This window comes from Pinus tabuliformis, chromosome 9 (genome assembly GCF_031772625.1).
Source record: "Pinus tabuliformis cultivar Carrire ecotype Pingquan chromosome 9, CPIR1, whole genome shotgun sequence".
NCBI classification, from domain to species: Eukaryota; Viridiplantae; Streptophyta; class Pinopsida; order Pinales; family Pinaceae; genus Pinus; species Pinus tabuliformis.
In genome coordinates this window covers 1,071,831,354-1,071,975,532 of record NC_142307.1, presented here as the reverse complement: position 1 = coordinate 1,071,975,532, position 144,179 = coordinate 1,071,831,354, and positions in this window count along the sequence as shown.

The following is a 144,179-nucleotide window of genomic DNA, read 5'->3' as shown; positions in this document are numbered from 1 at the left end:
TACTGTTTCTCTCTAAGAAATTTGGTTTTTTCCTCCTTGTTTTCAGCTCTATTCAGTAGTTTTGCTGCTCATGATTAGTATCTCATTGTTGAAGCCTCCTTCCTTTACATTATTCAACCTCCATTGATTAGGATTTGTAAATTTTTTTATGTATTTTTCCATCATTTACTCTCCTTTGTCGAAAGTGTCTTAATCAAACTATCATTTTTTATGCAAAAAGTGTCATAACTGTCATTTTGAGTCAAAAAAGAAGAGTGTCGTAAAGTCTTCCTCCTCTAGATAGTCGATTGTACTTTTTTCATTGCATTTGATTTGAATTGTCAATATTTGAAGTATCGAAAGTAGTTTTCCATTCAAAATAAAAAGTGTCATTTTAGTCTTCCTTTAATTTTGAAAAGAAATTGTTGAAATGTCGCTTTGAAGAAAATAGTTCAGATCTGTACTTAGTTTTCCTTTTCGGCATTCTCACATTAAGGAAATGAAAAACAAATACATGCATTTGAATTTTGCATTTAGACTGTGTGCGAAAGATGATTTAGGAAAAGTGCATTTAGTGTGTGCTCTTTGCTCTTTGTTGAAAGAATCGTACTCTTCTTTCCTTAGTAGCTAGGATTTTCATTGCTAAAAGAAAATAAATAATTGTTTATCATTTTAGATTGCATATTTAGGAATTTTACATCTACATCACGTGGTGAACCTTGAAAGACAAACTTCTAAGAAAGATCAACTCTAAAATAAATCTCAATGAACATAAAAATTCTTTGGAACCTAACGCAACACATCCAGAAGTCTAGACTAGAGATGTGTTCCGGTGTCGTAAAACCTAGTAACTATCGTTTTCATCGAAGGTTGGGTGATTCCTCCTCTTTGATATGACAAGTGCCAATACAGACTTGTGCTCCCCATACCGTCGAGTATATATTGGGAGACCACAATAGGCTAATATCCTTTATCCTTAGGAAGTCGTGTCTGCCGCCCTATCGATCACAATGCACTGAACACAACATTCGGGAAGATTGACTGCTATACATAAAGTCCTTGGTAATTTCTCTTTAATTTACCAATAAGGTGTATATTGCAGTTTTGCAATTGGTTTGGTAATCCCTCTGTCTAGATTTCCACAGTAGTCACTTTCATTCCTTTTCGACTCCTTAAAATAAAAGGTCCATCTAAGTACTTGTCACTTCAGGCTCATTAAAAATCGAAGGCGACTAGAGTCATCTTTAGCTTTTTCTCGACTCTTAAATATTGATAAAGAAAAGTTGTGTCAAAGCATCATAAAATTTATTTAATATGAAATATCATTTTCCCTTTAATTTTGAGTTGATCAAGTAATCTGCAATCGTGGAAGAAAGTCAATCAAAACCCCTTCGTTCATGGAGGCTAGCGAGTCAACTGTCTTTGACTCCCGAAACAAAACCATTCTGGGAAAAACGGTCTCATTTAACTGAGTCGAATTCTCTTGGTTTATTTGAAATTTCCGTTTCGACATCATCAAAGACTCGAGTTACTCCAATCATTTCTGGTACATCCGCCTTTACAAAAGAAGTTACGCAGATACAAGAGGACATTAGAACTGATCCTAGTGTAACAGTGGACACTTTTGTTCCTGAAACAGCTCCATCTAGGGCTGATCCAGAAACTGAAGTTCACTTACCTGAACATCTAGAAGTTGAGTTCCAGAATTCAAAGGGCGTCACCACTCCAGTATCTGTCACTGCAGAAGCTATACCTTCTTCGGCTCCAAAAATATTTTACGAACCTAACAGTCTACCTCTTCCACCTAGATTGCTTGCCATAGAAGAGATAGTAGAGGATCTTCCATTCAGTACGCCATTGCATTTTGGAACTGGGATCCACTTATATCCTTCTATTCCTGAAGTTAGTTCTTTTAATCATCCTTCATCGCAAGTTCCTGTCGAATCGCTAGGAGATCTTTTGGATAGACTTAATATGTCTGAGAAACCATCAACATCTAGGATTGTGTCATCTGATATAGCCACAACAGAACTTCCTGCTGCCACTCCTATGATGTTTTCTGGTATACCATTTGTCCTGGCTAGTTATCAATCACTAGCTAGAGTCCAATCAGCGACTGTTTCGATGACATGGTCTGTTCCTATTTCTTCATCCAAGGTCTCATCTGGTATTTATTATGTTGAAACCCAACAAATTGATCTTGTATGCCACTACCAATTTGGGAAAACAGTCTTCAAGAACCCATATATCCTTTGAGCACTAGAATTCCGCCATATGGAGGGCAATATGCCTTTTCATTGTTCCCTCCTGGAGAGCAACCATATGAAAGTTTACAACAAAATTCAAGTCAAATTGGAATTACATCCAGTGTTTGGATACCAATACTGCCTCAACAAACAAGGGTTGTATATTCAATGCAACTAGTCCAACCTGTGTCGAATATCCCCACTACACCTGCTATTGTGACTGTGTCGCAAGTACAAGCACTGCCTGTTGTATGTCAACCTCAAGTTTCTCAGGTTGCAATGCAACAACCTCTTGTCTCTATGGATCAATCAAAACCTCATGTTAGTGTTTCCTTACCTGGAATGACTCAGGCTCAAACAGGTACTATCACTCTGCATATTGGTCAATCATCTAGTATTGGGCAACAGCAAATGGTCCAATAAACATGGCTGGTGCAATATCAACAACTGCAATTCCAGCAAGCTTACCGAGGACCTGAGCAATAAGGCTTTGTAGGTAATGGGAAACTGCATTTTCAAAACGGTTATCAACAACCATACTATAATGGTTATGGCCATCAACCTTATCAAAGTTATCAACATCAAATACATTATGCTGGTATGCAAAGACCTGCTATTCAGGAAATACCATCTTATCCTGGGTATGCTTCACGAAACCTGAATCAATAGTTGCCTTTTGTGGCAACTTTAGAATTACCAGATATAAACCAGCTGATGAATGATCCAATTGTATACACCCCTTGGTGGCCGTCTATTCCTCATAAACTTCCCTCTGATATTCCTAAATTCAATGGAAATCCAGGTGAAGATTCTCCGGATCACGTAATGACTTTTCATTTGTGGTGTTCATCCAACACCCTAAATGATGATTCGATTAGGCTTTGCCTTTTTCAGCGAACGTTAACTGGTCGGACAACGAAATGGTATATTGAATTGCCTAGAGCTTTGTTTCAATGCCCTTGCCACCACCTTTCTAACCCACTTTAAGTTACCCATTAGGTACGAAATGGGAATAGAACTCCTTACCAACTTTAAACAGACAACAACCACTCACATATCTGATCATATTCATGAGTGACGACATCGTCGTAGAATGGTAAGGACATATGTTCCTGATCAGCTTTAGCTGAGTGGTTCATTAAGTCATTATTGCTTTCTATTACTGGAGATGTGGCAAAGGGAGGATTTGTCACTGAAGAGAAAGTCATTGCTCGTGCACAATATTTGGACTTGATTTATACTCAGTCTGGCACTCTTTACGACAAAATTCTTGACACTCTGAGACCAGAATTTTCTGTTCCTCCCCCTCCTAAATCGAACAGGGACTCTCATGCTGGTGATGGTGTGATTGGTACCTCAAGCACGCAAACCGCAAAGGCTCCATCTGGTAAAGCCCTTGCAGTTTCTAGTCAAAAAGCAAATGACAAACTTCTTGCCTCGGAGGTTAATGCCATGTCATCCGACAAGGGCAAAGAACCAAAGCAACCAGGGGGCAAGAAGAAAGGGAAAAATAAAAAGAAGAAACATGAAGATTCAACTCCTGAGAAACCTTCTGGAAACCCTGCTAGGTGAAAGAAACCTAATCAGCCACATTTCAAATGTAATGAGGACCATTATATGAAAAATTTTCCACATCGAGCTGAGGTCACAAAGTTTTTAAAGACTTCAAGTACCTCGGCAGTATAGATTGATCCGTTTCCAAACCCGGAAACCAATCTAGTTACTATTAATCATGCTCCTCCATCCCAGGTGCTTATGCTATCCATCTCGCAACAGAAAAATGATGCTTTGATATCAACAAGGAATAAAGATTATGGGAATCCATAGATGTCGAACAACAAGGCTACAGATCAACCCAGTAGTTCGATAACAACTTCGTCAGAGGTTGTACCACCCATCATTCTTGAATTAAATATAAAGCCACCAAGGGAGTAGTACATAAATCGACATTTAATCCTCGTGCCCGAGCAACACAAAATTATAATATAGTGGAGGATCTGGTGCAATCACCATCCGCTATGTCGACACTTGAAGTACTGCAGAATCGCCCCTCCCAAAAGCAGGCTCTATTATTAGCAATAGGTGGGATTGACCCAGTGGACTCCAATCTTGTGGCCTTTAATCATAAAGGATACGAACCTCAGTTACCAGCCCATCTCGCTTTCCTTATATAGGTAAAAGCCCTCAACAAAACTGTTCATTGAACAAACATTGATGAGGGGGCATCTACCTGTATTATGTTAATAAGTTTCTAGAAAAATTTAGGCTCACCACCCTTGTCGAGATCATCAACGACATTAAAAGCGTTCGATGGAAGAACATACACGCTGTATGGGATATTAAGTAACTTGCAATTCGAACTGGGGGGCAAGACAGTAGAAATTGAAGTCTAGGTCATTGATGGAAACCTTGACTATAATATCTTACTGGGCAGGCCTTGGATTTATGCCATGGCCACCGTTGTGTCAACATATTTTAGAAAGATTGCATTTCCCTTCCAAGGAGGTATTACAATCGTTGACCAACTAACCTTTTTCCCAAACAGTTCATAAGCTACTGGAAGCATTCCTCTGATCCATGGAAGCTCTCAATTGCTTCAAAATGTTGGAGTAGATCTCCTAAAAGACCCTTCCTTAATGGGTAATTTTGCCCTCCCGCCTCCGAGTAATCTGGCGGAACTGGCCACAGTGGAAACCTATCACATGATATCTTCTACATCATCAAAGATTAAGAAGAACTTCGAACATTTTGTTAGTGTGGATCATCGCCAGGTGTTTCCCCCAAGCCCCATAGAAATTTTGTAGCAATCAATTTTCTGGGCCTGGGTGGTGAACCCAAATCAACACTCGGCAAGTGTTTGGGTAGATAGGTCTCTAGAGTATGGTACCTGTTCTGATCCTTGGTCCCGTTTACATTCAACAAATGAAGGAATCATTCAATCGATGATGTTAGGAGAGGCACCATGGGAAGATTTCCACCATCGTTCCCATCTTCAAGATAACAACGAAGATTATTCCAACGACCTTAATCATCCTTCAGTTTTTGATTTTCTATCAAACACTGTAAATACGGTGGGTTCCGAGCGAAATCTATCCAATATTGAGGAAACTATTGCCATTAATATCTCAAACAAACCTAAAGTTGTAGAGAATATTCATGTTGGAAAATCTTGTTCTCCTTCAGAACTAGAAATATATTGCGCTCTCTTTCGCGAATTAAGAGATGTCTTTGCATGGTCATATGGAGAAATGCCAGGCATTGACTCGAGTATCGTTGAACATGAAATCAAGATGTATCTAGATGTCAAACTAGTATGACAACAGCTTCGACCAGTTCACAAGAAATCCGCTGCAATTAAGGCAGAAGTTGAAAAGCTTTTGCATGCTGGTTTCATTTACCCTGTTCCTCTCACTGATTGGGTATCGAATATTGTTCCTGTGATGAAAAAGTAAGGAACGATTAGAGTGTGCATCGATTACAGGGATGTAAATCAAGCTTGTCCAAAGGACAACTACCCTACACCCTTCATCGACTAGATAATTGATGAATGTGCTGGATGTGAAATATTTTCATTTATGGATGGATTTTCTAGATACAATCAAATCAATATCTGCCCACAGGACCAGTCGAAGACTGCATTTATATGTCTGTGGGGCACATTCGCATACCGCAAACTACCTTTCTATTTGAAGAACACAGGGACAACCTTTCAAAGGGCAATGAACTACGCCTTCCATGACATCAAACACATTTTTGAACAGTATCTCGACGGTCTACCGGCTCATTCGTGAAAGCATATTGATCATCCGCAACATTTGAGAGCTATATTTCTACGTTGCCGAAACTACAAGATACGACTCAATCCACACAAGTGTGTGTTTTTTTTTGGTTCTGGTCAGTTACTTGGTTTAGTAGTTTCTAAGGACGGAATTTGACTCAACCCATGTAAGGTTCAGGCAATCATCGACATCCCTCCACCTTCAAATTTGCTTTAGATTCAGAAACTCCAAGGGAAAGCCAACTTTCTAAGGAGGTTCATTCCAAATTACGCCGAACTTGCTAAAGTTTATATGCGTATTTTGAAAAAATAAGTACCCTTCAACCGAGATCAGGTTGCCCAAGCTTCCTTTGATGCTTTAAAAGGTTCCCTAGTAAAAGCATCATTAATGTATGGTCCTGACTATCAAAAAGACTTTAACATGTATCTCGGTGCTACAAATACAACCATCGCGATGGTTTTAGTATAAGAAGACATTGGAATAGAACATCCTGTGTATTATTTAAGCCGCAACTTAAATGATACAGAAAGCAAGTACTCCTATGTTGAAAAGCTGGCTTTGGCAGTTGTTCAAGCAGTACAGATATTTCGACACTATATGCTTTTTCACAAAACTACCATTTTGTCAGATTGCAACCCTATGACCTACATTATGTCGTGTCAATTGCTAGGGGGGAATATTCAAAATGGATAGCCATTTTGCAAGAGTTTGATCTGGAATTCACCAAATCCAAATCAAAGAAATCTCTAGTTTTCGCGGAGTTACTTTGTGACCTCCCATCGTCGTCCAACGATTTAACATCTAAAGCAACAATCGTGGATGAAACTCTGTTTCTGATATCGTCAAGCGACCTGTGGTACGAAGATATGCTAATCTATCTCCAAACCCAAACATTTAGGCCTAACACCTCTTGCTCAGAACAACGACATACTTGATACCAAGCTAAAGACTACATGATTGTTGGTGATACACTTTACCGTCGTGGTGTCGATACAGTTCTGCGAAGGTGCCTCATGCATGAGGAGGCTGAAAAAGTCCTGAATGACTATCATTCAGGCGCATGTGGGGGCATAAATCTGGTTACGCCACTGCACAAAAGATCTTACGAGCTAGTTACTTCTGGCCCACAATATTCAAGGATTGCATAATCGCGGTCAGAAGTTGCCATGCTTGTCAAATTTTTGATCGCAAAACCAGATTACCACCTGTACTGCTGCATCCAATAGTTGTTTTTGGGCCATTCGCCAAATGGGGCATAGATTTCATGACATGTAATCCCACCTCGGTCGGGGGGCATGGGTATATCATAGTCACTGTCGACTATTTTACAAAATGGGCTGAGGCGATGCCTACATTAAACAACAGTGGCGAAACGACTGCTATTTTCTTTTTCAATCATGTAGTCTCTAGATTTGGTGTTCCACAAGCTATAGTCACAAATCATGGATCGCATTTTCGCAATCACATGATGGTCAAATTAGCTGCCAAATTAGGACTATCCCACGATAGTTCTACTCCATATTATCCGCAAGCTAACAGACAAGTTGAGGCCATCAACAAAGTCCTAAAGCGCATGTTGCAGAGGATAATTGGAGTCCACAAACAGAATTGGCATGTAATCTTGTACTCAGCTCTATGGGCATATAGGACATCGGTAAGAAATGCGACCGGATTCACACACTTTCAGATGGTGTATGGCCTGGAAGCTATCTTACCGATTCAGTGTGAAATTTCATCTCTAAACCTCACAATCGATCTACTTCCTAAAACTTTAGAAGAAGAGGCTCGTTTCTTGGAACTAATCCACTTGGATGAAATCCACCGTGACACCGTACTGGCTAACGAAGCACATAAGAAACATGTCAAAGCGCAATTTGACAAGAATTTCAAGCCTTAAGTCTTCTCAGAAGGTGACCTGGTCTTGCTTTACGATCAGGACTCCGACAAATTGGGAGCAGGTAAGTTCGAACCCTTATGGATGGGCCCCTACATTGTTAAATGAGTATTAGCGAAAGGAGCCTACGAGTTGTTATATTACGATGGAATCCCACTGTCGCAACCCCGAAACAGGTTGTATCTTAAGCGGTACTATGCTTGATAAAGTGTAGTAATCTCTTTATAGATATGCTTTTGTTACATTTTTGTTTTTGTCAAGAGTTGTCATTTTGGTTAGGTAATCCACTTTGCATTTGTTGAAGATGTCAGACTTTTTGGAAACGTTCGTTGGGTACACCAACGGAGCTATTCGTAGAATGCATAACCTATCTTCTACAGCTTGGGCAATTTTTTCTCCAAGAAGCGAGTTAGTGAGTTTCAGGGAGATATGTATTGGCCAGTCAACGAACAACATCGCTGAGTACAGAGCATTGATGGAACTTCTCTCTGATGCCATTTCACATGGCATATGCTGACTTGTTGTCAGGCTAGATTCACAACTCATCATTCTACATCTTACTGGCGTCTATTCAGTTCGGAACCCAACTATCTATCCTATGTTCCTAAGAGTCAGGATTTTGGAAAGGCAGTTTGATTCCATTCAATATCAACGCATTTCTAGAAACTTAAACACATTAACTGATTCATTAGAAAATTATGTATTAGACAGACATTTGCAGCATTCATAAAGAAAAGCATTTCATATCAACACTTGCACCTGGATCACATAACTTAACCAAAATAAACTCCGAAAATAAAAAATATATAATTGTTTATAGTTTCACATAATGTTTTGTATACAAGGCAAAATCGGTCATGTGACCAAGAAACTCAAAAAATGAATGTAGAAAAGCATCCTAGACTAATGGTGCTGGTGATAACATGTCACCGCCTGTGCAATCATACACAAGAGCCTAGTCCATCAACTCGACACACCAGTAGTATGGCGTTGTAATCTCAGAGGTAACTCATTGGTCCTCACATCTTGAATACCAAGAGTGAGACCATCGATCTGATCCTGCAGTACTGCAAGGGTCTCCGCTATGTACAAATCACGAAGGAGAACCCTCCCTACAGCCTCTCCTGCTGGAATGTCAGCTGCCACCCTTGGGCCCGCCGCTGGTCGCACTGGCCCAACATTTGCACACACATATGAGTTTGATTAGTCTTGATAACATTTAAAAACACAAAAACATTATAAAACTGATAAACAAAGATATGGCCAAATCATTTTACCCATAACACTCCACTGCTCGCAAGCCGGTAACACCAAATCTGGGTCACCTTGGAAATCCATCCCAACGTATGGATACTCCGTGAAGACCATATCCTGACGGTCGAACCACTCAAAGAAGGCATCGGAGAAAGAAATCTGTGACTGACCAGCATGTCTGGCCATGAGATCGACCCATCTCTGCATCCGTGGTTCCCTCGGTGCCGACATCCCTAGTGAAATGTACTGCGACTGCATCAGTGGAATTCCCTCCATGGTGAAAGCAGTCAAAATGGAACCGTAGCCAAAGTTCTTAGATCTTCCATTCTTTACCTTGGAGAGATGTTCTTTTATAACTGGAAGTACCGCCTCACACCAGCTGAATACCTTTGGTTCTAGGCATTCCAGGGCGTACTGCATATAAGATTTGTTGGCAAAATGAAGAGTTGCGCTACCGGCCAATCTAGCAAAGGTGAACAAAATGGTCCTCAAGGGCTGATCAGTGACATCTCAGATATTGATCTTGCCATCTCTGCTAGGCTGAGATCCATCACTACAAAATTGGTGAATATGATCCCTCACAAATTCATCCCCACGGGCGGATCCTGATAGTGAGAGAAGGGCACCACGCCTCGATAACCCTGTCAAAAAGTAGATATCCTGGACTGTCATTGGAATGGATTTTCCTCTAATCTGGAATACCTAGTTGATCGGATCCCATGCATCGAGAAAATATTGCAACAAACTGATTTGTTGCCTCATGCTAGATATGCGGAAGAATTTGAGCAAACCACAGTTTCGTAATGCAGTAACTGTGCCCTGGTCGTGTAAGGCAATCATGTCCTCTTCTTCATGTTCACGTTCACGCCATGTGACGACCATCTTGATCTGATAAATCTCTGAAACACAGACAAAAGATAAATTAGGATCTTGATTTGAGCAAAAACAGGCAAAAATTTCATGAAAAATTACTGTATAAAGTTTCCCCTCTGTGCCCATCGCACCCTGCTTGTGCACAGGGTGAGATGCATACTAGCTGGCTAGTGTCTAGCTCAATATGCATTGCACTTTTCGATGCAGGACAGGTGTGATGGAGGAAGAATGAATTATTCAAACCCTAAGGGCCCAGAAGCAGGGAGAAAGATGCTCAAAATCAGAAAAGGATTGAATGCAAATGAAGAGGTCAGGGTTAGCTCCTACCTAGTCCTGACGGTGCGGAGAATAGTCCTTTGAATCTCTCGAAATTATCTAATGAAATTTGAGGGGGAAAACCACTCCAGAGCTCCAAAATCCCAAATTCGAAATGAAATGGTAAAAATGAGAGGTAAAACTACTTTTTATGTTACTATTCACGTACTTCAAGTAAAATTTTAGTTTTTAATTCATTTTTGGGGCATATATATGTATTTCTAATCAATTTGATGGAGCAATTGAGCAGTTTGAACAACCGATGAAAGAATCTAACGTGTTAAATAGTGAACTAAATATCCTTGACCAATATCATGAGCAATGTTTCCGCAAGGTTCAAGCTCATTAAAAGATAAACCTGCCACTGAGCATAGTTTCTCCAGATTTAAGAACATTAAAAAATGAATCCACCTTCAGTAAATGACCTCTATGATTGCCATGCTATCAGCCTTTTGAACCTTGGTTGTGTTCTACCGTCACCTCCATTCTTTTGGCCAATCATATGCTTCCACTTAATTGTTTACCCTTTTGAGGAACAGCTGCGACGAGTGGTTCTTCTAGCCATCCTCTTCACACTTCCATGTTTTGAGAAGTTCCAAACTTACCTGGAACCAGTTGCTACCCGAAAACACCACTCATTCCTAAAAAACAAGTCTCTTTTAAACTCTTTTTAGACTTGTTAAAAATAAAAAGATTGTCGAGCTATTGGCCTTTCCAGCTCGTTAAAGTAAGGGGAAGCACCATCCCTCCTGTATATTTTAATCTTTTGGGACCTGAGGGATTATCAAACAAAAGATCAAGCACTTGTCTTTTTTGGCTCGCTAAAATGATCAAAAAGTCTTTCATATTATTTTATACTTTTTCGGACTTAAGGGATTATGCTACGAAAAAGGACCACTGGAGTTTCACTTTCATCCCTTTTCAAGCTCTCTAAACATGAAAAGAACCGAGTTATCCTTGTCGTTAAACTCATTAAAACAATAGCGACAAACTTGTCCAGCCAGACAAGAACAAGTTTCATTGTCGCTCGGCTCGCTAAAACATAGCGACAGGTTTGCCCGAAGGGAAAATTATAGAACAAGAATATGTTATCCTCCTTTGAAAAAATAAAGAGGTACTGGTAAGCAATGACTGGGGAAAAAAGGAAGAAAACTTGAAGAAACTTTATTGGTAGCAGATTGCTCTTTAACATGACACTTTCACTTCGCCACCATGATTGTGTCAGGTTGGGTTATTCCGTTCACCGGTCATATCACCATTGGTCCTCCGTACCATCCATCTTTTGGGGTTAACGCTACCAATCCATATCAGTGTCACCGACATGTTCAAGAGAAGTCATTCAGAGAATTCACCATCCAGCTAATGCCTCATCCACTGCAATACCTTCACCCTCCATTTTTCATGACAGCCATTCCTGAACCTTGTATCATCAGATCGTTTTCACCTCCAGAAAATCATTTGCTTCGTTTCATGTTGTAGATGTTGGCTACATCAAGGCCCTCCTACGATGGGTCACTTATTGTCGACCTCAGCTCATTATCCAAGAAGTAGACTTAGAAACAACCCTTTCAATACTTTGAAGCTTGCATGCTTCAATGGCAAGTTTCTCACTTCCGGCTACAGGTATACATCAATGGCCTTCGACCGAAAGATTTTGCGTGGTTTTCGACATCGACTCATATATTCACACCATGTGAATTGTACTGTAGTACCTTGAGGGTCATTATCATTATCAGTGACTCCTCTCACAGCTGTTAACAACTTATATTATTGGCTGGTAATCAGGCGATGTCTTTCCATGTTCGATTTTAGAACATCTTTTCACATGGATTGACTTGTACATCGGGTGAAGATTGAACGAGTTTTGAAGACCCCAGATCTAGTTTCATCCATCCGAGCTGTGATATATTCAGGAAAATAAAGACATCAAATGTACACAGAAGCTGCACAGATGATCATCCAAGCTAAGTGATGATGACTTTACACATAAAAGAATCACAAGTCTGCAATAGCGGACAATTATCTATCCTATGTACATGAAAATGAATTTATAAATCTGAGCATGGGAATTCTTGCCTCAGCTAGATCATGAAATAAAATATGATAATGATGTATTGTACTATGTATTATACAGGTCACCTTCCAGTTCGAATACCTCGGATCCTCATGATAAAGCATATCACCTGACATCAAAAGATTTACGACCTCATCCTTTAGGGGGCAACTGTTATAGACATATTTGGGCACTTCAACCCCAATCACATATGTCGATGAACCAAGGGATCTTTAACCCCTAAAAGTGTTTTTTCATACCCTAAAGGATCATGGTCAACTGATTACATAATTTCCCAGAAGTTCCACTTGAAAAACCACTCAGAACTAGCCAAAACTGGACCATACTAACTGCTCCATGGTCAAGGTGCGATACATACTGGCCGCTACACTATCCATGTGTGATGCATACTGAAAGAGCCTTCTGTGGGGTGAGCAAGAATAGACAAATGGCAGAGACAGTTTGATAAGTGGAAACCCAGGGAATCTTCTAGAAACTTCTCATATGACACTTGCCTCTCTGAATTCACCCAGGGATGAGTAAGAGATCAAAGAAATCTCCAAGTGGAACCAAGAACTATCAGTGGAATGACACTAATCAGAAACCTAGAGCTGACTCACACCCTTGCAAGACATCTATATATGGATCCCTCATCTGAGATATCTCAAGGCTGGAATTTTGTAATTTGTAAGGAAGTGCTATTGGTTTCTCTTTGAGAAGAGACATTGTATTGTTGAGTGATCTTGCTTTTCATGAGGTGAAAAGGGCTTTGATGCTGGGAGGATGATGCTGGATTAGATAGCTGGTTGTAATCCTCTCTTCTACTATTAATAAGGTTATTTGGGTTTTCCTCCATATAATCGTGTATTTGTGAATCTTATGATTTGTGAATGAAATTTTATAGTCAATGTATTTCTAATTCTTCATTGTTTATGGTATTATAGATCGAGATGCTTTGATGGTGTTTTGTTGCTTTGCCTCTATAGGTATTCTCTAAAGCAGGACAAGTAGGAGAGGAGTGGCAAGCTCTATCAAAGGAGAGAGGAAACAAGCAAGGAGCAAAGCGGAAGATCCAGGTTGGTCCTCTTTGCTTCTCTCTTATCTATCATACATAAAGGAAATCACAATTTTCTTTGATTGTTTCTAAGATAGATACCCATTTTAGTGGGACTAGCAGAGCGAAAAGACACTAGTTTTCCCGGAAACACCTATTAATATGGAATGCCGCTCTACATTCGAACACTTTGCTTCCTGAGAGTTTTCCTTAGGATTTTTCACCTTGATTTGTGCCAAGAACTAAATTGTATGTCTGATCCACATTGGGAGGAACTCTTTTCATTACCGGGGTTGGTAGATATGTCTAAATGTTTCCGTAAGATTTTTATGAATAGAATGACTGCAACCTGCCTAGAGACGGAGCCATCCCCATTAGAAGAAACACCATGTTCACCTATGTCTAACGAATTTCCTACTACCATGCCTAGGTCACCTAGGCCTAAACCGTCAACGTCTACAAAGCCGAAGAAGCCTCAACGAGTGCTGGTGCTGGTAATTACCAAGGAAAAATGCCTCATAAATCTGCCAGAAGGGGAAGAAGGATATATCACAAAAGCTAATAGAGCCGATGGATTTGGATGAAGAAGAACTACGTGGAGGCACAAAATAAATTGATGCTGAGGAGGGTGAGTTGATGACTTGGTGGCCGAAATATATTCCGCCACGAAAGGCCATGTCCAAAGTACTGAAAGATCTAGACAATGTGAAGTTCATGGTGTCCACACCACTATTTCTGGAGAAAGTGATGTTTGAGGGTGCATTGTTGGTCTTCATATCGACCCTAAAGATGGAGGCTTGGGACCTAGGAGACCATGAGATGTTCCCTTAGTTGGCGCAAAGCAAATACCTGTCTAAGGTATATTATGAAGAGTCGGAGGTCACACGGTTGGAGCCGATGAAATGGGTAGCTGGTGTTGGGCTCCTAAACATGCTATGGGTGCCACACTTTAGTCACACCAACATAAACACCATCTATGTGCACCAATTTCTCACACTAGACCATGATGGGCATCTCTGGCTAGGAGAACCCATCCCCATAAATGACATGTCGATCCACCAGATTACACTGCTACCGTACCAAGGAGTGGACCCTGTAGAGGCATCTAGAGGAAAAACACAGGAAAAGAAACTCGCAAACCAAATGAAGAGTGAGTTTGGTCTGATTAAGAAGTCGCGAGGATACTCCATCTACTCTATCACGGATCTCGTGGTGTAGTTTTCTGCACAGATATTAGCAGGAAATATTATGTGTAAGTGCCACGTAGATGACGTACTGGAATCGGTGATTGCTTTGGTTGTGGAGTATGCCAAAGGAGTCTAGTATGAGTTTCTGGAGAATTGCAGGGAAGCCTAGGATGAGGGCAAGGTGTTCCATTACACTTGGTTGATGCTATTAATAGTACTGGTGGATTGGAGGATACCCGAGGACAGTCAGTTTGCTCCGCAGGACTCAAACCTCCAGGAGGCAGTGAAGTTTACTTTGCTTTGGGCTACCAACGACCCTGAATGCATCACAAAGGCGAAGATATTCTGGGTTCTCTTTGAGATGGAACTAAGGACAGTGATTAGTTAGAGGTCGAGGTTCTCACCCACACTGCATGCACAGTATGAAACCATAGCTGTTTTTAAAGAAAATTTCCACAATATGCATATTGAAGCGAAGAAGGATTCCATGAGGTTACGGCACAAGTTGCTGTACTTGGTGGCCATGGAGGATATAGGAGGGGTTGTCAACAAGTGGCCAAGTGACTGGCTCACCCCTTAAGATTCCAACACAAGTACCAGTAAGGCCGTTGAAAGATCAACTGTGCAGATGACCGCAGCAAAGAAGAAGAGGGAAGCACAATAGGCTTCTACTCAGGAAAAAGTTGCACATAGGAAGGAAGTTGTTGCATGAGATAAAGAAGAGGAAGCCAAAGTAGCATAGGAGAATACAACGTCACAAGCCATAATTGACATCGAGGAATTGGAAAAGGAGAAAACATCGGAGGTGGAAGAAACAAAGGAAGATGAAGGGGGTGTGGAGTTATAATCCCCCTTCATGGTCAAGATAAGGAAGAGGCAGATCTCAACTAGGCCAGACAAGAAACAAAAGTCCGACAAATCAGCAGGCATGACCCCATTGGTCTTCACTAAAGGGGACTTATATGAGATAGGAGATGTGGTTCATGACACGAAAATAGATCTTTGGGTCCACTTTGAGGAACAATACCAATAGGCACTGGGAAAGGCTCAACAAGGCCTACGCGAGTTGTAGGTCCAAACGGGTAGGATGCAAGCGAGTGAGGTGTTAGAGCCTAAATCTACCTCAGGCTGAGAAAGGCAGGATCTAGGGTAACATCAAACCACACTTAACCTGGTAGCTAGCCCTACCAGGTCGGGAGAGGGCTCTCTCCTTGTCAATCTTAGAAACGATGGCCAATGAAGCTTGAGATGACTATTGTAATGATTGATTTTAGGCTAGGTATGTGTACAGAGGTGTTTGATTGAATTTGATGATGTTTTGTTGGCTCAAATGTGAAAGGAAGATTTGGGTCCGAGGAATGAGACTCAATTTTGCAGAGATCTCTATGGGGAAAGGTAGGCAAGTGATTTGGTACTTAAAATTGAATGAAATGGAGAGATTTAGACAGGTGAGGAGTTGAAGAGGGCAAGAAAACCTCAAGGATCCTCTTCAAACAACTGAAAACATCAATAACTAAGCAAACCCTAAGTAGAGCACTACAATTTCAATGGATTCTACCTTTACCCTTGTTTGTTTAAGTTGAGAAGAAGCAAGAGAGATAATGGCATACATAAAACACATATAAACTTACAATTTATAGAAGGAAACACAATACCAAAGCAAGATTCCACATGAATCTCATAAAGTGTTGCAAACCCTGGTCTATTCGTTAGCCAAAACTACTGAGATGAGTATACAATGAAGCTCCAAACTTTCTCAAAAGTCCAACCATGCTAATGACGAAAAACATAAGATATATGAAAGAAGCAACTCATCCTAGACTCTAGGGGTCGAGCTCATGAGTTTAGGAGTTGTTCCAACAAATTCTAAACTGAGAACTGAAAAGTAGGTAGTGGAACAGCATGCCTCTAAAAACTAGGGAACTGATTCATTCAGTTGCAAAATACCTTTTCATGGATGAATCTACCTCTATGAGTAAAAATTCAACATCATTACATCAAGATCCATCAAATTACATTAAATTACATCATGAGTTTGACATTTAGAAGAAGAAAATTCAAACTGTCAAGAAACAGGCGAAAAACAGAGTATTCTTCGTCAAACTGAGCAAAATTTCCCCAATGTGCTACAATGATTTCCCTATGCATAGCGCCTTTTTGCAGTTGCTTTTGGAGGCCTTCCCGGTTTCCAAATTCACTCCAAGTAGGCTTGTTGGAAAGTTATACCTGTCTAATTTACAGCGCAAGTGGAATTTTTTAATTTGGCCTCCATTTTCCCCTCCAAAAATGAGTTCTCCCATGACTGCTTCTTGTATGTCAAAAAAGGGGCAGAAAGGTCATTTTTAGGGTGTTTTTGACCTTTTTGGGGGCTCAAAACCTGTCAAACTTTCTTGGCCATTTGTGAGCGTGCATATTTTCATGAAAAAACAAAGTATGTTGAATTTTCCTCAAAAGGATGTCTCCAGCAAAAGCGAGCGCCAGGTGACGCGGCGCATTGCGCAGAAAAACCTATTTTTTGGCCCAAAAATTCCAAAATGCAAAATTTGTCCCAAATTTTTTGAAATTTGGGCTGAGTGTGCTCCATTAGGTGCTATGGTGGGCCAAGGAAGCCTCAGCCAAGATCTGAAGTTTATCTTGCGCTTTTTGCCTCCTCGATCTCTTCTTCAACTTAGCCTTCAAGTCCCTAATTCTAGCTTGGCACACCATATTCCTTGACAAATAGTGATATGCCATGTTTCTCAACATATTTTCCTCATTTATGGCCTTCTCCAGCATCCACTCCAAGTGGATATTTGTCCTCTCCAACCAAGACTCACGATCGGCATTGATTTCTTGCTCAAGTGTTGTGACCTTGACTCTCCTCCTTTTGGCAACTTGCCGGTTTTCTCGTATGTTCCTTAGCTCCATTATGGTTTTTTGATCCTATAGCTTCTTGTTTCTTTGCTCCAGATAGTTGATTATCCATTTGGCTCTTTCCAAGTTGAGAGACAAACCTTGGATGTCCTCTTGCTGCTCTTGGATGACCTCCCTGAGCTTTGAACTTTGTGGGCCCAAATCAGTGTCATCATCCTGAATGAGAATGAAATCAGTATCCTACTCACCTGAAGGACCCTCTTCATGTAATGGCCTCTTGCCCTTGTCCTAAACCTATTGTGCTGATGAAGGAAGCGAAACCCCTTCCACCCTGAGTGGAGATAATACTCGCTTTGCTGCTGCAAACAACCCTCTAGTGCCCTTTTGATAGGTGAAGAACATCGAAACACTAGCAGTTTGTGTCTCATGACCCTCCTGCTGATGTGAAGGTCCACCTATCTCATGAAAAGCTTCTGGAGGTACCTGAGGAGCCGTGAAGAACTCATGAGAAATGAAATCCTCCCATGAAATGTCCTACAAACCAAGCTGATGCATGACCACAATTTTGATGAGTGCAAAATGATATATACTGTTATACTGCTGCTGAGGAATTTTCTTTTGCACTAGGGTGGTCATCTTCTCAATATTTCGGCACATGAAGTAGGTGACATTCATCATTCTCACCCTGGTAAAGTGCATCAACAATCTGATATGATAGGCATATAGGCGAGAAAATCGGCCCTCACAACTGAAATACTTAATTACGAGTTTCATCAAAGGAGCATATGAGTCTTTCACGTTCCGAAAGGGAAAAAATCTGCTGAGTTGTCTCAAATAACTGGGCTTGACGTATGGTTCATAATGTTCCCTATCAATTTGCTGCCTTTTATTCCACTGCTCTCCGACATTAGGAATACCGGTTGCTAGAGAAATAGACTCTGGTGTCAAGGTGAATGTCACACCAGCTAGAGTGGCTTGACCATTATGTAGATGAAGCACAAACAACCTGGCCAACTCATGATGGTACTGGACTCTAGCAACCATCTCACAGAACTGATAACAGGATTGGTGTTGGAAGCATGTGATAGCAAGAGGGCAGGCCTGCAGCTCAGCAAGTGAAGTAGGCTCCTCTCATATATGTTTGCCACCCTTGTGAGATCTCCTTAGTGCATGCATTTCTGTAGGAGAGTCACTGTGTGTCTCTTCATCTCAGTCATATGAAGGATCAGATTCCATGTTTGCTAATGTGTGAGTTTTCTTGATGAGTATGAAGAGATTTACGGTGTTTTTAGTTTTCTGCCACCAAGGGTAAGAATGTATGAGGGACTGTGGAGGGAGAAGCTATGAGGGGTTTTTGAGAATGTTATGACAAGTTTTTAGGCAAATGGAAGGGTTTTAGGGACAGGTTTTAGACTATGGGATAGAAATTAGGGTTTGGGGATTTTGTAGTTAGGGTTTGGGAAAATGGGAATTGGGGATAGGGGTGAATGATTTTAGGAATATAGGAATTAGGGAATGAGTGGATGAAATTGAAAAATAAATGGAGGAGTCAAAGAGTAAGGGAGTGATGAAATAGACTTGGTAGAAAAAACATAAATACAAACCCTAGGCAATTTTTTTTTGAGAAAAATTGAAAAGAGGTAGGGTTTGAGATTTTACACACTAAACCACCATAAATTCTAAGAAAAACTCTTTCACTAGGAAGGGAAGAACTCTAGACTTACTTGCACACCATAGGATTGAGCAATTTTGTAAATTTGAGGGAGTTTTATGGTGAAATTGAGCTTGCAGCTCTATGCGCCGTGCCACAAACCCTTATATGCATCGCGCCAGTGTATTTTTTACACTATGGAGGCCGACCTAATGCTCCGCACCGACGGACTTGCACAGTTTTGCTGTAATTTTGGTCCCTTTTTGAACACAACCTTCCCTTGCTCAATCTTTCTTCTTTGAATGCAAATGAGCTTTTTGAATCATGAAAAATGATTTATATACAAGATCTTTTGATTTTTCATTCATAAAACTCACTTTTGTAATGTTTGCATTATGACTTACTTTTAAACTCTGTTTTTTTGGGCAGTTTACTTTATTTGTGCCTTTGATGAACTGAATGACTTGATTTTTTGTTTTCCTTGCAGGGGATGGAGTAGCTGAAGCTTGGCAAGGTGACCAGGGTTGCCACTAAAGTTTTTTACATATGAGAGAACTGAAATTACACCAATTTATACAATAAAAACCTAAAATACTCTGTTTTTCCTCAAAACAGGGTTTTGAGGAAAAATACATTTCTGAGCAAGTGATTATGAAATTTATTGGTACTGGAACTTTATTCAACCTCCTCATGCACCTGCTGATTGTTATTGGACATTTTGAAGAGCTTTTTGATGAAACCCTAGACCTAATGAAACTAAAACCCTAGAAATGACTCTTGCAAATTTAAAGACAAAAAGTGACTACAGATGATCTTGATGAATGGAAATGAACCAGTAGGTAAAGGACATGAGGGAAAATGTACAACAAGCCACTACTATCAGATGATCCATGATCCTAATGGAATGCAGCTGACTGAGCGAGACACCTAATATGCAATGCAACAAGAGAATTTGATCTCTGACAGAGGGATGAAGATACCGACACTAACATTGGCTCCAATGGGGATGGTAGCTCCTTGGAGGTGCCAAGAACTATAGATCTCTAGGAAAGTAGGTAGTGCCTCCGTCCATTGGGCTATGGATTCAATAACTTTGACAAACCAAAACCAGACTCTTGACTCAATTTCAGGACTAAAATCTGACTCAAAACTGACTCAATTTCAAGATTGAAATTGACTTGAAAGACCTGACTCAAACAAACCAAACCAAAACTGAAATCAAACCTCAGTTTTATAGCCTTCACCTCAGGCCCCAAACTGAAAGAATGAAAACAGTACACACTTGCAATGGAATTTAAACAAATCGGTATGTACAATGATACATATGACAGCAGAAAACACTTCACAAATAGTACCGTTTGAGTAGCCGACCATTGACCGGCCCACCAGGATAGTCTTCGCCATTCATTTCTTGCAAAAGGAAAGCATTTTGGCCCCAATATGCAGCAATCCTGAAAGGTCCTTTCCAAATATTTTCAAACTTGCCATGCTTACCTTTATCTTCATTTCTTGCATCCCATTTCAGCACCACATCTTCTATTTGAAACTTGTCCGCCTTTGCCTTTCGATCATATATCTTTTTGATTCTCTCTTGCAGCTTGAAAGTGTTCTGAAAAATCTCCTCTCTAGTCTACTGTAAATGGATCATTTGATTGATTCTTCGCTGCAAATGATCATCTTCACTGCCCATTTCTTGTAGGAGTTTAACCACCGGGACTGCAAGAAAGGTCGGGAAGATTGTGTCCACACCATACACGAGATCAAAAGGAGACATGCCTATAGATTTCTTTTGACTTACTCTGTCTACCCAAAGTGCATTGACCAACTTTTTGTGCCAACTTTTCTTGTTCGTTTCCAACAACTTTTTGATAATGTTGACCAAAGATTTATTTGAGGATTCCGCCAATCCATTACCTTGGGGGTAATATGCAGTTGAGTGCCCCACCCCTGAAATACAATCTTCAAATGATAAAGGTGCTCTTCATTTGAATTAGAGAAAATTGTCAAATCATCAAGATAAACAACTAGAAAGACATCTTTTTCATTAGCAAATGCAATATCCATTGCCCGCTGAAAGGTTGCACTAGCATTTTTCAATCTGAAAGGAATCTTTACATAATGAAAAGTTCCCCATGGAGTGGTGAACACTGTTTTGTCTCTATCATCCTCATGGACCAGAATTTGGTTATAACCCGAATACCCATCGAGTAGCAACATGCGGGATGCTCCAACTACCCTTTGAAGTATGTGATCCATCTTGGCAATGGATATTTGTCCTTCAAAGATACTTTATTCAGATTTCTAAAATCAATACATAACCGAATCTGACTTGTTTTCTTGCGCACGGGCACCAAATTTGAAATCCAATCTGAAAATATTATGGGGACGATGATACCGGCTTTGTACAACTGATTCACTTCCTTCTCAATTGAGGGTAGCAGCTTTGGATTTATTCTTCTTCACTTCTGACGAAAAGGCTTTTGATTTAGCTTGATCGGAATGATATGTTGAATTATGCTTGTGTCATATGCCTTAAAATCTAAATAATCTCACGCAAATACATCAGTAAATGAAGATAATAAATTGACATACTTTGCTTTTACCTGTGGAGGCAATGCCTTTGATAACCTCACCATTTTAGGATTTTCTACTAATCCAATGTTCACATCCTCAACTCCTTTATTGGTTGGCAGCAAGCTCGGTTTTCAGGCCACATCATTCTGATCTAACAACTCCACTAAAGGTATTAGGCCTTTAGGAATGACATTATCCTTCAGCTGCAAAATTTCCATTTGATTGACTGTTGTATCCTTGTCACCATCATCATACTCCACATCGATAGAAGTGTCTTTGAATTTACCTTCATTCTAAAGAAATTCATCAATCTTCATCATCTTGAAACACTTGCCAATACCTTTGATTGTAGGGATAGCTGGGTGATGTTTCACATGAATCTCAAATTTGTTGTTTGAATTCATCGAAATTTTCAAATTACTTGCTGTTGTTTCAAGTGAATCTGCAATGACATTCTGAACATGAGGGACACATGTCAAAGTGTAATATAAAATTACTCTCAAGATATCTAATACCGCATTTTGGTAGGCCAGCATTCGAGGATTCTTAGCTTGGTATTCTCCTTTCACTTGTGTGATAACTAACTCGGAGTCGCCATACACTGAAATCCTTTTAGCATTTAACTTTCTAAGAATTTTCAAACTAGTAATTAAAGCCTCATATTCAACCTCATTATTTGAATAGTCAAAAGCTAGTTTATAAGAACAGACCCTTACATTGCTTGGCACTTTGTTTGGGGCGAAAACAGGGCTGCGTATCTGTTTAGTCAATTTAGTGTTTCTAAATTGATGTCATTAATTGTCAACCCGGGGCTCGTAAGCTGATGAAGTGAAGGTGTACTATATGTACTTAAGCAACCTCTTAGAGCTTTTGTCGTTTGGGGTGTTGTTTGTGGTTAATTTATATTCCTAGGATGGAGTGATGTTTTTATGAACAGATGAGTGATGGTGTGTGTAAGGTGAATTCTAGATGAGTGAGAGTGTGTGTAAGTGGTTTCTAACTACTTGCTGAAAAGGAAAAGCTTGAATGAAATAAATAACTTGAAATGACTTGAAAGCAAAGAACCACTTTCTAATGGCATTAGACACCATTCATGATGCTGCAAATAAAAGGTAAGAAAATCACTTAAAAGACCAATGATAATGTTTATCTCTTCCTAACTCTCTGCCTCTAACACATAGTACTGTGTAAGACACGATTAGGAAGTAGCTAAAGATAAGTCTAAGAAATGATAAAAATGAGAAAAATCTACTTTAAAGACTAGTTATGATGTTCAGCTCTCTCTAACTCTCTGCCTCTAACACATAGTACTATGTAAGACACGATTAGAAAGTAGTTAAAGATTAGTCTAAAAAGCACCCAAAGCCAGCTGCAAGTTATTAATATTCTGATCTCTAAAAGATAGACAATTTATGATAAAGAGATCATTCATATGTTAGCAGACAACTGTGAGAAATAAAACTAAAAATCAGCTATGAAAATAAAGTAAAGGCAGCAACTTGAATCCGTCAACTGAAACTACCACTAGATATTTAAGCAAATACACAAACACAAAATCAATCCCGGGCTTAAAAACATGCAAAAGAACAATGCTGATCAGCGTAAAATAAAGGCTGGAAATGAAATAACAAGAAAGTAAAGCAAGCTGTACATGTTTCAACTAAAAGAAATGCTGAATAGAAATAAGGAAATTCTGCACATAAAATACATAAAATACTTTACAAGGCTAACATGAACAGGGGCCCTCCATTCATATCATCCAAAAGAGACTCAAGGAATTGTAAACTTCAAAACAGCACTGTTTCTATTACTCCATGTGCAGAAAAATACAGTCCAGAGTGCTAGAACAGCACTATAAAAACAGAGTCTTCGAATGCTCTAAAATAACAACAAGTTTATAAAATGCAGCAACTAAAAAGTAACATTAAGCGTATGCAAACGCTAGTTTTATAGGCATCTGAAAGACGGCCTAATGCGTACAGCTAAAACTGGAAAACTAACTAACTGTCATGCGTAATTAAGGATCAAAACACGTCATAAGTCTGCGTGGATGAGCTGGAGGTTCTGGTCGTTATGGGCATTGAATCCAGAGTTGGATTATGTCCCCCACGGCCTGCATAAGACGGAAAAGTCACCGTTTGAACTGACATGACCCAACAGCTTACGTATCACCGTTAAGCTGCCTTTATTGACCATAACTTGACCCTCGTTGACCGGAGGTATAGATGACGTGGATGGCTGAACAGATAGCACAGGAACCTCGAGCACCTTGATTCCTAAGTGCCCATGTGGCTCATTTGGAAAAATGACACGTGGAACCTTGAGATTAACAAAAAGGCTGCGAGATCATCAGATGGCTGCGGAATCAGCAGATGGCTGCGGAATCAGCAGATGGCTGCGGAATAAGCAGATGGCTGCGGAATGCCTGTAAATACGTCAAAATCTAAACAAAACAGTCACACATTAGCAAAATCCCTAAATCATGCTTAATGCCATCATATGTAATGATCTGGGTGAGTTTATGCAGCAAAATAGAGCAAAGGGGAGAGATGAGTGAGGGAAAACTGTAGGAAATGATGGATAACCAAGTGTAAAGTAGAGACTCTACATACCCCCACTGCGAGGGTATTGCATGTCGTCATGCAATCAAAAACATGGTTCAGTCCACCTGCTGGGATGCCTCTGCTAGGACATCCAACCTTCTCTTCTTTCTCTGTGTGGCCACATTAACTCTTGGTCTTTTCATTAAACACCTGAATTTCAGATTGATTAAAGCTCTGTTTAATTTTCTGCATCTCTTCTTGAGATTTTTGTTTTCCTTTTGCCACAAGCCCATATGAAGCATGGTGTTATCTTGGACCATCTTGTCCACATTGCCCTGTATCTTCAGTTTTTCATTTTCTTGTTTGATGTGGCGATTTAGTACCTCTAGCTCAAATATTTTCTGCTTCAGTGATTGGACTTGCTGCTCCAAGGGTTGAGCAGTGCTTGGCCCAGCAACTGCTTGTTCCAGCGTCTCCAGGTAATTATAAACTTTTTGTTGATCAGGGTCAACCTCAGGTGACCGCCTTGGGCTATGCTCATACTGAAATTCGGATCCTTGTTCAAATTCAGGCTCATGCTCAAATGGACTTTCCTCACGTGGAGGACTGGTCTCAACATACTCAGCGTGTGGAGAACTTTTCTCAAAGTCAAGTTTTGTGGCACCTTTTTGAGGTGTGCTCAAATCAATGAAGACTGGCTTTTTGTTCTCTGTGGCCCCCTTTTTGTTTTGTAATCTGCTGCTCCTTCTCACGGAGGGGGTACTCTGTTTTTCTTTTTGTGCTTTTTTCTTTTGTTTTTCCACCTTTTTGGAAAGGGCAGTTTCATGGAGTTGAGCCAATATTTGTGCTAAGGGCTGAGTGTCTTCCTCACTAGAATTCTCAGGAGTGAGGTAAGTTTCTTGAGCTATGGATTTCCCTTTATCTTTCTTTTGTTTCTTTTTACTCTCTTTTCTCTTTTGAGCAATTTCTTGGGCAAGTTCTGAAAGATTTTCTGTGATAATTCCTTGAGCTGTTTGACCAATGTCCACAGCAGGCTCAAGGTCAATCTCATGTTCAGAATGATGTACATCAGTTTCTTCTACAATCTGCTCTTGAACAGTTTCCTCTTGGACAACAGTTTCAAGGGTAGCCTCTTTTCGTTTTCTTCTACTCTTTCTAGGCACAAAGGTTTCTCCTGCTTCTTCAAAATGGTTTCTCACAAGAAATTTATCCCAGGTATCTCTTTTTGCTTTCAACTGTTCCTCAACTAGCATCTTAACAAGACCATGATGGTACAGATGTGGTTCAATGTTATTTGGGTTCCTTTGGGCAATTGAACACATTTTTCTAAGACTTGAGAGTAGAAAATATGGAAGGTTGATATCATCTCCTAAGAAATGCATCATGACTTTGGCATGGTAAACATATAAGACTCCAAACCTTCCTTCACAAGTAAAGAATTTTTGCACTAATAACAGTAAAGTTGTCCATTCTTCCTTGACATAAGTAACAGGAATCCCTTTTGTAAAAATGCTGGTATCCATACCTGGGTTCTTCAAGATTTGCTTCCACTGTTGGTCTTGTACTGATCGGTTTTTAAACCATCTTTCTCCAGTTTGTGGAAGTGAAGTGGCTTGTGCTATGCTGCTCTCAGTGACTGTAAACTTCAGGTCCCCTATCTCCACTTGATTGTCTTTATCTCTGAAGGAACGTGCAAAGGCCTTCGTAACCTCTCTGTGGTAACCTTTGAATTTCTGGATGCATTGGAGCCAGTTTGCTTTCTGCAAGGCGTCTTTAACTTGAGGATATCCCTCCAGAAATTTTGAACCCTCGGGTTCTGCCCTTAAAAGTTTACCCATTGGCTCTACGGCTCTGTTCTTAAAAACTTTTGGAAAATGAAGGTTACACGGCTTCAACAGTGACCTTAACACAGTGAAATTACGGCTCTGTTCTAAATCAAAAGGCTACACGGCTTCAACAGTGGCCTTAACACAGTGAATTTACGGCTCTAATGTAACAGCCGTAACACTGATAACCTGAATTAGCAGAGAGGAAGACGTAAAAAAAACAGAGTATGACTGAGGTAGCAGCGTAGTGAGCACAGCGGAATAAGGGAAATGAGGAAATGAAACAGCGTGAATGGAATGGAATGATACGAGCGTATGAGGGTTATGAAATGATGGGTATAAACGGTTAGGTCCTTAGGCTTCGGTCATAGGTCTACACTTGGCTGCAGGATTATGACTTAGAGAGACGTAGTACAGCAGTCTACGTCACTTAGGTACGAAAACCTTAATGGAAGAGCAGCCGCAATCCAGTTTCAAAATCGTGATGAATCATGACCGATGAGTGGGGAGATACGTGGATTTTTGGTCGCATGATGGATAAAAACTGGTAATCATTACATTAAATGGCAAGAAACATAACCCCGGAAACTTTGCAAAATGAGATAACCGTAAGTTTATGATTTTAGATCATACCTCAGGTCCGCGCTTGGATTGCCTTTGATTATTTCCCACTAACCCTTCATGGTTTTATTGCTGTTGCATGACTCTTTTCCACTTATTATTGATGACTTTTGAACTGTAAATTTCTTTTCAAACAGGCTGTGTTTTTTATGCAGGTGCAGAGAGCTGCGGAATCGTTAGATGGATGCAGAATCTTCAGATGGCTGCGAAATCTGCAGTAGTACCCTCCGGCTGCACAAAATAACTTTAGTTGTCTAAAAAAAAATACTTTATTGATGGAATGAAATGTAATGAATGGATGGATGGATGGAAAGAAATGAGGTGAAGTGAAAGTGATGAGATGGTGAATGAGGTGGATGAAATGGCGAAATGAGATGGAAGAGAGAGAGATTTTTTTTTTGTTGAAAAACATGAGGTGTCAGGTGACCCTGATTTTCACCTCAGGTTTTCTGCATGAGACTGCCAATCAGAGATTGGTTTTCAGGCTCATACATTTTTTTTTTTTCTTTTTTTTTTTCTTTTTTTTTTTTCAAAAACCAAAGATTAGGCTGATGGAGGAGAAGAATCCTTGTCCACCAACCTGATTGCAGAATCTTCCTTAAACAATTTGACAAACTCTTCTTTTGAGAATGGCTTTTGGTAGATTTTCAAGCGATGGCCATTCACAATAAGAGGAGTATGAAATTCATCAATAGTTTTCACTCGAACTGCTCCATTGCTAAAGACTTCATCAATCTCATATGGCCCAAGCCAATGAGTTTGAAACTTTCCTTTGAAGTCTTTGAACTTTGAATCAAACAATAGAGCTCAATCTCCTTTCTGAAACTTTCTTTCTTTGATATGACGATCATGCCATTTAGATCTTTGGTGCTGAACTAGATCGGTCCTTAGAATTTCATCTTGTCTTATTTCATCTAGCTCATTTAGCTGGTCCATTCTGTGTCTTTGAGCTTCTGAGAGGCTCATTCCCAATTGGACTGCCATCATGAAGGTCTTGATTTGGAACTCAATGGGGAGCAGGACTTCCTTCCCATAAACAAGTTCATAGGGAGAATGCCCTGTTGTATTCCTCCATGTGGTTCGATAGGCCCATAAGGCTTCAGGAAGCCTTTCCGCCCAATCTCTTCTATGAAGATGAACAGTCTTGGTGATAATGCCTTCAAGAACTTTATTGGTAGATTCCACTTGGCCATTTGATTGCGGATGGTAGGGAGTAGATGTTCTGTGCTTGATCTTATATTCCTCCATCAGCTTCTCCATCAATCTAGATGTAAACTGGCTGCCCTGATCTGTCACAATTTCCCTTGGGACACCAAAACGAGTGAAAATATCCTCAAAAAGAAATTGAACAACTGAATTTTCAGTGGCAGAAGGCAATGCTTTCGCCTCTACCCACTTAGTAACATAATCAGTACAAACCAGTATATACTTCTTTTGCTTTGATGGAGGATTAATTGGTCCAACGAAATCTAGAGCCCATTTCTCAAAGGGTTCGATGCATACCTGAGGCTGTAGTGGCATTTCATTTGAAGGAGTTGGTCTCCCAACTCTTTGGCAGCTGTCACACCTTTTAACATACCGCTTTGCATCTTTAAAGAGAGAAGGCCAATAATATCCTAAAGAAAGGATTTTATAAGCTGTCTTCTTATCCACAAAGTGCCCGCCGCATGGTTCATCATGACATGCCTTAAGGATGTCAGGCATTTCATCTTTCCGAACACACCTTCTGATTATACAATCTGGCCCTGTTTTGAACAATTCATTAGAAATCCAAGAATAATGTGAACTCTCCTGAATGATTTTCCTTTTCTCATTAGGAAATAAGTGTAAAGGAAGCTTCCCTGTAACAAGATAATTAGCCATATCTGCATACCAAGGAGTCTTGGTAGTCACTGCAAACAAGTATTCATCTGGAAACTTATCTTCTACTGGAGAATCCTCATTAATGTTTTGGATTCTAGACAAGAAATCAGCTACTGTGTTTTGTTTTCCAGGTCTATCTAACACAGTAATGTTGAATTCTTGTAAGAGTAAAAGCCATCTTTTGACTCTACCATTAGTGACAGGTTTGTTCATTAAATATCTTATGGCAGAGTGATCAGTATGGACAAAGGTTTCATAGCCGGTTATGTAGTGTCTAAACTTATTGATCGCATGTACCACAGCTAAGAACTCTTTTTCTGTAACAGTATAATTTAACTCAGTGGGAGTCAAATTCTTACTTGTGTAATAAATGGCATAAGGGATCAAATCCTTTTGTCCCAAAACAGCTCCTAGAGCTGTATCTGAAGCATCAGTAGAGATGTGGAAAGGGAGTTTCCAATTTGGCCCCCTTAAGATGGGTGCTTCAGATATTCTAGTCTTTAAAGCTTCAAAGGCAGATTGACACTCAGGATCCCATTTAAACTCACAGTCTTTGGTAAGCAATTTAAAAAGAGGAGATGCTATCCTAGTGAAGTTTTCAATAAATCTTCTGTAATATCCCGTAAACCCAAGAAAACTTCTAACATCTTTCTGGCAATTTGGAATAGGTAACTTAGAGATGACTTCCATTTTGGATTTATCAACCTTAATTCCATCTCCCGAAATATGATGTCCTAAAGCAATCCCTTCAGTAAACATCATAAAACACTTTTCATGACTTAAAGAAAGATTTGTTTCCTTACATCTTACCAGTACTTTTTCCAAATTTTCCAAAGCTTCTTCAAATGTATTACCATAAACTGTGAAATCGTCCATGTATACCTCTACACAATCATGAATCAGATCTGAAAAGATTCCTAGTACAGCCCTTTGAAATGTAGCAGGTGCATTGCACAATCCAAAAGGGAGTACTCGGTAGGCAAAAGTTCCCCAAGGACAAGTGAATGTGGTTTTGTCTTGATCTTCAGGTGCTACCTGAATTTGATTGTACCCACTAAAACCATCCAAGAATGAGAAATACTTTTTACCTGCTAAAGTGTCTAGGACCTGATCAATAAAAGGTAGAGGAAAATGATCCTTTAAGGTTGCCTTGTTCAATTCTCGATAATCAATGCAAACTCTCCATTTACCATTCTTTTTGGGCACTCTAACCAAGGGAGAAACCCATTGGCTGTCTGAAATGGGGTAAATGAAGTTTACCTTGAGCAATTTCTGAAGTTCTTCTTTCACGATTTCCCTAAGGTTTGGATTCATCCTTCTTTGTGGTTGCCTAATAGGTCTGCTGTTTTCTTCAATATAAATGTGATGAATACAAGTCTTAGGATCGATTCCTTTCATGTCAGTGTATTCCCATGCAAAGGCAGTGGAATGTTTTTGCAACAGTTTAGTTAATTCTTCTTGTTGTGACCTTTCCAAGTTTTTGTTAATGTTCAATGTTTTTCCTGGAAGGATTTCAACTGTAGAACTACCAAACTCTTCCATTGAGAAGAGAGACATCTGTCTAGAGGAGAGATATTCAATATCTGCATCTATCTGAAAATGTGTAGAGTCATATTCTAGAGATACTTCAAAATTTTCTAATGTATTTAGAATTTGACTGTCTTCACTAATCTCAGAGATGGTTAAAACAGGTTGAATAGTATCTTCATCCTCTACCCATTCATCTTCTCCTATTTCTGTTATAGCTTTTGCTGGGGGATACAAGTTGAATTTCTTGGTGGAATTACCATCTGATATATACATGTCTCCAGACCTACAGCTTATGAAAGCATCAGCTGTGGCCAGCCAAGGTCTTCCTAAAATAAGAGGATGTCCTCCTAGATTATTCTTGGGAGTTAAAATCATAAAATCAACTGGATATTCCCAAGAATCTAGAGAGACTGGTATATCTTCCAATACACCATCAGGTTTAATGATTGATCTATCTGCAAGCTGCAGCAAAGTAGGTGTAAAGAGAAGGTTAGGAAGTTTTAACTGATCCATGGTCTATCTACTCATGATGTTGATCGCGGCTCCTAAGTCAATCAGAGTATTTGGGATTTCAACCCCATTAATATGAGTTTTGACAATAGGGCTACCGGGATCCACATATTTTTGCATGGTAATCTTACCCATCATAATGTCTGCAATTTTTCCAACTAGATGTATCCTTTTGGTATCTCTGGTTCTTTTTCCTGTTTTCTTCAAACTCAACTCCTTTATTGTCTTCGCTAGAATGGGAATTTCCTTAATGGCTTGTAACAAGGGGATCTTGATACATACATTCTTCAATTCATCTAGGAAGCTATAGTCAGGCATCCATATCCGCTTTTCCACTCCTTTGTCGATTTGTAGTCTTTCAGGGAAAGGAGGTGTAGCTACAGGTGTAGGTTGCTCAACTATGGGAGTTGTCAAGGTTGATTCTTTTTCTTTTTCTTTTTGGATATTTTGGTTTTGAAGTGATACTTCAGAACCTTTATTAACTTTGAGAGATTCCTCCTCAGAAATGCTTGGTTGTTGAACACTTGTAGAAGGTTGATCTAAGATTCTACCTGATCTGAGTTGTACTTCATTAAGAGGAACAACCATATAGGTAGGGAATGGTTGACCTTCCATCATGTAAGCATTTTGAGGGTTCCTATTATTTGGATTTGGTAATGGCTGAGAGGGAAGTTGATTTGATTTCTGCTGGGATTGAAGCGAGAGTTGAGAACTTTGATTTTGTGGAGGAGGTTGTTGTTGTTGAGGGTATGGCAATGATAGTTGTTGACCTTGGTTTGGAAGTTGTGGAGCTTGCTGATTCTGAAATGATGGAGGATATTGATAGAATTGAGCAAATCTCCCATAAGGATTTTGCATGCTTTGCATCCATGCTTGGAAAGCATTTTGAGGTTGAGGCCAAGGTTGTTGCCAAGGATTCCAATTTGGTTGGGATTGAGAATTCATAGAGTTGTTAAACCCTTGATTCTGTTGCCCTTGCCAAGGTCTCCTTGCAATGAAACAGAGAGATTCAAGTGTACTTGGATCCTCTTGAAAGACTGCTTTGAGGCCAGGTATTGAAGGACAATCCTTAGTCTCATGAGTTTCTGAGAAAATTACACATGTTTCTACAACGTGTGCCTCTAAGGGACATTCCCTTAAAGCATGCTTTTTTCTACATTTCGGGCAAAAGATAGCCAAAGCCTCAGCTTCTGCTTGTTGTTTATTGTGAATCTTAAGGGTATCAAGTTGTTCACTAAGACTCCCTAAGATGTCAGTTTTAAATTCATCAAGCATATTGCCGATTTCAGCCCTACTTACTGATCCTGTTGCAGATTTATTTGCCCTAAGGAGAGAAGGATCTCTAGGCCCTTTTTGAGTTTTTGATTTGCCTCTCGAGAGATGGATACAGAGTTCTGCTATATCATTGAGTGAAAGTTGAGAAATATCCCCTTTCCCCATCATGTTTAGGATATCTATCCATTCATCCCTAATGGCTTTTAATAAGAGGGCTTTTAAGGTCTCTTCATCCAAGGTATTCATTTTTGCTCTTTTTAAGTTATACTGAAATCTTTCAAGTAAATCTTCTAAGCTCTCATCTTCTCTTTGCATCATTTTAAAAACCTCGTCCTTGTGATTAGTAGGCATACAATAGTCCAGATACCTATCCAAAAATGTCTGTTTCATTTCATCCCAAGTCCTAATGGATTGAGTGAGTAACCCCATGAACCATTTCAAGGCTTGATCCTTCAGTGTTGAGGGGAACAATTTTAATTTATGGGAGTCATCCAGGTAGTCATAAGTTCGACACACCACTTCGAACTCAAACAAAAATGTTTTAGGGTCTTCAGTCCTTAACCCATGGAAATTTGGGAGGACAGATGGTGATATGTTCTTCATAGTAGCTCGGGAATCCTCATTAACAATGGGAAACCCAAATGAATTATCCCCATATCTATTTCCTCCTCCAAGGGGACCTCTACCTCCATTATTATTGTTATTGTTGTTTCCTCCTCCTCCTCTACCTCTACCTCTACCACCTCCTTCTTCCTCGGCCATAATGGTTCTCCTAGGGATTTCAAAATCTTCTGGTTCCTCTACAAAAGGTGAATGAGAAGAGATTTCTCCTTCTTCTTCAGATGATTCCAGTTCCTCAATGACAATTGGTCTTCCTGTAGGAGAAAGAGAAGAGTCTCTTCCTAGTTCAAACTCAATAGAAGGTGTAGGAGAGTCAACTCTTGGCTCTTGAATTCCAGGAGTGCTGGTAGGAGATAAGGGAGGTGTCTCTTGTCTTTCCCTTGAAGCAGATGGACTTGTAAAAATTGAACTTCGAGCTCTATGCATGTCATTTTTTATTTTTTCCTTCAAGTCAAGTTAATAGTTCTTTTTCTGATCTTCCAGTTCACTCTAGGTGCAAGAAGAGAGCATACTCAAGAAACTATCAAATCAATAACTTTCTCTTTTCTGATCCTCCAGATCACCTTGCAGTGCAAGAGGAGAGCATACTTTGATAGGTTATCAACTTCTTTCCTTCAAATCTTTTTTTTTTTATGTTTTTTTTCTAAGAATATGGCTACTTAATTTCACTTCCCCGGCAACGGCGCCAAAATGTTTAGTCAATTTAGTGTTTCTAAATTGATGTCATTAATTGTCAACCCGGGGCTCGTAAGCTGATGAAGTGAAGGTGTACTATATGTACTTAAGCAACCTCTTAGAGCTTTTGTCGTTTGGGGTGTTGTTTGTGGTTAATTTATATTCCTAGGATGGAGTGATGTTTTTATGAACAGATGAGTGATGGTGTGTGTAAGGTGAATTCTAGATGAGTGAGAGTGTGTGTAAGTGGTTTCTAACTACTTGCTGAAAAGGAAAAGCTTGAATGAAATAAATAACTTGAAATGACTTGAAAGCAAAGAACCACTTTCTAATGGCATTAGACACCATTCATGCTGCTGCAAATAAAAGGTAAGAAAATCACTTAAAAGACCAATGATAATGTTTATCTCTTAAATAATGATAATTTAATGATAATGTTTATCTCTTATCACTTTACAATATTTAGTAGTAGCCTTGCGCTTCTCTCTGACTTCTTTCTCTTCAAAATTATGTTGATTGTTAGTTTTGACCTCGTCGATAATCAACAATGATTGTTTCTCCCAGACACGGGTCTCATCTGAAACTCCTTGGTGCAACTCATGTAAGATCTAGATCGGTAGTGCTCCAAGGTTGATACTTATATTCTTCCAGAACTGTGTGCACTCCTGGTATTCGAGTGTCTCAAACTAGAGAGAGCCCCCTTGTAGTGGTACTCCGCGAAGCCCGGATGTGATTTCTACTACTCTAAATCTTGGCACGCTCGCTTGTCCCATGCTCGCCTAGATCACCCCTATGTGGACCTACAATTCCTTCACGCCTTGTTGTAATTTTTCCAATACCTAGTGGTACTAGTCCTCAATGTGTCCCAAGATAGTTTCACGGGTGGAGTGGACAACATCACCTATCTCATCAAGGTCCCCCTTCGTGAGGACCAATGGTGTGGCACTTGCAGAATTATCATAATTCTGCTTCTTGTGAGGCCCCATGACACTTCTCTTCTACCTCTTCCTGACCATGAAGGGGGACTCTAAGTATGCTCCCCCTTACCCTTCACCTTTGGTTTTAACCACAACATCGGTGTTCTCAGTCTCAGGTTCTTCAAGGTCAATAATGACCTGCGATATGAATTCTTGCACAACTTTCTCCTTTGGCACTTCCTTTTCCTTTGCAAAAACCTTTTATTTCAGTGCTTCCTTATCTTTTGTAGAAGCATTTTCTTGTTGCGTTGCCTTTTATTTTGTAGAAGACTTTTGTGCTTCTTTCTCTTTGTATTTCTTGGTCATTGTTGCAACTGTTGTTTTCCCCATTTCGCCTTCTATGGCCTTACTTGTTCCAATGGCTTCATCAGATGGGGTGAACCATTTTCTCAGCCATTTGATGATGACCCCTAGAATGCCATCTTTCGCGACTAAATATGGAAACTTATGCCATGTTCCTATGGCATCCTTCTTTGTGCGTATGGAAAAATTGTGAAAATATTCCTTTATGCGATATTTGTATACTTCGCATGTAAACTAGGTGACAACCGCAGCCATTGGTTGATCACCATTCACAACTCTAACTTGAACAATACCCAAAACATATTTGTTTCAATGATGCAGTCAGGATCCTTCAACATCCATAGCAAGGCAAATTTCACAGCCTCGCATAAGTCTGGATCATGTGTTGGGAACTGGTTATCCTCAAGAGTCCTCCATGCTACCAACGAGATTAATAAAAGTAATCATTCATATTAGTGGAATGCCTTGCCATCCTCATGGGTTTCGCAACAATCCTCTAGGAATTGGTGATAGAGGTACTTGCCAAAATTGTATTGGACCCCTTTGCTGCACTGTGTAGCTAAATATACTACTGGGGTACACACTTCATCAGCATGACACTTCTGCGTTATTTTTCCAGCCAAAATTTGGGCAACAAATTTCACTACTCCATCCGATATGGAGCTAATGGCCTAGTTACGTGACTTCTTCACTAACCTGAAGTCGATCTTCATCTGATCTACGAGCTTCATCTCTTGCGAATTCCCCACAAAAGCATCTGCAGGGTCCACTCCCTGATAAGGTAACAAGGTATTTCTATGGACTATCATATCATCAATTGGAATGGGCCCTCCCAGCTAGGGGCACCCATCATGAACCAACACCAATAATTGATGCACACATATAGTATTAATTAAGTTGCGGCTAAAGTGTGGGACCCATAACATGTTAAGGAATCCTACATGCTCAATTTCAAATGCCCAATTCATTGGCTCAAGCCTTTTAACACCTGAATCCTCATAGTAGACTGATTTGAAATATTTGTTGAGTTCCAACTGTGGGAACTTCGCATGATTGCCTAGATCCCATTCCTCCATCTTCAGAATGGTACCCAGGCTAGTAAGTCGCCCTCTAGAGGTACTTCCTCTGGTAGTAATTGTGTGAAGACCTTGTATTTCACCGAGTCTGGGTCCTTAGTTACTTTGGCAGTGGATTTCTAGGGGGTACATAAGGTGGTAGCCGAGTGATTGACACTGCTTCCTCTACATCAATATCTTCCACCCCCATAGTCAATTATTCCTCATACAAGTATAGGCGTTCCATCGGTTTCTTGCATTTATCCATCTGACCCTTCTACCTAACCTCCATTGGGGTTTTTCACGACGATTGTCGAATCAACACTTATTGTGTCTTCATTTTCTTCTTCTCTCCTACCGCAGAGGCAGTAGGTTTTGGCCTCAGCGACCTAGGTTCCGTGGTAGGGACTGGTGGTGTTGCAGTCATTTTTCAATGCTTTCCCATAATAGTTTCTTCTTCCACTTAGACAAATCCGCCTCAAACCCAAGCCCTTACTACGAAAACTCCTTTATTTTTTGCTAATCTCGTCCAAACATGCAACAGTCGTCTCAGCTCAATATCAGGCACAAAATATCAAGGAAATCTCTTAGGAAACAAAGTGTTCGAATGTAGAGCAGGGCATTGTATTTATATCCCTTTTTAAATTCAAATGCAATGGTTCCCTCCAGATTTCCTTCATTAATTCTCTTTTGGCGACATATTTGCAAAGATATGCTCCTTAAATTCTTCCATCCACTCCCTTTCACAAAAAAATATCCATCCAATCATCTACAGTGTTGTCAATGGTTAATTTTTGGCCAGGCCACATGAGACCCACTGTGCTAGCATAGTGCCTTCATCGCAACTCCCATATGTTCCTTTCTCCTAACCGTTGTGTAGCCCATTCACTTCGCCAAACTGTCCTTTTGGCAGCGTAGTTTATAGTCTCACACTTCCTTGCAACTTCCTGAAGTACTAAGACTATCCTGCATCCATATAGTCATTTCATAGGGGTGGGGTCACCCCTATACAACTTCAACTGACTGCCATTGAATCTTCTTGGAAATAGCTCCTCGTTTAGCTTCGTGAGCTGAACTACACCTCTATCTGTAATCTCCTTGATGATGTATGGTCCCAGCTAATGCATCTAAAACTTTCCTGGAAACTTCGTAAACTGGCTATCATACATCAACACCAAATCTCCACTTTTAAAAGTGCACTACTTAATGTGGTGATCATGCCATGACTTTTCTCTAACCTTCTACACCTATTGATGAAAGCATACCAAGAAGCGATCTTATTCTAACACAATTATTTGTGCAAGGCATTCTTCCATTATATCCCGATCTGCCATCTCCATGAGTGCAACAATGCTCAAATCGAGCACATTGTACTCCATTGGCATCACTGCTTCTTGTCCATAAACCAACTTAAATGGTTTTTGTCCAGTTAACTTCTTACAGGGAGTTTTATAGGCCCAAAGAACAACTGGTATGCACACATCCCAATCATTTCTATTCGTGTTACAAATCTTTGTCAAAGAATTCTCTAGGATCTTATTAAAGGCTTCAACTGTGGCATTTTCTTGAGGATGATACGGCATGATTTTCTGATGGTACATATGGAATTCTTCAAGAAAAGCATCAATTGTTTCATTCAAGAAATACGAACCCCTATCGCTCATCAAAATCTTAGGACAACCAAACCTACACAAAATGTACTCGAATATAAAATTCATAGCTGTAGTCGTGTTGCAATCCTTCATGGGTTGCACCTCAGCTAACTTGGTCAAGTATTGTTTCGCCGTGACGATGTATCGTGCTCCTATCCTCTTCCCTGGTGGCTGATTAGGTCCCACAAAATCTATTGCCTATTTATCAAATGCCTGTAATGAAAATTATAGGTTCAAAGGGAATTCTTCCCTCCATGACGACTTCCTGGTCCTCTGACAGACATTTCACGCCCTACAATATTCCTTGGAATATTTGTACATAGTTTGCCACCATATCCTAGCTCATAGGATCATCTGCGCAGTTTATCTTCATGCATAATGTCCTCCAACAACTCCTCCATGCACTTTAGCGAGGTTACTTTGTCTTTCATAATCCGGTACATACCTGCGCAAAACTTCATCTGAGCCCATTTTATACAAGTGCCCTAAAATGACATAGAAATCTGTAGCCCTGACCACCAATTCATTCTTCTGTTGCATCGTATATCCTTCAGGAGCTGTACCTATAGTTAGGAATTGAATTATATCTACAAAATGTTCATCTGCAATGCGCACAACAAAGAGTTGCACATCAGGAAACCCTTCATTAAGACTTGTAGGTTCTTCACCATTCTCAATCCGTGAAAGGTGATCTGGTCAGCATTTAATCTCCCTGGCTTCACAACTAACTCAAATTTGTACTCCTGAAATATAAGTAACCACCTACAAATCCCGCCCCCAACACAGGCTTGTTGACCAAGTACTTCAAAGAAGAATGGTCGGTGTACATTTTGAAGTGCGCACCCAACAAATAATGTCTAAACTTCTGGAGGACATATACCATTTCCAACCCTTCACGCTTCGTGGTTGAGCAATTATTCTCCACCTTAGACAATTTTTTGCTTGCAAACGTAATCAGGTGGTTAATATCTCCAGTGCCAATTGGGTCAAAATTTCTCCTAATGCTATGTAGGACACATCTACATGTACATGGAATTTTGTCTTCCAATCAGGGAACACTAGAATAGGTGTTTTAACCATCTTTTCCTTTAAAACATTTAAGCTTTTATGGAAATCACCATGCCAACAAAATGTTGCATCCTTCTTCATTAAATTTTCCATGGGTGCAGTGATCTGTGCATATGCCTTGATGAAATTTCTATAGTATCCTATATGGCCCAATGTTGCATGCAGTTGTTTTACATTCCTTGGTGGCTCTAAAATGATAATCACTACAATTTTGGTAGGGTCCACCATCAACCCTTGCTTACAAAAAACGTGGCCCAAAAGTATCCCATATGGTACGCAAAATATGCACTTTTTCAGATTAGTGGAGATTTGATACTTCTACAAGTATCCAACATCAAGAGAAACTTGAAACATGCTTTTTAACTAAACCAAACATCGTTTAATCATTAAAGTAAACCTCCAAAAACTTGTGAATAAATTCCTTAAAGGCTACAACTACCACCCTATAAAATATCACGGGGGCATCCTTAAGTCCAAAGGGCATAACTGTATACTGGAAAGAGACCCATTTTGTGGTGAAGGTAGTCTTACTTCAATCTTCTGGCATGATATTGATCTGGTGATATCCTGAGAACCCATCTGCAAAAGAGTAGGCTTCTTAACCACCAACATTTTCTAAGACTTGATCTGTGAACGACGTAGGGAATGGGTCATGTACACAAGCATCGTTAAAATTCCTTAGATCAATGCAGATTCTGATTTCACCCTTTGTCTTCTTCTCCTGAACCATCATAGGGATAACCTAGTCTGACTCTTCTACAAGTTCAATAATTCCTGATATAGCCATCTTATACAGTTCTTCATGTAATTTTTCTTTGTATTTAGGATTCAACCAGTATAAGTGCTACTTTACGGCTTTTCCTTTCACTTCAGATTAATCTTCATAACACCCAGATCGCCTACTATCCCCTTCAGGTCAGAGAAATTTGTTGGAAATAAGTCTTGATATTCCCGCAATAACTCCTTGACCTTATCAACTGTGTCCTCATCCTAGTAATCACCTATATTCGCGAACATCGACTGTCCTTCCAACCTAATATTCACTTTCTTGGTCATCAAGGGTTTTAAAATGTTAGGAACCTCTACCTTAGGCCCAATGACTTCACATTATCCCTCTGACTGGGGGATATTGATATTTCTGGGATATTCCTTGCATTCTTCTGTGGCAACATTGTAGCACTCCAGAGCATGGCGTAGTTACACGCTTTAGTCTGGTTGTAGCCACGTGATAGGCTCTATTGGAATTCTAGATATCGCAATGTTGATTTCTTGTAATGCTTCATCAATATATTATAATCCATCCTCAAAACTAAATGTTAATATAAATCCTTCCTTCAAAACATCCCACTCCATAATTCTATGTCACAACTTTGTTTTTAAATACCAGTTCATCAGAATAGTATCCAAAGTGTGGCAAAATATATGTACCCATTCAAGTTGTGGTTCCTCTCCCCATGCATTCATCCAACGAGTTAGATGCTCGCACGGATCATCCTTCCCTATATATTTTTTAGTAATGTAGGTATTAGCATATCTAAACCGCAACTTCATCGTCCTTCAGTACTCCTTCCAGTCTGCAAATATGTTCTTATGTGTACCCCACCATTTGGCAGGAATAGCCCTGAGTGCAATGTCCAATTCCTGGAACTGATGCTCCTCCAGTACATCCCTTTCAAATTTATCAAGAAAATAATTATATCTTCTAAGCCATCATAATATGGTAAATGGCATACCTCAATAGATATACACCGGAGTGATTTACTAAGTTTGTTACATTGCAACGTTGACACTTCATGAAATATATAATGGCAATGCTCAAGCTCCTCATCCAAATCTGAGTTGTAGGAGCTATCCTTTTCCAAAGTAATTCTACCATCTGCCATAGGGTTGATCCAATCCTCATTTTGTGTAGTAACCTTATAGATCTACTCAATTCATCCTCCTCATTGTAATCTCAGACTGGTTCAATATATCACAAACCCTTGGATGGATCTAGTGGAACAATGACTCCCAGTTCGTTCTTCTCAAATGTCATGTTACACTTCTTCAGGTTGATGACCGCATTCATATCAAATGCCCAATCAATTCCCAGCAGCATCGGGTAGAATTTACTATCATCCACTATTTTGATTACCTCAAAATCATCTATAGTGCGTGCCCATTCAATGTCTATAGTTACTCCATGTAAGCATCCCATAGGAATAATCTTTTGTTGGTTTTCCATTTGTAGCTGAATTGGGGATCACTGTAGCACTGACTTTTCCATTCGTTCCCAGGTTTGTTTAGGAAAAACGTTCGCATCAGATCCAAAATGTGGGATCACTTGGTCCATTTCTAATTCTCTGATTTGTGCATTCAATCTCATCTCTCGACTAATCCTTTTCTTACCTTTGTCTACTTTATGCACTACGTGCTATTCAAGCAGTGGCTTACCCTTTCCAACATATTTTTCTATTATCTCTTGCAGTCCCTCCACTAATTTTTGGTCCCTTAGGACTTCATGCAAGTATGTAAGAAGGATGTCAACATTAAAGGATTTGTTTCATGTGCAACAATGACCCTTCAGGCTTCTTCGTTCGTGTACTCAGAGTCCTTGATGTGGAAGATGATGAATCCGCAAAACTCTTTTACACCTCCATAAAATCTTCCTTTTCCATATGCAAATCAAACTTAGTATCCTTGTCAGCAACCTTGTGAACCCATAGATTTTCTTCTAGTTGTTTCCCTGCGTATTTATCTTCCTTGCTAGCTATACCACTTCACATAACTATATTAACGTTGGGCCCATATTCGCGTGGTTCTGATCTCATCATTTAGATGTTCTGAGTGGGCTGTTGATTCTTCTTTTCTTACATCTTTGTGATGCGTATGAGACAATCTTCTATAACATGGTAAAATTATCAGCAATATTGGCAAGAGGGTGTGTCAGGTTCTAACAATATCACGCAAAGTAACTTGGTTCCCCACAATTATAATAAATAATCTATCCACGAACTTTTTGACCCCTCCCCCTCCTCTTCTTCCTCATCCCTGGAATCCTCCATGCACTGCAGGTGCATCTTGATCCTGCTAAGGGCAGTTCTCAACCTGTACTCTATATGTTAGAATTTTTTCCATCATAAACTCATAGCTTTGGAAATTGCACTCATCATGGCCTGAAAAATTACAGAAATTGTAGAACAATTGTTGGGGAGTCTATACAAACTTCTGTAACAAATGGCAATCGTCTGTTGAATGTTTTCTTGTTATTTGGCAAATAGCACACCATGGCACTACATCGGTACTCGATCCAACAGTATTTCCTGGCTTCAGGGGGATAGGACCTCCCCCAATTATATAGTTTTGATATATCGGGAAATGATCCTTGTCGTGACCATGCCCTTTGCACTTTAAGAACCATACTTCAACATGAGTCTCATTTTGGACCTCTTTCCCCTTTTTGAGATCCTGCAACTCCATATGCAGGCTAGCCAACTGCGACTGAATCTGTTGCACTCCCAGATTCATATCCTAAATAGGTGAAGCCTCCAACTTCATAGCAATTTCCAGTGCTTCAGCCTGCAATCCAACCTTCTATTGTGACAAGGGTAATCTCAAATGAGGTAACAATGAATAAATATACCAATCCTTATGTTTCTCATCTGAGATGTGTATATTATCCTGTTGTAGTAGACGTTTCAACCTTTGATCAAAATCCCATGCACATTAATTCACCTTCTACTTAATTTCTTTGACCTCAGTCACAGACTGGGCTGGGGACTTAGGCTTCCTGAATTCATTATTCAGCGCATCTTTTGTGTCTTTTAATGATGCAACTAGATGAGTCGTATTGTACTTAATATAACAACTCAACACCCTATCTTGCAATGTTGTGACTAGCTGCGCTTTCTTCAGATCATCATCTGTTATCTGTTGTGAATTCCACATAGCATCTGCTACAAAACAGAATTGATAGGGGTCTTCTTTCCACAAACCCTTGAATACATGCATCTTCATAGTGTTCTCCATACTGAATAAAAGAGGTGGAGGTGTAGGTGTGTGAGGTGGAGGTGATGGTGGATGTGGAGTGGATGGATGTGGTATTCCCGTAATACCTTGATCTATCGTTTGCAACGCACCTTGAGGCTTCTTCAGACTATTACTTTCTTTGTCACTATCAGATGATCCCAGCAAAGGACTATAATCAACTCTTGTATCTAGACCTCTTATGAATGGTTTCCCACTTCTCGTAGCTCTTGTCAAGTCTTGTCTAAACATAAATTTAGTGGAATAACCCATTTCTCACACCATAGAATTTTAATCCAATTTTTCAAACAATTTAGTTACTTGCCTCTTGGTCCTTTGAAAAACTGGCATTCAGCTTTGCTATAACTGGCATATGTATCAAACATGATCTTAGTAATAACTTTTCCCAAAAACTATCGATCTAATAATCGACAGCCGTCGTGACCTTGTTTTCTAATCCTTCCAAGCACTTCACTAACTCTAGAGTCCACAATAAGGTTATCCAATTTCCAGGTAGGTTGAGCATCCACCAATTTAGCTAACCACTCGTATAATTCACACGAAAAAGAGCAGAAGAAACCTTCGTGTTCCTATGTATATAGATATCTATGCAACCACTCTTCTCTAGACAGGAGCATATTCCTATTTACTTGAGCTGCAAACTCGTGTAGCTTTCGATCTATCCACTTTTCAATCTCCTTCTTAGTCAGTATACACTTATGCCATATGACACATTCCTCAGATATATCCTAGTCTCGACAATGAAACCATTTGTTGGCTTGATGGGGCCTGGACCCAGGTTCAGAGTTAGTTGTGCTAACAAAAAAACCCTACACTACCAGCCTTTTCGGAAACAACCCATCTAGCGCATGTTGCAGTCTCACCCGAGGTAGTATTGGGGGATTCCAGAACCAGGTTTCTGCATCCATAGTACTATGTGATGTGTTTTTTTCAAACCTAGGGGTTTACCTTGACCTTCACAAACCCTAACCCTTAAGATCTAGAAATCACAATACTTAATAGTTAGCAGATTTATGCCCTTTGCCGATTGTGCTAAACATTCATAACATCATATAAATAAATAGATATATGTCATTGCAAATCTATAAAGTACTTTTCTTGATTAATTGCATTCAATAGATCAAAAGTACAATAAATTAAGATAGAAAACAATAGTACACAATTACACAGATAGTTCTTCAAAACAAGCCTTTATTATGCTTTAGATATTCAATTACAGTCCTTTCAACCCTGTGCACACAGTTGCGGGGGCCCACGCACTCAGTTGCAGACTTACCAAGGTCTCTGCGCACACAGCTGCAGGAGTCTTCCCCTTCACCAAGTACAGAATAGACAAAACAAACTCAAATCATGCACTATTCTATGCTTAGATTCCCATATGACTCTTCTATGACTTCCTTTTATATTCTTCTCCATTACAATATCATGGTCCGTGAACCATGGGCGTGTCTCAAAACAACTTGACTCTTAACAAACTAAGGGGCCTTGACCTTCTAGAATTCCCATTGACTCCTATTGACCTATGTTACTCGTGCTTTTCTCCTCAAAATGTGGAGACATTAAAATATTTAACAAAACTTTATAAAATTTGACCTAGGGGACCTCGTCCCAACAATAACTTCCTAGGTTGAGCATAGGATTAGACTTGTCTTTAGCATATGTAAACATTTTTTAAGTCTAGTGTGGGGTTTAAAAAAAGTCTTGATGTTCTTCTTTTCTAGAATATTTGAAATATTATTGTTTATGGGAGTAGAAGAGAGACAATTTTTAAGTTTAGAGTGAAATATTATATGAAGGGATATTTTTATTTTGGGGAGGGAGTAGCTTCTAATTAAAAGAGCCTTGATTAGGTGGGTTTCATCCTTTTTAAGGAATTGAACGACAAATTTATAAATGGATTGAGTGACTAATATTTTGAGAACAACAAGTTTTTAGGCAAGGTGATGGTGAAAATTGGCATGAAGGTACCTACCAGTATTAGTCTTTCTACTATAGTCTTGGTAGGAGAGGGAAACATTGGATTAGCATGAGAAGAGAACATCAAGAAATGGAAGTGAACTAGAGTGCTGGATTTCCATGGTGAATTGGATTTGGGAGGATATGGTGTGAGGTGAATCGTAAATGTCTCTAATTCAGGAGTCCCATGGCGCAAAATTATGAAGGTGTTATAAAAAAAATAGGACTAATATTTGGGTTTTAGATGGAATCTGTTCAAGGTTCTAATTTCAAAATGTTTTTTTATGTAACCTGATCACAAAAAAGAAGAAAAGATAGATCAACGACTTGAAAATAAGCCTCTTTGAGGGGGAAATCTCCTTTTACATCACATAAATGAACAATTCTTGGATGATACGAATGATAAGACATCCTTTGTATATATAGGAGTTTAAAGGGTCACAGTATAATTAGGGCCTACATAAAATTTTTAATGTAAATGTACAATAATAGCAATAGTGAGATTCTATGGGGCACACTAGTATTATGGGGGATACACTAGTATTATAGGGACCTAACATGCCCCTCTCCTTCAGAAAAGTGATGTCCTCAATGCTTGAGTAGTTATGGATATTTCTATATAAAAAATTCATCCTCCCATGTGGAATCTTGCATGGGTAACTTCTTACACTTAATGATATATTCTGAAATTGATCGATTTCGTAGATATCATATTCATGTTTCCATGATAGCTTCAAGCTTTTAACTAGAAGCTTGTCACCTATAAACTTATTCAAACACGAAACATGGAAGATTGGGTATATTCGTGAAGATGTAGGTAGATCCAATTTGTATGCCATAGCACCAATATTTTCCAATACCTTATAAGGGCCATAGTACTTCGGTGATACTTTATTATCATTATTAGATTGCTTGAGATACATTTTCATGTAAGTGTTACAAAGTATTTTGTCATGCCTCGTGCACTTCCCTATGTCATACCCTGCAGTTCCAGAAACTTGGCAATTATGCAGTGTATCCATCCTGATATTCAGTCCAAATCGTCGTTGAAGACTTAATGAAAACATGCCTTGATCCTTCCCTGATGAAGGAAGCTCAAAAGGCTAATTTTAGGGTGAACGCGACTATGACACTGGAAACTTGTGCTGATGGCAAGTTACACTATACTAGCCTCGCATTGCCAACAAACGTTTTACTTAGATACTTGCCCTGATCCCTAAAAGTCAAGTTTTCCCAAAGAGGACAAGAAGCTTCATGATCTAGAGGCTTCCGGAACGATGAGCTGGAGGTTTTTCGTTGTGGATGTGGTCAATTCTCCCAATATTTCCCTTTGATATTATCCCTATGAGCTACCTCCTTGAGATGAGGGCCTTGACATATCTTTGGACAGATCCTAACTCCCTCTCCCTGCCTATATATTCATCCTCTCCCATTCCCAAATGGTTGGTATCTGATTATTTTCACCCTTATGCTGAGATATTGCCTACATGCTACTAATTTATCTTAGAGAAGGAGTGCTTGGAGAGCTTGAGCTTGGACTTGGACATTCACCCAAGGAGGGCTTATTTACATTAAGGCTTTGGTTGTATGCTTCCTCTTTTATTTCTTAATATAGAAAACTATTGGTTCACTTTCCATAAATGCTTGTGTTAATGCATCATTTATCTTAATGCTCATTGATCTGTTATGTGGATTACATTCGATTATGCTTGTTTCACTTGTATGATTTGTGTTGTTTTTGGCCTCTTGTGCAGGTATTCAAATGCTGTGAGAAGTAGAGTTGAGCCTATGGAGCAAGCGGTCAAGATCTTCAACAAAGGAGTGCGTTATTGCATTATAATGAGGTAGGTATCTTTCCTCTTCCCTCGTTTCGATTGTAATTTAGGAAAGTGTCTAGTAGATTCTCATGTAGGTTGCTAGTCCCACTCATTGGGCTAGAGGGATTGTCTGTGTCCCCAGAGAGGATTTACCTAGACAAAAAAATGATGACTCTATTATGGAGGCTATAACCTTTCCATTCATTCCTTCGATTAGATTCTCTAATGAGTTTCACCAACCATCAATTTCTTGGCTTGTGCGCATTGCTGTAGATATATGCAGTCAGTAGTTTTTGCTTGAGAGTGTTGATCCTGCTCTGATTTTGAATATTTTTTATTTTTTCCTTATTTTTCTCACCCAACATGTTTTTTGCTCTGACAGAAGTGCTACCACCACTAATTTTCAATTTATAGTCACGTTGCTCTGCCTTTCATCTCCCTTTTTCCTTTAATAAACATGTTGATCTTAGAGGATATAAGAAAAAGTAGGGCTTCTTCTTGTTTTCAGTGGTTTTAAACCTCTGTGAGTGATTTTCTAGTGTAATTATAGTGTGTTTGTCTTGATTGTTATCCTTGCCGGATTGCAATTGTCTCTTGGATTTGTTGATGCGTGTTTGAAGCTTGATTTCCTTCTAGGGATTTCTAGGTCACCCTTCACTCATCACTTGGTTTGTCTTTGTGAGATTGATTGCTTCCATTTGGGAGTTTTGCTACAGTCAGGACACCATTTTTGAGTTTCTTTTGGTTCATGTTTGTGAAGTTATTTTCATTAGTGTTGGATCATTTTGCTACTTTGAAAATTTCTTTTACTCCATTGTCAAACATAGGTTACAATTGTTTTCTTTGGTAAACTAAAACTGAATGCTTGCTTTGATTTCATTGTTTTGAAAAGAAAAGTGAAAGTGCTTCTTAATTTATGTATTTTTGAAACTATTTTCATTTGAAACCAAAAGTGAATGAAATTTTCATTTTAGTTGTTTTATATTTCATTTTTCCCTTTGCTCATTGCACTAGTTTGCACTTTTGAATCAAAGTGAAAGGAAAAGAAAAAAAATATTAGTGCATCTTGGTGAAAGAAAAGTCATTTTTTGTTTCTCATAGGATTACATTTGTTAGTGAAAGTGAAAGAGTAGATTTCATTTTTTCATTTTGCATTGCAAAGTTAAAGAATTATGTTTTGATGCATTTGCTTGGTTTTCTCTCTTCCCTCATTAGTTTAGCCTTCATCGAATGAAAAGATTTCATTTTTCTTATTTAATTGCATTATAGGAATTCAGGTGACATTGTTGAGCCATAAAACTAAAACCTAATTCAAGATAAACTTAAATTTTACCTCAATCAACATACGAATCATCTGTAACCTAATGAAAATATCTAAAGGTCTACGCTGGAGACGTGTTCTGACATCTTTAAACATAGTAGCTATCAGTAACTACCTGCATTGTATCTCAGGGGTGAAATCCCATCCCAGTACAGAAGTATATCAAAGGTTCTCCAGTACTTTTGGGTATATAGGAGGCACTTCAGTATAGAAAGTATATAGGGATGCTCTCATTAAACGATTATGCATTAGATAGTGCTAACGTAGACTTGTTCTCAACATACCTTCGAGTATATATTGGGAGACCCCACTAGGTTTCTATCCTTTAGCCATAGGTAACCGAGTCAGCCACCTTGTAAGCATGATACACTGAACAAAGCATTCGGGGAGATTGGCCATCGTACGTTAAGTCCTTGGTTGCGGCTAAGGTGTATATAATGATTCAAGGATACTTGGTAAACCCTCTTTCCTAGAATTTACTTATTTTGATTTATTTGTTGTTTCGTGTCGTAAAATTAATTGGCAACGATAACATGTTGAACCCATGAAGTTTCTTCTTAGCCTCACATTGAGTCCTTGTAAATTTTAATTTTAATCAACCCTCAATGAATCATATCTTCTCCTTCTTCTCTTGAGAGAAAGTCATCGTGGCTGAACCATTGTGTTCATCTCACAGTTCCCCTTCATCGTCTGATACTGAAGGGTCTTCACAAGGAGTTCAACCTGAAATTTCGCAGTCACTTGAAGCTCAAGGATTTGAACTTGGAATTGTCCCAAGTATCGAAACCCTTGCTTCTCATCCTCCACCTCGAGGCTCATCGTCGTCTCAGGAGTCTGATCTAGAAACCCAGTAGAGTCCATAGAGGTTTGTTTTATACCCTCTGAATCTGCTATTTGACCCGTTTGTGATATCTCCTCAACATCCTTATAGTCCATACGATCAACCTAGTGTTCCTTTAGAGTTATATCCTCATCCATCTCAGATTCCTCCTTGCTAGTTATTTTTACCTATGGCATCAGAAGGTGAGATTCCAACCTCTCATTGAGGTCCTCCTAAAATCTCTGCTACTCAAACTCCTAGTGTTGATAAAGATTCTGAATATGACTTTCCTCCAGAAGGATTTCCTTATGTAGGAAGAGTTCCATCTCAACTGCCTCATGGAAAAAGGGGCCTATGCTTCCACATGGTTACACAACCTTGGATCAACTATTTTTAGGAACTCCTAGTGCTTCTTCACTATACCAAAATCCTAGTTGGTCATCAAATGATATGCCTACTTCTGGTCCGTTTATTCCTAACGTGACCTCTCAGATCCTTGTGCAAATTGTCATTACTTCAATTCTGATTCAACCGACGATTCCATCACAATCATTACCTTCATTTCAACCTTCCATTTTGGTGAAATGATAGTTTCCGTTTATACGTCTGTAAGTTCCTCAAATCCCCCATCAAGTGGAAAAAATGTGTCACCACCTCATTCCCAACATGGGGGGAAAATTCCAAATATTCCTCTTGTTTTAAGTGGAACCCATGTGAGTGGATCAAAACCTTAGCTGGTTGGAGTGAGTCAACCTATTAGTGGTATTCCTCATCTCATTGATTCATCGGGGTAGGTAATATCCAATATCAACAGGTTTATATAGCCCAGATGCCTCTCTAATAGTCTTATGTTCCATACAGTTCACAAGAACTGCAAAATCCACCTTATATTCCACAAGTAGGTTCTCAATTGCAACCTGGTCAAAATTCTTTTCCCCATGCATATGGTCAAATCCCAATTGGAAATTATCTGTACCAACAAGGAATTCTTCAAGGAAGTGTTCAAAAACCTTTCCAGCAGCAAGGGAAACCTTTGCAACAATTTCAATAGCCTTTGCAATAGCAAACACAGTTTATCCAACAATAAAACCAACTCTTCTATCCACAAAGTCAACCATTGCAGCAACAAGGTCAGCCCTTGCAGCAACAAGGTCAAGCTCAACCTTTATATTGAAAAGGTCAAACCTTGCAGACACAAGGCCAATCCCTACAATAGCAGTGCCAACAAATTTACTACCAGGGTCAGTAGTTACAACAACCTTACAATCCATATGTCGCGCATAATGTTTATCTTCCTTATGGTTATAAATGGCCTATGGCAGGTCAATAGTAACCCTACCTTGGGAAGAATCCACCTTATGGTTAGGTTATCCCTCAGTGGTGGAAAAATAAAATCCCGTATGGTCAAAATCCTCCACTTTGGGGGAAAAGCACTTACCAACAAGTTTGGAATCCACAGAATAGACCTTATCAAAGGCCTTATATGCCTTTTAACCCGCAATTTCCATTTTTAGTGACGATAGAACTGCTCGATGTCTCGAGGCTTACTAATGATTTGATATTTCATTCACCTTATTAGATTCCAGTTTCCACTAAGATTCCAAGAGATTTCCCTAAATTCAAAGGAAAATCTAAAGAGGACCCTTAGGCCCATGTGATGAAATATCACTTATGGTGTTCTTCCAATTCCTATGTTGACGATTTTGTCTGTCTTTGCCTCTTTCAGTGAACCTTAACAAGTGTTGCTACAAAGTGGCACAACGAGTTTCCTCGAGGTACCTATGCAAGCTTTGACTCTTTGGACATGGCCTTCCTCACCCACTTCCAGACCGGTTCATTATAAAATTGGTACCCACTTGCTCACATCTCTAAAGAAGGATACCACGACCCATATCTCTTATCACATCCATGAATGGAGACGTCGGTGTCGCCTCATCAAGTTTGAAATCCATGATGAGTTGTTAAGAGAATGGTTCACCAAGTCATTCGTAAAAAAAATCCATGTAGATATAACAATGGGAGGTTGTGTTACCAAGGATCACGCCATTTCCTGTGCCCAGTATTTAGATTTGGTTTATTCCCAATCTGGCATGCTGTATGAAATTTTTCCTAATGCTCCAAGGCCATCTTCGGATCTAGAATATTCCAAGTCTATAGATGTACCACTCATTGATGGTATCATTGGATAAATATCCCAAACATCCACTAAAGCTTCTTTGAAGAAAAAATATGTTTCAAATACTAGTTCTCATCCTCCTTTGAAAACCCCATCGAATCCTGGTAAAACCTCCGAGGTTAATGTCATTCAGTCTACCACGGTAGACAAAGCCTCAAAAGGTAAGAAAAAGGGTAAAGGTAAAGCAAAATATGATATCTTGAAACAAGATCCTCCTAAGACCTCTGCTGATGATTCCTCCAAACGTAAGTTGAAATATCCTTGCCTCATTTATGAGGAAGATCATTACACCAAGGATTGTCCCCGTTGTGTGGAAGTTAGTTGCCTATTGAAAGTGACCCCGCCTATACTAAAAGAGCCATTTACATATTAGAAGAATCAGTTGGTTGACCAACCAAAATCCTCTACCTATTCTGGTTCTCAGGTTTACATGATGGGTTCATTTCCTATCTCTATTTCCATTTGATCGAAAGATTATCAAAATCATCAAAAGTATATGGTGGAAAAGTCACTGATACACCTTCTACTTTCACTCCACCTAATTCTGGTCATCTCCACGTCGAGAGACCTCATAATGAATCTATCATCCGACTGATTCCCAAAGGTGTGCTTCAAAATTCATCCTATAATCCGAATGCTAGACCTTCTTATCATTACAGTATTGTCAAAGATTTAGCTCAAGCACCTTTGATGATGTATTCCTTAAAAGTTCTCCAAACTTGTCAACGCAATAGAAATAATTATTGTCTGCTATAGGAGGCATCAATCCTACTGATTTGAACTTGATTACTTTTGATCTAGAAAACCATGTTCCTCGTCTTACTCATAAATTTTCATTTTTTATTCAAGTTGTTATAAAAGGAAAGATGATTGATCAGACTGTAATTGATGAAGGTGATTCCACCTGCATCATGTAAGTTTCATGTTGGAAAGCCATCATCTCTCCACTTGTCAACCAGTCACCAAACACCTTAGAAGCCTTTGATGACAGAGGCTCCCATCCTTATGGTATTCTCACAAGTTTTCCCATCACCTTGGAAGGGAATACTATTGAGTTAGGAGTAGAAGTTGTAGATGCGAATCTAAATTACAACTTTCTACTTGGACGAATTTGGACCCATGCCATGTTTTGTGTGGTTTCCTCTTTGTTCTGGGTGCTCTGTTTTCCTCATGAAGGGATAATTGTCACAGTTTATCAATTGTTCTTTTTTTCTTATGGTGCTTCAAATGGAAATGTACCATATGTGGGAAGTACCGATATTCCATATGAGAGCATGGGGGTGGGTCTTTTCAAAGATCCTGCTTTAATTGGAACTTTTTCTCTCCCACCTCTACTTGTTGCCTCGATCAATATGATATCTATCTACAATGATCTATGGATCATCCCTAATCCTGATCAGGTTGATTCATTTGGTGATGTTATGCTGCTAAGTCCTTTCGAACGAGCCTATCAAGACACTGTCTTGGCTTCAGTAACCACTTCAGAAAATCACACCATTCTCAGTATGCACCTAGATAGGTATTCACAATCTCCTTGGCTTGGTTCTTAGGATTCTCTGGATCCCTTGAATGAGATATTCCCCACTGATGAGAGTATTCTTGAGTTTATGTCTCTTGATGAAACTCCTTGGAATTATGCCCATCATCGTTCCTTGTTTCTTCCAAGTCTTAGTGTGATTCCTTCGTGTCTTGAAGGTTTTGTTTCTCATAATGAATCCACTTTAAAAACCTATTTTGGCACACGAAGTTTTGTCCGAAGGTAATATGGGGAATATTACTACAACAATGCCCCTTGACATTTCCATTAAACCTAGGATTGTCGAGAATATACACATTGGGGTTTCCTATTCTCGTGAAGAGATCAGGGTTTACACTAACCTTTTTAAAGAATTTCGTGATGTCTCCGCTTGGTCGTATAAGGAAATACCTAGTATTGATCCAGCTATTGTGGTGGACGAAATACCCACGTATCCTAATGCGAAGCCCATTTGTCAACAACTTCATCCCATGCATCCTAGAAAGGTCATTGTTACTAAGGGAGAAGTTGAAAAAATTCTAAAGGCTAGTTTTATTTACCCTATCCCATTGATAGATTGGGTCTCTAATATCGTACTTGTTGCTAAAAAGTAGGGAACAATTTGAGTTTTGGTTGATTATCATGATATCAATCATGTATGTCCTAAAGATAATTATCCCACTCCCTTTATTGATCAGATCTTTGATGATTGTGATGGGAGAGATATTTTATTTTATGGATGGTTTTTCTTGCTATAATCAGTGATGAGCCCCAAAAATGGGTAACTTATTGGGCTCATTTTGCCTATTATTCTTTATTAATCCACCATTCTTCATAGTTTTATGCATGATTTTGAATATATTTATGTTAATTGAATGAATGAGAATAGTCACTTGACCACAAAGTCTAATACGTGCTTATTGCAGATTTTTGGACATCTTTTGGACCAAGGTCAAGCATTTATGAGCTAGTTGACAGCCTAATACGAGGGAAAAAGGCTAAGGATTGGTAAGAAGGGTGTCTCCTACACTAAATGACCCCTTCCTTGAGTTTTCCACCATCAGCTTAGAGTTCAACAACCCACCAAAGATTATTTCCAGGGGGCAGCCAAGCAGATTTTGTGAAGTGGCTGATTAACTGCAGTTTTGAGCAGCCAAACCCCTAAAGTTAAGGAGAGATGTTGGGGGTCCTCATGGTGCATAAGTAGGAAGGCTTCAAGCCTTGATAGTTTAGCTCTTGAATATTTTTTTTCACACTTTGGTGCTGCTCTGCCTTTCAGCTCATTTTCGAGCTCTTGCTGTAAACATTTTTGTGACATGATTATTTTTTAGTAATGGAGATAAATTTCACTTTGCACTAGCTCTGAGTTTTCTTAGGAGGCTTTAGCTCTTGGGGTTGGGCCCAACCCAAGTGGCGGTACCTCCTTTGTGTACTTTTATGTGTCTTTGCTGCATTCATAGAATAATTTTTGTCATTTAGGTTAAGATCTTGCTTTGTTACTTAGGTTGCTTTTGATGATTAAAATAGCTTTTCATGCTTCAGGTTGATTTGACAGTTTGGTAATAGAAAAGATCTGCAAAAAGGCCATCAAGCAATCCTTGATCTCACCTCTCCCTCCTTGGGACCATGAGCTGAGACCAAGGCATACTTGCTGCCACAAAAACACTGTTTTTTCCTTTCCATGCAATTGCTAGTGTTAGATTTTTAGTTGGAAAAGTTGATACCAGTTGTACTTGCATGCTTAGATCTGTTCTTGCATAGTTTCCATAGTTACTTTGCATGATTTCCTATCTATAACCTTCTTCTCATAATGTTTCTGGTTTTTAGGTTAGATTAGGTCAAAATAGATAGATCTCTGGTCTTTCTCGTCTTTGATCGATCAGTTTCAGAAAATAGTGTGCAAAACACCTGTAATACATCCCTGCCTATCCTTCCTTCATCATACAACCTACTCCAACCCCTAATTCCAGACTCCTTCCCTTCATTCGCCACACTTTTCCAATTTGACCTAATTTCTACATTTTTGTGAAACATTGCTCCCTCCATCCTTGAACAAATCCAACCACCTTCATCACTCCTTAGCTTCATTCACCAGATCCTAGACCCCTTTGCATCCTCATCCATCCTCCATTTCCACTTTCCTACCATTTTGCCTCCATCAACCCTCTAGAATCCTCTTTCGTCTCTTCCTGTAGAACTTCCTGTAGAACATCCTGTAGAACCCCTGCAGACTTCCTGTAGAAGTTCACGTGAGCAGTTTTTCAAAATATGATCACTGTGGAACTCTCTAGAAGGGTGCTAGGTACCCCTTAGGCCCTCTTCTCACCTTCCCAACCTCCTGCGAGTGCCCATTCCATTTCCTTTCGCCAGTCAACCTCTGCACAGTAAAAAAAACAGTCAAAGCACATGCATAATAATTCTGCAAGATTACTCAAAAATAAAAAAAAAGATGTTTTTTTTCAGATTTTACTTCAGAATTAGCTTAGTCACATGCATTTTACCTTTCAAATAATCAATGGCATCCATTTTAGCAACTGTCATCTCTTTTCTTGCACCCGTAGGGTTAGTCGGTAAAGCTAGGGTTTTCATTTCCTTTCAGCTTTCATCTCCTTTCTGCAAGTAGACTAGCCTCTTTTGAGTTAGCTTTCATCCATCACAGTTAAAAGCTTCTTCTAAGAGTTCATAGAAGTTGGCTTAAGCTCCTAGTGGACTTGTGCCACCTGATCAAGTGACAGCCTGCGACAAGAGCTAGTACTTGTGCATATAGCACAGTCGCTTCCAAGTTTGTTAAGAACTACCGAGTCGATAAAAGTAAAGAAGGGAGTCGCAGGAGTTGCAGCATCATTGCTACAATACTGGAGCCCGCCATCTTTTTGGCGCCATTACCGGGGAAGCGTCAGAGTATTTGTGATTGCTGCTTTTCTTCTATCTTCTACTACAACCTTCTGCTAAGTAGTTTGTTTCAGCAAAAGTAGAGTAGTTGTTTCATTTCAATTTTTCAATTTCATTTCCGCAAGAGTAAATTAGACATTTCCAGCTTTTCTAGACTAGCATTTCAATTCTACAAGCGTAGACTAGCATTTCCATTTTGTAATTTCAATTCTGCAAGCGTAGATTAGCATTTCAATTTAGCAATTTCAATTCTGCAAGCGTAGCTTAGTCATTTCCTTCCTTCATTTCAATTCCATAATTTTCATTCCAGCAAGGTTTACTTTAGTTAGTTGCAATTTATTATTCAATCAATTTCAGTTTTGTAGATGCAAGCAGAGAAAAACACAAAAATGAACTAAAAATATCTCATTTCATGCCTCGTAGGAACAGAGACAATTCAGGAAAATTCCTACCCAACATGCCCACCACAGCACTGAGTCACCCTTCTCTCTTCTTTGGTGGCAGTGATCCAGAAGATCACATAGGTGAACTTCCAGAGATATATGAATATCCTATCACAGAAGAAGGGCAAGAAAACATTCCTCCTGAGACCATCGTTGAACATAGGAACGGTATAGGAGGTGCCTTTCCCATCCGAGAGACAAATGGTGTTAGAAAATTATATATTACGGAGCAATGGAACACATAAAATATTCCAGAAATATAAACATAGAAAATGCACAAAACAAGAGAGACACAGATATACGTGGTTCACCCAGTTTGGGCTACGTCCACCCTGAACAGCCAGTCCTTCCTTTCTGTTATCCAGCAAAATGAAGAGACGCAACCTACAGCAAATCCGCTGTAATATCCTCTGTTTTCTCTCACAGTCTCACCTCTCTGTTTCTCGCTCACAGAATACACATCTATTTCACAGCCTCAAATACAATACTGTCATACAAAGAGAGGGGTTGCCTTCTAGGGCAAAAAACCTTAAACTAAACATAAGTTCTACCGTCAGATCATCTGCCTAATGAACGGCCCAGATTGACTAGAAATTACTATACTTTTACAAGGCAATTTTACATTTGTTTTTAGCTTCGGGGGTGCTGCCCCCGAGCCCCCGCCGGGGGACCGCTGGCCCTCAGAACCCCCAGCCGAGGGGGATCGGCCCCCCCACACCCCCCGCATGGACGGGTGTTTAAGACTTCCTGGGGTATACATCCGGCTGAAACAAAGACCTCTGAACAATCATGCTCCACACACAACAAATGGGGACACAAAAATGAAAACATAAGTCCCTCAGCCTTACCTCACTTCCATGGATTGACCACTGAAGATCCTGATACCTTCTTGTTTGAGTTTGTTGTCCTTTTTCGAACTTATGACTATGCAAAAGATAAGAAAAAATTGAAACTCTTTCCCTCTACCCTCAAGGATGCAACACTACGTTGGTTCATGGGGTTACCTGGAAACAGTATCACAACTTGGGCTCAGATGCAACAAGCCTTTAACAACAAATACTCGGATTACTGTACGTCAAAGGAGACGAAGGGAGAAATCTTTCGAATGACCATGGGAAGTGATGAATCTTTATAAGACTATGAAGAAAGGTTCCAACTCAGTTATAAAAGGGCCAGGTGCACACTTGACCCCGAATCTCTAAAGTTGGTTCTGCTCTGAGGAGTCCCTGAAGACCTTCTAGATACCCTCCATTTGCTGGCTGGAGGAGACATCTACCAACTACCATATGATGACATAAAGACTATGTTTAGAAACCATTCTAGGGCAGCTAGGAAAAGAGGTAGGGGGAATCAACTTCCAGCTAGTGCCACCTTCTCCAAACATCAGTTTACAAATCAGATGGAAGACCTTAAAAGTGAGATGAGACAGACTATTGCCATGTAATTGGATACTTTCCAAATCCAACAGAAGAAAGAGGAAGCTGAGAAGGCTTTGGCCATCTTCTGTCCCAGATGTACAAGGAAGCATCCTTATAATGAGTGTCCATTGCACTTAGTAGAGGTATGTTTCATTTGTGAGGAAGACCAACCTACAAACCAGTGCCCAACCTTACCTGGACTTAAAGCTATGTACTAAGGGGTTGAAGGAGCCAATGAACCACTTTACTTCCTCAACCAAAGGAGGCCACATGGATCTAGACCTTACCAGCAGGGGATGCAAGGGACATCCCAAACTTATTACAACCCCAACCAATCCACTCACATACCTTCTTGGCGTCCCCCTGCTCATCCTTCCCGGTCCGCACCCCCTCCTTGGTCATATCCATCTCAATACCATACTCAACCTGCTGCTCATTCGTTTCATTCTCATGTTCAGCCACAACCTCAGTGGAATGCACTCCAGCATGGGTGGAGGCCCCAGTATAACTCTCCTCCTGCCATTTTGGCTCCACCACCTGTTAAACCACAACCATTACCTCCTTCTCCTCCAATATAACCCTAGAGGCCTGCTCAACCGACCCTAAACCCATATAACAAACAGGCCCAGTAGGTATATACTGGAGAGACAACATGCCCTACCTACGCTGTGGAGATTTAGGAGATCAACCTACGATCTGGGAAGGTCCTCCCAGATAGCCAACCTCCTCCTAAGGAGGATGAAGAAGAGGAACATGAAAGTGAACCCAAAGCCATTCCACCTTTTCCTGAGAGACTAACTGTAACCACGCAACCAAACCCAGAAGAGACTGAACTTCTGGGAGAACTTAAACAGTTGTGTGTAAAAATACCACTTCTCCAGGCCATCAAATATTTACCAATCTACAACAAATTGATAAAAGATAAGTGTTTGAGGCACCCAGGCATGCACAAGAGAGATGCCCCAACTATCAATGTCATAGGAAAATTGTTCGACCTAATGTTGGGACAAGTAATCTATCCAAAATATTTGGACCCTGGGAGTCCTGTAGTTGATGTCCACATCAGTGGCACCATGATTCCCCACACCCTGATTGATCTAGGGGTTGCCATTAATGTGATGACCAGGGACACTATGCTCAAACTCAACCTTCAGAGTTCCCTAAGAAAGACCTCGACAATACTATAGTTAGCAGACCGCTCCACAGTGACTCCCGAAGGGATTGTGGAAGATGTCATGGTCTTTGTTGATTCTTGGGAGTACCCTATGAACTTCTTGGTCCTTCAGCCAAAGGAAAAACTCACTGGATACCCCCTCATTTTGGGAAGGCCTTGGTTAGCTACTGTAGATGCTTACATCAGTTGTCGAGCTGGGAGCATGACCATTAAGAATGGGCCAATGTCCAAATAGCTAGTCCTATATCCTCCTACCCAACCTTTGCTCGAACTTGACTTACCTCTCTGGTTGGAGGAGGAAGATGAGGATGAAGTCTACTCTACACCAGTGTGCACCATGGAAGCCACCAGGGGAGGTCCTCAAACTGAGGATGACCTTATTGAGAATTTAATTCAAAATGCACCTCCTAGTGTGCTACCATTAGAAGAGTTGGTAGGAGACACCCAAGCCAGTGTTTTAGTGGATCTCTGTGTGGCTGATCCGACCTCTTCCCGAGTTAATAATGTGGAATTTGGCCCTGAAAGAACCTTGAAGATCAACTCATCCCTATCTCCCTCTCAGGAGAAGGAGCTATGTAGCTTATTGAACCACCATTTGGATGCTTTTGCTTGGAGCTATAAGGAGATGAAAGGAGTCCACCCTTCAGTCTATACCCATCACATTTACATTAAAGAGGATTGTAAACCAATCATGCAGCCTCAGAGGAGAATGAATCCAGTCCTTAAGGACATTGTCAAAGAAGAATTGCAAAAGTTGTTGGATGCAAGATTCATCTACCCCATCTCTGACAGTGAGTGGGTTTCTCCTTTGGTGCTTGTGCCCAAGAAAAATGGGAAGTGGAGAATCTGTGTATATTATCGAGAACTTAACAAAGCTACCAAGAAGGACCATTTCCCTTTGCCTTTCATAGATCAAGTGTTAGATGGCCTGGTAGGGAAGAAGTTCTTTTCCTTCCTAGATGGGTTTGGCGGGTATAATCAGATCCAAATCGGCCTAGAAGACCAAGATAAGACCACTTTCACTTGTCCATCGAGTACCTTTGCCTACTAGGTCCTTCCCTTTGGATTATGCAGCGTTCCCGCTACTTTCTAGAGAGTAGTACTGATCATATTTACTGAGCTGGTTCATGATTCAGTGTAAATCTATATGGATGACTTTACTCCTTATGGGTCCAACTTCCAAGAAGCATTGACTAACCTAGGAAAAGTTGTAACCAAGTGTATTGAGATGAACCTGTCCCTCAGTCCTGAGAAATGTGAATTCTTGATGACTGAAGGGACCGTGCTAGGTCATACAATTTCTCAGCAAGGATTACAGGTGGATCCCAACAAGATTTCTATCATCCAAAGGGTTCCACCTCCTCAAAAGGCAAGAGATGTTCAGAGTTTTTTAGGCTTAGCGGGATATTATAGAAGGTTCATTAAATATTTCAGTAAGCTAGCCTCTCCATTGTTTGGTCTTTTGGGGAAAGATGTCGAGTTTATATGGACTGACAACTGTCAAGAGGCTCTGGATGTGTTGAAATATAAGCCGGTAACTGCTCCAATCTTGAGAGGTCCAAACTGGGCCCTACCTTTCCACATCCACACAGATGCCTCGAACAAAGCCATAGGAGAAGCCTTAGGACAAGTTGAAGAGAAGCTACCATATGGAATATATTTTTTCAGTAAAAACCTGCCCAAGGTAGAATTAAACTATATTATAACCGAGAAAGAGCTCCTAGCTGTAATCCATTCCCTAAACAAGTTCAGGCACTACATAACTGGTTATCAAACATTCATACACATTGATCATGCTGCAATTAGGTATTTGATGAATAAACCTGATGTAAATGCTCGTATCATTAGATGGTTACTTTTATTGCAGCAATTTGATTTGACCATTGTTGATAAGCCAGGTAAGGAAAATGTTGTTGTTGATTTTCCGTCTAGACTAGATTTGCCTGCAGGTGAAGGAGGGATGGTGGATGATCAAAATCCAGATGAACACCTATTTGCTATTTCAGTACTCTCTCCATGGTTTGTTGATATAGCAAATAACTTGGTTTCAGCACAGTTCCTACCACACCTATCCTCAAAAGAGAAGAGACGGATCGTGAGGAAAAGTGCCCTATTCACTTGGATTAGGGGCAGCCTATTCAAACTTGGCCCAGATCAGATTTTGAGGCATTGTGTCAGGGAAGAGGAAGTTTTTGACATCCTCCTAACTTTTCATGATGGACCCTGTCAAGGCCACTTTGTAGCAAAAATAACCGCTTTCAAAATTCTATAGGGAGGCTACTATTGGCCCACTCTTCATCAAGATGTCAGAAGATACATCAGCCAATGTGACGAATGCCAAAGGATGGGGAAACCGACTCCAAGGGATTAAATGCCCCTCCAACCTCAAGTGACTTGCGAGCCATTTGAGAAGTGGGGCATGGACTTTGTGGGTCCTATCAACCCTCCTTCAAAACAAAAGTCTTACATCATTGTGTGCACAGACTACCTAACAAAGTGGGCAAAAACAAAGGCAATCAAGGCAACAACAGAAGAAAAAGTGGCTGAGTTTTAAGGGAAAATATCTTCTACAAGTTTGGCTACCCAAGAGAATTAGTCATAGATAAAGGAAGTCAGTTTACCTCTAACCTGATTGAAGACCTACTTGCTCATCACAAGATTAAGCATAGAACTTCCACCCCTTATCAACCGCAAGAAAATGGGCAGGTGGAAGTCAGTAACAGGGCTTTGGAAGAGATTTTGACTAAAGTGGTGAGTAGCAACAGAAAATATTGGGCAGATTGCTTGGTTGAGGCCACCTGGGCCTACAACACTACTTGGAAAATTACAACAGGTTTCACACCTTATGAGATGGTCTACGGGAAGAAGGCTTTGCTGTCCATATAATTTGAATACAACACATTGAGATTGGCAGCTCAGCTGGACCTAGATCTCAACCATGCACAACAGGAAAGACTACTTCAACTGAATGGACTAGATGAACAGAGAATGCAGGCCCTCCTCCACTCAGAGGTGGTCCAACTTCAAAGAAAAATATGGTATGACTGACACCTTAAAGAGAATCAATTTCAACCAGGAGATTGGGCGCTGTTATATGATTCAAGATACAAGGATTTCAAAGGGAAGCTGAGGACAAGATGGCTGGGACCATATACGGTGGAGAAATGTAACAACAATGGTTCAGTCCTTATCAAGACCATTGATGAACAAGCCATCCCCATGCTCATCAATGGGCATCGATTGAAGATCTACAGGAAGCCCATTTCGAAGCAGGAGTTCATTGAAACTCTAGATAAATCAGTGTTGGCAGTGGAGCAGGCCCTTGTCTCCACTCCACCCACATTTTGAGCACCAAAAACAAAAAAACAGAAAAAGAATAAAAGATCCTTGGGTGAAAACCTCTTGGAGGTGCCCAAGGTAGGCAGTGAGGGTCAAACCTCCTGGAGGTGCCTCGGCTATGTCAAAGAAAAAAAAAAAAAAAAGAACACAGAAAAAATAAACCTGACTTCTGTTGAATAAATTGTAGGTTGCAGGAAGGACATTGCAGGTTAGGAGGATCGCACGAGACAAAGACAGAGGTCAGCGCCAGGTTGTATGCATCCCTCACAATCAATTCCTCCATGACCACTACCCTTACCTAAGATTTGATCTCATTCGGGCCAAGACTTCACCTTCTACATGAAGTTCTATGTCTTCTATAGGAAGTTCTGTGTCTTCTACAGGAAGATCTTGTAGAACCCACAGACAAGCAAAATTGATCTTAGAAGGGAATCCGAAGGTTGGGAATCTGCTTATGAGGCCTGTCCACATCCCTGTTTCCATTCATTGCCATATGTAACCTTTTTCTATCTCTGTACACCTCCATTGCACCCATTTTTTATATATGCCTGCACAGTGACACACAGAATCCTGTTTTATTCATACTGCAAGAAAAAAAAAAATAAATAAATAAATAAATAAATTATATTTTTGATGACAAATCAAGCAACAGTTTCTCACTCACCATACTTGTCACCCTCCATCTAGACTCCTCATTAGCTAAGACCCTCGTCAGCAGTGTAGCCCTGCTCATTCTAGCTTGCATTCCAAGAGGAGAAGCAACTATAGGACTTCCTACAGGAATCCTGTAGCAGCTGATCCCTCTGAAAGACATACTTCAGAGACAGGGACCAAAAAGCATAGTAGAAGAAGCATGCATGGATCTCTATCTGAACATTTTCACATTAGCAACAACCGAGACCAAGCATGCAGTGTGCATGCAGCAACAACAACCGAAGGAATGGCTTCCCAAAATCTGCATAACACGGATGCGACCACGTAGGTAAGTGCCTAAAATCATTCTTCAATTGCATAAATCATATTTTAAGGCTGCATGACTATGGGAATGGTTTAGATTGAGTGGAATTGGTGGCCAGTCAACTAGCCACCCTCGGCCAGTTAAAAGTCCTCGTGGAATCCAAACGAGCCCCGTTACATTCAAAATTGTCGATTAGATGGATAGCCAACACGTGTGGAGTGTCCATTCAGGGAGAAATCACCGGGACTGGTAGTGGTGGCGGTGGATAACGACAGAGAGGAGGTGATGGTGGTCAAAAACATGCAGAAACATTATGGCTGTGACATCGAACCAACGATCCAGCCCGGCCACCTCATCCCCTCACCACGAATCACGCCACAGTTAAAAGATGCCCGGCTAAAACATGAACCACCATCTGTTCACTCTGCACTCACAACGTCCTCGACTGGAGTACGCATCCACAGCTTCCAAAAACAGTTAACCAGTCGTCCTCCACCAGGTTTTCTACCTGTTTTCGAAAATCTCCCCCATATTTGGCTCTATCGGAAGCACAATTTCATTCTACAGGAACCTGGAGCCTTCTACAGGAAGGGTTCTACAGGAAAGGCGGAACAGCTTTGCGGGGAAAGGAAACCTGGAATTTTCGTTGAATTTGAAGCTCCAAACGAGGTAAGCTTGAAAAAACCTTCTCTGTGCATAAGTTGTTTGTGCAAGGTGGTGAATTGAACGACATTAGTTTGAAAAACAAGAGGAAAAAGTGTGCCTGTGTATTGAAAAAAAACATGAAAGTTGTCTGCATATTTCACTGAGTTTCCCCAATTTTTCTGCATCAGAAATCTCCTCCACATTTCTTTTTAAATTCTCCTACAAGGAGGATATATGCAGTCATAGAGACCAATCTGTGTGTGTGAAAAACTGAATTTACATATCTATCTGTATGCTGAGAAGAGAACCTGTGTCCCTATGCTCTGTTCTATAAAAACCAAATTTTCCTTTTCATAAATAGACAGTCAAATTCTGGGTGACAACAGTCTTAAACCAAAGGAATTGTTGCTAGTTGATATTGAATACGCGATAAATTCCTTCTTGGGTTTAGAAGAAACCGAATTCAGCTATCCTCTATTTCAGATTGACTGTTTGGTTGCCTGAGCATTTTATTTTCTGGTTAATACATAGAAAGAGCACTCACACCATGCCAGGAGGATTCATAAGGAAAGAGCCCTCGGACTCTAGCAAACTGCACGAGCATCCTAAGGTGATGGACCTTTTCACCCGAGCAAATTGGATATCCTTCTTTGACAAAATTCGGGGTCATGATGAGGAGATAACTGAGGAGTTTTTAATATCCCTGAGACCACAGTCAAAAGCACATGCCACAGTTAGTTTTAGGGGTTTGACCTTAGAAATCACCCCTGAGCTCATCAGTGGAGTTACTGGTCTACCATTGGGGCTCCCTTGGAGCAAGCAAGAGAGATCAATGGGCCAAATTGCTAATAAGTCATTTTTCTGCCCACTAAGCATCCTGTAGAAGATAAAAATGGGGTTAGAAGAACCAGCTTGACTCCTCTCTGGAGTGAAGTTAGTTTTCAAATTATGAAGTATATCACATGTGAAGGGAGGTTTAACATCATCTATGGATATCATTTCAGGTTGTTGTGTGAATTAAGGCTTGGGATTGACTTGCCTCCAGCCAAGAAGTTGAGCATCCCATATTTCCTTCTTCAGTCCCTAATTGAATGTGGTACAGAGTTAAATGAAGGGATCCCAGATCAGTTGGCCCATCATGGGCTCATCAAACTGTTGGTGGAAAATGCTTTACATACCTACATTGTCCCCATATCTTGGGAAATATTCAGAAACATGTCCAGGGATGATAACATTAGAACTTTGGCCGAAAACATCACCCCATTCAGTAGTGAGGAGGGGGAGCACACTGAAGAAATTGAGAAGAACAATGATGAGGGAACCCAGGACATTCAAGCAAAGGGAAAAATAGAGGAAGCATGGGAAAAACAGAAAGAAAAAGAAGAATTTGGTAGGACTGCTGGGCCTAAAACAGAGGAAGAAACAACAACAAAAACACCAAGGGAAAAGAGGATACAGAGTAGAAAGGAAAAGGCTGAGAAAGCCCAAATGGAGGCTGCCACAACCAAAGCAGGCACACAGAAAGAAAAGGGAAAGACACACCCTGAGATATCAGTCATACAGATAGAAATAGTGGACACAAAGATTTCTACAGGAAGCAAAGAAAAAGAACAGCCATAAGGGAAATCCCCTGAGACGTTGGCAAGGGAGGCAGCAACTGTGCTTGCTGCATTAAGCACACCTATAAAACAAAAAGGGAAAAGAAAGAGGCAAACCTCCATGTACTTCAAAGCTAGAAAAAGCACAAGGATCAAAGTAGGCAAACCTCAGCCACCATCTAGGGAACCGATTTTCATTGAGGACTCACCCACTAAACAGAAGGAAGAGTCTCCTTCCAAGATATCCATCACCTATGAAAGAGGAAGCCCAAAAACCTCTACATGGTAAGAGAAAATTAAGTCGATGGACTCAAAGGTAGTTCTACAGGAAGCTGTAACATCTCTACAGGAAACTCTAGCCATGTTAAAAGAGACTGAGAAATTAGAGGAGAAAGTAGCTAAACAATCACAAGGGGAGAGAAAAACTAAAGAAATACCCGAACCTACCCCCAGCCTAGCTTGGGCTCATATTACAACCTGTTAGAGGGTGGGAAGATCATCCCACAAAAGTTTTTTGTGCCACTCTTCTTTGCATTGGAACAAGAGAGGATTAGAACACACACATGGATGAAAATTGCCAAATCTAAGGGAATTGAGGACATAGGCCACATGGAGGACAAGTTAAAAGAATTAAGAGGAGAACTGGCCATGGTAAGGCATGTAGAAAGCTGCAAAAGATCCCAGCTGCAGGAGGAGAATGAGCTGCTAAAAAAACAATTGCAACTACAGGAAGTCCACAAGGAAGGTAGGCTATCCATTTTGGGAGGGCAACAGCAGCAAGAAGGACCTCCAGCAAACAAGGACACAACTGAGAAATAGTAGAAGGAGGAAGAGCTACAAGCTAATGTGGAGATGCTCACAAAACTGCTGCAAGAACATGAGTCTTAGGCAGCAAAAAAGATACAGGGTTTAAAACAATAGTTTCAAGAAAAAGACGCCCAGATGGCCTGCATGGGCAACTGGGCAGTAGAAGACTTACAATGTAGGCAACATGCTAAGTCATATGCCTTATATCTTAAAGATCAATGGTTGCAATTTCAAATTAAAACATTGACCCAAAGGGGCACCATTCCATTTCAGAATTACGATCAGTTTATGGACCTGTGTGACAGTAGCTCAGTAGAAGATAAGGCCAAGTTATCAGAATTCTATTTACACAACTTGGCCCTTCCAAACATGAATCTGTGGGACCCCAATGCTGCATTGGGAGATGTGCAACTCATGGCCATGGCCTCTTGGTTAAACCATAAGGAAAAGAGGGCAGCATAGATTCAGAATGTTATGAACAGGGAGCTAAGTGAGCCACTCATGATCAGAGCAGAACCAAAAGATCCCTTAGCTTTACTGTATGCCCATCAGTACCTTGCCAACAACCCGCAGGTTCTCCCAGACTACATTGAAAAGCAAGCTCACGCCATTGCTCACTTTGATGACATGGAGAGACTGTTGGGTGATAACTGCATTCAGGCTGGCACAAGGAGACGGAACACCTTGTCCCACAGTCTGAAAATCAGAGAGTACCATTCCCCAACAAGGATGAGGGAGGCCTTGGCAAGAGTACCACTTTATAAATAGTCAATGCAAAATCTGCAGGCCAACTAGATCGACCTAAAGTTCAGTCCTCCATTGCTTTTGGGACTGCTGGAAGGGGTCAAAGAAGAAGAAGAGCATAGGCAATGGGAGGAAGTAGAGAGGAAAGGAGAGTTCCATGACCGAGAAGAGGACATCACCTCGGAAGCCTAGGATGTCAGAGAGGTAGTCAAAGCAATCAAAGATGATGAGCTGGATTAGTTGCTCATAGGATGAGCAACACACTCAGCAGGGGGGTGATGATGAGCCCCAAAAATGGGTAACTTATTGGGCTCATTTTGCCTATTATTCTTGATTAATCCACCATTCTTCATAGCTTTATGCATGCTTTTGAATATATTTATGTTAATTGAACGAAATAGAATAGTCACTTGACAACAAAGTCTAATACGTGCTTATTACAGATTTTTGGACATATTTTGGACCAAGGTCAAGCATTTATGAGTTGACAGCCAAATACAAGGGAACAAGGCTGAAGATTGGTAGGAAGGGTGTCTCCTGCACTAAATGACCCCTTCCTTGAGTTCTCCACCATCAGCTCGGAGTTCAACATCCCATCAAAGATGATTTCCAGGGGCAGCCGAGCAGATTTGTGAAGTGGCTGATTAACTGCAGTTTTGAGCAGCCAAGCCCCTCAAGTTAAGGCTGTTGGGGGTCCTCGTGGTGCATAAGTAAGAAGGCTTAAATACTTGGTAGTTTAGCTCTTGAATATTTGTTTTTTGCACTTTGGTGTTGCTCTGCCTTTCAGCTCATTTTCGAGCTCTTGCTGTAAACATTTTTGTGACATGATTATTTTTTGAGTAATGGAGATAAATTTCACTTTGCACCAGCTCTGAGTTTTGTTAGGAGGTTGTTTCTCTTGGGGTTGGACCCAACCCAAGTGCCAATACCTCCTTTGTGTACTTTTATGTGTCTTTGCTGCATTCATAGAATAATTTATATTATTTAGGTTAAGATCTTGCTTTGTTACATAGGTTTCTTTTGATGGTTAAAATAACTTTTCATGCTTCAGGTTGATTTGACAGTTTGGTAACAGAAAAGATCTACAAAAATGCCATCAATCAATCCTTGATCTCACCTCTCCCTCCTTGGGACCATGAGCTGAGACCAAGGCATACTTGCTGCCACAAAAAGATTATTTTTGCCTTTCCATGCAATTGCTAGTGTTAGATTTTTAGTTGGAAAAGTTGATACCAGTTGTACTTGCATGCTTAGATCTATTCTTGCTTAGTTTCCATAGTTACTTTGCATGATTTCCTGTCTATAACCTTCTGCTCATAGTGTTTCTAGTTTTTAGGTCAGATTAGGTCAAAATAGATAGATCTCTGGTCTTTCTCGTCTTTGATCGATCAGTTTATGAAAATAGTGTGCAAAACACCTGTAATACATCCCTGCCTATCCTTCCTTCATCATACAACCTACTCCAACCCCTAATTCCAGACTCCTTCCCTTCATTCGCCACACGTTTCCAATTTGACCGAATTTCTACATTTTTGTGCAACATTGCTCACTCCATCCTTGAACAAATCCAACCACCTTCATCACTCCTTAGCTTCATTCACCAGATCCTAGACCCCTTCACATCCTCATCCATCCTCCATTTCCACTTTCCTACCATTTTTCCTCCATCAACCCTCTAGAATCCTGTTTCGGCTCTTCCTGTAGAACTTCCTATAGAACATCCTGTAGAACCCCTGTAGACTTCCTGTAGAAGTTCACGTGAGCAGTTATTCAAAATCTAATCATTGTGGAACTCTCTAGAAGGGTGCTAGGGACCCCTTAGGCCCTCTTCTCACCTTCCAAACCTCCTGCAAGTGCCCATTCCATTTAATTTCGCCAGTCAACCTCTGCACAGTAAAAAAAACAGTTAAAGCACATGCATAATAATTCTACAAGATTAATCAAAAATACAAAAAATATGTTTTTTTTTTTTTTTTCATATTTTACTTCAAAAGTAGCTTAGTCACATGCATTTTACCTTTCAAAGAATCAATGGCATCCATTTCAGCAACTTTCATCTCTTTTCTTGCACCAGTAGGGTTAGTCGGTAAAGCTAGGGTTTTCATTTCCTTTCAGCTTTCATCTCCTTTCCGCAAGTAGATTAGCCTCTTTTGAGTTAGCTTTCATCCATCACAGTTAAAAGCTTCTTCTAAAAGTTCATAGAAGTTGGCTTAAGCTCCTAGCAGACTTGTGCCAACTGATCAAGTGACAGCTTGCGGCAAGAGCTAGTACTTGTGCATATAGCACCGTCGCTTCCAAGTTTGTTACGATCTACCGGGTTGATAAAAGTAAAGAAGGGAGTCCTAGGAGCTGTAGCATCATTGCTGCAATACTGGAGCCCACCAATCAGATTAACACATTAGTTGTTGATCAACACAAGACTACTTTCATCTATCCAAGGGGGAATTTTTCTTATAAGAAGCTCCCTTTCGGTCTCAAAAATTATGGTGCTACCTTCCAAAGAGAGATGTCATATGACTTTCATGATATTAAACACATCGTTCAACCATATTTAGATGACTTACCATCTCATTCTACTAAGCATTTTGACCATCGAAACCACCTTCGAGCAATATTTTTACATTGTCAACACTATAATATTCGTCTCAATCCACATAAATGTGTCTTCTGTGTTGAATATGGTCAGCTTTTTGGTTTTTTTGTTTCCAAAGAAAGCATCTGAATAGATCCTCTAAAAGTAGAGGCTATTGTAAATCTACCCCCTCCTTCATCCCTGCACCAATTGCAAAGTTTGCGAGGAAACACTCATTTCCTTCGCCACTTTGTCCCTAATTATGCTGAGCTTGCCAAGGGATTTACTCGCGTTCTTAAGAAGGGGATCCCATTCATCTGGGATGAAATTTCCCAACAATATTTTGATGCTCTAAAGAAAACACTCATTAGTGCTCCTTTATTGCATCCCCCTAACTACCATCGCGATTATTTATTGTACTTGGCCGCAGTTAACAGTACCATTGCTATGGTGCTCGTCCAGTATGATGGCGATGGAAATGAACATGTGGTTTATTATTTGAATCAAAATCTTATTGACACAAAAGCTCGATATTCTCATATCAAGAAGCTTGCCTTGGCAACATTCCATGTCTTTCAGGGATTTCGCCATTATATTCTTCTACGGAAGACCACAGTGATTTTTTATTGTAACCCCATGACTTATATTCTAACCTGTCAATTTTTTGGGGGAAAATACTCTAAATGGATTGTTATTGTACAAGAGTTTTATTTCGAGTTTACTGCCACCAAATCAAAGAAGTCACTAGTTTTTTCTAAATTGATCTGTGCCCTTCCTTTTGCAAACACCTCCACTAATTTTAGTGAGAAGATTCTTGATGAACCTTTGTTTCTCATCAGCACTCTCGATCCGTAGTACATAGATATTATTGTTTATCTTCATACCCAAACTTTCCGATCTGAGTTGTCTCGATCTGACTGACATCATGTCTGGCATCAGTCGCAACCTTATTAGATTATTTGTGACATGTTGTACCGAGTCAATGTTGATTATGTTCTTCACATATGTCTAACACTTGAAGAGGCTAAATAACATGAATGACTACCACTACGGGGCATGTGGTGGTCACATGTCAAGCTATGCCACTGCTTATAAGATCCTTTGCGCCGGTTATTTTCGGCCTTCTATCTTTAAATATTGTATTTTTGGAGTTCAAAATTGCCATGAATGCTAGATTTATAATTGCAAATAGTGCGCCTCGCCAGCACCCTTACACCCAGTTGTTGCCATTGGCCCATTCACTAAATGGGGAATAGCTTTCATGACATTGAACCCTCACTCAACTGGGGGGAATGGCTATATCATCGTCGTGATTGGCTATTTTACCAAATGGGCTGAGTCCATGCCCACATATAATGCTGACGGTAAAACTATTGCTCAGTTCCTATTTAACCATGTCACATCCCATTTTAGCATCCCTCAAGCCATTTTCACTGATCACAGATCACATTTTCATCAGTACATGATGGCAGAGCTTACTTCTTAATTGGGTCTTCACCATGACAGCTCAACTCCTTACTACCCACAGGCCAATGGCCAATTTGAAGCGATTAATAAATTCTTAAATAATATGCTTCAACATTCCATTGGGAGGCATAATAAGGATTGGCATATTATGTTGTTCTCGACTCTTTGAGCTTACCAAACCTCGACTAAGATAACCATTGGTTTCACTCCATTCTAGTTCGTATATGGTTTAGAGGCGACACTCCCAATCGAGTGTTAAATTCCTTCGTTAAAACTAGCTATCGAACTACTCCCCAATACCTCACCTAAAGAGGAACAATTAGTTTATCTCGAGAGGATTGATGAGACCCATCATATTGCTGTGATGGTGATCGAAGCATAGGAAAAAACGAGTCAAAGATCATTATTATCAAATTGTTTCTCCATGAGTTCTCACTGAAGGTGACTTGGTCTTGCTGTATGACCAACCAATGATAAGTTGGGAGCTGGGAAGTTGGAACCTATGTGGCATGGGCCACACATCATTAAACCTGTATTAAAAAAGGCACTTGTGAGCTGGTTGACTATGGAGGCAATGCGTTATCACATCCCTGCAACGAGCTTTATCTAAAAAAGTAATATGCATGAGTTCCATGTAATTACTTTTGTACATTAGTGTGTGAATTCATTGGTGTGCATTTTTTACTTTTTGGTGTGATTATTTTCTTTGCAAACATGTTTCCTTTGCTTATCTTGTGTTCCACTCAGTTCGCAGATGTTGTCAAACCATTACGTCGGTTTTGTTGATGGTGCTTGTCATAGCACATAGAATGTATCCTCCAAAACTTGGGCACTCTTTTCCCCTGATGGTGAGTTGATTAATTTACAAGGTATTTGCCTCAGTTGAACAACTAATAATATTGTCAAGTACAACGCAATTATTGAACTATTATCAAAAGAAGTTTCTCTCGGAATTAGAATCTTTTTTGTTAAGTTAGATTCACAATTCATTGTGCTACAATTAAATAGTCATTACTCAATAAGAAATCCACAACTTTTTCGTATGTATCTACGTGTTTGATTGCTGGAAATAAAATTTTATTATATCGCATATCAATACATTCCACGAAATTTGAATACGTTAACTGATGCATTAGAAAATTATCTTTTATATAGACATTTTCATCACTTATAAAAAACCGATCACATCATCATGAACACATAAGTAGATAATAGAAACATGCATATATATATATATATATATATATATATATATATATATATATATATATATATATATATATATATATATATATATATATATCGATTCTGTCAAAGTTTGTTCATCAAAATCTCAACAAATAAGTGTTTTAGGACACATGGCTTTTAAAGCTTACAATAAAATAGATAAACACAACTAAGAAAAGGCTATTCACACACATGATTCTCACAATAACATGAGACCGCTCTGATCACTCGGCCTAACAACTGATGCAGTCTCGCAGACACTCCTATTGTATGCCTTTAGTATCATAGTAGCATGCCATCTATAGTCGCATATTCTGGAATCCCCCGAGTAATCACTTCCAGATTTCATTCCATCTCTACCATAGGATCTGCTATTAACATATTCAAACACATAGGAAATAATTAAGTACAACTTGGTCTAGTGTATAGTTAGGTAAAGTGTGTTTCTTTAGTATGTACTTTTGTAACTTACAATCCGATGGTCACGATATGTTCTAGACATGAAGTGATTGGATGGTTCATTCTCTCCTCGGTATTACCGACACTTGATCCATGGCTTAACACCGAATTGGTCCATGATATCTATTTAAAGAGCATGGAGGGTTATTTGTTATGTGACCATTCATGTGAGAATCTTATGTAAAATTTCTTCTTTTACATTTATAAATTTCTTGAAGTGGTTGCATTGGCTTAGGCTGTGGATTGTTCCCCTCTTTGAGGGTTTTAACCACATCAATAATACTAGTGTATTGATCTATGATTTGTTTGTGAGCGGTGTCCTTTGGTGTACTATCTAAGGAACTTACCCTATAAATTCCTACATCTGCTCCTTCCTCGTATGAAGCATATTTTATTTGACGTGCTACTTGTCATGCTATTAGTGACATGCCAGGAGGCCTTTCTGGTCCTACATCTGCACAATTATCACAAGTAAACTCTTAGATACACTTTAAACAAAAAAATCATAAAACTTGAAAAAATTCCAAAAATGAAGTCTTACCTACATAAGTCCACTGTGAATTTGATGGTAGAGACAGATCTGGATCTCCTCTGAATTCCATGCCTACATAGGCATAGTCATCCATAATGATCAGTTGTTGGCACAACCAACCAAAGAACTCTGGAGGAAAATGCATCCATTGACCTCCCTCTCATCGAGGCATGATCTCACTCCATCTAAGCAGCCTCAAATATTGTGGAGCTGGGATGTCCACCTCTACCCACTAGTATCGAAATAAGGGCACATGCTCCAAAAAGAAAGTGACCAAAATTGATCCAAATTCGAACTGCTTCAATTTTCCAAACTTGCCTTTGGTTAGTTATCTCTTCATGTTGACCAACAGTCCCTCGCACCAATTGAACACTATTGGAGCAAGGAAATCCATTGCGTATTGGAATTGTGATTTCGTTGCCTCATGCAATGTCTGTGCCCCAGATTTACAAGCCATGGTGTGTAGAATCATGCTCAAGGGAAGATTGTCGATGGTTTCTATCTTCACCTTCTTGCTCACAATTTTCCCTGCACCCGGGAAATGCCTTCATATCAAGGTGTTGGTGCTCTCATCTCTAGTAAGAGCTTCGAAGAGTTGGATTATTTCCCCATCTTCTGGAAAATCTAGTGATGAAGTAGATATCAGCTACTTCTAGCTCTAATTCTCGATCTCCAATGATGAAGATCTGCAGATCAACATCCCATAGTCTGATTAGATAATGCAACAACTCATTTTGAGCTCCGAGTCTTGTGGTTAAGAAGAATATCAATAACTTGTAGTCCCTCAAAGAATTGACACATTCAATGCTTTAGGAAGCTTGGTGATATTCTACCTTGTGACCTCTTTCCTTCCATTCAATGACCATGTTTGTCAAAATATCCTACAAATAACCCATAAACATCATTTAGATGCCTTTCCACAGATCAAAATCTTGAAAAAACCAATCAAGAGAGAAGACTTATCTTTATTTTTTCCGATATGCACCCAACACGGATCTCTAAATTCTTTTCACACTGGTAGTATGAGAGCCTTTAGGGCTCAGGGGTGATTAGTGTGATCTGATGAGCAGAATCTCGGTGGTCGCCTCCAATTTTATAAATTGAAATCCTCCCTTTAACCAGCTAAAAATCCTATGAAATGGCATGAAATAAGAATGAAAAGCAAGAGAAAAGGAAGAACTCTTACCTACAGCTGATGGTTTGTGAAATAGTGCCCTGGATTTCTCACATTGCTTGCCTGAAGAACCAAGGAAAATGGGTAAAATGCACTCTCTAGTTTACTCCAAGTGAAATGGTAAAAATGTTTTTACTTTTGGTCTTTTTATAAGTTTTAAACACATTTTTGCCAATATTTTATTATTTTTATTGATATCAATGATGTGTGGTTGTCTTTGTACAGTTACAAGCTCTTTTTGGTGGTTACAGTGATCATTTTTTACTGATTCAACGAGTTTTTGTTTTATATCTTTTTTGAACTTGTTTAAAATAGACGAAAAATGAACCCCCTTGCAGTCATCTTTAAGCTCTTTTTTGACTTTCGAAATATGAAAATATCGCCAAGTAATTTTCTTTTTGAACTCGTTAAATTAAATGAATTGATGTCATCTCAGTATACATTTACCCCTTTTTTGGGTTGGGATTGACTATTTACGAAAAATGTACACCTTGGTCGACATGGTCAAGAGGTTCTCTCCAATATAGTTTTCTACCTTTTCAAGTTCAAGAGACGAATTACAAAAAGGGACATGATGGAGTTTTCTTTTTCCTCTCCTTTTCAAATTCTCTAAATATGAAAAAGACATTGAGTTATGCTTCTGTTGGACTCATAAAAATTAAGCAGTGAAAGAAATGTCACCATGACTAAACCGAGTTTCTCCCTCCTAGGACTCATAAAACTTACTAGGATGGATTCATTCGAAGAATGAACTTATACGACAAGAACATTCTATCCCCTTCAAGCCTGCGATTAAAAATAATTGGGATACTCACTAGAAATAGTGGGGAAAATGAAATTGAAACATCACTTGTATAGGCAGCATGTCGTTCTTGAACATGACACTCATCTGTTTCACGTGTTGGGTTTGGGATATCATCACTCAGTCACTTATCTTTCCAGGTTTGGGTGATCCATTTTGCCTCTCATCTGACTATTCCACTTCGTCATCATGACCCTTGGTCCTATGTTGAGTCAAATGCTACCACACTCCGAAGTTGTGTCGTTGACGTTTAAGAGAAGTATTATCTGTAGTTTATTACCTATGCATTGTTTGACCTTTTGCTACAGTCTTGGTTCATACTCATTTATTCCACTTTATTCCTTGTTTCATGTTGATGATGAGGGAATCATTATGGCCCTCCTTCGACGGGTCACTTCCTATCGACTTAAACTCATTATCCAGGAAGATGACTTAGAGACCCCCTTTCAGTACCTTAGAGCTTGCATGCCTTAATGGAATTTTCTTCACATCTGACGATAGGTTTTCAAAATTGGCCTCTGATTGGATGATTCCACGAGTTTTCGACTTTATCTTCATTTTCACATTCACGGATTGTACTAGCTTACATTGAGGACCATTGGTGGTTTCTCTTGTGCCTGTTAACAATCCACATCATTGGTCGGTAATCAGGTGGTTTTCTAGCATGTTCGACTCTAGCACGTTCATTCACATGTTATATTTCATACTTTTATTAGGTTGGGATGGAGCGAAAGACCCTGAGTTTTGTCTATTATAACATAGGCTGCGTGGAGTTATGTATTGTTCATGATTGTATACATGTTTCTTCGATACGGATGGTTGCACACATACCGTGGGAATTTATATTTATGATGATGTTGATCCTTCTATATCGAGTGGCTGCATCCATACCTTGGATCTTAGACTTCCAAATTATCCTTTTCATTCAGATGGTTGTGTCCATGCCATGGATCTTTTCACATATTCCTTTCTATCGAGATGACTGCATCCATACCATGGATTCATATTTTGATATTAGATATGTATATGTATATGCATCCTTGATTTGCAAGTCTCATGACAATGTTTGTTTGCGTCCTTACAAAATCTTGTAAAGCATCTCAGCCATCACTCCCAGTTCTTCCTTCATGCTTTAAGGGGAATCTCTTACATAATATTTTTTCACGCCTCCTGCACTTCCTTGTGTCATACCTCGAAGTGCCTGAAACGTGGTAGTTATGTAGTGTACCCATCTTGATATGTAGTCCAAATCCTCCTTGAAGACTTAATGAAAACATGCCTTGAGCCTTCCCAGAAGAAGTAAGCTAAAATCCCTGATTTTAGGGTCAGTGCAACTATGACATTGGAAACGCGTGCTGATTGCGAGTTGCACTATAATAGACTTGCACTGCCATCACACTTTTTTCTTGGATACTCACACTGATCCCTAAAAGGAAAGTTATCCCAGAGAGGACAAGAAGCTTCGTGATCTATATGCTTCCAAAATGACGAGTTGGAGGTTGTTAATTGTGGATGTGGTTGAATTCTCCCAATATTTCCCTTTGATCTTATCCCTATGAGCTACCTCCTCGAGATGAGGGCCTTCCCCTATATTTGGAGAGATCCTGACTCCCTCTCCCTGCCTATATATTCATCCTCTCCCATTCCCAAATGGTTGGTCTCTAATTATTTGCACCCTTATGTTGAGATAGTGCCTACATGCTACTCATTTGGCTTGGAGAAGGAGTGCTGGGAGAGATTGAGCTTAGACTTGGATATTCACTCAAGTAGGGATTATTGAAATCAAGGCTTTGGTTGTATGATTCCTCTTTTATTTATTAATATATAGAACTTCGAGTTCACTTTCCATAAATTCTTGTGCTAATGCATCATTTATCTTAATGCTCGATCTGTTAACTGGATTACATTCGATTATGCTTTGTTGTGTTTTTGGCCTCTTGTTCAGGTATTCAAATGTTGTGAGTAGTAGAGTTGAGCCTGAGGAGTGAGCAATCAAGATATTCAACAAAGGAGTGTGTTATAGCATCAGAATAAGGTAGGTATCCTTCCTCTTCTCTCATTTCGATTGTAATTTAGGAAAGTGTCTTGTCCATTGTCACGTAGGTTGCTAGTCCCACTCATTGGGATAGAGGGATCATCTCTATCCGCAGAGAGGATTTACCTAGACAACAATAAGGTTGTAGTCAATCACCCAAGTGAAAAATTCTTTCACTATGATGTTGATATGCTTGCTTCTTCATTCAATTCTGCACTAGAATCATATTATCCTTCAAGAGTTGGATAACTTGTTGTTGATGCTAGATGTGATATTCCACTGCTTGAACCTTAGCACTGTATATTGAGATGATGTGATGGACAGTGGATGATATCTGTAAAGTTACATAAATGGGGTCACTTTTGTTGTGGTATGGAAGGAAATGTTATACCACCATTGTTCCAAATCTAACCACTTGACCCATTTTTTTTATTTTTAGATACAAAGCAATTAAGATATCCTTCCAAAAATTTGTTCACTATCTCATTTTTCCCATCAAATTGAGGATGATAATATGAGTTATGATCCAACTGAGTACCAAGAAGAGAAAATAATTTTATCCAAAACTTTCCAATGAAATTGGGATCTTTTATGAAACCAGCTCACAAAAGATAGAAAAGATAGATAAATGCCTTATAATTCAGCCTCTTTGAGGGGGCAACCTCCTTTACATTACACAAATGAACAATTCTTGGATGATACAAATTAAAAGACCTCATTTCTATATATAGGAGTCTAAGGGGTCAAATATAATCAGAGCCAACATAACAATAATAATGTAAGGGCACAATAATAACAATAGTGGGCATCTATGGGGCACAATAGTAACAATATGAGGATTACATGGGTACATCAATATAATAAGGGGTTGTACTAATAACTATAAGGGGTTACAGTAGTAGTATAGGGACCTAACACACCCCTCTCCATAAAAAATTGTTGTCCACAACGCTTGAGTAGTTCTTGATGCTTCTGTATAAAATTCTTGTCCTTCCATGTGAAATCTTCAACAAGTAAGCTCTTCCACTTGATGAGATGCTTTGAAATTGATCGATTTCGTAGCTGTCGAATTATCGGTTCTATAAATTTTTCAGGTTCCAATATGATTTTTGCTTCCTTGTCAAGTTCTGGCAATATTATTGGAACTAGGATATTCGGCAACTTTTGAATGAGTTCCCTCCCTGCTTCGCCATTCTTCCATTCATACCTTCCTTTTTTTTATTATCAAATTTGGTTGGATAATTGTACCAACCTCTACCATTTCTACAACCATATGTTCAATTTCACTCCTTTGGGCATATGGATATCTATAAGGCTTGACGTTTGAAGGAACACATCCTAGAATAAAATGAATAGCATGATCATGATCACGAATACATGGGAGACCTTTGGGAGTCTCAAATACCTTGGAATTATTGTCCAAGACTTTTTGGAGATCTTGAGAAATACATGATTTCGATGTCCGAACAATTAGTGAATACAATTGTGCAATTACGCCTCGTTTTTCTTTCTTTAGAAGCTTTGTCATTCCATCAGAGTTGCTTATATTTCTTGGTTTCTCTGTGATACCCCTTAATTCAACCCCCTTTCCTTCCAAAGAAAATTTCATAAAAAGTTCTTGAAAATTAAAAGCTATTGTACCCAAGGATTGTAGCCATTGGATTCCTTGTACAATATCAGCACCACCCATTGGAATGGAAAACATTGTGCTATTCAATACATATTCTCCCATGGATAGATGGATATTATGGCACTTTCTAGAGCAATTCAAGTCCTTGGCTATCTTACAATTAATAAAATTATGGGTACTACCCGAATCAATCAACACTATTACCTTTTTCTTCTTGATATGTCCTTCTATCTTTACCATTTGAGGAGTGGTAATTTTGACGAATGCATTACAAGATATGGTCAGATTCATTTCTTCTTTCTCTGGGGTTGGTTCCCGGTGAGTATCCTTTTCTTTTGATGTTTCTTGATACTTTTCTTCCTGATATTTCATTGTTTGAACCTTCTTCTTCTTGATATGTCCTTCTGTCGTGAGAGTTTGGGGAGTGGTAATTTCTTCCAATGCTTTACAAGATATGGTCGGATTCATTTCTTGATGCTCAATGTGATCTTTCACTTATTCAACATTTTTCTTCTTGATATGTCCTTCTATATTGATAGTTTGAGGAGTGGTAATTCTGGCCAATGCATTACAAGATATGGTTGGATTAATTTCTTCTTTATCGATGTGATATTTCACTTCTTGAACCTTTTTCTTCTTGATATGTCCTTCTATATTGAGAGTTTAAGGAGTGGTAATTCTTGCCAATGCTTTACAAGATATGGTCGGAATCATTTCTTCTTTCTCTGGGGTTTGGTCTTGGCACATATCCTCTTCTTTTGATGTTTCTTGATCCTTCTCTTCCTCCTCTTCATACTCTATGTAAAATAATTTCTTATCAGCACACTTATGACCTTTAGTGCATTTGCTATCACAATTGTAACAAAACCCTCTTTTTCTTTTCTCTTCCAATTGTTATGGTGTAACCCTTGTAGGTTATGGAAGGCTAGGAGAAACAACACTTCCATTATTATAGTTGTGAGGGGTAGACTTCCTTGTTGCCATAATTTTACTTTCCACTATGTAACAAAGCCCTTTTAATCTTTCCAGTTGTTGTGGTGTTGCTCTAAAGAAAGTGTTGCTCTTTGTATCCGCATAATGTGCTATCATTTCCTTCATGAAAATTGACCACGTAACAAGTTGTTTACGAGAACAAAGCCCTTTATACCATAAAAATTGATCCGGTTCTAAATATGAAGATGCAATAAATACCTTTTGTAACAGTGGTACACCTTGTAGATCAAAATATTGCTCCATCTGAAGTATCCAATTTACCGGATCCTTGCCATCAAACTTCCTCATATTTCCTTTTCTTGATTTTTGGAGCTCGATATTGAAACGACTATAACTCCGTAATTTTGGTTCTTCCAATGATGAAATTACGACCTGCAGTAGCCCTCTATGTCCTCTTTCCAATGCCACCAGTATGATCAAATTTAGATTCTCCAACAAAGAGTTATGAACAATCTCCCAAGATGACCTGATTATATACCTTTCAGAAGAGCGAACTCGTATGAAATGCCACATGTCAATGTGTTAACCTTAGGATCTGAAAAATATGCACAGGAAACTACAGTCTGTTCTCTTTCTGTAACTTCTTACTAAATTTCAATCTGATGCTCAAAACAAAAGTAGTGATGATTTTCCCCAGGTCACCTGTTTGGAATGTAATTCGGGAGTCTACAAAAAGGCCAACTTCCTCAGATCATATCTCCGCAAATACAGTGCCAAAAGCTTTGAAATTCGGACCTGAGCTTCAGAACGATGTCAGTCCAAATGGGATTTTTTATTAGCATCTCAAATGTCACATAAAAAAATTTATAGTGCACATGCCACGATGACCTATTTGGAGCAGCGAAACCCTAGAATCCAAAGCTCTTATTCCAAATGTTATGAAACCAGCTCACAAAAGATAGATAAACGCCTTAGAATTCAGCCTCTTTGAAGAGGAAACCTCCTTTACATTACACAAATGAAAAATTCTTGGATGATACAAATGAAAATAGCTCCTTTCTATATATAGGAGTCTAAGGGGTCATAATATAATCAGAGTCGACATAACAATAATAATGTAAGGGCACAATAATAACAATAGTGGGCATCTATGGGGCACAATAGTAACAATATGGGGATTACATGGGTACATCAATATAATAAGGGGGTTGTACTAATAACAATAAGGGGTTACACTAGTATTATAGGGGCCTAACAGGACCTCTGTTACTTATAATACTCTTTGGATTCCCATGTAACTTTTGAATTGTTTCCACAAACACAGTAGCGACTATATTGGCTTTAAAAGGATGAGATAGAGCACACAAGTGTTCATACTTGGTAATTTTATCAACTACCACCATGATGACACTCTATCCTTTAGACTTGGATAAAATTGTGATAAAATCCATTGAGACATCTTCCCAACACTAACTTGGAATGGCTAATGGTTGTAAAAAAAACCAAAGTTTTAATTGTCTCAACTTTATTTTATTGGAAAACGAAACATTCAACCACAAAATTCTGAACATCAAATTTAAGGCCATCCAAAAAAAATCCTTCTTGACCTTGTGGTAATTTTTTAAAAGTCATGAGTGGCCTCCTATAGAAGAGGTGTGCAATTATGAAAGAAAATTTTCTTTGAGTTTGGAATTCTTACATAGATATAAGAGATCATTGTACCATAGTGAATCATTTTTCCAGATAAAAGTATTAGATGCACTGGAATCTTGTTCGTCCACACCTGTTCGTCATTCTTCCATTTATTCCTTGATTCATTTATCCAATGAGGTTGGATAATAGAAATGGCATAAAAAAATGATTCCACATCCTCATCCTTTCTTGGGAGTGCATCTACAACAACATTTTTCTTCCCTTTCTTGTAGATTATTTCAAAGTCATAACCCAACATCTTTGTGACCCATTTTTGTTTCTCTTCTAAATATGATCTTTGTTTGAAGAAGTTTTTAAGACTACCATCATCTATTTTTACGTTGAAGTGTCTTCAAATTAGGTATCTGTGTCATTTCTTCAAGGCATGTAGAATTGCTAACATTTACTTCTCATAAATGGGTTTGTGTAAATTATTCCCTTTCATTTGATGACTTTCAAAGGCAATGGGACTTCTTTTTGCATTAAAACAACACCATTTCCATTTCCTGAGGCATCACATTCCACAATAAAAGTTTTTGTGAAGTTTGGTGTAGCTAAGACCTGAGCTCATCACGTTGCCTCTTTAATATGTTCAAAGGCCCTAGTTTCTTTTGGAGTATAAGAAAATGAATCTTTCTTTAGTAGTGTTATTAGAGGTGCTACTATTTTTCCATAATTATTAACAAGCTTTCAACAATACCCTATCAACTCGAGAAATCCTATAATATTCCTTAAAGTTGTGGGGATTTTCCGTTCCTTGATGGTTTTAATTTTATTAGGGTCTACCTTAACACCATTGTCAGATACAATATGACCCAAATATTCCACCTCCTGTACCCCAAAGAAAAAAATGGAGGTTTTTTGATACAATTGTTTCTATTCCAATAGTTTGAGCAACTTGTCAACATGTTGAACATGATCCTTCCAAGACTTGTTGTAGATTAGTATATCATCAAAAAATAATAACAAAAATTTTCTAAGGAAGGTTTTGAAAATGGAATTCATCAAAACTTGAAATGTGGAAGGTGCATTAGTAAGGCCAAAAGGCATGACCAAAAATTCATAATGACCTTCATGAGTTTTAAATGTTGTTTTAAGAATGTCTTCAGTCTTCATTCTCATTTGATGATATCCCGAATGAAGATCCAACTTGGTGAAGTAAATTTCTCCATGTAATTCATCCAACAATTCATCAATGACAATAATGGGAAATTTATCTTTAATAGTGAGCTTGTTGAGCTCCCTATAATCCAGACACATATGCCGTGATCCATCCTTCTTGTGTACTAGTACTACTGGAGCAGAGAAAGAACTTTGGCTAGGTTTAATTATACCAGCCTCTAACAATTCTACAATTGTACATTCAATTTCACTCTTCTGGGCATTCGGATGTTTGTAAGGTCGATGTTTGGAGGAACACTTCCTGGAATCAAGTGAATAGCATGATCACGATCATGAATAGGTGGGAGACCCTTGGGAATCTCAAATACCTTGGAATGATTGTCAAAGATCCTTTGGAGATCTAGATAAATGGGAGACTTAGATGTTTGAACATCTAGTGAGCATAATTGTGCAATTATACCTCGTTTTTGCTTCTTCAAAAAACATTTCATGCCATTAGATATAATTATCTTACTAGGTTTCCCAGTGATACCCTTTAATTTTGATTGTCCTTCCTTCACAGAAAAAATTTAAAAAAAGTTCTTGAAAATTAAAAGCTATCATCCCCAAAGATTGTAAATATTAGACTCCTGATACAACATCAACACGACCCAATTGAATGGCAATCATTGGACTATTCAATACATATTCCCCAAAGATACCATATATTATGTAACTAGATCAGAAAACAAAATAAAATATAGATAAATGACTTGAAAACGAGCCTCTTCGAGGGGGAAACTCCTTTTACATCACATTAATGAACAATTATTGGATGATACAAATGGCAAGACCTCCTTTTTATATATAGGAGTGTAAAGGGCCACAATATAATTAGGGTCTACATAACAATAATAATGTAAGGGCACAATAATAACAATAGTGATCTTCTACAGGGAACAACAATAACAATATGGGGGGCTACATGGGACACACCAACAACAATATGGCAAATACACTAGTATTATAGGGACCTAACATGTTCCAAGCAGATGTTGGAAACTACAAGTGATAAAGTCAATCCCATGGCTTAACAAGGAGGGTGGATTAACAAGCTTCCCTTTGAATAGAGATGCATTTTTATTTTGTATTATTTTCTATGTCTATTCTCAAAATCCCTTCGAGAGATCATTTTTTGGGTCTTTCATGAGTGTAAATAAATTGTCATAGGGGTAGTGAGCCCACCACACTTGTACTTGATCTGACAATGTATCCGTAAAATATTCTTCATTGTAATATTACTTTACTTTTATAGTTTTATGTTCAATATTTTTTTCTTGAATTTTACCTCTCATCATTTTGATTATGGATTTCCTTTCTTGCATCAAGAATCTTCTGAGGTCTCACTGACATTCAAGACATTAATTAATTTTACCATCATTTTACTGGAATAATAATGATGTTCGACAATAATGAATCAAAGCGTATTTATATTAATAGTTGAAATGATCCTTACCTATGTTTATTTTAACATGGAATGAATACACATTCAATGTTTTTACTCTTCGATGTATCAACCATTTTTAACATAATAAATTAGCAATGAAAGTGAAAGGTATTAAGTTTCAAGGTATTTGTATGTATCTTTAACGAATATGAAAATATTATTGGAAGTTTTAAGCTTACTCCATGATACCAAATCCACTGAAATATTTAATTTACTACACTAAAAGAAAGACAAACATTGGTATTCACTCCACAATTTACAACCCTTATCAAATAGTATTGCTTATGAATATAAACATTTCATATTTCAATTTTTTACGATGATGAGTTTTCTTGCCAAAACATTGCGTAATATTACTCAATGTTTTGAGCAGTGGGTTCTTGTTCATGTTTGAAAAGGTTCTTCAATTACTCAAGTGCTTAAGTATCAATTACAAAGTAATGACATTCAATGGTTATTAAAATAACAAAAAAACGAAAACTTTGAGTGGACCCAAAACCTAACTTAACTCCATGAAGTTGTCACAAGGTTAAGCAAATATTACCTCGTTAGAGATTGTAAAAACTTTAAGCTAAATAAAAAAGTGAAAAACACCTTTCTGGAATGTTTAAAGATAAATTGATGCTCTTTATTTATTGCAAAAATTAAATTAATTCTCATCGATAAAATTTAGACTCTTTTTGGAGTGACTTCCCAACTTTTTCTTTTGATAAAAGTAATTTTCTTCTTTCATTATTTGAGCATATTTTCCTCTTTTTAATTTAGTGGGGAACACTATCAACTTTCAATAGAGTTAGAGTTTCACTTTTAGCTGAGTTAAAATATTAATTTCCACTTAGATCACAACTAAAGTTTAAACCCATACTTTTGTTGTAAGGATGATGTCAATTTAGAAATAAATCAAAGTGCATGCACTCTTTTGATAACTAAATAAAATCCATTAAGGAGTAATTATGCCTTGAGTGGTAGAGAAAGTGGAGTTTCAACTACATTTTGATGGTGTTGGACCCACAAACATTCAGGGTATCTCCCTGATATGAAGTCTCAACTAGACCTCATACTGTTTCGAGTAGAAGTCCCAACAGTGGGTGGTAACGTAATGCCTTGACCGCGGTAGCATGCAAAGGAAAGTATGATAACTTTGGATGAGAGAAAGTGTGTTAGCTTGCGAAGGGTCAAGTGCGATGCATGAAGTTTCTAACACATGGAGGGAAAAGGAAGTACACCCCTTAGAATCCTGTAATCTTATGCAAACTAAAAGGAACGCATGAGCGAAATGACATCACAAGCTAAAATGAAGAATAGTCCAAAAATTAAAGTCATGATTTAATCCAACAACATGCATTCAACAAGATACGTACAAATGCATACAAATTAGTTCATAAGAATATGTGTAAGTCAAATAACATGCATTGCCAATACAACAAGAATAGTTATACTATATTAACAACATATGCATGAAAGCATGGTGGCTTTGATTTTATGATTATAAGTGAAATTTCCATCCATACATACACCGTTGATGACCACTAGCCCCAATAGTGGAACATTACAATCAAGAATACCTGCTCCTTAGAAGAAGTATACTATCTCTACACTATTTCTATAAGCCTAAGCCTAGCTAAAAGCTTGGTTCCCAAAATCTCATTCTATGAGTTATGAGGTTCTATTTATAAAAAAGGGTGGGGTGACCCTTGACATTCCCCTTTGTGAATCTTTGAATTCCCTCGTGACTCTTCAACTTCTTCACTAAATGACACATTAAATTGCATGATGAATTTTCATATTCCAATATTACAATATAATTACAAATAATATTACATTTTCCACATGTACCCATATAAGACAAAATAGGCTAGAGACATCCTGGAAAGACACAACACTATGAACCTAGAGTTTGGGGAAAGTCCCGCTCAACAACCTCCACTTACTGCTTCTCGGTCACATATCAATGCCAAGTTTGGTACTGTGGGATGGTGTCCCTAAACTGTTTGATGGTGTCTCTCTAGAAGCGGACTCTAGCTTCCATGGCATCTGGGTATATGGTCTTGTAACTTGTATCCAAAGTGTTCTGAAGCGTGAGAAGCATTGTCTTGACCTTGACAGTGCCATCGATGTACTTCTACATGTTGTGTGCATTTAGCTCCAAGTCTTTCCTGGTGGCTTCTCGTCTTAGTTGCTCCAAATACTCATTGATCTCGAGTAGGACTTGGTTCTTGGGTTTAACATCGGTGAGGGAGCCAATTTATGGGATCTGGTGTTTTCTGACTAGGACATCCAAGCTACTATACAACTGCACATATGAGGCCTGTGTATTGTTGATGAATGAGGCAAGCTGCTCATTGTTTTAAATCAATATTCATACCTTTGCTTTCTCCAACTCTTCTTGTGGCTTCATCTTCTTTGCTAAGTCAAGTGGTGCCCCCTTGTACTGCATTTTCCACTCTTGTACATGGGCGATGACAACATGTATGTTCTTGAGAGTTTGGAAACAATATTTTCTCCTTTGTTGTAGGCCATGACAATGGACAATTACTTTATGTACAGTGAAAAATCTATCATAGATCTTCCGCATGGTATCACCAAGTGTTGATATGTCAACGAGTATTAATTTCCTAATCTCCCCCAATGAAAAAATGCATTCTACATTGATGCTCAGAGTTGTTCTACCTCTTTTCTGGTAGCCTGCAATTTCTTTTCTAGTTGTTCATTCTTGGCCGTCAGATACTGAACATTTGAGCTTCTTGCTCCTACATAGGCCAAGATGGCTCGGGCAATTCTGGTTGGATGCTTCCTAGTGTTCGCCACTATTACCCTTTCATTGATGAATGCAGGCGATGCGTGATCATCTGAAAGTGCTTCCTCTGTGCCTGTACAATCCTATTCTAGAACTCGTCAAATTATAGATTGTACACATCCATGACCGGATCATCATCAAGGATAAAATCATCTCCTTGCTTGCCTGGGGCTAACTCAGATATTGGAAGTGGTGGAGACTGAGAGATGACCTGTGGTGCTTACGACATTAGGTAAGTTTCTTCCCACTACAACTCCTATTTCAACTCCATGTCTATCACTTAAATAAATGCTCAATATGATGAGAAAGCTCCTAATCCCGCATATGTTCACCCTCTTCCTCAGTTGTTGGTTGTTTCGACTCATCAACCTATATCGGTGTTGTTTTCTCTGTCATCGTGCCTTGCCTTTGTTCTTATTCCTACTTCTGATTCTCTTCTTTTTCTCTCCTCCTCAATTCTTATTCTTCCTTCAGCTTCTTCTCCATCTCCTACAACTTCCATTCTCCTTCCTTCAGCCTCTACTTTTATCTATTCCTCTGCTCTACTCTCTTCATCCACTGCACTCTCTTTACTTCCGCTTACAAAGCTGCCTTTTCTATAATAGGATCTGCCATAATTTTGTAGCTTTCCTCTCCCTCTAGATCATCAACCATCTTCCTCTTTCCCTTATCCTACATTGGATTACTTCCTTACGCTATTGTTTTTGTTGCTTTTGGAGTTGTTGCTATCTATAGAGAAGCCTTCCAAGTTCTTGCTATATTGACTGACTCATTGAGTCTGGAGGCATTGTAGCAATACCTCCAAGGGTCCTCCTATGGCCAATGAAATGTCTTGTGGATCCAGGAAAAGTAAACTCTCGTATAGTGGTCCTTGCAAATATCGTGGGGATCATAAAGATTAAAGTCCTTGGTGTCAAACTCAAATTTCACTATGTCCTTGACCTTAAAATATACATATTTTAAGCTCTTAATCTTGTATAATTTGATCATCAAAGGAAGAGCAGGCCATGGTGCTTTCTTCTTCCTATGCAGTCATGCTGACAATCCTATAGGGAGGTGGTATTAAACTTCTTGCATGATCAATTTTTCAGTGGCATACGTTGGTAGAACATGCAGGCGCTTCTCTCCTCCAAACACTCTATTGAAGGTGCCACCTGGTGAGGCATACCAATCTACAATGTTTACTATCACCTCCATTATTTATTGGGACATGTGAGGTGGATTTTTCTCAAATATAATCTTTTATAAAGAGATGATAAAGTGGACAGTTATCCTTCCCACCACTCTTCGATAGTTGCAGTAGGAAAGAAACTTGCAATAGATGTTCACGACAATCTCTTATGGTGTTCAGGCCTAGCTCATGTCAGAGAACTTCTATTGGGTACATATTGCATCTAGTAAGTGCGCAAACATATAAAACCTTTCTTTCTCATTCTTGGGTTGATTTTGAGCCTTAGACACATCGGACTTCAACTCATGAGCCAACAGATCTGACCAGTTGAATGGCCTCCCATAGTTCACCAACTAGTCTAGTAAGAATACTCACCTTTCAAGAAAGGTTTTTGTGCTCTCTTGACTATATATTTTGCAGGAAAAGATGCTCAAGAACTGGTTAGCCTTCATGAGGGAAGTCATCTTATAAACATGAGTGGGTGTCTATCTAAAATTTTATGACTCTTTCACCTAGCGCTTGAAAATGTCTCTCATGTTCACATAGCTATGGGTGGCATAGAAGAGTTTGTCCATGCACTTCACCAACTCAGGAAATTAATACATCCGCTAAAATTCCTCTACCATGAAGGTGGAAAGCTTCCTCCTACCGTCACTGCTCAATGTCATAGTTTGTTCATTCGTATGTGTGACAATCCATCTTATGATGTCCTCACATGGGAAGGCAGGATACCTTCATGCAACCTTGTATAACCCTGACTGTTGGATGCCAAGATAAACCTATCTGCCTTGAAGTCCTCTGCAAAATTGTCTTTCATTTGTTGCCATGTCAATGTTTCCCTTCTCAAGAAACAACTGAGTATCTACATACACTGGTAAATCAACTAATATATGTTCAACTTCTTCCCCAATACTTCTCTCTGCGGTTTCCTTTGATGAAAATCTCTTGGATTCCATGTTAACTGTGACTGCTAGAGAGATGTTCAAACTCTTTTGTACATGCGGGATAGAGAGGACACTGATGGAAAGAAAATGTCAGCTAAAAACCAAGACAATTTCAAGACAAATTCAAGCAGCAAGCGAAGCTCATGATGGGATGGATTGTGCAGTTTTTATTGATAGGGGTGACTGACCGACTATGGGAACTGCGCATTGTGTAGTCCCAACAGTCAGTGTGGGAGCTTGACGACTAGAACTACGCAATGTGCAGTTCAATATGGACAAAGGCCTGGGAGATATTGTGGATTGTGCAGTCTCTGTGGCCAAGCTGGGAGACTAGATCCTAGAATTGCGCATTGCGTAGTTAGCGACAGCCCAAGCTAGGCTCTGAGAAATTATATAATCCAAACCAGAGGCTTGAGCCCCCATATTACGCAGAGCTAGTTATGCAATGCAGATCCAGGCAAGAAGACCCAGATATTCCCAAGGGGAGTATGAAAAACAAGCGGATTTGAAAGATGATGTGAAGTTGAGTGGAGATTTGACTAAGTGTTGATGCATGCATGTGAAACAAGTTCCTCAATTGATTACTCTGAAGGAAAATGAAACATATGAATAGAGTCGCTACAACGGCGATTGTCGGTGCAAAAATAGGAAAACTCATGCGAAACTTGTTAAAGGAAATATATAACTTGAAACAAAACTTATACAGGCTAAAACAAATTAAAACACGAACAGTAATGTAAAGAAACTAGTGAAATAGCCTTGACACAAGCCAAACCAAAAAAAGCAATAGAAAAAGCAGAAAAATACGAGAAAAGAAAAGCTCACCCGGAAAAGCGATGACAATCACACCAAAGTCTGCTTAATCTCCTAGGGAATGCTAGATATCCAAGATCAAACGTGAAAATGAGCTTTAGCAGCTTTGATTTAATAGATTTGGTCAACTTAGGGTTTATGACGTGCATGTCTAAAATCTAGGAAAAAGTGACACTTGGTGGTATTTTATAAAAATAGTGCAAGTTCCTCCTTTGAGTAGCTAAAAATGGATCCCTATTTTTTATGGATTTTTTTTCTTTTTCGTGAAAAACTGCCATGCATTGCCTGAAAAGATTGCGTAGTTTGAGGAAGGATTGGGCAACTCTTTGGCTCATGCACTGCACAATTTCTGAGCACAGTAAGGTCTACATAGTTTCTGGGCTCAGTGCTACTCTACCACCCCCCCCACCCACGAATGTGAAATTCCAAAGCTCAAGGCTCATTGGAAGTCAAGACTACACAATTCCCAACAGCAAGGCCACTGTCCCTCAAGAATTGTGCAGTTCTCTGATGCAAGTCCAAAACTGTTAAGGGACCAAGTCAGAAGATCTACTTTTGGGTTAGAAAATAAACTAAGTGATCAGACACAAGCCAAGATGAAAATGGTAAGTCTTAGTCGAAGCATGGATACCTGGATCAATGTAAGATGAGCTACTGTGGTTTAGAAGGAAGGCTTCAAAATCAAAGAGTGGGAAACATTTTGGAGGGTGGTTGTAGTTGCTAAAACATTGGCAACACACTTGTAGAAATCTATCTCTCTATGTGGACCTTGTCTCACGCAAAGCGAGTCTAACTCTTTCGGAAGTATTATTCATTTCTTCAATTATCATAGTTTCTTCGCTTAGCTTGAGTTAAACATGTAGCCAATACCATCCTCTTTATCAGTAGCACACATACCAAGCCAAGTCAAACTGAGTTGTTTCGATTAGGGATGAGGGGTATATAGATTCACAAGTAAAATATAATGTCATATTTTTAGTTTCATCTCTAGTGTTGCTTCTTTGCTAGCAGGCCTTGATAGTACCCCAATGGAGTCACTTCAGGAACACAAGCATTTCTCCACTGCTAGTGAGCTTGGATAGTACCCTGGTGGAGATACTTGCTTCACCTCTCTGTGTAAGCGTCATTTCTCTTATTTTTCCCTTTATTTCATTTTTATTTTTCATTTTCATTTTTTCAAGAACTGTGCATAGGCACTTATTCATTTCATGAGGCAGAAGAGGGATCCTGACTTATTGAGACCAGGAGAGGTTTTCCCTTCAGAGAAGGATATTTGTATATACCTCTGACATACTTGTTAAGGTTCCCCCCTCTCCTTACTCTACTTGAATGAGTTTACAAGGGTTAACTGAATATAGAAAACACATTATAGTAGGCGACACTAGTTAAGAGTGCAAGTATCATGATTTCACCATGACTCTCTATGAAAGGAACATGTTTTCCATGAGGGTATCATCGACTAGAAGAAATGAAAGATTCAGCTAAAGGGAGGGAATAGAGAGATAACCAAGTTTTGATAGTTTTACAAGTTCCTCTTGGAGTTCACCTTGCTTGTCTAAGAAGCCAAACACGGTTTCATGCGGAAACTAACCTATTGCTACAAAAGAAAACAAACAAAGGAAAGAAGAAAGACAAAGTAAACAAATCAAGAAAAAAACAAGGAAAGAAAAACTAATCCTAATCCTAACCTAAGAAGAACATAGGCCAACTCACATAAAGTGATACTTCTAATGCAGTCATCGAGGCATTGGTTGACCCATGAATGAGAGAGCATGATCAACAAGAAAGATATACAAGTAAACCAATTGTTAATTTTTGCAACTGTGGTAAAATTTCACCTTCGATAGCTCATATGATAGAGAATGATTTCATTAGATTCCTCTTTTTGAGGGGGCCAAAATTGACGTAAATATCACCCAATTTGGTCAAGCGAAAGTTGTTAAAAATAACAACAAAAACTTCCAATTTAATTTGTCCTTGAATTAAATCGAAATTATATTCTCATAGCAACTTGTAATAGTTAATTACATTAAATTGACTTAGGAAATTTGAGTTGGAAGTCTATCTAGAGACATTTAGAGTGACACCTAAATTTTAGGGGCCCAAGTTGAGTTCTTTTGAGTTGTAATTAGATAACTCAGCCTAATTGAGCTATAGTCAGTTAAACTAGTTCTAACTATTGGAGGAACTAGTAAGAGGTCTATTAGTGGGGACATGCACCAATGCATCCTTAGTACCACACCAGTTAACTAAATATTCACTCATAAATTACACATGCATGTTAGTTCAGAGGAATAACCAATTGAGATTAGAGTTCAAGGACAATGTAGTATCAATTGTATAATTTTCCAATTTGTATAGATGGTGCATGCAATCAGTTAAGGGCATATGGATGGATTACGAAGTTATGGAATTAGTATTTCCCAATTAAATATGGGCTAATTCTATCAAGAATTGTGCAAGGAAGTAGGGGCTTGGCAGGTAGCATAATTGGCTAAGTGTTAGTTTGAGCTGGCTTGTGAGATAGAGAGTTAGATTGTACTTGTGGAGGAATTGTTCGAGTTGACAAGAATTGTATTTTCTTCTTAGATCTTTTGGTTAATGCAATATAGATAGTCAGAGTTTTGAGTAATTGCTTTCCCCGGAAAAATATTGTGTTATGTGCGATTGAAATTATTCCTTTTTTCTTAGTGTTTTCATCGATCAATTTTGATTTCCTTTGATGAGTAGAGTACATTCTTGTCTTTTGTTTTAGCATATCACATAAGTTATTGAATCTATAAGTAAAAATCTACATGGCATCGGAGTTGAAGAAAATATAGAAGAGGAGAATTCGAGTTTGGTGTGCAGGTGAAATCGGATTTGCAAGTTCATACTTCAGAGTGAGCAATATATCATTCTACGGTTTGAGACTTGAGTATGCCCTCGAGGGTAGCTCGAATTACATAGCTTGGAAGGATAGGATGGAGGTAGTTCTGGAAGAAAATGGCCTCAAGGAATTCATAGATCATGACATTCTTAAGCCTCCAGAAGGAAGGATTATCCTAGAAGGAGTTCGATATCACATTGTCTCGAGTCTCCACGGTAAGGAAACTCCATAAGAAATGTAGAAGGAATTGATGGAACTATTTCAAAATAGCAGTGACCATAGGAAGTTCGCACTGAAGGAAAAACTCAGAGAGATCAAGATGGAGAAGGGTGACACAATTTTGGAGTACTTGACCAAATTCACCCATTGTCAAGATGAGCTTGGAAGTGTCGGGACTACTATTGTTGAAGAAGATATGGTGAGCCTGGCTCTTCCAAGACTTCCCAAGAGCTAACACAATTATTGGGACTCAATTAATGGGAGGGAGAAGCTACCAAATTGGAACAGTTGTGGTTTGACTTGGTAAAGGAAGAGATTCAGAGGAACACCAGAGATAGAATGATGAGGAGAATTGTGCTTTAGTGTGTAAGAGAAATAAAGGGAAGGGGAAGTCATCCCATTCCAAATCAGATTCTGGTAAGGGTAGCAAGAAGAAGGACATGTATAAATTCAAGTGGTTTCACTATCACGAGCTGGGACATTTTTTCCACAAAGTGTCCACTCAAGAAGGTTGGTAAGAGGCCCTCAGGAGGAGTGGTAGGTGAGGCTCTTGCCTCACAATTCGAACTGGACTTTACCCTCATCACTTGTATGGTGTTATCGATGATGGGTAGTGCGTGGTACCTAGATAGTGGAGGTTCTTTCCACATGACTAGTAACAAAGATCTCTTTAGTAACTTGGAGTATAAGGATATCCAGATGCATATCAAGATGGGTGATGATCACAGGTGGAACAATGCTACTGGGATTGGTACAACTACCTTTTAGAGGGAGTCTATTTCTCCCCTCACTTTGCGAGATGTTATCTATGTTCCTGGCTTGAAGAAGAACTTGATATCTATTTCCATGTTGGAGGATAGAGTTTATGATGTGATATTTAGTAAGGGAAGGGTGTTCCTTCGTCACATAGCCACATGATAGGTGAATAGGATAGGGGTTCGAGTGAAGAATATCTACAAGTTTGAGGTAGAATATTGTGCTACCTTGAGCAAGAAAGTAGAGAAGGTGCAGATATGAGACATCAGTGAGTTGTGGCACAAGAGGTTGGGTCACTTACACCATGGTGCTTTGAATATCATGCAACAAATATCTACTGGTCTTCCCAACGGTACACTTGAGCAGGTAGACATATGAAAAGGGTGTACATTGGAAAGTACACCAAATCTTTGTTTCATGACAAAGACAATCTAGCACAAGTGATCCTTGACCAGGTTCACTCAAATGTGTGTGGACTGTTCTCGAAAACATCCATGACCAAGCACAAGTATTATGTTATATTCGTTGATGATTTTTATCGTAAGTGTTGGATATTCTTCAAGCAGAACAAAGATCAAAAATTTGCAAATTTCTGTGAACTTAAAACACTGGTTGAGAAAGATACTAGTAGGAAAGTTAAAGATCTCAGGAGTGATAACAGTGGAGAGTATGTGTCAAATGAGTTCAAAAACTTATGTGCATTAGAAGGTATTCGACGAGAATTGATAGCACCTCATAACCCACAATATAATGGGATGGATGAAAGGAAAAACATAAGCATTGTAGGAGCGTTACAGGTGATTTTTCATGATTAGGGCCTACCACTGCAATTGTCGGATGAGGCATGCAATAGAACTATTTATTTGCAAAACATAAGCCCTCGTCGAATTCTTGGGATGACTACATTGGAAGAGGTTTTTTTAGGGAAGGACCAGATGTGGGACACTTTAGGATTTTTGGTTCATCAGTCTACTACCATGTAACCAAAGATACATGGAAGAATCTTGAGTCAACAACAATGTTGGGGATATTTTTGGGGTACACTGATACACCTCATAACTATTAGGTGTACTTGTCAGCCAACAAGATGACAATGGTTCGTAGAGATGTAAAATTCGATGAAGAGAATGCCATGAGATGTTACCTTGAGAGGGAGCTTCAACTACATGCGGTTGAGGAGCTTTTAGCTCCAAAGGAGAAACCTCAAGATGATGTGGAGAAGCCACAAGCAGAGGATCGGGGAGTGGAGAAACTCACTCATGCAGAGTCTTCCAAAGATGGGAGAAAGCACACCAAAGAGGCTGACAGGTTATTGTATGATGCTAGAGAGAATGTGGGAACACCCACATCACAATGTAGGCAGAGGAGGTCACCAGAGAGGTACAATGGCTACATGGCTTTGATGAGTGGATGTGTAGAGACTGAGGCATCCTCTTTTGAGGAAGAGGTGAAACAACCAGTTTGGGTTGATGCCATGGTTGAGGAGTAGGACTCCATTTTCAGGAAGAGTGTTTGGGATGTGGTCCCAAGACTGACGAAAAAGTCAGTGGTGAGTTCAAGATGGCTTCACAATGTAAAACAAGCAGTGGATGGCAGTGGGGAGAAACACAAGGCTGGGCTTGTAGCCAGAGGTTTTTCTTAGGTGGAGGGGATTAATTATGATGAGACTTTTTCTCTTATTGCAAGGTACTCATCAATCATATCCATTCTATCACTTTCAGTGCAGATGGGATGGAAGATACATCAAATGTATGTAAAGACAACATTCCTCAACGACACGATTGAGGAAGAGGTGTATATTGAGAAACCTGAAGGATTTGAGACCTTCAACAGAGATTCACATGTGTGTCAACTCAAGTGAGTGCTATATGGACTTAAACAAGCACCATGCGCTTGGTACACCATGATCGATAGATACTTCAACGGGTTGGTCTTCACCAAAAGTGAAGCAGATGTGAACCTTTACCATATTTTGGTTGAAGGTGAATTGTTGATTATTGTTTTATATGTTGACGATTTGATTTTGACAGGTGGTTAAGTCATGCAAAGAGGATCTTGCAAGAGAGTTCAAAATGGACTTGGGGCTCATGCACTCCTTTCTAGCTATGGAAGTAGGACAAGGTGATGAGGAACTTTTTGTCTCTCAGGGAAAGTATGCCAATGAGATACTCTAAAGGTTTCACATGGAGAGCAGTAAACCCATGGAGACTCCTATAACATGTAACTGGAGGAAGGAGGATGCTACTTCCGGTGCAGTAGTGGAGGCTACTATTTTAGGTAGGTTGTGGGTTCACCCATGTATCTAGTGAACACATGACTATATGTGTGTTATGCAATTAACCATCATAGTCAAGCGATGACTAAGCCACCCAAGTTTTACTGGAAGGTATCCAAATATTTGTTGAGATACCTTAGAGGAACTACTTAGTATGGTTTATGGTATAGACGGACATAGGGAGTGAATCTTCAAGGCTTCATAGATGCATATGGGCAGGGAGTCACAAGAAGAAAGCATCAGGTGGGATCTTCAGTATTGGGTTAGTGGCCATTTCTTGGTACAACTGGAAACAAATATTTAAAGTACATGGCTGCTAGTTAAGCAACTTGTGAGGCTATTTGGATGAGGAAGATTCTTGTTGGTTTGTTTGGTTAGTAGATGGATCCAACTGTGATTTACTGTGACAATCAAAGTTGTTTCAAACTCTCTGAAAATCGAGTTTTTCATGATAGGTCCAAGCAGATTGATATCTGGTATCATCATATTTGAGATTGTGTATAGAGGAGAATTATTGTTATTGGGAAATCTAGTGTCCACTCGGAGCTGCTAGTCCCACTAAGACTGGTAGCTATCTTAGAAACAAAAAAACTAAAACTACTTTCATTTTCCTTTATGAGGAGTAGATGAGAGTGGAATGAAGGACACCAACCTCATTCTTGCGCTTGGTTCCTTGCTTGGTTCCTCTCCCTTCTGACAGATCCTTGCCACTTCTCCTTCGTCTACCCAACGTCAAAGAGCACCTCTAGAATCAAAGCAGCATAATACTATGGAAGAACAGAGATCTACAATCATAAACAATATAGGACCAGATGTATATTGACCACACAAATGCATAAATCATCAAACATACAAGAATGTGGAGGAAAACTTTAATAGTTTTATTAATATCAAGAATAAGCAAAGAGGATTACAACTAATTGTTCTGACCCAACGTCATCCTACAGCATGAAATCCCTTCTTTCACCTCATGAAAAACTTAGATCACCCAACACTATGATATTCCAACAAGAAACCAACAACACTTCCTTACAAGATACAAAATTCCAGCCTCTAGATCTATGGGATGAGGGATCCATATATAGATGATTGCAGGGGGGTGAGTTAGCTTTTGGGATTCTGATTAGTGTCCTCTCTCTGATAGTTCTTGATTCCACTTGGAGATTGGTGATCTCTTACTCATCCTTGGGTGAATTCAGAGAGGCAAGTGTCACAGGAGAAGTTTCTAGAAGATTCCATGATCATCCACCTCACAAAATGTCTCTGCCATTTGTCCACTCTCGCCCATCGCACCCCATAGAAGGGATTTTCAGTATGCATCACACCTCCCGTGTGCATTAGGTGGGATGCATCGCACTTTGACCATGGAGCAGGTGAGATGGTCCAGTTTTGACCGGTTCTAAGTAGTTTTTCATGGAGAACTTCTGGGAGATGATGTAATCAGCTGACCTTGTTCTTTTAGGGTATGGAACAACACTTTTAGGGACTTTGGAGCCCTTGGTTTATGGACATGTTTGATTGGGGTTGCAGTGCCCAAAAATGTCTATAACAGTTGCCCCCTAAAGCATGAGTTCGTTTAATCTTTTGATGTCGGGTGAAATGCTTTATCATGAGGATCTGAAGTTTTTTCGAGCTAGAAGGCGACCTGTAATAAGATACAATACAATATATTATCTTCATAATATTTTTCATGATCTAGCTGATTCGAGCATTCCCATGCTCAGCTTTATAAATTCATTTTCATGTACATAGGATAGAAAACTGTCTGTGCGGGAGACTGATGATTCTGATAGAGCCATCATCCTTTGATTTGGATGATCATCTGTGCAGAAACAATGTACATTTGATGTCTTTATTTTCCTGAATATATCACAGCCCGGATGGATGAAACTAGATCCGGGGTCTTCAAACTCGTTCAATCTTCACTCGGAGTACAAGTCGATCCATGTGAAAGATGTTCTGGAGTCGAACATGGAAAGACATCGCCTGATTACCAGCCAATGATGTAAGCTATTAACAGGCGTGAGAGGAATTACTGATAATGATGATGACCCTCAAGGTACTACAGTACAATTCGCATGGTGTGAATAAGGGACTTGGCATCGAACACCATGAAAAATCTTTCGGTCGAAGGCCATTGATGTAAACCTGTCGCCGAAAGTGAGAAACTTGCCATTGAGGCATGCAAGCTTCAAAGTACTGAAAGGGTTGTTCCTAAGTCGACTTCTTAGATAATGAGCTGATGTCGACAAGAAGCGACCCACCATAGGAGGGCCTTAATGCATCCCACATCTACAACACATAACGGAGTAAATTATTTTGGAGGTGAAAACGATCTGATGATACAGGGTTCACGGTGGTGGTCATGAAAGAATGGAGCATGAATGTATTGCAGCGGATGAGACACAGGTGAATTCTCTGAGCAACTTCTCTTGAACATACCAGCGACACTGACATGATGGATTGGTAGCATTAACCCCAAATGTGGATGGTGTGATGGACCAATGGTGATATGACCAGTGAATGGAACAACCCAACCCGACTCGGATGCGGAGTGAAAGTGTCATGTTCAAGAGCGACTTGCTACCAATAAAGTTTCTTTAAGTTTTCTTCCCAATTTTTCCCTAGTCAGTGCTGACCAGTACCTATTTATTTTTGTCAAGCTTGAGGAGGATAACATATGCTTGTTCTATAATTTGCCCTTCGGGCAAACCCATCGCTATACTTTAACGAGCCTAGCGACAGTGAAACTCGTTCTTGTCTGTATGGACAAGTTTTTCGTTATTCGGTTTTAACGAGTTTAACAAAAAATATAACTTGGTCCTCTTCAATTTTAGAGAGTCTGAAAGGGACGTAAAGGAAACTCCAATAATCCTTTTTCGTCATGTAATCCCTTAAGTCTGAAAAAGTATAAAATAATACAAAAGGGATGAATTTTCGGTAATTTTAACAAGTCGAACAAGATAAGCGCTCGATCTTTTTGTGTAATAATCCCTCAAGTCCAAAAAGATTAAAATCTAGAGGAGGGATAGCACTTCCAGTCGCTTTAACGAGCTGGAGAGGCCAATCTCTCGACAATCTTTTCATATTTTACGAGTCAGGTGAAAAGAGCTTAAAGGAGACTCGTTTTTGAGGAATGAGTGATAATTTTAGGTAGCAACTGATTCCAGGTAAGGTTTGGGATTTTCCAATCATGGTAGTTTCACAAGGATGGCTAACAGGATCACTCTTCGTAGTTGTTCCTCAAAAGGGGTAAACAATCAAATGGAGGTGAATGATCGGCTAGAACAGAGTGGAGGTGATGATGAGAACATGACCAAGGCTCAAAAGCTGATGATAATGCATTCATAATGGTTATTTACCGGAAATTGGTTCATTTTTAATGAGCTTAAACTCTGGGGGAACATTTGCTCATTTCTTATGTTTAATTTTTAACAAGCTTGAACTCCACATAAAAACTGCTCGTGATAATGGTCGTTGATTTAGTTTCACCATTAATCACTTTGTTCCTCCAAAGGTTGTACCGCCTGTTCAATTGCTTCATCAAACTGATTAGAAATGGACAATATGTGTTTCAAAAATGACTTAAAACACTAATATTTTACTTGAATTACGTGAAAAGTAATTTAAAAGTCGTTTTTTACCCCTCATTTTACCATTTCATTTGAACTTTGGTTTGTTGGAGCTCTGGAAGTGCTTTTCCCCCTTGATTTTCACCAGTTGATTTCGGGAGATTCTGTGGACGATTCTTGGCACCGTCTGGACTAGGTAGGAGCTAAACCTGAGCTCTTCAATTGCATTCCTTCCTTTTTGAATTCTGTGCATGTTTCCCTGTTTTTCTGAGCCTCTAGGGTTTGAAAAATTCACCCTGGCTCCATCGCATCCTTTCTACATCGATTGGCGCGATGAATCCTGGCTTGGCCATTGGCCAGTCAGGATGCATCCCACCTAGTACATTGCTGGGGGTGCGATGGGCGCGAGAAGGGAAGTTTTTGCACTGTTTTCTCATGGATTTTTTTCCTGTTTTTTTCCAAATCAGGATCCTGACTCTTCTCTTGCTTGTTTTGCAGAGATTTATCGGAGAAAAATGGTTGTTACATGGCGAGAACGCAAGCATGAAGACAAGGACATGCTTGCTCTACATGATCCGGTTATGGTAACTGCACTGCGGAACTATGGCCTATTCAAGTTTTTCCACATTTCTAGCATGAGGCAACAAATCAACTTGTTGCAAAATTTCTCGATGCATGGGATCCTACCAACCAGGTGTTTTAGATCATAGGAAAATCTATCCCCTTGACTGTCATGGACATCTATTTTTTGACCGGTTTGTCGAGGCATGGTGCCCCTCTTTCACTATCAGGTTCCGCCTGTGGGGGTGAATCCATGAGAGATTATATTCGACGGTTTTGCAAAGAGGGATCTTAGCCGAGTAGGGACGGAAAGATCAACATCCGAGATGTTGATGACCAGTCCTTGAGGACCATTCTATTCACTTTTACTAGACTGGCTGGTAGTGCGGCTCCTCACATGGCTAACAAGTCCTATATGCAGTACGCCTTGGAATGCCTTGAGCCAAAGGTGTTCAACTGGTGTGACGCGGTACTCCCTGTGATGAAAGAACAACTGAACAAGGAAAAAAACACAAAATTGAAGAACTTCAGCTATGGTTCTATTTTGATCGCTTTCGCCTTGGAAAAGATCCCACTGATGCAGCCGCAGTACATCTCACTTGGCTTACCTCTACCGATTGAGCCACAGATGCAGAGATGGGTTGACCTTATGGCCCGACATGCTGGTCAGTCCTAGGTTTCCTTTTCTGATACCTTTTTCGAGTGGTTCAACCGTCAGGAGATGGTTTTTTCCGAGTATCCATATGCTGGTATGGATTTCCGGGGTGACCCGGATTTGGTGCTGCCGGCTGGTGAGCAGTGGGGTGTTATCGGTAAATTCTCTGACCATATATATGTTCATCATTTCTTTTTATAATGTTCTCATGCTTTCTTCTATCAGGACTAATCAAAGCTCATGTGCTCACGCAGATGTTGGACCAGTTCGGCCAGTAGTACGTCTAAGAGTACCAGCTGCCGCTCCAGCAGGAGAGGCTGTGGGGAGAGCTATCCTCCGCGACCTTGATGTGGCCGAGACTCTTTCAACATTGTAGGATTAGGTTGAGGGCCTCACTCTTGGTATTCTGGACATGAGGACTGACGAGCTTCCACTGAGGTTGTAGCGACATACTACTGGCGTGCCGAGTCAATGGACTAGGCTTTTACGCATGATTGCACAGGCGGTGACTTGTTATCACCAGCACCACTAGACTAGGGTGCCCCCTAGCATTTTGAGTTTTGGGTCATTTGATCGATTTTTTCCTGGTTACAGAACATTATGTATGAACCATAATCATATATATATATATATATTTTTTTTTTTTTTTTTGATTTTCGGAGCTTTATTTTGGTTGAGTTACGTGATCTTGATTAAAATATTTGATGAAATGCCTCTTTTATAAATGTTGCAAATGTCTATTTAACACATAATTTGCCAATGAGTTTGTTAATGTGTTTAAGTTTATGGAAATATGCTGATATTGAATAGAATCAAACTGCCTTTCTAAAATCTTGACCCTTAGGAACATGCGATAGATAGCTGGATTCCGTACGGAGTAGATACCAGTGAGCTGTAGGATGATGAGTTGTGAGTCTAGCCTGACGACTAGTTGGCGTATGCCACGCGTAATGGCATCAGAGAGGAGCTCTATCAACACGCTGTATTCAGCAATATTGTTTGTTGACCGACCAATACATACCCCTCTGAAACTCACTAACTCGCCACTTGGATCGAAGATGGCCTAGGCCACAGAAGATAGGTTCTGCGAACTACGACTCGCTCCATCGGCATATCCAACAAATGATTCCTATAGGTTCGACATCTGCAACAAATGTAAAAGCGGATCACTTAACCAAAACAATTACCCTTAGCGAAAACAAAAATCTAACAAAAGCATAGGGGTTACTATCTTGAGTCAAGCATAGTAACGCTTAAGGTACAACCCGTTGCGAGGTTGCGCCAGTGGAATCTCATCATAATCTACTAACTCGTAGGCTCCTTTTGCTAATACACGTTTAACAATATAGGGGCCCATCCATAAGGATTTGAACTTACCTTCTCCCAATTTGTCGGATTCTTGGTCGTAAATTAAGACCAGGTCGCCTTCTGAGAAGACACGGGGTTTGACATTCTTGTCAAACTACACCTTGACTCATTTCTTATGGGCTTTATTAGCCAAAGCGGAATCACAATGGGTTTCATCCAATTGGATTAGTTCCAAGAAACGAGCCTCTTCTTCAGAAGTTTTGGGGAGAAGGTCGACTGCGAGTTTGAGGGATGAGATTTCACACTGAATTGGTAAGATTGCTTCCAGGCCATACACCAATTGAAAGGGTGTAAACCCGGTTGAATTCCTCACCGATGTCTGGTATACCCATAAGGCTGAGTACAAGATCAAGTGCCAACTCCTTTTGTGGACTCTAATCATCCTTTGCAGCATCCGATTTAGGACCTTGTTGATTGCCTCAACTTGTCCGTTAGCCTGCGGATAATACGGAGTAGAGCTATCGTGGGATAGCCCTAACTTGGTAGCCAACTAAACCATCATGTGATTGCGAAAATGCGATCCATGATCTGTGAATATGGCCTGTGGAACACCGAACCTGGAGACTACATGATTGAAAAAGAAGAGGGCAGTCGTTTCGCCGCTGTTGTTTAATGTAGGCATCGCCTCGGCCCATTTGGTAAAATAGTTTACTGCGACTATGATATACCCATGCCCCCTGACCGAGGTGGGGTTACATGTCATGAAATCTATGCCCCATTTGGCACATGGCCCAACAACAACTACTGGTTGCAGAGGTGCGGGTGGTATTCAGGTTTTTCGATCAAATATTTTACATGCATGGCAACTTCTAACTGTTGTTATGCAATCTTTAAACATTGTTGGCCAGAAGTATCCTGCTCATAAAATCTTTTGCGTCGTAGCGTAACCAGATTGATTCCCCCCACACGCACCTGAAAGGCAATCATTCAGGACTTTTTTGGACTCCTCATGGGTGAGGCACCTCCTCAGAACTGTATCGACACCACAACGGTAAAGTGTATCACCGACGATCATGTAGTCTTTTGCTTGGTATTGAATGCATTGTTGTTCTGAGTGGGAGGTATTAGACCTATATGTTTGGGTTTGGAGATAGATTATTATGTCTCCATACCATGGATTGCTTGAAGATATCAAAAACAAAGATTCGTCCACGATTGTTTCTTCTAATGTTACATCATTGGACGATGATGGGAGATTGCATAGTAACTTCGTGAAAAACAAGGATTTCTTTGATTTGGAATTTATAAATTCCAGATCAAACTCTTGTAGAATTGCTATCCATTTTGAATATTTCCCCCCAGCAACTGTCGAGATTCTTTTAAAGCATCAAAGGAAGTTTGCGCGACCTAATCCCAGACGAAGGGTGCTTCTTTTTTCAATAGATGAGTATAACCTTTAGCAAGTTCGGCGTAATTTGGAATGAACCTCCTCAGAAAGTTTTCTTTCCCTTGGAGTTTCTGAATCTGAAGCAAATTTGAAGGTGGAGGCAAATTAATGATTGCCTCAACCTTACATGGGTCAAGACGAATCCCATCCATTGAGACCACAAAGCCAAGTAAACGACCAGAACTGACACAGAATACACATTTGTGTGGATTGAGTCGTATCTTGTAGTGTCGGCAACGTAGAAATATTGCTCTCAAATGCTGCGGATGATCGGTCCACTTTCACGAATGAGCTGGAAGATTGTCGAGATATGTTTGAACGATGTTTTCGATGTCATGGAAGGCATAATTCATTTCCCTCTGAAATGTTGCCCCTGCATTCTTTAAACCAAAGGGTAGCTTGCAATATGAAAATGTGCCCCATGGACAAATAAATGCAGTCTTTGATTGGTCCTGTGGGCAGATATTTATTTGATTATACCTGGAAAATCCATCCATAAATGAGAAGTTTTCACATTCGGCGCATTCATCAATTATCTGGTCAATGTAGGGTGTAGGGTAGTTGTCTTTCAGACAAGCTTGATTTACATCCCTATAATCAATGCACACTCTAATCGTTCCTTGTTTTTTCATTACAGGAACAATATTTGATACCCAATCGGTTATAGGAACCAGGTAAATAAAACCATCATGGAGAAGTTTTTCAACTTCTTCCTTGATGGTAGTGGCTTTCTTGGGGTGCACCTGTCGTAGCCATTGTCGTACTGGTTTGACATCTGGATACATCTTAATTTCGTGTTCAACTATGCTCGAGTCAATGCCTAGCATTTCATCACATGACCAAGCAAAGGCATCTCTGAATTCGTGAAAAAGAGCATTATATATTTCCAGTTCTGAAGGAGAACAAGATTTGCCGACATGAATATTCTCTACAACATCTGTTTTGGTTGAGATATTTATGGCGATAGTCTCTTCAATATTGGACAAGTTTCGCTTGGAATCCACCGTGTTTACAGTATTTGATAGAAAATCAAAAACTGAGGGATGATGAAGGTCACTTGGAGTATCTTCTTTGTAATCCAGAAGATGGGAATGATGGTGGTAATCTTCCCATGGTGCCTCGTCAATCATCATTGACTGAACAATTCCTTCGTCTGTATAATGTACTTGTGACCAAGGATCTGAAGGGGTACCATATTCCTTAGACCTATCTATCCAAATGCTTGATGAGCGTTGATTTGGGTTTGCCTCCCATGCCGAAAACATTTATTGCTACAAGATTTCTATTGGGCTTGGGGGCAATACTTACAGATGATCCATTTTGATATCGTTTTCAAAGATCTTTTGAATAGAAGATATCATATTTCAGGTTCCCACTGTTGCCACTTCCACAAGATTGATTGGAGGCGGTAGGGAAAACGTCCCCATTAATATAGGGTCTTTTAGTAGGCCTACTCCGATATTTTGAAGCGAGTGAGGGCTTCCGTGGATCATCGGAATTCTTCCCGTAACTTGTGAACTGTTGGGGAGAAAAGTTTGTTGGTCGACGATTGTAATTCCTCCTTGAAAGGGAAATGAAATCTTCCTGAAATAGGTCAACACAATGGCTGCCATAGCATATATCCAGGGCCTTCCAAGTAGGATGTTGTAATCGAGGTTTCCGCCAATTACTTCAACATCTATTTCTACTGTTTTGCCCCCTCAGTTCGACTTGCAAGTTACTTAAAATCCCATATGGGGTGTATGTTCGTCCATCAAATGATTTTAATGTTGTCGAAGATCGCGACAAGGGTGGAGATCCTAAAGTTTTCCAGCAACTCATCGACATAATACATGTAGATGCCCCCTCATCAATAATTGTTCGGTGAACAGTTTTGTTGAGGGCTTTCACTTGAATGAGGAAAGCTAGTTGAGTTGGTAACTGAGGGTCATATCCTTTGTGATTAAAGGACACAAGATTGGAATCCATTGGGTCAATCCCACTTATTGTGAAGGATCAATTTGCTGAGACTCAACATAAGAGGTTCCAGATATTATTCCGGACGCACAAATAGGAACAGGCCATACCGTCGAAACAGCCCCTGGATGGATCCCATCCAGTGATTGAGAGCTAGTTACGATAGACAGTACGCCGACAAACATTGTTGGAGTAGCAGCAGGAAGTTTTGCTGTTGCTGTGTCAGATGACACAGTCCTAGATGTCGACGGTTGTTCAGACATATCTAGTCTATCCATAAGGTTTCCTAGCGATTCTACAGGAACTTCCAATAACGGTAGACTAATTTCTGATGAAGGAGGATATAGAGTGACCGCTACTCCAAATTGCGATGGAGTAGTAGATGGTGGATCATCTACAATCTCTTCTATAGCAATAAAATCAGGTGGAAGAGGTAGACCGTCAGGTCCGTAAAATATTTCCGATGTCGAAGAAGGTATAGATTGTGCAGCGACTGATGTTTGGGGAACAACACCTTCCGAATTAGCTATGGATGTAGCCAGTTTAGGTATAGAAGTGTTTACCTTCACACTAGGATCAGTTCTACTATCCTCTTGTGGCTGCGGAACTTCTTCTATAAAGGCAGGGGTACCAGAAATGTTTCGAGTAACCAGAGTCTCCGAGGGTGTTGGAACACTTGTTCCAACCCGACCAGGGGACTTTGAGCCGGTTAAACGAGTTCACTTTGTCTGGAATAGTTTTGATTCTGGGGACAAAGACGATTGACTCGTAAGTCTCTGCGAACGATGGGGTTTCAATTGACTTTCTTCCACAATTGTGGATTACTCGATCAACTAAAAATAAGGGGGAAAATGTTTCCGAATTAAATGAATTTTAGACGCTTTGACACAACTTGTTTTGTTAATTTTTAAGAGTCGAGAAAAAACAAAAGATGACTCTAGTCGCCTTCGATTTTTAATGAGCCCAAAGTGACAAGTGCTCAGATGGACCTTTTCCTTTAACGAGTCTGAAAAGGAACGAAAGAGACTACTCTAGAAATCTAGACAGAGGGATTACCAAACCAATTGCAAAACTACAGAATACTTTTTACGGTACGGCAGTCAATCTTCCCGAATGCTGTGTTCAATGCATTGCGATCGATAGGGCGGCAGACACAGTGTCCTATGGATAAAGGATATAACCTATTGTGGTCTCCCAAAATATACTCGATGGTACGTGGGAGCACAGGTCTGTACTGGCACTTGTCGTCTCAAAGAGGAGGAATCACCCAAACAACAGTGAAAGCGATAGTTACCAGGCTTTACGACGCCGGAATACGTCTCTAGCCTAGACTTCTAGATGTTGTGAGTTAGGTTCCAAAGCGTTTTTAGGTTCATTAAATTTATTTTACAGTTGATCTATCTTAAGAAATTTTCCTTTCAGGTTCACCGTGTGATGTAGATGTACAATTCCTAAAATGCAATCTAAGATGATAAACAATCGTTTAATCTTCTTTTTGCAATGAAAATCCTAGCTACTAAAGAAAGAGAGATGATATTCTTTCAACATAGAGCAGAGAGCACACACTAGATGCACTGTCCTCAATCAAACCAACAAGTAGTATAAATGCAAATGCACATGTATGTATTTTTTTTCAGCTTTCTTAATGTGTGAATGACAAGAAGAATGCTAAGTACAAATCTGAATTATCTTTCAAAGCGACAGTACTAACAAATTTCTCTTCAAAACAAAAGGAAGATAATGACGAAACTTTACTATTTTGAATTGAAAACTGCTTTTGACACTTTAAAAACTACTAATTCAAATAAAATACAAGAGTAACTGTATAATCTACCATCAAGAACAACAGAATTCTTTTCTTTGACTGAAAATGACACTTGCGACACTTTCAAATCAAAAGACGACAGTTCGACTATGCTACTACTTTGTAAAAGAGAACTGAAAATGGCAGAAAATACATAAAAACATTCACAGTTCTTTTCACAATGGAGGTGGAATGATGGACAGGAAGGGGGTTCCCATAGTGGTACTGATCACAAACAACAAAACTCCAGAATAGAGCTGAAAAAGAGTGAAGAAAAACCAAAACCTGGAGGCAAAATTAACCTTTTCTAATCATCGCACCTGCAACACAGGGAAACAGGGATGCATCCCACCTACTGCACATAGGAGGTGCAATGCATCCTGGTTTCCTTGAAGAGAGGGTGCGATGGTACCAAGAAGAGACTTTACTTGGCTCTTGGTAACAATTTGCAACTCAGTTCAGGGATTTAGGCCGAGAAAATGATGTACAGCAAATCGAAATCACAGGGGTTGATTTAATGAGATTACTAGAGCCACCACTAGGGCAATTAGAAAGTTTGCAAATCGATTGTTTAGTTTATAAACAAAACCCGAAGATAGACTGAAGCAGCATTGATCTACTTTTCACTTTCATAGAAAATGCAGTTCGAAGGCTAGCTGGCTTGACTTTAGGCTCTGTCTGTAAGTTTATAAATCAAACAAATATAGACCAAAAAACAATCTATTTGCTCCCCAGTTGAGTCGCCATTTTGTTATCGGGAAATCTAGTGTCCACTCGGAGCTGCTAGTCCCACTAAGATTGGTAGCTATCTTAGAAACAAGCAAACTTCAACTACTTTCGTTTTCCTTTATGAGGAGTAGATGAGAGTGGAATGAAGGACACCAACCTCAATCTTGCACTTGGTTCCTTGCTCGGTTCCCCTCCCTTCTGACAGATCATTGCCGCTTCTCCTTCGTCTACCCAGCTTCAAAGAGCACCTTTGGAATCAAAGCAGCATAATACTATCGAAGAATAGAGATCTACAGTCATAAACAATATAGGACCAGATGTATATTGACCACACAAATGCATAAATCATCAAACATACAAGAATGTGGAGGAAAACTTGAATAGTTTTATTAATATCAAGAATAAGCAAAGAGGATTACAACCAATTGTTCTAACCCAGCATCATCCTCCAACATGAAAGCCCTTATTTAACCTCATGAAAAGCTTAGATCACCCAACACTATGATATTCCAACAAGAAACCAACAACACTTCCTTACAAGATACAAAATTCCAGCCTCTGGATCTCTGGGATGAGGGATACATATATAGATGATTGCAGGGGGGTGAGTCAGCTTCTGGGATTCTGATTAGTGTCCTCTCTCTGATAGTTCTTGATTCCACTTGGAGATTCATGATCTCTTACTCATCCCTGGGTGAATTCACAGAGGCAAGTGTCACAGGAGAAGTTTCTAGAAGATTCCATGATCATCCACCTCGCAAAATGCCTCTGCCATTTGTCCATTATCGCCCATCGCACCCCATAGAAGGGCTTTTTAGTATGCATCGCACCTCCCATGTGCATTAGGTGGGATGCATCATACTTTGACCATGGAGCAGGTGAGATGGTCCAGTTTTGACCGGTTCTGAGCAATTTTTCATGGAGAACTTCTGGGAGATGATGTAATCAGCTGACCTTGTTCTTTTAGGGTATGGAACAACACTTTTAGGGACATAGGAGCCCTTGGTTTATGGACATGTTTGATTGGGGTTGCTGTGCCCAAAAATGTCTATAGCAATTATGTTGTTGGCGTACATTCCCACAAAGGAGAAGGATGCACATACTTTGACAAAAGATTTGTCAAGATGAAAATTCCAGTTTCACAAAGGCAGGATCGGGGTAGAATATAATTCCCTTTTTTTTAGAGAGAGTGTTGAAAATAGAAACAAGAAATTCCAATTTAATTTGTCCTTGAATTAATTGTGAATTAAATCGAAATTCTATTCTCATAGCAACTTGTAATAGTTAATTAAGTTAAATTGAATTAATTTACTTAGGAAATTTGAGTTGGAAGTTTATCTAGAGTCATGTAGAGTGATACCTAAATTTTAGGGGTTGAGGTTGAGTTCTTTTGAGTTGTAATAATATAGCTCAATCTCACTAAGTTATAGTCAGTTAAACTAGTTCTAACTTTTGGAGGAACTAGTGAGAGGTCTAGTAGTGGGGACAGGCACCAGTGCATCCTCAGTACCACACCAATTAACTGAAGATTCACTCATAAATAAATCATGCATGTCAGTTCAGAGGAAGACCCAGTTGAGATTAGAGTTCAGGGACAATGTACTATCAATTGTATAATTTTCCGAGTTGTGCAGATGGTGCATAAAATTAGTTGAGGGCCCATGGATGGATTGTGCAGTTATGGAGTGAGGGTTTCCCAATTAAATATGGGCTAATTCTCTCAGAAATTGTGTAAGGAAGTAGGGGCTTGGCAAGAAACATAATTGGCTAAGTGTTGGCTTGATATGGCTTGTGAGGAAGAGAGTTAGATTGTACATGTGTAGGAATTGTTTGAGTTGAAAAAGCATTGCATTTTCTTCTCATATCTTCTGGTTAATGTAATATAAATAGTTAGGGTTTTGAGCAGTTTATTTCCCCAAAAAAATACTGTGTTATGTGCAATTGAAATTCTTCCTTTTCTTCTTAGTGTTTTCATTGATCAATTTTGGTTTCCATTGATGAGTAGAGTAGATTCTTGTATTTTGTTTTAGCATATCGCCTAAGTTGTTGAATCTATAAGTAAAAATATATAGAAATTGAGTTTTGAATTATTTTATTCATACATGTATTATGGAATGGGTTGGCCCTAACCACATGTGTAATTGGTTATGTCAGCTTCAACCCCAGGTGGAACATTATGAAAACCTATAAATAGAAGAGACCTCAAGCTCATTTGGACATGTTGAACAAGCCATCTTGTCTTGTCTTATTGTACTGGTTCACACAAGTCTGTCAAAAGAAAGTTCGCACAAGGGTCTGCAATCTTAGGGTCAAAGCTCACATTGATCTAGGGCTTCTAGATCTCAGGCGCTATCATGTAACTGGATATTTTAGATCCTGGATGTTGGCACATAACTGGAAATTTTAGTCCCTGGACGCTGGCACATAACTGGAAATTTTAGTCGTTGGACGTGTGGACAATGTGTTCTGGGAGTGTCCATGGAGCCTTGAACGTTGGCACAGTGGGTTATGGGAGTGTCTATGGCTTCAGAGATAGATCGGGTTGTATTAGTCCCCGGAAACTCACACAGAATGGTCTTGAGAGCATCCGGGCTACCATAGATGCTCACACAACAGCCTTATGAGAGCATTCAGGGCTTGAAGTAGGTATGGGTATGTTTGACCCCAGACACCCTCATCCATTCACTTAAGAGCATCCAGATCTGTTCCAAATGAAATCATCGTGTTATACAGAGAGCATCCACATCTACTATAGACGATCGCACAACTCCTCCTCCCTGCGTCCAGATCTGTTATAAACGCTTGCACAACTCCTCCTCCCTGTATCTAGGGCTAATGGATGAGATTTATGTATTCTGAAGATTAAGATCAGTGACAACATTATTTAACAATATCCAACAATTGTCTATAGTTAGTGACAACACATTACAACCATCAGAATAAGGGTTTTGATTATAATCATGATTTGATCTATTTCATTGATATCATAGTTTTGTTTGTTTCATAGATAAATTTATGGATCATTGTACTCTTTTTTTCTGAATCATTTGATGGATATCTAAGAATAAGAAGATTTTCAAGGGTTTTCCCCATAGTGGGTTTTTCCTTGGTCTTAGACCAAACCTGGTGTCTCTATGTGGGTGCATGCTCGTATTCTATTTTTCCTTTATGTTCTGCTGGATTGATGATGATGATGATGGTGTTGTTCTTTCTATATAATTTCATATGATGATGAATAATGGTGTAGATCTGAATAATGTAAATATGATATGGGGTGAACTTAATGTATTAATGAATAAATGCAATTATCAAAGCAAAGAACAATGTAGCCCTGTGAAAAATTAACATGGTATCAGAGTTGAACTAAAGAAAATCCATTGAGATGACCTTGATGATGACACCTTTAATGGAAGAAAGAAGAGGATGGTGGAGACCTAAAATAATTCTAGGGTTTGAATAAAACCCTAGACAACTTGATTAATAGGGGTTGATGGATTCTATGATGTCAGGGTTGGAGAGAAACCCTAGTTTATGGAAACGATATGAGATATGAAACATAATATGGTCAATGTGAAGATACTCAAGAACTTGTGGCAGATTTGATGGAGCCCTAGATGGGATAATCCTTGACAGACCTGGTTGGAAAAATGAAGGCAAAATTGGTATATGGACCATGAAAATTGATGGCTCTTGAAGATTTTCTCAAGATGAAGAGGATCACCTCTCATTAAAGATAAGTATTTATTGACTTATGATGCCTATTACTTTTGTTTAGACCTATGGATCTAATGATTATGTTTATTTCTTATACTTCATGCATATGTATTTTAGTATATGAATGTTTTTAACCTCCTTTATAAGATGTGATAAGGGGATCCCTTTTGAGGATCATTTGAGATTCAGGAAGGATGCCTAGATCTGGAAAGAGGTACTTGATTAAAAGGTGACAAGCACTACAAGATGCCTATGCGAAGGTGCATGGGTATTGGAATACCACAAGGTATGGATGGTATGTTTTGTTTCACCTATTGGCTCGGTAATCCCTAATATATAGTGAGAATGTCTCTTTCTTTGATGGCTCATACATGCATATGAAAGTGACTTGGATCTATGTTTCCTCTGATGAAATTATGCACCTAGTTTTGAGAATTTTGATCTTCTTGAATTCTACGAGGCTATCTAATGTTGATACATTGATACACTTGATGTTTGGCTAACATCCATTCGTTGGACATCTTAATCCTATAAAGAAGGCTAGCACCTTGAATTTAGTAAATGATAATCTCAATAATTTTCATGCATGGGTCATGTTGGATTTCACATAGAAGGATAACTTGTTGACTCGTATACATGGGTTTGCTAATAATTCCTGTGATAAGCATGATGAAATCATATGGAAAGAGAGATTGACACTCTCGTTGTTTTTATGAAGTTTTATTGAATGACCTTACATGATCTTATTGATAATGAAGAGCATGGTAACCTTGATGTTACAAGTATAATTGTAAGATTGATATCTATATCTCTTACTAATTATGGGCATGTCTTGAGGTGATGAGTAACTATGGCATATCTAATTGTCCTAACTTGATGGAGTGACTTGATAGAAAGTGTCATTGTGTTCATAATCTTTGAGATATGATGTTGCATCTATATGCTACTTTAATTATATATCTATATATATCTATATATATATATATATATATATATATATATATATATATATATATATATATATATATCTATATATCTATATATCTATATATCTATATATCTATATCTATATCTATATCTATATCTATATCTATATCTATATCTATATCTATATCTATATATATATATATATATATATATATATATATATATAGATATATATATATATGTTATAGACATTTTTGTGCCTTACAGCATAGAGCATGAAATGTCAATAATCTAAGGGATCCAAAGTCCCTAAACATGTTGTTCTTACCCTTAGAGGAACAAGGTCAGCAAACCACAGCACTGCAAATCAGTTCTCCACTGAAAAACACTCAAAAACAGGTCAATTTTGGATCAAAGCAGCTGCTCCACTAAGCATCTGCGCTGAATGTCAAAAGCTCTATGGTGTACCTGCGCTGCATAGCAAGTGCAACAAAGGCTACCTGCGCTGGGCGTACTTTGACATGTGGAGGAATCTTTTCTCAATGTGCCAGTGCCCAGGAAGCTTCCAAAATGACACTTGGATCAGAAGATTCGCCTAATGATGAGTAAAGAGGTTCTAAAACTCCAAGTGGAAGGTAGAAACTCCGAGTGGACTCAAGGACTGAAGAACAACTGGAGTTGAAGAGGACAACAAGTCACACATCAAGCTGACTTATCTTCACTCCAAAACTCTATATAAGGATCTCATCCCATGGGATCTGGAGGGCGGAATTTAGTGCAAAGGATTGTTGTTGGTTTATAGTTGTGAGCATTGGGTGATTGCTTGAGGGAGGTGAAGAAGAGATTTCTCTCCGTCGGGAAGGTGATGCTAGATTGGACCTCTCATGGTTGTATCACCGCCTGAACCTTACTTCCATATATTAATAAAGCATTTGAGGTTCTTCTATTCGCATGTGTTTCAATGATGTATTGTCTTACTTGCATATTTGATTTATGCTAATCCTTGAGTCGATTATGAATGCATGCTTCTTGTAGTGTCCTTTCTTTGTCTTGTTTGCAGGATCTCGTGTAGCTGGGCTCGTGAAAAGACTTGGAGCTGGGAGCAAGCGGCAAATAGAGGAGATTGGATCGACCATTTGTGCAAGTCATCGGTAAGTGGATCTCTTCCTTTTATCTCTTGCATGTCATAAAGAAGCAACTTTAGATAGCTTTGCTTTCAGCTGTTGCTAAGGAACTGTCACCCTTAGAGTGGGTTAGGGTCATTCCGAATTGGATACTTTCCCCCACAACAGACTGGCGACTCCGCTGGGGAGCGTGTCCTGTTGGTAGCTTGTGTTTCTTGCTATTCATTTCTTAAACAAAGGGAGTACCGAATCGAACTGCATTCGAGTCCTTCGAATGCAAAGTAGAGGGCAGCTACTCTAGCCCAGTGCTGGGCATGTTTATGATTTGAAGAGCTGATACACAAGGACTCTTTTTAGCTCTTTGTGATAGTGTTCATCTTCCTTTAATCATCCTCTAGTGTATACTTGACTGATAGCCTCTGATTTGGCCAAAAACCATTGATTTTTGAGCAAACTGTGACCCGGAATCTGAGAGAGACGAGAGTTGTCTCTTCAGTGCAGCTGCAGCAAAGGCTACCTGCGCTGCAACGCAGGTCCCGAAGGGGCTACCTGCGCTGCATGTTAGATTGACAGTGCAGCACCTGCGCTGATCCAGTTTTGCCTTGTGCAACTGGGATTCCCCACTGTCTGTTGCCCAGTTTTCAATATTGTTTTTTGCAGCCTGTTGTCAACCTGTATACCCAGCTGAAACTACTTTTCTTTGCCTTCATTCCGCCTCAGTTGTATGAAGAAACCGTGATTGTTCTTATTGTATTTCTTGTTGTCATTCACAGTTTCCCATAGCGAAAGTGAACTAGTCTTGCTATGACCTCTTGGATCTAGACCTATGAGAAAGTGTCGTTGTGATTCTAAGAGCTAGTTTATTGCTGTTCATAGCTGCTTGAGCATTTGCTTTCGTTATATGGTTCGAATTTCAGTATTTCTTGTGTTGAAACGAGTGAATCTTAAGGTGTTCTTTTGATTATTGGACAAAAACTTGTTTGCTTTCGCTTGAAATTGAATTCGAAATTATACAACAGCTTTCTTTTTGTAATACATCAACATTAAGGAAGAAGAAAAGAAATACTTGCATTGTGCATGTGCATTTTGACAGTTTGCATGTCGATTTAGGAAAGTGCATCAGTGTGTGCTCTATGATCTGTTTGAAAAGATGATGTCTTTCTTTTCCTTCAATAGTTAAGATTTTCATAAGTTGAAAGAATTGAAAAAAGCTTGCTTATCATTCTTAGACTGCATTTAGGAGTTGTATCATACATCACGTGGTGATCCATAAAGGCAAACTGCTAAGCAAGATCAACCTAAAAAGAACTGAATTTATCTAACAACGCTTTGAAACATAACGAAACACAGTAGAGGTCTAGGTAGAGACGTGAACCGGCGTCTTTAAACATAGTGACTGTCAATCTCTACGAAGGTGGGTGATTCCTCCTGAGGGACGATAGCACTAATACGGACTTGTGCCCCCGCGTACCGTCGCGTATATTGGGGGACCCCTATAGGAACAAAGCCTTTATCCATAGGAAGCCGTGTCGGCTGCCCTACTGATCGCGATGCAGTGAACACAGCATTCACGAAGATCGACCACTCATACCGTAAAACGTATTCTGTGGTTTCGCGAAAGGTTTGGCACACCCTCTGCCTAGAACTCCAGAGTAGTTTCTTTTGGCCTTTTTCAAACTCTATAACTGAAAAAGTCCATCCAAGCATTTGTCACTTCGGGCTCGTAAATACATCGAAGGAGACTAGAGTCATCTTTAGCTTTTTCTCGACTCTTAAAAAGTGAAAAAGCAAGTTGTGTCTAAAAGTGTCGTCATATAAAATTCATTCTAAGCGGAACATAATCACCCCTTATTCCTACGTTGATCTTTAGGTTGAGAACATGGAACGCGCCAACCAAGGGATTCCACATGATGGGACCCCTAGCCCTTTCTCCTCTTGGGGAGAAGTTGGTGCGCCCCACATGGCCACATTGTCGCTTCCAGGACTGACAATTGGCCTGCCAGTTTGGCTATTCTCAACCGCTGTAGTTCAGAACACCACGGTTCCTGAACAGTCGAGTCAACAGTTAGACCAGTCTAGAGCTTCCCTCCAACCTTCCACTTCTTATAAGCGTTCCTCCGATCCTTCTTCTTCGAAAGGTCAAGCTTCTGAAAGCGGAGCTCCCATAGAAAAGAAGAAGGAAAAGAAGAAGAAAGAAGAGAAGCAGAAGGAGCCAAAGGCGCCTGGGGGCAAGCAAAAGGCATCTGACAAAAATCCACACACAGCATGGACCGGGCCCAAATCGCCATGTGTCATATGTAGAGGGAACCACCTCCACCGTGATTGTCCCAGTATTCCCCGGATACTAAGGGACTGGTCCCCTCGTTTGCACAGTTCGCAAGCGTCAACCTCTGACAACCAGGTTGAATGCTTACCGTCGACCAACGAAAGTGAAGGTTCTAGACGACGAAGGGGAATGAGATTCCCCTGCGAACTGTGTGAAGGTAATCACACCCTCCACCGTTGTCCCTTTTTAGACGAAGCAAAGAAAGTTTTGGAAGATCAACCGGTTGCACCGTTGCTACTTCCTCCTGGATACCAAAAACTCGCGCCAAGTCCTTCGTTGGTCGAAAATACAGCTGCCCCGCTTATAGGGCCAGCTGAAGTGTCAGTCACTGAAAGTGAACCTATTGAATCCGGACCGGATGAAAGTCCAAAGGTCGAAATGGCAGTTGACCCGGTTCTCCCTTCAGAAGTTTCATCTTCAAATACCACAGTCACTGAGGATTCATCTTCAGCTGACACCCCTACCGAAGAGAGTAAGGATGACACCGTCCAGATTCTCTTCATCAACACCGATTCTGATGAACATCAGGGCAATGTGCCCACTCCTTTATCGCAGGAAGGAGCATCGTCAGGGTCATACCCGGCCGTATATTCGGTCCCACCACCAAGCAACCTGGTTGTGTCCTTTGATTGGAACCAACTAGGCAGACCCCGGTTACCAACCAGTATACCATTTAGAATTATAGTCCAAATATACAAAATGGTGATGGCTGGAACTATCATTGATGAAGGGGCATCTGTGAGTATCCTGTCCTCTATTGCTTGGAAAGCACTGGGTTGCCCGGCGCTTTTGCCCGAGATAAGGAATCTCTCGGGTTTTGACAAAGGAACCAGTCGACCATTAGGGATTCTACCTAATGTGCCTATTACCTTGAAAGGGAAGGCTGTCAAGATGAACTTGATGGTCGTCCAAGGACCCTTGGATTATAACCTACTCCTTGGACGAGACTACATATATTGCATGGAAGCAATAGTCTCCTCACTCTTTCGAATAATGTGTTTTCCATACGAAGGAAGAATGGTCAAGCTCGTAGACCAACTCTCATTTCCGGGATCACGCATCGCAAATAGTCACATACCTATCCTGAATGATCTATTTGATCAAGAAAGGTCTCTACCTCCGGTTCTTCTTCCTGATGAATGCGAGTAATTTGGGAAAGGAAGGCCGGAACCCAGGGGGCATGCATCCTGGTCTGCTCTGGAGGCAGAAAAAACCTTGGGTGTAAAGTAGAATTTCCGCGGGAGAATATGACTAGTCCGTACCCCATCCCCCCCTTCATCTTCGTAAAACAGAAGGGCCGGCAAGAGCTCTCATGCAGAAGAAGGGGCAGTTAGGAATGGGGTTGTTCTAGAAAAAGATTCTTTTGTTAAAGTTATGTGGGAGGACGGGGGTCCGTTACTCACCTTTGTCTAAATAAGTAGGCTCTGCCAAAGAAGGGGATCCGTTTGCGGCAGCAAGTAGTAACCATCTTTGGGTAAAAGGCAAGCCTCACCCATTAAAACAAATGTTTTAGAGGATAAGTAGGGGCAGCCTCCAAAGAAAGAGATTCTATTGCTGCAACAAATTGTAACCATCTTTGTGTAACCTAATGATAGACATCGCCGAAGAAAGTTCTATTTGAAAGGATTAGCAGAACAATCTTTGGGTAACCTGAAAGAGGTAAGCCTCACCTGTTGAAAACAAAGGTTTTTGACGGAAAAGTAGGGGCGACCTTGAAATTAGACTTACACCTGGGGGCATGCAAACCTCTTGGAAGGCAAGCACGGGCGGCTATTTTGTTTTTTAGTTTTTTAGGTCCTCCCTTTAAACCTGTAGGTCTAACCCGTTAACCTCGTAGGATTAGCCGATACCCAGCTTGCATAAAGAGAGGATATGGAGCAAAGCGTAGTGAGATGAAGCTCCTTAAAAAAATAGTGAGCTCTAGGAGACCTTCCTACTTTATCACTGGTAACAACGAGCAGTTTTGGAAAAGTTCATGCTCGTTAAAAAATAAACGCAAGATCCGAGCAGTTTTAACGCGGACTTCATGCTCGTTAAAAAATAAACATAAGCATGTGAGCAAGCTTCCCCCAGAGTTCAAGCTCATCCAGAAAAAATGAACCGGTAAATAACCATTTGAGACCGTAAATTCATCAGCCATAAAAGCCTTGGTCGTGTTTTTGCACCGTCACCTCCACTTTTCATTTGGCCGATCATTCACATCCACTTGATTGTTTACCTATTTTGAGGAACAACTGCGAAGAGTGATCCCACCTAGCCATCCTTGTAATACTGCCGTGATTGGAAAATTCCAACCTGTACCTGGAATCTGCTGCTATCCCTGTTTATCACTCGTTCCTCAAAATACGAGTCTTCTTTGAGCTCTTTTCACTGACTCGTAAAATATGAAAAGTTTGCCGAGTTTTGGCCTTCCAGCTCGTTAAAAGGACCGGAAGAGCTATCCCTCCTCTAGATTTTAATCTTTTTGGACCTGAGGGATTATTGCACAAAAAGATCGAGCGCTTGTCTAGTTCGGCTCGATAAAGCTATCGAACATCCATCCCTTCTGTATTGTTTTATACTTTTTCGGACTTAAGGGATTAGATGATGAAAAAGGACCCCTGGAGTCCACTTTATGTACCCTTTTCAGACTCTCTAAAAATGAAAAGGACCGAGTTGTCTTTGTCGCTGGGCTCGTTAAAAATATTAGATAGCGACAAACTTGTCTTTAGACGAGAACGAGTTTCCCTATCGTTAGGCTCGTTAAAACATAGCGATGGGCTTGCCCGAAGGGCAGGTTATAGAACAAGCATATGTTATCCTCCTCAAGCTTGACAAAAATAAAGAGGTACTGGTCAGAAATGACTGGGGAAAAATTGGGAGAACCTCAAAGCTTAATGGTAGCAAGTCGCTCTTGAACATGACACTTTTGCCTCCGTAAATATCGGGTTGGGTTATTATCATTCACCGGTCCCTTCACCATGGTCTCGCCATACCATCCATACATGGGGTAATGCTACCGATCCATCACATCAGTGTCGTTATATGTTCAAGAGATGTCATTCAGAAAGTGTCAACCGGGTCCCATCCACTACCATACATCATCTTTCATCCTTCCATGACCGCCACCCTGAATCATATTTCACAGATCGTTTTCACCATCATCACTAGCTCCGTTCCGTGTCACTGATGTGGGATTCATTAAGGCCCTCCTTTGACGGATCACTTCTTGTCGACATCAGCTCATTATCCAAGAAGTTGGTCTAGGAACACCCCCTCAGTACTTTGAAGCTTGCATGCCTCAATGGCAAGTTTCTCACTCCCGGCGATAGGTATACATTAATGACCTTCGACCAGGAGACTTTGCGTGGTGTTCGACGTCAGATCCTATATTCACGCCACGTGAATTGTGCTGCAGTACCTTGAGGGTCATCATCATTATCGGTGATTCCTCTCGCGCTTGTTAACAGTTTACATTATTGACTGGTAATCAAGCGATGTCATTCCATGTTCGACTTCAAGAAATTCTCACATGGATCGACTTGTACTAGAGTGAAGATCAGACGAGTTTGAAGACCCCGGATCTAGTTTCATCCATCCGGGCTGCGATATATATTCAGGAGATAAAAACATAGACATGTGCAGCAGATGATCATCCTACTAAAAGGATGATAATTAAAAGCAGAGAATTATCAGTCTATTATCAGACGATCGTCTGTTTATGTACAGCAAATGTATTTATAGAGCTGAGCATGGGAAATGCCCGCATCAGCTAGATCATGAAAAGAAAGTATGAAAAGATAATGTATTGTATTGTATTTTGTTACAGGTCACCTCCCGACGATTGAATGAACTTCGGATCCTCCTAATAAAGCATTTCACCCGATAAACGACCTCATACTTTAGGGGGCAACTGTTATAGACATTTTTGTGCCTTACAGCATAGAGCATGAAATGTCAATAATCTAAGGGATCCAAAGTCCCTAAACATGTTGTTCTTACCCTTAGAGGAACAAGGTCAGCAAACCACAGCACTGCAAATCAGTTCTCCACTGAAAAACACTCAAAAACAGGTCAATTTTGGATCAAAGCAGCTGCTCCACTAAGCATCTGCGATGAATGTCAAAAGCTCTATGGTGTACCTGCGCTGCATAGCAAGTGCAACAAAGGCTACCTGCGTTGGGCGTACTTTGACATGTGGAGGAATCTTTTCTCAATGTGCCAGTGCCCAGGAAGCTTCCAAAATGATACTTGGATCAGAAGATTCGCCTAATGATGAGTAAAGAGGTTCTAAAACTCCAAGTGGAAGGTAGAAACTCCGAGTGGACTTAAGGACTGAAGAACAACTGGAGTTGAAGAGGACAACAAGTCACACATCAAGATGACTTATCTTCACTCCAAAACTCTATATAAGGATCTCATCCCATGGGGTCTGGAGGGCGGAATTTAGTGCAAAGGATTGCTGTTGGTTTACAGTTGTGAGCATTGGGTGATTGCTTGAGGGAGGTGAAGAAGAGATTTCTCTCCGTCGGGAAGGTGATGCTGGATTGGACCTCTCATGGTTGTATCACCGCCTGAACCTTACTTCCATATATTAATAAAGCATTTGAGGTTCTTCTATTCGCATGTGTTTCAATGATGTATTGTCTTACTTGCGTATTTGATTTATGCTAATCCTTGAGTCGATTATGAATGCATGCTTCTTGTAGTGTCCTTTCTTTGTCTTGTTTGCAGGATCTCGTGTAGCTGGGCCCGTGAAAAGACTTGGAGCTGGGAGCAAGCGGCAAATAGAGGAGAATGGATCGACCATTTGCGCAAGACATCGGTAAGTGGATCTCTTCCTTTTATCTCTTGCATGTCATAAAGAAGCAACTTTAGATAGCTTTGCTTTCAGCTGTTGCTAAGGAACTGTCACCCTTAGAGTGGGTTAGGGTCATTCCGAATTGGATACTTTCCCCCACAACAATATATATATATATATATATATATATATATATATATATATATATATATATATATATATATATATATATATATATATATATATATGATCTAAGAGATATGTTGTTTCTTGAATCTAGTAGAGATAGGCCGATGACATGAACAAATATGAATGAAGTGGATTCACAATCAAAGGGAGAATCTCTTCTCAATATTCTTATTCACACAACTATTTGCATTCTGTACTGTTGAATTATGACTTATGTGCATCTAACATTATTGAAGTGCAGCAAGTCTCAGATCTAAAGCCCATACAAAAATTATGGTTTCTTCTTCGGAGGAAGTCACGGAATTGGGAAATCTCATCCCTAGACACATGCATGCGAAGGCCCAAGGAGAATCCAGGTAGCTAAAGACACTCACTTGCTAACCTAAATGGAGCGTCTAGGGGTTTGACTATAGTTGACCATCACCTGAATCTTTCTGAAGCAGTTTGAACTTTGAATCAAGGTATCTCTGACATATTTTGCCACTATAATCTGATTTCTAAAGTTGTTGGGTTAAATTGATGATCACATAAAAAAGAAGTATTGTGCATGAAATCAGATGTTCACCTAGAAGATGTTAGTACCACAGATGTATTGTAGATAGTGGTAAGATCTACAAGCAAGAAAAGATTGAAAGTTTTCCATAATATGACCATGCAGACTGGACTTGTGTTTGCAAGTCACTGGGACATATAGATATGTCACTATGTTTGTACTAAAATAGGTTGGCATGATTTGGATAATTGATATAGATGAATAGTGTGTCATCAAAATGCTTGAAAATAACTTTGAATTCATGATTGAGATATGCTTTGACGATAGATCTCTCTATGATAGTGAATTTGGACTTGACCTAATGTCTAACGATTTGATCTGACGATTTTTTGTTTGCCCCAATGTCTATGCTATGTGGGCATAATGACTTATGTGAGTATTTGGAAAAATGTTTCTGCAATGACCTCCTTGGTCCTAGCACAATGGTTGAGGTAATGATAGATGTGACTCAACATGAAAAGGGAACCTGCATGACTCATCCTTGATGTATGCATTTTCACCTAGTGACAAGATGATTGATATTATGATTATGAGAATGAATTTATAGAGTTTGGATTTATATTGCATGGTTGATGACAAGTTGTTTCCATGAAAATAGATGAATTCAAGACATGATATGTGCTATACCTATCACCTGGTTGAAAGAATTGATACTTTGGTTTTAATGATTTTGATAATGGTTGTGATCTGACTTCTAAACTTTAATGAGTTGACTTTGTTGATGTGATGATACAACATTTATGTATGTAAGGATGATTATGTTGGCTTAGTAAAGAATTATGCTTGTAGAGAGCATTGCATGAAGTAAGGTCCCTAATCTAGATATGTCCATAATGGACAGTCATTTGATGAAGTTGGGATGATGAGTTCCAAGGTATGGCTCTGATTTAGAGAATGGTTTTGGCTTTATAACCTGATGGTATACTCTTGAAAGGTGATGATATTTTGATAAAATAAGGAGGACGGATATGGCCTCTAAAGCTTGGAATGATGTATCATGGCATGATGAATTGATTTCTGGAATTTGGGAAAGAAATTCCATATTGCAAAACTATTTGAAAATAATATTTTGAGTAATGAAAATGCAAATCCTTGGATACTAATTTGAAGTTCCAGATGTTGAACTTGACATGGCATCTGACAGTTGATTGAAGAATTGATGTTCCATTTTGAACATCCACACACACACACACACACATATGATGTTCATAGAACCTGAATAAATTCATGATGGAAATTCTTCATTCGCATAAGGTTTCCACCTAGAATCATTTGAAATATCTACGTGAGATATTCTATTTTTGAAACTGAGATAGTTCTCCTAAGATATGTGACTACATGGATGTATTGTTGTTGATAAATATTATTGTTAATCACACTTGGATGTTGCTTTAGTATGATATCTACCATGATATCTTGGATGATAGGTCCATAGTACTATTGAAGATGAATACGATGTTGCTAGCATGGCTAGCTGTGAGGTAGGATGAAGAATATCCTTAGAGAGTTATCCAAGCATGATCTGGATATGATATGGATACATTGTGATCTAATTAGCAGAAAGTCCCATATTTATAGCTGGGAACGAGATACTTTCATATGTTAAAAAAGTGCAGTTGTTCGAAACAAGCTCAAGCTTGTGGTTGGCACCTCCTTTAGAGGGAGGATGATTATGGTATAATTTTGTGATTTATATGATTATTTATGTTTTGACACGATATTTTATTTGATTGTTGTATTAACAAGAAAAAATTACTATTGAGACAAGTAGATGCCAAATTTGAGTATGATGAGAGTAGCTCTTGTTAGTGTTAGTGTCTTCACACTGCCATCAGTGATCAAAATATGCTCTTTTGCATTTCATAGTAGAAGTCCCATACTACTGAGTCATTCCATTTGGTCATGGATCCGTTGATGGTAGCGTTTACTTCAGTTTTTCCCTCATGATATGTACTTGATGATCTTCTTTTCAGTCAGGATTCATGTTCATTTTGCAGTCCATTTCATCAAATCCTAGGGTTTGGTTTCATTAGGTCTTAGGGTTTCCTCCATGGTCAAATTCAGTGATTAGATGTTAATAATGGTCAACAAGCACATGAGGAGGCCAATAATGATGGGTAAAGTAATAATTTGTTATTTTCAAATCTTAATGTAGTTCTCACCTCAAAACTTGTTTTGAGGTGAAAACAAAGTATTATGTTTTTTTTATCTTTATTCAGGATGTAATTTTATTGTTTCTATATGTAATATTTGTTCCCAAGCTCCTCCTAAAGCTTGTGATGCTGCCAAGTACCTGCCACTACAAAAATCAAGTGATTTTAAGCATCAGTCCACTTGCAAAGAAAAAGAAAACAAGCATGAAAAACAAAGCATTGTAAAAGACAAATAGACATTATAAAAGTGGGTTTTCACAAACAAAAAATAAAAAGGTGAAACTATATAAACCCATCCTCCTATTTTTCATCCCATTGTGTCATTATTGAAGATTAAAGAGCCAAGAAGAGAGCAAAGGTCGATTTTCAAGTGTTATTGAGCAAAAAAAGAAAAGCGCTGCATTTTTGGAGTTTTGGAAAGCGGCGCTGCACTTCTGAGAGGTGGCGATGCGCTTTCAACCAGGCCTTGCGCTTCTAGCAAGTTTTTGCAGTGTAAAAATACAAGGGCACTATGCTTTCAGGTTGGTGCTGCACTTTTGTAGGTGGCACCGCGCTTTGTCCAACATAGCCCCAAATCACCTCAAAACGCCAATTTCACCTTAAATTGCCAAGTTTACCTCTTTTTCAAGTAAGTACATAAAAATCTCTTGTGGTTTAGGGTTTTTACATCAAGTTTTTGTGATTGTTCACCCCCAAAATCAAAACCTTAGTTTTCCTACAAACTGTCTCATGAATTGAAATCCTCACTCTACTATTGTTTTCTTACTCTATCCACTTTTTATTTTTCCCTAAACTCCACTCACACTCTCCCTAAACCCCACTCCCACATACATTCTCCCTAAACCCTATTCACACACACATTTTCCCAAACCCCCTCATCCATACACTCTGCCCATTCCATTCCTCCACATCAATTATCCACAACTATCCATATATAACCATATTGTTCAAAGCCAAAGGAAAAAAATGGAAAGAGACAGTGATTATGAGTATGAAGAAGAGACACTTAGTGACAGCTCCATGGAGAGACATAAACAACAGAGGAAGCCCCATAAAGGAGGAAAAATCATTAGAGAGAAGCCCACTAGCTTGAGGGAATTACAGGTCTGCCCACTTGCAGTTTCTTCTTTCAAGTATCAAGCATGTTTTGAATTTTGTGAGATGGTGGAGAGAGTTCAGTTTCACCATGAGTTGGCCATACATTTTGTGACTCATTTGCATAACAATGAGGTGACACTTGCCGGAGTAACCTTCACAATATCATTAGCTGTCATTTTAGAGGCCACCAGAATCCCTAATGTTGGTGAGAAATGGTACAAACGTCAGGACCTTGATGAGAGTTACTATGAGCCCTATATCAAGGCTAAATACAGAAATGAAGTGAAGAGGTTATTCTCCTTTAAGTTTTTAGAAAACAGGTATGTTCCTTTGATGAGGATTATTATCAAGTAGTTCACTTGTGAAGGTAGGTTCTCCCTGTTGTATGCCTATCATATTAGACTCCTCATGCATTTCACTAGAGTAAAGATGTTGAATCTCCCTTACTTCATGTTTAGAAACATTAAGAAAATGGCACACATTGTGCAAAGGAAACCATACCCTCAGCAGTTGAACAATATCTATCATTACTCTTTGATCAAAATCATTGTTCTTCACTAGCTTAGTCTTCTTAACATTCCTTGGGAGACTTTTATTGCTCATGAGATTTTCAAAGGTCCACAGGTTCCTTCACCAGTGCATCAAGAAGAAGGTGGGCCTTCTAGCTATGAAGAACCAAGGGAATAGGTCAAGAAAACCAAAACTGCTGAGCTGCCAATGTATTTAACATACTAGAGAGGCACAAGGAGACTTTTTGTAGCTGCCAGGAAAGTGTTTGATCCAAAAGGTGTGGAAGAGGCCTTTCCTTCGTCATCAGTCCACAAGCAAATGTTTGCTCCAAAAGGTGTGGAAGGGGATTTGCCTTCTACATCAACAAAACAGGTACAGGTTGAGCGGTTGAGCAAAGGCAAGGAAAAGGTGCAAGAGGAAGATCTTGGTGATGAGGAGGAAAGAGATTTTGACCTTATTGAGCATGAGGAGCCACAACAGCACTTCACTCATCATGGAAGTGGCATTATTGACTTGGAGGCTCAGGATGAAAACACCATCAAAGACCTCATCATTCAAGAAAGAGAAGCTGAAATACAATCCTTGGTGGACAACTTAGAGAGAGCCAAGTTCATCATCAAATATTTAGAGCAGGAAAACAAACAATTGAGTGACAAGCAAGTCCTCATGGAGCTGCAAATGATTAAAGCAAACAGGCAAATGGCTAAAGAGGCTCATGTCAAGTTTACTCCTATTGAGCAAGAGATTGAGAATGATAGGGAAACATGGCTTGAGAGGGTCAACATGCATCTTGAAGGGCTGATTGAGAAGGCCAACAGGGATAAGAAGATGCTCCGACACATGGCCTACCATTACATGACCCACAACAAAATATGCAATATGAGGATTAGGAAGCTAAAAGCTAGGTTGAGGAGAGCTTTAGAGAGAAAAAAGGAGCAAGAAAAGTTGAAAATATTAGCTAAAGCCTCACTAGCCCATCAAAGCAGCTTATGGTGGTGTCCCATGCCAAATTTGGGCAAGTTTTGAAGATTTTTTGCATTTTTCAAATTTTAAAAATTTCAACACAGAAAACTGGCCCAGAAGCGGCGCTACGCTTTTTCCTGGAGCATCATATGGAGAAAAAGTTTGTATTTTTGGATTCATAATGATGAGAAGATACACCCTAGAAAGTTTCAGAATTTTTGGAGCAAATCTGGGTCACCAAAAGGTCCAAAAACTACCAAAAAATGACCTTTCTGCCTCTTTTTGGACACACAGAAGAAGTCTTGGGAGATTCCCGTTTTGAGGGGGAAGATGAACTCCACATTCACAAATTGAAATTTTTCTAGAAACATGACTTGACGACCTTTCCAATGAGCTATCTTGGGCTCAATTTGGTTAACAGGAAGGCCTCCAAAAGCAGGTGGAAAGTGGCGCTATGCTTTTGACCAGTTTGCCCAAAAAATCAAAATTTTGCCTAGTTTGACTATGGATTTGTTTTCTCTCTCCTCATGAATGATTTTACTCATGTTATTAATGACATGGCATGTAAATTTGATGGTAAAATAATTTTAGAAGGTAGATTCATTAGTTAGAGGTGGTTTTGAGGCTAATGAATCAATTTCCCTACTTATAGAGGCAAGCTGTTTGACTGCCTATATTCCAGTTCTTAGTTGGGAAATGGTTGAAATTGCTCCTCTTCTTATGGATTCGACCCCTGATGGTTAGGTTGAGTAGTTTTGATGTCTATATTATGCATTTTCTTTCTCATTTTCAAGGGTTGGACTCAATTGGATGCTCTAAGCTTGATTGTACAGCATTGTAAGCAGTTTGGCAAGGAAATTAATAGGAATTGCAGCTATTTTTATGGGATTCTTGTGGTATGGTGTTTTAGCATAGTTTATTATTTTGTTATTAGTTGTTTACAAATTTTATGTATTCCATCATCTATTTCACTGCTTCTAATTGAATGATATCAAGATAGATAGGTAGAATCCATTGTTTGCAGTGCTCTACCTTGGGAAATCTTTCAGTATTCTATGTTTTTGTTGTTTGAGAAGGATCCATGATTGCCACATGCCCTCATCAGCTCCTAACTAGTCTTATACACCTCACTTCACTTAATTTAGAGTGTTAAAGCTTATACCTACCTTTCCCCATAGAACACCCTGCATTCTGACCTAATTTCCCAGACCTAAACTACCCAGGTCCATCTGATCCACTAAACACCAACAAATTCAACCAAAACCTTTAGAGATACTATACCTAGCATAAAATCCCTATCTGATCCAATCACCTTGACAGAGGTCCTAAAGGAAAGAGCCCTCTCCCGACCTTTTAGGGCTAGCTACGAGGTTAAGTGGTTTGTGGTTACCTTCAAAGCTTGCCTTCTTCAACCCGAGGAAAATCTAGGTGATAACATAGTGGCGACCATACTGGGAACGTAGTTTTATGTTCCTCAGTAAAATGTAAAAATTTTAGATCTGATTGTTGATGGTGGACAATGATCAGACACCAGAAGGCTGAAATCATTCACCTGGCGACTCTAGTGTCGAGAAATCCCAAGTTTCAGAATTTTTATGGCAACTCCACTCTTCAAGAACCAGTAGCCTGAAGAATTTCTTGGTGAATTCATTGTTATCAAAATGGATTTACTTGATCAAAGGTATGCTCCCATGAGCTGAGATCACATTCCAAGTTTCCCAAATAAAATTCCTAAGGTAGATTGGCAAAGGAATTTTCATATGTTTAAATATGATGATAAGAATGATGCTGCTTTACATTCGATTAGATTTCACATGCATATTCGCAAGTTGAAGGTTGATTTTCCTGAAGATTGCTTGATGAAGATATTCATGGCCACTCTGGAAGGTGAAGCCTGATCTTGGTATGAAAGTTTTCTGCATGCTTGTATTTACTGTTTAAAAGATTTTCATACCATGTTCTTTGAAAGGTATAAAGAATCTTATCCATCCTTAAATTTAGTTCAGAACTGTTGCAAACATGTTTATAGTTTTATTGAAAATCTTGAGAAAATTTATGAAGATGATGACTTCATGGACGATGAGATCGTGGAAACCCTGTATGAAAATTCATTTCAGCAGCATAAAGAGAGTTTAGAGGATACTTGTCAAGATGCTCGGCAAAATTTGTTGTAGGTTCAAGATCTTAGTACAACTGAAAATGATGGAAGACAAGGTCTTATTTCAGATATGATCATTGCAGAAGATGGTACATAAGAAAATCAAGTTCCAATTTTAGATTGTGATAAAGTCAAGTTGGCTATTCCAGATCTAGGTTCAAATCGTGATGATGAAGAAATCATTAAAGCCTTCTTTGATTTTTCCCTTCAACAACAGTCTCAAAAATCCAGTCACTTTGTTACACAAGATCATAATCAACATACAGTAGCTTCTTCTTTGCTTGAAGATGAAGGAATTTTTCATCTTGATAGTCAACATGAATCACATGAAATAAATCAGTAGTTTGAGGAAAATTTATATACTCCTTTGTTTGAAATTAATGAAGATATTCAACAACCTTGTGAATCTTTAGGAGGGAAAGAAGACAATCACTGTTTTAGCAAAAGAAAACAAAAAGTACTCTCTCCTCTATCAGAAGATGAGATAGATCAAGTCCTAAAAGGTCATGTTACAGCCCAAGCTAATGTAGGTTTGCAGTGCTCACATCGTCAAGAAGGTGTTAGTGAAGCTTCTCCCACTTTTGAAAATGAGGACAGCCTTCAAATTAAATTTATAGATCAACGAACACATATTTTTTTCCTTCATGAAGATGATAGGGTTGTCATGTTTGATAATCTTGAAGAAGGTTTTATGTTTAAGAAAGGCTTAGACTATGAAATTAAGGAGTATGAGCCTGAGAGAGATAGTATGCCAACAATTGAGTCAGAATTTCCCATTGTCAAAGAATTTACAACCAACACTCAGATAGCAGAAGCTTATACTTTTCTATGCCTTCCTATCAATCAGCAACCAACTGTTCTTTTAGATCATGATGAAGGGAGTACTTGTATTTTTGCTGCTAGATCTCAAGACAAGCCAGTGCTTCAGGATTTTCAAGATCCCTTCGGTATACTTTTGTAAGCATTAGAGAAGATGAATTTTTCCTGGTTCATTAGCATAAGCCTTGGTTTCAGTTGTTATTGTAAGTTGCCTACATGTACATCGTTCTACCTGCTCGGGAAAAGTGAGAGAAGAATTTCAGTAAGTAGCCATCTGCTGGATTGGTTACATTGGAAGGCCCACTTCACATGATTGTACATATTTCATCAGTAGGTAGGTGGATGTCATCATGATTTGAAGCCCTCAAATCTTGATGGTTTGCTGCCATTAAAAGTCTTTGTAAGTACTTGTTTCAGTTAAGTAAGTCTTGAGTTATTTTTTCAGTCATTTTCAAGATAGTTTTAGAGTCAGATTGTGTCGTCAAGTCGTCAGTTTTCAGTCATGCATTTCAGTTTGTGTTTTTGACTCCATGCCCAATGGATAAGGCTACTAGGTATACGGTGTTCTTGGCACCTCTAAGGAGCTACCATCCCCATTGGAGCCAATGTTAGTGTCAGTGTCTTCACACTGCCATCAGTGATCAAAATATGCGCTTTTGCATTTCATAGTAGGAGTCCCATACTGCTGAGTAATTCCATTAGGTCATGGATCCACTGATGGTAGGGTTTACTTCAGTTTTTCCCTCATGATATGTACTTGCTGATCTTCTTTCATACTTTTCAGTCATGATTCATGTTCATTTTGCAGTCCATTTCATCAAATCCTAGGGTTTGGTCTCATTAGGTCTTAGGGTTTCCTCCATGGTCAAATTCAGTGATTATATGTTAATAATGGTCAACAAGCACATGAGGAGGCCAATAATGATGCGTAAAGTCATAATTTGTTATTAATTCGAAAGCCTAATGTAGTTCTCACCTCAAAACTTGTTTTGAGATGAAAATAGAGTATTTTGTTTTTATCTTCATTTCTTATGTAATTTTATGTTTCCATATGTAATATTGGTTCCTAGCTGCTCCTAAGCATCTAATGATGTTGCCAAGCACCTGCCACTACAAATAAGTTTCGAGATCAGATCCAAGGACTCCACTAGAGGATGAACCCGACCAACAGAAACATGAAAGGACAATATGGAAAGATCAGGTATTCAAGTTGGAATTTCATCCAATACATTATGTTCTTTGTTATAGATTATTTCTTCTCTTTTCCCGAGAATGTCAAGAAGGCTTTACAAAGTATACGGTATTTGAGACAAGATCCTAGACCTGCATTTGATTCATTCCCTTTGAAGATTGTGAATATAAAATATTTTCATGCCTTTGATCTTCATCAAGACCCTTCTTCCGAATATTATGATGATCGTCTTCAAAATGATGAGCCTCAAGAGACCAAGACTAATTCTACAGCTTTTGCATATACTCCTATACCTTGTAAAATTCCAGATAGATACAAGCCTCTGATTTTACCTCATATATCCATGCTTTCCCTAAAAATCATTACCTATATCTACCAAGATTTGATGGTGAATGTGGAAACATTTATGCTAAGAGACATGTACTTAATTTTGAGTCTTTTCTTGAACTTTTTGAAGTTGATGATGAGGATGTCAGTATTAGGTTTTTTGCTCTTTATTTGCAAGGCAAAGTCAAGAGTTGGTTCAAAACCCTGCTTGATGCAAGCATCCCAGATTTCCAGCAGTCCGCCAAAGTTTTCCTCGACAAGTGGGTGGTCAGACAGAACCCTTTCTTGATTCTCAAAGAATATAACTAGCTGAAAAGACTGCCAGGGGAGACAGTGCAACAGTTTTCTACCAGGTTTAACCAATTCTATTTTTCGATGCCAGTTAATATAAGACCTCCTCCTGGATCTGCTCCATTACACTACCCGGAAGCCTTTAATCCAGAAATGGAGTTTTAGCTGAGGGAAAGGAACCTTGCAACACTTGAAGAGATGCAGAATAGTGCAGTAGATGTAGAGGATAATTTGCTGATCAGAAGGGAAAAGTTGAAGGAAGAAAATATGAAGAACATAGATCCAAAGGAATCGAAATCTTTAGAGGTAAAGATCGACATTTTGGTAAGTGAAGTGGAAGAGATGATGCAAAAAATCACCATAAGGAAAGAGTATGATGTTCAAGACCATGGCTTGCTGATTGAAGAAGAAAAAGTGGCTGATCCAAAACATTTTCTTTATTATCCCAATTGTCATAGATATGATAATGATTGTTTTACAGATCAACTTGGAGAAGAGAAATCTGTTGATATGACATGTATGCTTGATGATGTGTTTTATACTGATGATTTCCCTTAGTTTGATCAATATGATGATGATTATGTTCTCCAAACAGAAGCTAATCTTGTAGACAAATCAGCAGCTGGTTTGTGGAAGGAGGAAGTTCACTTTCAGCTCAAATATAGAAAATTTTGAAGTAAGTGAAGGATCTTTTCCTTTTTGTTTTACTTCATTTCAGTTCATCAGAGAAAACTTTCATGCAATCAGAAATCAAACGTCGATAAGTTTTGATCTGGACCATCTAATGGGCAATGAAATCCTTGTTCAAGACTTCCCATATATAGATTTTCTACCCCCAAATGTCATTGAATGTTAGTCTACAGATGAAGACTTGGAAGCTGGAACATATGATCAAATGATGCAAGATGATTCTATACCATTATGTTTTGAATCATTTCTATTTTTGAAGGGAATTTTACATAGCATATATTTAAATGAGCAGCCTGTAGAAAATCATGCAATCTCATTAGAACTAATAGAAAATGGGTTGCAACAGTCTTTTCAAGTTTTTCACGATCCAATAACTAATGTGTTGGATGATATATGTAGTCAAAATGCTTCTCCATTAGCTAACTATGAGCTTGAAAAAAGTATTGATACAAACTTGATCCGGCAGCCGGTTTCTTTGTCATTTTCAGCAGGATTCTTGTCTCAAAGCTCAGATGAAAGTTTGCATTCATGGTATGAGGAGAAGAAAAGTAATCCATTAGATGAGCTAAGTCCCAGTGCACATGAATTTCAAGATCCTTATGCAGTATTTTTGGAGTCAGATAGAGAATCCATATTATTCAATCTGGGAAAATTTGGATCTGTTTACAAGTTTTCATGGGAGTTGCATTTCAATAGTTCTCTCTCCTTGCTCATAAACAAGCACTTGCGGAGAATTCAAATAGCAACCATAATGCTTACTTGGTTGCATTGGTTGTTTCATTTCACCTGATTAGGTGCTGAATGGAATAGTTAGAGTAGGTTTTATTGAACAAGCTCCATTTTTATCATCTTTTCTAGTTTGTAGTATCGAGTCAATTTTTAGTTGAGTAAAAGTTAGTTTGTGCCTTTGGGTCATCAGTATTTAGTCATGTATTTTAGATTGAGTTTTTTTACTCCATGCCCAATGGATAAGGCTACTGGGTCTATGGTGTTCTTGGCACCTCCAAGGAGCTACCATCCCCATTGGAGCCAATGTTAGTGTCAGTGTCTTCACACTGCCATCAGTGATCAAAATCTGCTCTTTTGCATTTCATAGTCGGAGTCCCATACTGACGAGTTTGCATTCCATTAGGCCATGGATTCACCGATGGTAGGGTTTTCTTCAAATTTTTGCCTCATGATCTGTACTTGCTGATCCTCTTTCATATATTTCAGTCATGGCTCATGTTCACTTTGCAATTCATTTAATTAGGTCTTAGGGTTTGGTCTCATTAGGTTTTAGGGCCCCACCATGGTCAAATCCAATAATTACATGCCAATAATGATCAACAAAGACATGAGGATGCCAATAATGATCAGCAAAGTCATAAGTTATTATTTCGAAAGCCTAATGTAGTTCTCACCTCAAAACTTGTTTTGAGGTGAAAACAAAGTATTTTGTTTTCATCTTCATTTCTTATGTAATTTTATGTTTCCATATGTAATATTGGTCCCCAACTGCTCCTAAGCATCTAATGATGTTTCCAAGCACTTGCCACTACAAAAATCAAGTCATCATGAGCACCAATTCACCTGCAAAAGAAAAAGAGAAACAAGCACTAAACCCTAATTTCCTCACCCATTGAGCTAGGGTTGGCTATGGAATCAGAGACATCTGAGTATATGAGGCATAAGGGAGGTCATTTCAGTGAGTATGAGGCCATTCTAACTCATACACATTATGTCTCCATCATTTTTCAATAAGTCATTCCAAGGGACAAATCATTTGCTACACACAGGGCCGGTTTTTCTTCAAACTATGTTCTAGACCAAACAGGACAGAATTTGGAAGAAGAGAGAGAGGTTTTTGTCCAAAATAGGCCAAGGAAGGAACACCTCCTTCACTTTTTGTACAGGTGTTATGGTAATGTCAAAACTACAGTTGCCTCAGGAGAGTTGATGCTCTTTTGGAGTGACCTTGGGAAAATCAACATTTATCCTATATGGTGTAACCAAATGACTTTTTTGATGGGTCAAGTGATAACTAGACACAGATAGCTTTCCAATGAGCCATCCTGAGCTCAATTTTGAGTTGAGGAAGACCTCCTAAATTTGACTGCAAAATCACTTTGCATTTTGGTAGCCTCATTCTGCACATTTTGACCAGTCTTGGGATATTGAGCTTTTGACAAGGCAAATGAACTCCAAATTGAAACATTAAAGATGTTCTGGAAATTAGACTCACCAAGATTTCCAACGAGCTATCCCGTGCCCAATTTGGACACCGAAAAGGCCTCCAAAAGTTTCCTGAAAAAGGTGTTGCGCTTCTGGAAAGTGGCGTTGTGCTCCTACCCTGGCGCTGCGCTCCTAGAGTTTTTGCCCAGTGTTAAATTACACGGGCGCTGTGCTTCTAGGCCAGTGCTACGCTCCTATAGGTGGTGCTGCAATTTGACCAGCAAAGCCTAAAAACACTTCACGCCACCAAAATTCATCAAATTTCCTTCAATTTTCCCTTTTGACAAGTAAGTATCATCATGTATCTTGTTGTTTAGGGTGTTCATGTTAAGATTTTCTTGGTTTTTCATCTTTGAAATTAAAACCCTAATTTCTATGGTAAACCCTAGTTTTCCTACCACTCATTTCAAAATCTAAAACCCTCATCCCCACTATTTCTATCCTATCCTATCATTTACTTGTCACTTCCTAGACCCCCTCACTCATACATTTTTGCCCACACTTTCATTTACACCCATTGCTCCAAACCATTTCCCATAGCACCATACCCATCATGGAGTAGAGATCATTTATTTAGAAAATCAAAATGAAACTTCAACTCAAAACATGCTTATGAGGGAAAATGGTGCACATATTCCAAGGTTGATGGACAAACTGGTAAGAGCTAAATATATCATCACATATTTAGAACAAGAGAACAAATAGTTGAATGATAAAAATGGCCTCATGGAGCTTGAAATTCTGAAACTGAAGAAGCAATGTGACAAAGATGCTCATGTCACTTTGACTCCTATTGAGCAAGAAGTTGAACAAGATCGGGAAACTTGGCTTGAGAGGGTCAACATGCATCTTGAAGGATAAATTGAGAAGGCCAACAGGGACAAGAAAATGCTCTGACACATGGCATACCATTACATGGCTTGTAACAAAATCTGTAACATGAGGATCAGGAAGTTAAAGGCTAGGCTAAGGAGAATCTTGGAAGGAAAAAAGGAGGAAGATAGAATCAAAATATTGGTTGAAGCTTCTTTTTCCAACCAAAGCACTTGATGGTGGTGCTCCATGCCAAATTTGGGAAAATTTTGAGAACTTTTTGCATTTTTGAAATTTTGAAATTCACAACGCAGAAAATTTGCCCACGCTTTTTCCTGGGGCATTAGATGGAAAAATGTTGGCATTTTTTGGATTCAAGATGATTAGGACATGCACCCTAGAAATTTTCAGAAGTTTTGGAGCAGATCTAGGTCACCAAAAGGTCCAAAAACTACCAAAAAAATGACCTCTTTGCCTCTTTTTGGACACACAGAAGCAGTCTTGTGAGATTCAAGTTTGGAGGGGGAAATGACCTCCAAATTCATAAATTCCAAGTGTTACAGAAACTAGACTTGAATACCTTTCCAATGAGCTATCGTGGGCTCACTTTGGCTAAGGGGAAGGCCTCCAAAAGTGACCTGAAAGTGGCATTATGCTTCTGGCTAGTTGCGCTGCGCTTTTGACCATTTTGCTCAGAAAATCAAAATTCACCTGTTTTGACTGTGAATTTGAATTATCTCTCCTCATGGATGATTTCACTGATGTAATTGATGACATGGCATGTAAATGTAATGGTAAAATAGTGTTATATGGTAGATTCATTAGTTACAGGTGGTTTTGAGGCAAATGAATCAGTTTCCCTACTTTTAGAGGCAAGTTGTTTGACTGCCTATATTCCTGGTCCTTGTTTGGAAATGGTTGAAACATCTCATATTCTCATGGTTTTGACCCCTCATGGTTAGGATGAGGAATTGCAATGTCTATATTATGTATTTTCTTTCTCATTTGCAAGTGTTGGATTCAGCTGGATGCTCATGTGCTGAACACTTATCATTTTGTAGCAGTTGTGGCAGGAAACTAATAAAGTTGCAGCTATTTTTATGGGATACCTATGGTATGGCCTTTAGCATGTGTTTCTTCTTCTGTTAATATGTTCTCATTTGATTTATGTATGCCTCTTTCATATAATTGCTTCTGACTGGTTGTTTTCAATTCAGATAGGTGGAATACATTAGGTTTTAATGCTCTGCCTTGGGAAAACACCAGTATTTCATGTTTTCTCTTCTGTTTAGGAAGGATTCTTGACTTTCTCAGGCCCTTCTTAGCTCCTCACCAGTCTATCCTTTCACCCCATCAAGCTTAAGGTGTTGAATATCATACCTACCTTGCCCCATAGAATCCCCTACAATTTTGACTTAGTTACCCAGACCTATATTGCCTAGCTCCTCCTGATCTGGCAAAAAACACCAACAAATTCAATCAAAACCCTTGAGCTACTATACCTAGCATAAAATCTTGTTCCTAATCCAGGCATCTTGACTGAGATTCATAAGGAGAGAGCCCTCTCCTGGCCTGGTAGGGCTAGCTACCAAGTTAAGCGTGGTTTGTGGTTACCCTAGAATTGCCTCCCTTCAGCTTGAGGTCAATATAGGTGACAACAACTCTAATCAAAGACACTAAGCCAATGCTTCCTCCTTGTTTGAGCTCCCATGGTGAGGAATTGAGAAGGAGGGCTCGTGGGGTTGAGGGAACTCTGGAAAATAGGGTGTGACCCCTATTTATTACCCATAGGGTTGGAGAATGTTTCTCCCCTATCTTCATAGGGTTGGAGAATGTTGCTCCCTTATTTGGTCTTTGCAGAGTATACCCTAGTTGGCATCATACCCACAAGTAGGTTGACTAGTCAGGAATATCGCTCCTCGTTTGGCCAACGAGTTGAGAGTGTACCTGGAGTGTAGAACCCAAGTCGAATATTATGATGCAGGTGTTCTATCACATGACTATTTAGGTTCATCAATGGGAAGATCAGTAAGCAATAGGATGGGTTGAGATAACCCTATGAAATTTTAGGTTGAAATTGAGCTCCCTGATGAGATCCCAGGGTCGATATGTGCTCCTGTGTGTTTTCATATCTTATTTCTCGATATGGGGTTGTAGATGCATATATCCCTCATGATATTTTGGGTCAAGATGTGTTCCCCGATGTGGTTCCAGGTTGAGATGTGATCCCCAATGATATGCTCTCTGATTATGATTGATGATGATCTGGGTAGTAGCCCACCGGAAGAGATTCCAAGCAGAAGCCTAATGGATAGAGGGTGGTAGCTTAAGCTCCCCTCCAGTAATAAATTCTTCTTCTTCTATATTCGAGAATGTTTAGCATATGAGTAGGAACAATCAAGAAATACAATGATGATTTGTGATGATGAGACACTTGAGATGGACATGGCATGATGACTACATGAAATAAATGATCTGTGATGATACGTAATGACATTTGAAGATTCCAGAATGGCATATTGATCTATTGGTAGATATTGGCAAGTGGAATTCTCCCTAGTTACGAGGGAGTGTTAATTTTTCATTTGTGATAAAATTCCACCTTGGAAAACACAAATGATAGAGACTATGATTTCATTAGATTCCTAGTTTCAATAGGGCCAAAATTGACCTAAATATTACCTAATTTGGTCAAACGGAAGTTGAGTTTTGAATTATTTTCTTCATACATGTGTTATGGAATGGGTCAGCCCTAACCACATGTGTAACTGCTTAAGTCGGCCTCAACCCTAAGTGGAACCTTATGAAAGCCTATAAATAAAAGAGACCTCAAGCTCATTTGGACACATTGAACAAGCCATATTTTCATCTCTTATTGTCTTGTTTCACACAGGTATGTCAGAGGAAATTTTTCACAAAGGTCTGCAATCTCAGGGTCGAAGCTCACACTGATCTAGGGTTTTATAGATCTGAGACATTGCATAGATCTAGACATTTTAGTCCCTAGATGCTAGCACAATGTGTTATGGGAGTGACTAGGGAGCCTTGGACGCTAGCAGAGTGGGTTATAGGAGCGTACAGGGCTTCTGAGACATATTGGGTGGTATTAGTCCTCGAACGCTCGCACATAGTGGTCCTAAGAGTGTCTTGACTGCCATAGATGCATACACAACAACCTTAGGAGAGCGTCTAGGGCTTGAAGTAGGTATGAGTATTTTGACCCTGGACGCCCTCATCCAGTTCACCTTAGAGCATCCAGATCTGTTCCAGACACAGTCATCTAGTTATGCAGAGAGCATCCAGATCTGTTATAGGTGCTCACACAGCTACTCCTCACTGCGTCGAGGACTCACGAATGAGATTTCTATATTCTGAAGATTACACCCAATGACAATGGTGTTCAACAATATCTAGTACTTTTCTATAGTAAGTGACAACACATTACAACTATAACACCCTCCTCCCACATCCACCCAAGTAACCATGCCAATCGGGGTAAACATGAGATGGGAGGATACTATGATCAGATTTGACCTCCTATGTGAACTTAAGGAAGTGGAATTGATCGAACATCACATACAGTCATCCAACATCATCATCACAACCCTCAGGAGACAATTCAGCCACTCAAACAACCTGTCCCTAGGTCCCACTATTTTTCTGGATCTCTTAGGTAATAGTCACTCTCATGTTATGGGCAAGGGAGAGACCAACAACCTAAAGTCTCTCCCATAGGCTTTCTTTCTAGCGAATAGAGACCAAAGTTTCTAGTTTTGTGCCAATGACCCTGGGATTTAAACCACTTTTTCAGGCCCAGAGCCCAAGACACTTCCTAGAATGGAGTGATAGATTAGAATCGGTAAAAATACATGAAAATAATGTTGCAAAAAAATAAAATGAACAAGACCATAACTAGAACCCTACTATCCATGACAGGCATTTCGTCAAACACATCATCAACATGTAACCTACAGGTGTAAACAAAGTGTATGGATCTCATACTTATCTAAGAATTTTTATGAACCATTGTTCCCTCGTGTCAATTGTTACATTATTCTCTATTAGGTCATAAACGCATTATGCATTCATACACAAGTAAAAATATGTTGATATCCATTATTACAGGTCTATTTGGGCACATCACTCCCGACATTCAGATGAGTACTTTTAGGGCTCATCAAACCCTAATTCAGTTGTTACATGCCCTAGTGAAGTAAGCTCATTGAATGCCTCCTTCTATGAAATTTTCATGCCTTGAAGCCTTCCTCAAATTCCTCCTTCAGACACCAACGCAGCCTAAGCCTTAAGATAGTGCATTGTAGAGAAGGCAGACCCACTTTGGCTTGCACTGCAGTGCGCTTATGCCCTCTTTAGCCTGCGCTGGGTGAGATTGAGAGAAATTTGCATAGGGTTTTGGGAATATTCCTTCATTCTAGATGAATCTAGAAGGTTCCCATCTCTTATCTCCTCCTATGAGATCGAAATTGGATAGGCTAAGGATCCATTAACCTCCTATCCTCTCATCCCTTGCTCCATGGAAACTAAATCCAAGATTGGAAATCCATTCAATATCCTAATTTATGACAAAACCACCTCCACTTCCTATAAATTGAGCACTCATCATAGTGATCAAGGGGCTAGAATTTGAAGTGTGTAAAGAAATTCTGTTGGTTTGAGGATTGAGTTTATGCTAAGAAATGTTATGTTGCTGGATTTGTGTGCTTTCAATGTGGTGAGGGTTGAATTGAAGCTAGAGGAGTGGCACAAAATCGAACTGTATTAGGTGATACTCTTCCTTATACATTAACAAAGAGATTATTCCTTTTCTCATATGATTATTCATATATGTGATCATTATGTGTTTCAATGTCTTCGATTCCACTGTTTTATAGTCGATAGTTCATGTATCTTTTGACTGTTTCTTGTTTCTGTTTCTCTTGATGCATGTACATTTTGAGTAGATTTAGTTCAAGTGGGAGCGACAGGAGCGATCCAAAAGAGATTTAGGAAGTGAAATGCAATAAGTAAGTTCCTCCATCTCATCTATCTTCTATAAGAAAAGGTTAAACTACATTCTTTCTATTGTTCTAGGTGTAGTCACCCACCTAGGGAAAATGTGTTTATCCGTAGACGCAAATTCCATGTAACAACCATACATAGTTGATGTCATAAAATGTACATATAACTAGCATAATAGGGACATAAATACCATAAAAAAATCAGCAATATATACATCAGTGCATTTACACATGAAAATCGAGGGAATAAATTTCTCATTAATGAATGTAATGAACCAACCAGATATGGTACTACCACATTCCACCCGACCATAGATTGGCTGAGCCAAGCCGCTCTTCAGAAAATCATCCCCATTCCATATTCCAAGCATGAATGTGGACTAATAGAACACATCAAAACACCAATCAACATGGATGTCATCGAATTTATCTGCCTACACCGTGAGGAATTTGAGTGCCTCCTAGTCTCTCAAGCTTTATCGTGCATCCATAGTCTGATCCAGGGATCACTAGGCCCTACACCAAGACATACTCTCCAGGATTTACTGTGGATCCCATCCCAGAATCACTAGGCATAACGGAGAGAAAATCGATGTCTTGGCTTTACCATATATCCCGCGATTCACCGATAAGGTTTCCTAGGCCCACTGAGGCACACAATATGTCTTTACCGCAACCCGCAATCCATTTCTGGGGTTATTATGTTAGTGGCTTTGTGATCCTCATTCTAGTTCAAGGACCACTCAGACCATGTGTTTGTCAATTCAACGATCCACCCTAGTGAAATTCAAATCCAATCCATCCATCCCACATAAACCATATGAGAGAACCCATCTCATCAAAGCTATCAGGAAATTGCAAGGCTAGGATGAAAATACTGTCACACCTGGAAAAAACCATGCCATGGTAGAAAAGAAACACATTCAATCCCATGCATGCCAAATCTAGAAAGGAAAATACATATGCAAGTTGATACCTGCAATGAAGCCTACTATAGATGTTTGATCATGCCTTTACCTTCTTAATCTTTGCTTCCTCTTGCCTTCTTTTCCTTTCTTGCTCCAATGCCAAATTTCTCCAAGAAACTGTAAGTGTCCAAGAGTGAGAGAGAGAGAGAGAATAATGAGAGAGCTCCAAATCTAAACTGACAAAAGGTTACCAACTAATCCTCAAAAGCCTTTTTATGAATGAGGCCTCTATTTTCTTCATTTTCCATTATTTTCCTTCATTTTCCCCCTCACATGCAACCTATTACCTTTCACATCCATTTTCTCCTAATTTCAATTATTTTCATAAATAATTGTGCCAGAAATGCCATTTTGGCTTTCCAAATCCTTATCCATTTCCTTTGCCAATTTCCTTAGATGTAAACAACCAAATGAACACCACCTAGGATGTCTTGCCCAACATTCATCTTGGAAAAAATGTCCCATCAACCGTGGTTATTGTTTTTAGCTTTTATTACATGGAATTTTCACCAGGGTTGTTATAGAACCCTCCCCCTTAGGAGACACCATTCTCGGTGTTCAATCAAACATATACCTCAACAACCTGTTGAAAGAAGAAATAATACTCATGGAGATTTATAGCACAGTTTGATGAAGTATTTAGAATGAAATAACTGCTTAAAATAAAAACATCAGGACAACATGATAACATATTACATAGTGCATCTTTATAACACAACTCGTTACGATATTTACAATGATCATCCTGCTGAGTGCGAATACAAATGACATCATAACATCATGATAACATAACCACATGTTGGCTTAAGGGGGGCTGACCTAGGTTCAGAGTTGTTTGTCCCAACCAACAAAACCCTAACTGATAGCCCTTTCAGCAACAACCTACATAACGCAGACTGCAGTCTCACTCGAAGTAGTATTGGGGGATGCGAGAACCAAGTTTCTGCATCGAGAGACAATGTTATAAGTGGTCTTAAGACCTTGTAGCATAGATCTGTCTTCATGCATATCTATATCCTTCTATGGCTTGCTACTAAAATTATGGGAAAATGACCTCTAGACCTATGTGAAGGTCTACGATCGGACTTTATAGACCCTAAAGAAGTAGTCTATCCACTTTCATGCACTAATTAATAACCCTAAATCTTCCTTCACAAAGATCTATCCAATTCATCAGAAATCATAACAGAATTAACCCTTATCTTCGTGAAAACAGATAATTACTCAGTTCATGCATAAATAGTATAGATTCAATAGATTTACGCAACATTTATACATTAATCCACAGAAAACATATTATTGAGTGACAAAACATAACATAAACATAATTAACAATAATACTCAAATGCAAGATATTTCTTCAAAAATAGTCTTTATTCAGTTCCAACATTCAATTTACAGACTTCTCTGCCCTGCGCACTTAGCTGTAGGGGTCTATGCATTGAGCTATGGACTTACTAAGGCCTCCTATGCACTCAGTTGTAGGAGCCTTCCCCTTTTGCCTAAGTACAAGAAGCAGAACCTTCATGCCTTAGCACTTGCCCAAACAATCTCTATCTTGATTTGTTTCTTCTAGTTACTTACTAACTCTTATAGACTCGCTATGACTCAAATATAGAATTTCGAATACAATACCATTGCCCACGGCCCATGGGTGAGTCTCAAAACCAACCTATTTACTTACCCAAACAAGGGGCTAAAGCCCCTTTGACTCATATATAGTTGCGTGCTCTGAATCCACATTTTGCAAAGACTTTACATTCTTTACAAAAAATTTACAAAATTAGGTTAAACTAACCCCAAAACTAACCCTGGGAACCCTATCCCAACAGGCCCCCAACACAAATATGGTGACTCACCCTTGAGTCATTCTACTGGTACCTCGATCTTGTTGTGGAGGCCACCATAACCCAACAAGCAAAATCTTCTGCGCAGTTGCTTTTCCTGCATAGTGACCTCTTGCCACTCCTCCATGTGCTTCTGCAATGATACTAGCACATTCAAACTCTCGAACATACCTTCGCAGTATCTCATATGTTCCCATCTTATGCAAGTGACCAGCAATCACCGAAAAGTATGCAGCGCAGACTACTAACTCCTTTTGTTGCATAGAATAACCTTTTGAAGTTGTTCCCGTGGTTAAAAACTGAATGATATCGACAAAATGATTGTTCGTAATGTGCACTACAAAGGGTTGTGCATTTGATAGTCCTTCCTCCAAACTATTCGGCTCTTCACCTATTTCAATCCTAGGCATATGGTCTGGTCCTCCATTCAACCTTCCAATCTTCACAATTACTTCAAAGTCATATTCATGAAAAAAAGTAACCATTGGCATATCTTCCCCCGCAACATAAGCTTATTGACCAGGTACTTCAGCATGGAGTGATCTGTATACATTTTAAAGTGTCCACCCAACAAATAATTCCTAAACTTATACAACATGTAGACCATCACCAACCCTTTGTGCTCTGTAGTGGAGTAATTCTTCTTAGCTTTGGATAACTTTCTGCCCCCAAAGGATATCATATGATTAATCTCTCCTTTGCCTGCTTGTGTTAATACTGCTCCAAGCATAATGGAAAGGCATCTACATGCACATGGAACTATTTCTTCCAGTCCAGAATCACAAAGATAGGCATTGTCACCATCTTTTCCTTCAAGACATCCAAACTACACTGACAGTCTTCATCCCAGCAAAACATTGCATCTTTCTTTAGTAATTTCTCCATCGGCGTGGTTATCTAAGAAAATGCCTTGATAAACTTCCTGTAATACCCTGTGTTCCCGAATGTCATGCAACTGTTTCACATTCCTAGGAGCTTCCAAATTCACAATTACAGTGATCTTCGCAGGGTCCACCATCAATCCCTACTTACATACAACACAGCCGAGCAAAATTCCAAAGGGCACACAGAATATGCACTTCTTCAAGTTCAGTGCGATTTGATATCTTCGACAAGTAAAAGGTGTAGACTCGCAACATAGCGCTTCAAAAACCCAAACACAGTCCAATCGTCAAAATACACCGCTAGGAATTTATGAATAAACTCTTTGAAAATTGCGATTACTAGGGAAAAAATTGCAGGCGCATTCTTCAATCTGAAGGGAATTATGGTACATTGAAAGCAACCCCACTCCATCGTGAATGTTGTCTCACTTCGATCTTCTGGCACAATATTTATTTTATGATATCCAAAAAAAACATCAGTAAATGAATACGCCTCCTGTCTACCAAAATTCTCTAATACTTCTTAGTAAACGGTGTTGGAAATGGATTGTGCAAGCATGCATCATTCAACTTTCTCAGATCTACACAGATACAAATTTTGCCATTCTGTTTCTTCTCTTGGACCACCATCAGGCTCACCCAATCAGATTCCTGTACTAGATCAATAATACCAACATCCAACATCTTATCCAGTTCTTGGCGCACCGTCTCTTTATATTTTGGATTTAGCTGATGAGGCCTCAGCTTAACAGGCTTCGCATCTAGCTTCAACATAATCTTCATTGAACCTAAATCTACGTTGATCCTTCAAATATGAAAACTTTGTTGGGAATAAATCTTGGTACTCGTGCAACAACCCAACTACCTTATCAATTGTATCTTCATCCCAATAGTTGCCTATCTTCGCGAACTTAGGTTCTGCTTCAGATCCAATATTTACTTGTCGAGTATTCAAAGGTTATGATATATTCAGGTTCGCCACCTTTGGTCCTTCGACTTCACGCTGTCCTTCTGTCTCCAGAATGGTGATATTTTGTGGATCTTCTTCTTCTTCTTCAACCGTCACATTGTAACACTCTAGCGCATGGCGTAGCTACGTACTCCAATCTAGCTAAGCCCATTCTACCGGTTCCTTCAACATTTTGAATATAGTGACTTTTATCTCTCGTTGTGCTTCATCAATGCTCTCAAACCCATCTTCAAAGCTGAAATTTAGTAGAAAAGTTTCCCTTAAAATGTCCCATTCATCTGTACCATGCCAAAGCTCCATCTCCAAATACCAATTCTGTTCCCCAGGCCTTAGTCCATTGTGCCAAATGATTGCGCGGATCATCCTTCTCACTTTACTTTTCCATCATCCAATTATTATCATATCCAAACCTCAACTTCATCATCCTTCGGTATTCCTTCTATCCCACAAAGGTTTCCTTGTGCGAACCCCACCAATGAGCAGGGGTAGCGTGCAATCCTAATTAATGTGCCTAGAAGCGATGTTCTTCTGGTAATTCCCTTTCAAATTCATCCAAAAATAGCTCCACATTAGTCAAACCATCATAATGTAGAAGATTTCTTACCTAAGTTGAGACACACCGCAGTGACTTGGTCATCATATTGTAATGGAGCGTAGATACTTCATGTAACTGATCCTACCAATGTTCAAGATCTTCATCCGATTTTGAGGTGCAGGAGCTATCCCTGTTCCATGCAACTCGTCCATCAGCTGTAGGATTGAT